The sequence below is a fragment of the Solanum lycopersicum genome, chromosome 8 (genome assembly GCF_036512215.1).
Source record: "Solanum lycopersicum chromosome 8, SLM_r2.1".
Lineage (NCBI taxonomy): Eukaryota > Viridiplantae > Streptophyta > Magnoliopsida > Solanales > Solanaceae > Solanum > Solanum lycopersicum.
In genome coordinates this window covers 7,261,590-7,405,000 of record NC_090807.1, presented here as the reverse complement: position 1 = coordinate 7,405,000, position 143,411 = coordinate 7,261,590, and the positions used below count along the sequence as shown (strand labels likewise).

At 33.8% G+C, this 143,411-nt stretch overlaps 3 protein-coding genes and 1 long non-coding RNA gene across 5 annotated transcripts; 2 read left to right on the top strand and 2 right to left on the bottom strand.

Moving 5' to 3' along the window:
* Positions 1-4,788: 4,788 nt before the first annotated feature.
* LOC101263137 (protein HIGH CHLOROPHYLL FLUORESCENCE PHENOTYPE 173, chloroplastic) lies at positions 4,789-11,772 on the bottom strand. The gene is made up of 13 exons (XM_004244745.5): positions 11,002-11,772; positions 9,876-10,088; positions 8,907-9,111; positions 8,633-8,708; positions 8,376-8,511; positions 8,154-8,258; positions 7,376-7,456; positions 6,068-6,157; positions 5,923-5,988; positions 5,343-5,399; positions 5,191-5,268; positions 5,071-5,118; positions 4,789-4,913 (listed from the first exon to the last, which is right to left on the bottom strand). The coding sequence occupies exons 1-13, from the start codon at positions 11,554-11,556 to the stop codon at positions 4,842-4,844; spliced, it is 1,782 nt and encodes a 593-aa protein (XP_004244793.1). The 5' UTR covers positions 11,557-11,772; the 3' UTR covers positions 4,789-4,841.
* Positions 11,773-32,464: 20,692 nt separating this feature from the next.
* On the bottom strand, positions 32,465-34,125 carry LOC112941969 (uncharacterized). Its single transcript, XR_003247640.1, has 3 exons — positions 34,001-34,125; positions 32,926-32,982; positions 32,465-32,829 (listed from the first exon to the last, which is right to left on the bottom strand). It is a non-coding gene; the product is annotated as an uncharacterized lncRNA (long non-coding RNA).
* An 8,505-nt stretch (positions 34,126-42,630) lies between these two features.
* On the top strand, positions 42,631-92,314 carry LOC101262837 (guanine nucleotide exchange factor SPIKE 1). 2 transcript variants are annotated; one of them, XM_010326433.4, is made up of 31 exons: positions 42,631-42,794; positions 43,304-43,387; positions 48,936-49,098; positions 50,529-50,656; positions 50,741-50,853; positions 50,932-50,987; positions 51,113-51,210; positions 51,317-51,454; positions 52,661-52,969; positions 55,988-56,257; positions 56,711-56,878; positions 56,957-57,148; positions 57,355-57,398; positions 61,419-61,488; positions 63,050-63,211; positions 67,522-67,629; positions 67,803-67,840; positions 67,972-68,116; positions 71,094-71,220; positions 74,303-74,496; positions 76,252-76,382; positions 81,030-81,105; positions 81,256-81,366; positions 84,893-85,075; positions 86,011-86,154; positions 86,285-86,452; positions 86,631-86,978; positions 87,086-87,418; positions 87,528-87,713; positions 90,730-91,701; positions 91,917-92,314. In XM_010326433.4, the coding sequence occupies exons 2-31, from the start codon at positions 43,307-43,309 to the stop codon at positions 92,169-92,171; spliced, it is 5,511 nt and encodes a 1,836-aa protein (XP_010324735.1). In that variant the 5' UTR covers positions 42,631-42,794; positions 43,304-43,306; the 3' UTR covers positions 92,172-92,314. The 2 variants fall into 2 exon arrangements, with proteins under 2 accessions (XP_010324735.1, XP_069144109.1); XM_069288008.1 differs by having other exon boundaries at positions 42,670-42,794; positions 51,102-51,210.
* Positions 92,315-120,373: 28,059 nt separating this feature from the next.
* On the top strand, positions 120,374-125,193 carry LOC101262543 (apyrase 2). Its single transcript, XM_004244743.5, has 9 exons — positions 120,374-121,160; positions 121,565-121,693; positions 121,780-121,836; positions 121,968-122,060; positions 123,129-123,334; positions 123,539-123,630; positions 124,133-124,350; positions 124,489-124,678; positions 124,768-125,193. The coding sequence occupies exons 1-9, from the start codon at positions 120,819-120,821 to the stop codon at positions 124,881-124,883; spliced, it is 1,443 nt and encodes a 480-aa protein (XP_004244791.1). The 5' UTR covers positions 120,374-120,818; the 3' UTR covers positions 124,884-125,193.
* The last annotated feature ends 18,218 nt before the right edge of the window (positions 125,194-143,411 follow it).

Here is a 143,411-nt window from a genome sequence, read left to right as displayed (position 1 = left end):
AATTTATGTATCCCCTAAGTGATCGGTCGTCCAAATAGTGAATTTCACCAAGCAACTTGATTAGTCTATGGGTGTGTGTTTACTAACCCTTACGCTTGAACCAGATTAGCCTTCACAGAAATGGTTCAAGCTATTAAATAACACATTAACTCACTCAATATGCATTGTTTAATCTCTTTTCTTATTTGTTAGTTCCTTGGTCGAAAAAGTAGGATAAGGCAGGTTATAATGTTGTGCACCGTTAAAATGCAATTAGAGCGAAGAGATTAACACTAATGCATAAATATTATTCCAGAATGACTAATTATTAGGTCTACATTTAATTCATCATAATTCCCATTAACCTAGTTGTAGATTTAGGTACTCATGTTTGAGTAATCGGAATTTACAGTAAGTTTGTGAAAACAAATCTTGAACTGACAATAAGAGTAGATAAAATCTAAAATCTTTAATTAATGAACAAAAGATTGTATAAAACAGTTGATTCAAGAATTAAATTTATAAATGTTCACTAAAATAATTCTCAAGAATTAAATGTATAAAATTTTCACTAAAATAATTCTCAAAGACAAAAACTAAATATCAAATTGTCTAACTGTAAAACAAAAGAGAATAAAATGACTATTTATATACATTTAATCCCAAACAAAGTCAAAAAAGGAAACATGGGAAAATTTGGCTTCGACAGTCACTTCAAATGATTTGGTCTTATAAATAGTAACATTTCTATGGTTCAGAGAGACCTTCCGTCAGACAACACCTTTACTTCTAACTTCTGGACTTTTCTACAGGTTTGTTTTATGAACCGTAGAACATTGCATGACCTGTGCTCTTCCGTAGTTCAAGTACTAGAGCTCAAAATCTCTATCTTTCCTATGAATCATACCTACGATTCATAGAAGTTCCTACAGCTCATAGTCTGGTCTTATCGTTTAATACTTAGCTCCAAATTCCAGAGCTTCAGTCTACAACTCATTCCTTATGGTTCGTAGGTTGAGTCGTCAAAACTCCGAAACTGATGTTTCACCCTTCTCCCATCCCAACTTGTCAAACACTTTTTTTCCTGCAAAATTCAAGTAAAACATCATCAAATCTACTAACAAATACTTGAGCCACATGAAAAACTCCAAGTTTAAAGCATTACATGTACCATCAATTTGCTATACATCAACGCCCTCAACTTAAAATTGTTGCTTATCCTTGAGTTCCTCTACTAACACAAAACGACACGATGAAAACAGTAACCAAGAACTCCAACAATCATTCATCTATCCTCCATTTTCATTTTTAACACACTATAATTTTTGCTTTCAACAAGTCATCACGAGTAGATCAATTCATATATAGATATAGAAATAAATAGATTTACATACATAGAAAATAATCACCAACATACCAACTTTTAACAATGTAAAATGTTCTCTTACCGCGAAAAATCCTTGTATTCACACAAATTTTGATATATAGTTCAATTTCTTATACTCAATATACACTCATTTTCCAATTGAATTCAATACAATACATGCACAATACCATAAACTTGCCCTCATTTTCTACACTTTGACTCTCAAACCCTTAGATTAGGATTGCTATAGGATTTTTCTTAGCTTGTAACGTAGGTTAAGGGTCAGGTGTGGTGTCTTTGGGTTTTAAATGACTTTCTTGCCCTCTTTGACATTACATTGGATATTTTCTTCTTCTACAAAATATTTGGGTTTCTCCTTAATTTTCTTTTCTCCTCATTTTTCATCAAAACTTTGGTGTGACTTTTGACTTGCTTTTGTTTTTCATTTCAAACTTTTATTAAGATTTTCATTCTTCTACCTTTTTATTTTTTTTTGTCAGGATCACCATCTTATTTTTGTCTCTTTTCCCAATATACATCTCCTTTCATACCCCTTATCTTTTCTTGTTTCCTGTATAGTAGTCACCATGTACTTAGGCTTTTCGCTTGAGTAGAGGTGCACGATTTACAAAGAGAGATGAGGGTCAAAACAAAGATTAACAAACTTATATAGTAGATGATTTAGTGTGTAGAGTTTTAGCTTTACACAGAGGATTAAATCATCGGTTCAAGTATAAAGTTTTTTTGTTCACAATCAAGGATGGAAATTGGACATATCATCGGGTACGATTGTAGCACAAGATTTATGTAATTTATCATGATAATGGGAACAGTATAGTTCCAACTTCTTGTGCTAGTACATTTTGTATGTATTGGACAAGAACGAGTAGAGATAGTTGTTTAGATTGACTGACAAAAACATATTCTTTAAACTATTAAATATACTTATATTCTTAATTTTGATAGAGATCTGTATGTATTAATTATCATTTTGATTTATTAAAAGGTGAGATTCTGAGATGGGTTAATATGCTTGGTATATAGTGGTGCAATAATAAGTCAGTTGATGAAATTCATGTTTCGTTATAGAAATTGATTCATATGCCTTTTTGAGAAACTTAAAAGTTTTCACCGTGTCAAACTTTGCAAGTGAATTTATCAATCTGACACATGAAATAAGTTAAGTAGTGCTCTAAAGGAAATTAATTTTTAAGTTAAATTCGCCAGTTTTTAGTTTATTGATTAGTATCTGAAATCTTAACATGGAGAATTACATAAGTATTTAATGGGAATTACGAAATATAAATAGAGGAGTGCAATTCGAATTTCTAGTAAATGATTTGTAATTTATTATGATAAGAATAATTCAAATTTATTATTTGGAATTATTTTCATAATAGTAAGCCTCAGTAATTAATTTTGTGGTCCCTACAGTGCCTATATTTAACTAGAAGTCAAAATCATATTTCTATGGAAAAAGGAAGAATAATAGGTTTTCTAGCTTTTTTCAGATTTGGAAGAAATTTCTATAAATAGAAATTCTCTTAACCTAGAAAATAGAGAAGATAAGTTAGTTTTATATTCGATACTTGCCCACCCCAAGTATTGAGAGAGTTTGGATGTGACTTGGAATCACTGTAGAAGATCATAGTTATCTTGTAGATTCAACTTGAAGGTCTGTCTAACCTGAGGATTCGCTTGAAGGTATCTGTTCACGCTTTAAGAGCTATTTATCAAATTAAATTTCAGTATAACAATATTGATTATCTATTATTCATATTAACATAAAATATCCTAATATGCTTTCGTTGTGCATATTCCAACATCTCCTACCAGAGGAGTCATCAAATGGAATTATGTAAACTAAACTGTAATAACACATTTCAAACAAGGAATATTGAAATATGAAATGGCAATCATGAGAACGTGAGAAGGGATTTTTTGGCCATGGAAGCACAAAGAAAACTTTCACAAAAGTAGTCATGTCATTCTATCTAAACATACAAAATTAAAAGAAGGGTTCTCGTACACCTATAATATCCGTTTTTCCTCCATTTGAGACTCACTAGCACAGTGTATTCGTACATGACAAATTCTAATGGTTAAGTAGCTCTTAGGATACACATTAATTGTAATGACCTGGAAGGTCATTTTTATTATTTTTTTGTAAAATTATAATTTTACCCCACTTGATATTGATCCTGAGTCTTTTATGTTCGATTTAGATATTGGTTTTGAACATTGAGTTAAGAGTTGTGATTTATGTAAATTTTTCATTTCAAAAGTCTAAAGTGATTAAAATGATTTTCGATGTCTTTTGGAGTCTCGAGTGTTGGAACAAATTTTTTCATTTCCATCGATTTCGGTATGTAGAAATTGATCTAAGAAAGTTTTCAGTTTCAGATTTGGAATCTTTTTGAGGATTTGTCCTAAGTTGGAACTTTGTGAAATTTTAGCCTTTGAATTAACTTTGGTCAACACTCGTGGTTTGCATGCTAGGATTGGAATTTCGAAAGTTTCATTATATTCAAGGGATATTTTTAGGCCTAAGTGAGATTTTTCTTGAATTTTTAGAAGTCTCGAGCTTGATTTAGCCTTTTACACGTTGTGTTTGTCTCTTGTGACTTTCACAAATTTTGGGCCAAGGAGATCGGATTCGTGTTCCGATGGTTTCATTGAGTTTAAGATGTCGATGTTAGTCAAAATCGATATGTGGTTTGTGTGTACTGGATTCCAGTCATATCCTGAGGGTTCATTCGATAATTTGAATTTAATTGAGGTTCTAGTACTGGTGCACCTCACTTAAAATCAGGATTAGGTATTAGTATTATGTAATTAAGAATCAACACTATCTATTTTGCGGAGTCTTGTCCTCTCCATACGAACAACTTTATCTGTATTTTGTGTTTAAGATACTTGCACAAACTATTTCGATAAATCTACTTGTTTTGTTCTGTTTTGTTGATTCTTTACTTTTGGTTACTATCAGTCTAGGCATGTAGTTGTTGGTAGACTTAGTTCCTAGTTATTAGAAAGATTCACAAGTTGAGTTAGTGCATTTATTTACTTACTGTTAGATTTCCTTCTATTTAAACATCTCTTCTTTCTGCTTAATAAAAACTCTTATTCTGTTCTCTGTATTTTTCTTTAGCTGTTTAACACCAACATTCCCAGAAATTGGAGTATCACATTTTTTAAGAGAACAAAACAGTTGGATTGTAAACACACTTGGTAATGACTAATGAGTTTTCTCCAGTCATCTTAAACAAAATAGCTTTAGGGATGTGCTTGCTTTTAATATATACATAACCTTCAGTAGATTTTTTTAAACAAAATGCTATTGCCATATATATATATATATATGTACACATATATTTGAGAACAAATACAGACAGAAAGTATTCCTCTTAGTCAAAAAGATCTTGGTAAGTCTCACACCAATACCTTCTGTTAGAGATTGAATCAAGATTGTAACTCGAACAAACTGAGAGAATGATCATGTGTTTTTCTCCAGTACTGAGAGTGCTGGTGTCAAATAGTTGTTTGCTTTGTCAGGCAAATGTGCAACCTGCAATTCATATAAGAAACTGAATGAGAAACAGCAATGAAGTAAAATTTAGCTACTATTGCTGACAACCAATTCATCCAGAAAGTGAAGTAAATGGCTGTACAGTAAGTCGTCTTTGATCATTCAACTGATAAAATTTGTTAACTAATGGACTTACCAACTCGTACAACTCCTTCCCAGGCTCAGCGACATATTCATAACATACCTAATCAGAGAATAGGGTCAATTAGTTAATTTGTCAAACTTTGCCATCAAAAGAAAGTAGAGTATTACTCACATCAAAGCTCTTGTTTCTGGCTGTTGAATCGTGCAATGCCTTCACACAAATGTCAGCCACATCAGCACAACTGATTCCCTGCATTTACGGTTATGAAGGTGAGCTCATCTGGAGGTGCAGCAATACTCTCATGAGTACAGTAGATCTCTTACCTGAGAGATACGATTTCCTTGATCAAATATGAGCGCACGTTGCCCACCTGGTTCTTCCTGCAGAAAGTAATCATTAGAAAATCTTCAGATTTTGCTAAAATCTAATATTTTGGGTGGTATAATTTCCAACAATATGTGAATCAGTGTGTAGTACAGCAGCTAAATCATGCTTCCTTAAGGATTTTGATTAATGGAAAACCACATTATTGCAGCTGCTAAGCAGAACTTCCATAGAAATACATCTGTGCCACCACTGCCGATAACCAATTCCGTCCTACTCTGACTAAATTTAACCACTTGAAAGGTTCCCTTCTTAAAAATCCACTTAAGTCCTTACCGCCAACATATGGTACCAAGGAAAGCACTTCTTGCTCTCCCACTCAACGTCCAAATACAAGCTATCACAAAGCATGCTGATTTACAATTATAATTGCCTATAGGAATACCTAATTTCTAAGGAAAGCAAAAGCTGACTCGAATAGGACTTATTGTTCGACCGTCCTAAAGTTAACCAGAACTTAACTATACTCAATATTTCCAGCTGAAAGACCAACATATGAGCAATGGAAAACATATTTACCATCAAGGGTCCTGGGCGAATTATTGTGTATCCAAGGCCGGACCTTCTTAATGAATCTTCACCAGCCTACAAAAATTAAAATAATTAGGGATTCAGTTTTAATCCAAGAAGAATACGTAAAGGAAGAGTCTGAAGAAGACCTAACCCTCTTTGCTCGCAAAACTTGCTCCCGTCTGGTAGGCTCTATTCCTGACCCCGTACATGATACCAAGACAAAGTCAGTTTCTTGTCCAGTCTGCAAAATTTACAATAATCTGGCAATAAGTATATTGTCCAACATAGTTCTTTTATCAAACTATTTTCAACCAAATCATCATTTTAAAGATGACTGATGAAAAGAAGTAATAGCATTGACCATAAACACGACTTTTTTTTGTATAAGTTTTGACTTGTTTCTGAACACCACAGAGATCTATAAATTGCATTCGACCAAAAGTCACCTATTTGCAGTCAGTGTTTCAATACACAAACGCCTAAAACCATGCTGATTTACAACCTATCACAATCTGCCTATCTAATGAAATCAGTCATAAGAAAAACACTGATTTGTCTATCAGTTTGAATTGGAGTGAATAGGTTTTGTTTGATGTTCATTGATTTGGCACAGTTGTGGTCTTAAGATTCAAATAGAAAAAGAGTAGAACTGCACATTATATTTCCTCTTAGGGTGTGTTTGGTATGGAGGAAAAACTAAAAGCACCTTGGTATGGAGGAAAAACAAAAAGCACCCCATATGAACAATAAATATAACCATATGAACAAGAAATCTGACTTTATATTCCAATCACATATTAGATTCCACTAGGTGTGAGTCATCTTCTTTAGGACTTAACAATGACACTAGTCTCAGAAACACAGCACATTATGAAACATGTATAAGCTATAAAGAAAAAGTAATCAATTTTCATGTGAAGGACGGTTGCAGGAATTGAACTCTTCCTTTCTTGCTCACTCTATCAATCTACCTATGTCTTTTGTTATCTTTTGCATCAACCGTATGCGATGGTTCAGCAGGACCTTAAGTTGAGAAGAATGAACATTGGGCCTAATTCAACCCCGAAATCTAGCCCATTAATTGAGGATTGATCAAAAATATATAAGGAGATAACGAGTATTCGCACAACCAATTTAGGACATTCTTGGATAAAATTACTTGCATTTAATTTTATCAAAGAACTAGCACATTTTACAGGTTGAACCAAATTGTCAGAACTCCAAACTTTTGCGGCCAACAGATGTTAATATATATATATATATATATAATACATCTGAAAGTAAAAAGGATTTCTACCAGAAACACTCTAGACTATAAATTATCTTGAAGATTCTAAAACTAACAGTCAAATTCCTGACTTCTCATAGATTATGACTATTATATGCAGACCACAAGCAAAAACTTGAAGAAACAAAGGTCTCACATAATGCTGTTGCACAACCAGTCAATTGAACTTACAGGCAAAGCCTTAATATATTCCATAATTAGCTGAAAGCTTCTCAGATCTTGGTTCGTCCCTGTAGTTCCTTCAATTGGCCTCTGTAGCAATTAGCAAATGACCATGTCAAGTATCAGCAACTAGCACAGAAAAACAGTAGTATTCTACTTTGAAATGTTTCAAGGATTCATGTCATCTATCCTATGACAGGGCTTTTGCAGGTAGGACTACTAATTTTGTTATGAGTTTTGGACCTTCTAGTGGAAATAGCTCTTCTTTCGTAGCATAATTGGTCAAATACTTCAAAAAAGAAAATAGTTTGTTTACTTTGTGGCAGGTGGAGATTGGGGTGGGGGATTGAAAGCAGGAAGAAACAATCTGCCAACAGATGGTCCATTCTTTGCCAATATATAGTGGAAATGAAGTAGTTGAGTTGTAAGGTAATATTTTTAGTTCGTATAAATAGGAGAAAAAAGAGGAAATATGAAGTGCAAACACTAGCAATAAAAATAGTATGTTACCCAGATATGCAAAAAATAATTAAGAAAATGACTCCTCAATTATCCGTGTGTATTCGTCAAGCCTGGTCCACTCACATTTCAAGATTTTGTTCCTGAATCTGTACTTAAATAATGTGGACTGGATGAAGTGTATAAGCAATTGATTTATATACAAATCAACTTTTGGCGTTCCAAAAAATATGGTAAGTCAAGTATAACAGTAGAAGAAATAGTGTAAAAGTTTTAAAGAAGTCAAATGGCAACAATGAGGAAGGCAATGCTTTGGTCGAGGGAAGACCTGTCTTCTGGGCTCAAAGCGTATGGTCAAGGTATGCACAAGGAATGGATCCAATGGGGGATCGTCTGGCTTCACCGGCCGAAATGAAGAAAATGGAACTCTCACCTGTGAAAACAAGTGCATATGCAAAGACATTAAATAAAAATATAAAGTATCTAGTAGTATTTAGAATGAAGGCATTACTAGATCAATAATTTTCTTCACGTTGTAATCTAAACTCACCCTGCAAAATCCTGCTTTTGTGCTAATTCTGGAAAAATACAATTTGCTTTGTGTTGTATCTGCTGAAGGACCAGCTTCAAGAATTACAACATAAGATCTTCCATTTCCACCAACAGAGAATACTAGACCCTCATACCTAAGTATACAAAATTCAATAGTGACACAAGTATATGGAGTGAGGATAAATCAACAACTGGAAAAATAGCATCATGTATGAGAAAAGAATAAAAGGAAAAATTGAAATTTACAGTAAATACCTGTCAAGAGTGTAACCCAAAGGGAGTGAGAGTTTTCGTGACAAGTCAACATATCCTCCTCTTGTGAAGACATACCCTTACATGAGCCAAAAGAAAGAACACTTAGAAACAGGGATCAAAATATTGCATCTTTGAAATTCAGTATTTCACAAAACTATCCTCAGACTTGTCTTACTTAGCACCATAAGTGGGACTACAAGTCCCTGAACATATAAATACGTTTACAAACAACGAATACATGTTTTCAAGACCTGGGATCATCTTCCATGGTTACCTGAAAAAACAGCATCTCCGATTTCAGTGAACTCAAACTTGGCATCCATTCCTCCATCATACTTAGAAACAACCACATCCTGGAAATATGTCCCTTGACGGACTTCCCACCCGTTCAATGAATCTTCAGACTTGAATTTTGCAATTAAAAGCTTGCTTTTGCTACTCTTTCCAGCTCGTTGCTGTGCTAGTTTATTGTTGTAGTCCTACATGTTTTGAACAGAATGCATACAGAGATTACACACTGATCATCTCAACAAGGGACAGTATTAGGAAATGCACAGACAAGAGTTCCTGAGATTGTAGTCTATATGTTTTCTTAAATGCAGGAATTTAGAGCATTTCTGAAAAATGTTTTTGCTAATGGCCCAGTTAACTAAGAAACAGACAATTATCATCTCTATCAAAGAAGAGACGTTATCTAAAATTTAAATTCTTGTCATAATACAAATGTTTTTCTTTTTGCTGAAAGTTAAAAATTGTAATACATAATTTAGCACCAAGTTCTTTATTAGATTTGATAAATTCAATATGGATATTAATATTACCAGAAATATACTTTAGTTAAGATGTGTGAAATCAACTATAGTGTATGATGAGTTGCCCTTTTCTAATATCATGTTGATACTCCAATACTAGTTTCTTGTCTATATTTTGTCAAATTAAAGGACAAATATCTTATTTGGAAGCATCTTACAAATCCACCGGATCGAAATATATATTGCAATACAAAAAAAATTGCATCTAATGACAAGAAACTATGTTAACGAACTGCTGCTTGACTAGTTCTAGCAGTATTTGTACGCATATTATGTAGCATTTTGAGAGGAAGATTTTGTCATCCTAACTACTGTCAGATATCAAACCCTATCCTTGGGCTTTCTGTTTCTTTATTCCTTTTCCGTTCCCACTAATTGGTGTAACTTTGCCACTAATGTACCAAAACAAGATAGTGAAAGAAAACAAATACCTGCAAGGCTTTGGTGAGATTGTAAACCCCTTGATGATCAACTCTGATGAGATCTCCAGTGATTGAAGACCGAGCAGTGGCACAATAGATGATTTTGTTGCAACCCTGCACTGCATTTTTAAGACTGGAAGGATCACCAACATCGCCTGTCACTAGCTCCACAGACCTTGGTAGCATGTCAACCACTTCCGGTTCAGCTTTCCTTACTAGAGCCTGTGCGGGAATGTCAAACAAAGTGTAAGTGATGACTAGCATGTCAGTTAAATATTAAGTAAATCCAAAGAAAGAAAAAGAAAATATTTAGGTAACGGGAAAAGGACCACTCAGAGGTGGATTTAGGATTCAAAAGCCATTGATTCCTTATGCACAAAAGCAACTACATCTTAATCCCAAGTTAGTCAGATTCAGCTATATGAATTATCTATATTCTTTCCAATCTGTTTGGCCCGTTTCATTAACTATTACAATATTCTTTGAAACTGGATATTCTCTAGATCTCACACATAACCCTACAGTATCATACAATCTCTTTCAAAATTTAAAAAGTTCCAGTCAAATACTGGGCAAAATGCAAGTGTCTCAACTCTCAATTAGAAACCTCTTAATGAAACTTTCTATAGTAACTGCAACCACAACTACAATAACAGAACTACACAACGTTCTCAAACTTTATAATTAAACTTTCTATACGCACAAAAATTGCAACCACAACAACAATAACAGAACTACACAACATTCTCAAACATGTTGGGGGCAACGATATACATGCTCACTCATCATGTTTTAGCTTGCTACATAAAGGGATACTCAAACTTGGCCTCAGTAAGCAAGTAAGCATTCTAACTTATAAAGTGCACATCCAGACACCTCAAATCGCAACTAAACACTCCAACTCCTCCTCACTATGACTCATGGACACCACATGACATATTTTGGAGGTGTTCAGATTATCATTTTGTAAGTTTAAAAATGTTCAACTAACATAATGTGGACATAAATTGAAGTGTCTAAATGTGCACTTTGCCGAGTTTGAATGTGTATAATCCAGAATCCACAATATATGCAATTTCTAAAGAAAACGGAAATAAAATTATAGCAAAAAGCAAAAAGTGATCGAGAAATGGACCTTGACAGTGTAACCCCTAAGCATAAGTTTGCGGACAACAATTCTACCAACACGGCTAGTAGCACCAACAACAAGCACAGTAGTATTCTGAGCACCAGGTATAGCAAATTCACACATGGGTCCACCTTCTCTAATAAGCAAAGTACTCTCATCATCAGAACGAATTGTTCTCGAAATTTGCCCTAATCCTGAAAACTTTCGCCACACTTCATCAAACACTTGACGTGAACGCCTTCCTAGTCCCACAGGATTCACATCATCCAATCTTTTTATAACAGAAACTGATGAAGATTGCAACTCTTGCACCTGCTCCTGCTCTTTCTCCTCCACTGTTTCCTGTACTTTTTGTTCCTTATTATCAATCACTACCTTCTTTTTCTTTCTCTTATTCTTCTTCTCATTATCAATTTCCGAATTCGAAGACGAAGTTGCTCTTGTAACAAAAGAAGCGGTAGAGTATTTGCAGTTTGTAGTACAACTTCTGGGTTTTCTCCATATTGGATTATTATTGCTAAATGCAACATGAGGAGTGAATGTTGCAGTTGCAGCACTCATTTGATTTTATTTTTATTTTATTTTTTTTAGTTTTGCAGAGTGATGAATTGAATTGTAAGAATTTTGTGTTTTTGAAATTAATAATCAAATGAAGAAAAAAAAAGATGAAGTTTGGGAAGGGAAGCCAAGTCATGATTGATAGTGACAGTGTGAAATTTCCTCCACATAAATGTTATAATGTGAATAAATCGGTGATCTGATTAAACTGCCGCGAAAAAAAAAGAGTAAATGTTAGAAGCTGGTTATGCCACGTAGAGATACTCTTTTCCTTAGATTCTTTATTTTTCACCCGGATTTTATTTTTTATTTTTTAATTGTTTTAGAGCTATTTGGTTACCCGTAAGATCCGAGTTCAGTAACCAATCAATTGAGCAGGGGTGGAGCTATATGGTCACAAGAGGTTCATCTAAATCCGCTTTATTGGAGGATTATATGGTATAAAAAGAATTAAGTTGTGTGTATGTACTTAATGAAAATCCTTCGTATAAGTCAAAGATTTGGTTAATGGCATCTCCAACTCAAACATCAATTTTAATGTTAATATCGAATTTGATGTAATTTACTGTACCAAATTTTATGTCAAAAAAAAATCTTTTTTCTCTGTTCATTATTATATTATTATTTCTTATTACATAAAATAAATTCTTTCTAAAACATTTACCATATATAATTCTATTATTATCTTTTGCAATCGTTTAATATAAAATTATTGTGTACCATAATTTTTAAATAATATAAATTATATTATACATACATAATAATGGATAATACAAATAAAAGTGAAATCATTAATGAAATATAATTAAATAAATAATTGTAAAATTCTAATAAATATTCAACTTTCAAGATGGTACTTCTGTAAATGCTTTATTAATGCATTACATAGTTTAAAATGAAACATAGAGCTTTGAAATTTAAAGAATTTAAAGAAGAAAATAAAATTATATTAATAAATGTGGATGATATTGTTAATCCAAATGTTTGTGAATTTTTCTATAACCCACACAATTCATATTTTAATAGTATTGATGAATCCGGAAAGAATGTCTCATATTATCAAGTTATTATTGTAATTTTATTAAGTTATTATGTTTTGTTGTACTTTTTAAAATTACTATGTATTTTATACTTCAATTTTGATTTATGTCAATTACTATTTTGTTGAATGTTTATTATTTTCGGTTATGTTTAAGTATATTGTATTATTTATTTAAAAATTTATATGTTTGCATTTTTAATTTTTGTAAAGGTTAATTGTAGTCTATATAATTTATAGTGAATTAACATAAATTTAATTTTTTTTAAAAGTCATATAGAAATATCAATTTATAAAAAATAGATTATATATCTAAAATAAATATTATAAAAATATTACATAAAAATAATTAAATGCAGAAGATATTTAATTAAAATATACTCACTCTGTCCCTATTTACTTGTCCATATTTCCTTTTATATTTGTTCTTATTTACTTGTCCATTTTAACAAATTAAGAAAGGACAACAATTTTTTTCGTAATATGCTCTTATTTAATTCTAAAAAATTTCTAGTACTACTAAGTTGTAATGCATGCTTTTTGGAATCATAAAATATATTTATTAGAAGTGGGGAGTTGCATAGTCTTTAAGTTAACGATAAAATTATAACTAACCTATGATAATAATTGGTGCCTTCATATGTGTGTCATTTCTAAAGTGGACAACTAAATAGGAAAAAAGAAAGTACAATTTATATAATGTTTAATTAAAAGTTCATGTAATGAAATAATATTATAATATTTAAAAAGTGAATTGGTGTGATAAATAGTGTAACACTATCCACACACTAATTTTGATATGGTAGTGTTAATTTTATCTATTTATTTATATCTGATTCGATTTATTCATATTTGACTCGATAAAATGTGTTTACTTATTTTTTTGGAATCTGAAATTGCGCCTCTCTTACTGAGCAACAACTAAAATTATTTATTCGTATAATTATTAAAAATTATTTTTAAAAAAGTATATTTCAAAGTGTGTTTTTGAAACTATTGTATTTTGTTTAATTAATTTTGAGAAACTATATAAAAAGTAAGAGGAACTTTTTTTTAAAGATCTCTTTTAAAAACTTTCATAACTAACTTCATACTTATTTCCAAGTTTTTGTTGCAAGAATTTATAAAATGAGTAAGGAAATATTTTTTTTCAATTTATTTATTTAATTTTAACTTTGTACGGAGCTTAAGAAAATAAAGAATTTTTTTTTATCTTATATAGTATTAGACATATTATTTGAAAAAAATGAAATTAAAAAGTTATAAAGAAAAATTTATTAGACAAATTAAAAGGGAAAAAAGGACAAACAAAACCAAACGGATGAATTGGTTATCAAAACATTAGTAACAATTAACAAATATAGCCCTTGTTGACACCAAAGAGTACTTCAGTTTCCTCCTTAGGATTTGGATAATGCTGATAAAGCCAAATATATTTTTAGTGGTCTTAAATCCTACAACTAATATTCCTTGTTGTCACAAGGGAGTTCTTTGGTTTCTTCTCATTTTAGGATTTGGATAATGTGAAATCAGAAGAGATATATAAGTGGAGGAGGTCATGGGGTAAGATGAAGAATTGAAGAATTTGGCAAGTGTAAAACATGTCAATTTTCATAAAATGGAAGATTTTCACAAAAAGGATATTTTTGGGCTATTATTTAAATATTGTCCCTAGTTTTGATATTGGTGTGAAAATGACATTTTTAACTTGAAATTAAAATACCCTCAAGTTTGAACAATAGAAATGGTACAACAATCCTACCATGTGTCATCTAATTCTTATTAAATCGATATTAACTTCATTTATATTCAATCTAATTGTCCAATTAGATTATTCGTAAATCATATTAAATTATCATGATTTCAAGGCTACAAACAAATTAAAGGGGAAAAAATACATTTTAATATTGTGACACTCAAATTATGACAAATCAATATGGAAAAATGACAAAAATTTCATCTTTAATTTTTTACCATTATCCCCTATTAATTTTACAAATCTCCAAAATTTCTCATTTTCACGTATCAGATTAATATATCAGTGCATCAAATTAATGTATCTCGCGCATCAGATTAGTGTATCATATATAAAATATACATCATATTAGTGTATCATGTATATAATATAATGTATCTTACTTAAAGATTAATGACTATCATGCATCAGATCAATGTATCAGCGCTTATATTATTGTATCAGTTTGAGGAATTTCTATAATTATAAACTTATAAGAGACAAATGATAATTTTGCCTTAAAGAGATATGATTTTTGTTCATTGCCGAATCAATATCACTCTTGCTATATTCATGTGGATTATTCACATAACATATTTAATTGTTATGACTTCAAAATTACAAACATAGAAGTACGTGTCATACAAGTCATATCAGACATGTTTATTTTTATAATATATTCAGCCTAGTTATATATCTTGATAAATTACTCATAAATCATATCAGATCATCTTCATTTCAACCTAGACGCAAAAAAAATTAGAAACCCTTAGGTTAATAAAATCAATGAGAAATATTTCATGATTATGAATTAACTAACAATCTTATTAAGTATCCACTTGAATTGATAACTGATTAATAAGGTTGATAATATTGGTAATAATTTATCGAATCCCTATACACCTATTTAAGTTAGCATGGTGCCTATTTTTTTTGTGGAATTCAAATAAAAAAGAATTCATGGATAAATTTCATAAATAATCAAGCAAGACCATTAGGTGTACGTCTATTCTAATTGTAAATTCGTAGTTAAATATAAATAATTGTGTATTAATTCTTTAACTAATTTATTTGTATTTTGAACGTGTGTTGATGTGTATATATATTTAGATTTTGTATTTATTACAACTAGATTATTTTGCTGGCCCAATAGTTACATTATTATTGTGTATTTCATGCGTAAAATAGTCTTGTATTTTATGTTAATCTAGCTTATTGTTAATCTCCAAGACTAAAGCATGCTAATTGCTATTGTAAATGATATAAGAATGTTGAATTAATATGAGCATGTTGAATGATGTTGTTGTCTATATGAATCTGCAGTCTTGCTCCTCAACACCTAAGATCACTTCAGTATTTGTATAACTGATATTTGATGGGTCAATTTGTATGTAAAATTGTATATATATTTCAAACTATTCACAAGTAGTCAAAAATAACTCCAATTTTTCATATATTATTTTTCACTTTAAAACCAAAAATACTTTCTTTAAGTTTCACAATGAACATGGTCAAATGCCTAGTAACATTCTAGACAATATTGATTTTACCAACTCCTCTAACTAAATTAACAATCTAAAGAGGACTTATGGCCTTCTATTATTTGTTTAGAAGATCCTTTGTTTCCTTTTTTGCAATATAGAATAGAGTAGATAATGTCATTCTAAAAACTTCAGCATGTAAACTCTTGTTTTTGTCGTTTGTAATTGTCCAATTCATCTCCAAATTCCATTCTTGTGCTTGTCTATAAATTTGCAAAATGAAACAACATGCGTCCTTTAGAAGCTTATTTTTGACCTAGGGATTCTTCTTTTTCGATAAATTTCAAAATCGATTACCACAACCAAAACTAATTCATTCTTGCAAATCGATTAAACAAAAGATAAATTGATTTTTACTTCTCTTGAAATTAGGAGTTATGGAGCGAATAAAGAAAACTACACATGTAACTATAAGTAAATTAAAGATAACGATCCACCATTATTATATAAAAATCAAAAACAAAAAACTCAAAAATATAAGGAAAAAAAAAATTGAATAATACCTTGTAAAATTCATACCCACGACACTGACCTTCTCTATTGAAATTTCTCACAATTGAAATCGAAACTTAAAAATTACAGCAAAAAAGAGGTCATACTTCACTACTTATTCAGAAATATTTTAGGGGGTGAAATTGGTGGTCTCTTTTTTGTCTTTGACGTCACTTTTTAAAAAAAAAAGTGATATGTGAATAATAGGTTAACAGAAGCTTTAAAATTGAACGTGAACAATTAATGTGTTGGTACTTCAGATTCAACACACGTTTTACCACAATATGTTGAAAAGTAAAAAATGCCCTCAATTTAAATTTTAAAGACCAAAAACTAATATGTGATATTATTCCTAACTCACACTTCTATAATAGTAGAATATTGTTCATCATATAATTTATCATCACAATTATAATTTTATGACCACTTAAATTAATCTACTGATTCTTTTGAACACTTCGATAACTTTGATATGTATGTTAATTCTCTCGTGAGTCCTCCACAATTTTTGTGATATACAAAGGTTCTCCGTTATTTGCGTTGTGATTCATATCCAATCGCACCAAGAGAATAAAACGACGGATTTATATTCAATCGCACCAAAAGGGTAAGACATCATGCTCTTATCTTAGTGCACCTTGATGATATGATATTGAGTTTAATTCTCATCTATTTATGGCCTAAAACGTCTTTATATGAATAAGATTTTGGGTTTTGAGTCACAATGAACCATATTGATGATTAGCGGCGGAGTCAGGATTTTCAATAAAGGGATTCAAAATATGTAGCAATAGACACACGAAGTAACCGAAGGGGATCAACATCTACTATATATACATTATAAATTATTTCAACCATGTATAAATAATATAATTTTCCGTCGAAGAAGGATCGGATGAAACCCCTTATTTCAAAGTGGCTCTGTCCCCGTTGATGATATAATGATGACTCAAACAAACAATTTGTTTTTATAGAAAATTAGGCATGAAACTTATTACATTGAAACTGTTCCATTTTCTAAAGTGGTAGCAGCGCATAATATGTCTGAAAGAAAACAAGTGATTGAATGATGCATTGTGAAATGAGGTATTTAGGTATCATAATTTGATATGTTTAGATGATTCTGCTTCATTCATGAAGAGTGAGAATTTTTGATAAATATTAAGATTCAAATTCATTCTCTAAAGTGAATGAGGTCTATGCACTATGATAGGCATGGAAAAAGGTCAGAATTTTGTCGTGGATATGGTATTACCAAGAAAGACTCTAAGCAAACATGTGTTGTAGAAATATTTCTAACTTTATCTCCTGACTTATATTGGACAAGAATTAGTGAAAGAGTAAATCTGTAACTAAGACATATTCTATAGTAAATCGTAAGTTTACTATTTCCAATACTTCAGATTATTTGAGACATCTTAGATCTATAATGATAAGATAAATTACAGAATGTTCAAATGAACATCTATTAAAGAACCTAAAGATTCTTTTAAATAATGAATGTGCCTATTTATGACTAGTCGGAGACTAAGTCCATTCTACCCTTATAAATAAAAATGTTTTTCTGCATTATGATTCAAATATATGAATATATCTCAAACTCTAATATCATTCAAGACTTAAGAGGAATAAGAAGTTTTCTCAATTCTCCTTTCTATTTTTTTCTTTATTGTTTTATATATTTGTGATTATATTAGTAATAATTCATAAAGGGAGCTGACAGCATTACTTGGATGATTTTGGGCCTATCGATACTTTGGTTTGTCATAATTAGTTGTATATATGACAACTAATTATGTTTTGAATTTCTACCCTATAGGCAAGACCATAATGAAAAGTGTCATATAAAATATAAAATGAAAGAGATGTTAAATATCTTGATCCATCAAGCTTATATATTCAAGTTGGTTTTTCAAATAGAATAAATATTATATGGTTTGTTTATTGAGTTAATTCACAATAGGTTGTTCGAAGAATTCTTTCGAAAAGCGTTTGCTTATTGAGTTAATTCACACCATTTTAAATTTTATTTTATAACCTTAGTATTTTTTTAAAAAAATATTTTATACTCATACATTATGTATATGCACAACACGTTACACTTTGTATGACGCGTGTATAACAACATATATATTTGTATATATGCTAAGAATTATACCCAATATACGGTGACAGAATCAGAAATATTTTTATGTAAGGTGTTCATACTAAAATGAGAGGAAATCTGTCAATTTATAGAAAACAAAAGATAGTGCGAAAACATTTTTACTGTGCCTTATCGAAAATGTCACAAACCTTTGAAAAAGTTACAATCTTTCCGAAAGGTCACAACTTTTCATATAAGCCATAATTTTTTATAAAATTCACAACTTTTCGTAAAAGTCACAATTTTTTATAAAAGTCACAATTTTTCATAAAGTTTACAACTTCTCATTTATTACTCACACCTTTTAAAATCAACGACCTTATTATTTAGAATTGTCGTCACTTTTGTGTCTCTTTTTAACTTAAAATATACAGAATTAAAAAAATTATTTTTTTAACTTAAAATAGGGAACTAAAATAAATTAAATAAAACATCTAAGCCTAGGCTCAAAGTCGAAACCCATGCATACAAGTCAAATTTGGACAACTTCAATCACTAAGCTAGTTTTCTTTATTAAGGGTGTTCGACAATTAATATGAATAAAAAAAATATAAATATTTAAAATATAAAAAAAGTTTGATAAAAATTGTTCATCTAACCATCCTTTTTAAAGTATAGCTCCGCTCTGAAAATATATTTTCTTCGTCCGGTATTGTTTGTCATACTTTCTATTTTTAGAGTCGAACTATAAAAATTTTGATTAACATTTTAAAATGCATTTTTTCATTATATTAATATGAAAAGTGTAATTTATAGTACTTTTCATATAGTTTTAAAATATTTAATTTTTTGTTTAAAATATCGAATTAATGTAATCTAATTTATCTTTAAAAATTAACTAAATTAACTTTTAATAAACATAATATGACAAATATTTTTGAACGGAGGGTGAACATAGGTAAATAAACTAAAGTAACATGTATTGAACCATGTACATATTCATTGTTATGTGTATACAATGTGTTCAATTTGGTAAACCAAAAAGGTGCATTGGGAATATGTGTTAACATGCTTGGAAATGCAAACGTCAAATTTGAAAAGGTAAAAAAGCCTAATATTAAAAAAGATTTATGAGTGGCTAGTTTAAACATATGTTGGCTAGTTTAAGTGTAAAAAGTTATTTGGTTGATCGTAAAAAGTAAAAACTTGCTTTCATGTGTGGTACATTTGTAAAGTTTCAATCATTCTTGGTGATCGAGTATATTTACAAATAATAAATTTAGTAAAACTTACATAAATTTGATAATATTAAGAATTAATTACTTTTTATCTTTATTATTCTTCAAATTATATAAATTTCGTAAAATTACAGGATCTTAGTTATATCAGAAAATCTGCAAATACATAACTCATAAATTATGAACAATAATACGAAAGCAGTAGCATACGCAGAATATTTGTAAGAGATTTCATATTTAACACAACTCACAAACTATCTTGTCTTTTCCAAAATATAAAATCAAATATGTATATTTTAACTTTTTGTAAATAATTTTTTTTTTTGAAAATAATCTCACTAAAAATAATAATTACTAAACATTTTCTAAAAAATAAAATAACAAAAGAAAGCAAGTTATCCGAACTTCGAGATCATACATGTACCTCACGTGGAGCGGGTGCACTTAATCAACTGAGTTGCGCACGCTTTGGATCTTACTAAATCCGCTCCTGGATGGAAGGAGTATATTCGAGAAGAAATAAAGATGTATTTAAATGAGATTTTTAATTTTTAATTTTTAAAAATGATAAAAAAAATTTAGAAATTATGACTAAATAAGAGGTAATTGATACCATATTGGTATCATATAAAATTGAGTTTAATCCTATGTGATACTCTGTCAACATATTGATAGCATATCAACACCATATAGGATTGAACTCTTAAAAAAAAAGGAAAAGGGTCTAATTTACCCTTCAACTTTGTCATTTAGAGTAGATATACCCCTTGTTATAAAAATGACTCATACATACCCTTACTGTTATATAAACGATTCACATATACCCCTACCGTTACAAATGAACTCATATATACTCTTCATTTAACGGAAATGAAAAAATTAGTTTTAAATTTATATTTTTTACTTTTAAATTTTTTTAAAAATTATTTTGAAAAATATATTGTTCTTCTATCAAAGTTCAAGGTATATTTTAATTTTTTTCATACATAAATTATTTTTTGACTTCTTTTATCATAATTATTTGAGTTTCTTATTCTTATTTTTTTTTCTTTCATTCCTTAGTATAAAGAAAAAATATTTAAAACTATTTTTTATGCCTATATTGTAATTTAATTTTTATTTGAAGAAAAAAATTTGGTCATCTACAATATATTTTACAAGAATAGCAGTGAAACATAAATAAATTTGATTATCAAAATAATAATTCTAAATTAGTCTTTGAAACAAAAAAAAAGTCAAAAAAAATATATTTGACGAGGATTAAATTTACTCATATGGGATTATAAATTTTAGAAAAAAATAAAAAATTAAATTAAAATTATTGTTTTTTCTTATTCGTTAGAGGAAAAAGATATATGTAAGCCATCTGTTTATAAATAGAGATATATATGAGTCACTTTCATAACAAGGGGTATATTAGCTCTAAATGACAGAATTGAAAGGTAAATCAGACCATTTTCTCAAAAAAAAATATAAAAAAAATAACAATACATAAGCCAAAGATAACACAATAAGTAATCAGTAATCACCATCCAAACGAGTTGTTACATGTCTAAATTAGTGGAATTTGGTGCTAAGACTCTTTTGGAGTTGAAGTCTTTGTTTTTTACTCAATGTCCTCATTATAAGTTTCATGAATTTTTTTTTGATACTACTGTTAACATACAGTACTATAAGAATTCACCAAGAGAATAATATAAAATTATTGTTATCTTGAATTTCACTTTTGGAGTTTTCTTGAAAAAGGGTTTGGTGAGGTTGGAAAATTTGTACTCAATCTCCCCACTAATGGACCTCTCTTTCTTTTTAGTTTTAGCTTTTGATGTTACATAAGATATCTAATATCTTGAAGCTTAATTAATTTACATTCATATTTTTAAAAAAAATACTCTCTATTTAAAAAGATTTATATTCAAAATTCGAATCTGAACTGTTTAATTTAAAAAGAAAAAGCTCATCCATTGCATCATTGGAGGGCGTAATGGACTTCTCTAAAATAAAAATAAATAAAATAAAATTGAATACTTGTAATGGAACGAAAAATAAAATTGATTTATTAACATCAAGAATATGAATGAATGAAAAGTTCAATGCGTGATAAAGTAATTTGTTTTTTTAATGATACAAGAAAACGTTCGAAATCTTTTCCGTTTATGCACATCGTGATTTCAATTTTATTACAAATTTTATTTCTATTTAGTTGTCCATTTTAGAAATGACATACATATTCAAATAGTAATAATAATTAGCATAGTGAAATTATAATTTTACCATTATTAATTGTGGTTTCAAAAATAATGAATTAAAACTTAGAAATTTTCAAGAAGTTTAAATGAAGATACAGAAGAAAAAAATTATTTTTTCATCATTTGTCAAAATAGATAAATAAATAGAAACAAATGAAAGGAAATATGAACGAGTAAATAGAGACCGATGGAGTACTAGATATACTATTTAAAAAAGCATATTTCTAAAAAAAAATACTATTTGAATTAATTACAAAAAAATCATTTTTCCTTCTTTTTTCTTAACGAGATTCGTTACTGCACCTCTATTAGATACATTAAAATTTATTTGTGTAAATATGCTCGGTATAAATTTTATTATTGATGTATAGCCTAAATTATTTCAAATTTAAATTAATATGAATCTGATCTATAGTTATAGCATTTGAGTCTCTCAAAAAAAACTTATATATTTAATACATAACTTATGTAATGTTTGCTATGCCTAGAGCATAGAAATAATGTATTCATGAATTCTGTAAAATTTAAAATTATTATAATTTAAAAAACTTTCAAAATAAAATGTACTTAGCGCTCATGTCATTGAGTTTTCTGTACTTTATATTAATAAAAAATAGTACACCGTAATTTATTTAATGTTAATACAAGAATGTCAGATTATTATTTTATTTAAGACAACTACTGTGGTGTGTCACAGTTGCAACTCTGTTAGGCTGTTTTCGTAGTATCCAATCATGTCTTTAGAATTGTTAAATTTCCATCATTATGACTCTTCAGAGCCAAGGTACTTCAAGCAAAGATCTTTGAAAAAACAAATATTTATTGTTAGTGTGTTTATTGAGTGGTTTGATTTAATTTTAAATGTTATTAATTTATAATTATGTTGAGTTATTATAAAATTATTAAAATATCAATTAATTAATTTATTAATTGTTACTCGTTAAACTATTCAATCATAGATTTAATCGTTAAAATAAATTGTTGGATCTAATAAATCTAAATTGGATATGGTCATATATGCGACCTTGAGAATTTAATATATTATCATGGTACCAAATAAATTGAATAATGTCCACTTTAGCTTCTTTTAACTTCAAATTGTTGAACTTTTTCATCATATAATATTGTACTCGTGACAAGAAATATTTTGCAAGTCTTAAAATACATTAAAGTGGACATTGTTCTATTTATTAGGTAGAGTTGTAATTATTTAATAAATATTATTGAATTATCAATTAATTCACTAAGGAAAAAATAGTCTCCCTATATAATCGATAATCTAGAAAAAAACCTAAATCGTTATCGAATAATTAGATCAATATACCATTAGCGATAATTGAATAACAGTTTTTCGATTTATTTTGAACAATTCTCATATTAACCCAAAAACAATTAAATTCAAGGATCATTCCTTAGAATAAAGAAAAACTTACCTAATTAGAGAATATACATATTACTTTTATTAATATGTATGCATATTTATATAAGACAGTAAACAACAAATAGGGAAGAATCAATTGTATTGTGATCTTCTCCTAAGATCGGACCTAGGACCTGACCCTGAGTTTTGACCAGAGACATAATATTCTAACTGAAATCCCCGACCCCGACAATCGATTTGAAATTCGATCCCGACATTCAACCCAGGACCTGATCCCGATACCCTACCTTGATCCCAACACCGACACCACAAAAATATTTTTCAAAGCAAATCTTTAATTATTTTTTTTTGGGATGTGTGGAAGGGTCGGGGTGCGGGGACTAGTTGGAGTGGGGAAAAAGAACGAAAAATTTGAATATTTTCTAAACACAATTTTTTTAATGAAAATGAAATTGAGGGGAGTGAGTTTCGTAGGGAGTTGTTAGCGGCATAAAAGAATGAACTTTTTTAAATTTAAAATATTTTTCAAAAATAAACTTTTAAATTTTATTTTTGTTGGGGGCATAGGGGAGGGTCGGTGTTGGGGGTGGGGTAAAAAAGTTTTTTTAAAAAAAATTTGATATTTTTTTTAAAAAAAATAATAATAAACTTTTGTGGGAATGGGTGGGGTGGGGTGGGGTAGGGATGGGGTGAAAGTGGAGGTCATAGGGGCAGGTGGAATAAAAAGAATGAAACTTCAAAATTTTAAATTATTTTTCAAAAATAAATTTCTTTTGTTTGGTGGGTGGATGAGGTGTGGGGCTAGTTTGAAAAATATTTTTTATAAAGTCAGTTTTCTTAAATATGAGGAAAACAAGTTGATTCGAGAAATACTTTTCAAAACATTTAAGTCAATCAAACATGAGAAAATTTTCTTCAAACCAAACACAACCATAATATTAAAGTTATCTTTATTTGTAAATGTGTATACAGTACTATATATATACTGAAAGCCAAAATAATTACTAGTATGTATATTATAGTAAGTTATAAGTAACATTTTATGAAATCATATTCACTAATTAACTGATCTCAACTTGCCAAATTTTGAATGAAAACCATACCCACATCTCTCATCTGAGAAGTCACTCTGTGTTTGAGTATCTCCATGAGACTACCCAATGAGTAGCAACTTGAGCACATTATCCCTACCACCTAAGACACCAAATCCAGTTGGGACATCCTATAAAGAAGCACTCCTCAACAAGGAGAGAGACTTGAATCAATCCTACCGTCAAATTGAGGAAATCCAAATGGCAGATGCAGAAAACCTTGATGAACCAATAACCCTGTCAAAAGAAGACAAAGGAAGAATCTAAAATCCATGGAAATTCTCTGTCATAGTGAAGTTATTCAAGAAAAAAAATCGCGCATGACTACCTAAGAAATAAACTAGCATAAATGTGGAAACTCATCGAGCCCCTCACACTGATTGACCCCAATTGGGATTTGTACATCGCAAAGTTCAACAAACAAGAAAACATGCAAACATCTCTACACGAAGGCCCATGGTTTGTTATCGGGAGTTTTCTCTCAGTTCGGCATAGGAAACCAAATTTCATACCAAATGAAACAATGGAATACCATACCCCAATTTGGACAAGACTTCTACAACTACCAAAACAATTCTAGGACAAAGAAATCCTAGAAAAATTGGTTAAAAAGCTAGGGGGCCTTCTCAAATAGATTCATATACCTCATCGATCCTTTATGGTTATTACACAAGAATTTTTGTACAAGTACCAATCGGCAAACCCCTACAAGTCGATGTCCAAATTGGAACCCAACCCAAAAAGTGGTATACAAGGGAGAAGGGATCTTACACATAAGTTGTGGTATGATTGGGCATATCCAAAAAAATTGTGCTAGACAAGCCACAACAATAAAGGACGCATACCACAAGGAAGACATGGCACCGAGCTTTGCGACCGAGACTTGAGAGATCGTATCCTTTCCAAAGAAGAAGAAAAACCCCAAGCAAAATCCACATTTCCCTAAAAAGTACGGAGCAAATTCACAATATAGGAAACCACAAAGTGAAAATCTAGGAAACCACACACACATACAAGTAAGCACCTCAGAGGCAGGCCTAGGTAAATCCTCAAATCCCAATTCTAATATATTTAGCAACCTCGCTCTCATCTCCTCTGAGCATTACCCACATATATCGGCTAGAATTAACAAAAGAGGAAAAGGTAAAGAAGATATTACTTACCCCCCCCCCCCCCCCAATCCCTAAAACACCTCTTTGACTTTTGATTTTCCCCACAACTTCCTACTAACATTATTAATGAGCATATCCCCAAAAAATCCAAAAGAGGTGCTCTTAGTCACTTCTATAAAAAAAAATATTAAATTGAGATTTAAATCCCATCTTAAACATAGTAACCCCATTAACTCCAATGGGCCCACAAATACCTAAATTAAGGAAACCTCTCTCACTCCAAAAGTTGTTCCCATTGATATCGCTACCGCTTCCAACCAGCCTGAATCATGTAATACCTACCTTGTAGAGGGTAATAATCAAACTCTTTCTTACAGAGTAAAGGATGAATTCACTTCAATTAACTCCACCTCACCCCTCCTTTGTTAGAAAAAGGAAAGCCTTATACTAACATCCACACTGCAATCAACAGTCATTGCACTATTGAAAACGGCAAATCTCCCACTGAACCACATCACTCTAATCTCAAAACCACTATCATCGAATTATGCTCCCCCGTCCTGGTTGGAAATGGCGATGCAAGGGCTGATCATCTCTTTTAAGATGATGATCGGGGACACCTTTGACACAAATAGTCTAAGACCCCTCATATCTAGCATACCTAGTCAAGGATAGCCAAGATTATGTCATAAAAAGGATGAGACACATGGTTTGGACGCAATCACTACTGCAAACACAACTGATAGGACCTCAGGCCCCCTCCCATTGAGCTTGATGAATCTTCTAATGTCCAAAACTCTTCAGAGCCTCACTTTTTTTTCTGAAGAAGGATTAGCGGGAGAGATATTAAGGAAAAGCAACGTGGATATCTTCATGTAACCTAATATTGGAAAACTTCATCATGAAAGAGTTCAAAAAACTCTCAACCGAATCCATGGTGGTCTAATGCCCCTCAATGATAACCATGCTCTCACCTAATCTAAGGAGCCAGCCAGACCGCACCCCACCAACATTTGCGTTAAAGGCACAAAAAGGGACGAAGGGACCACCCAGGTGGACAAGGGGAAATTCTCAATGAACAACCCACACAAAAAGCAACCCTAATGAACTTCGTAATCTGGAATGTTAGGGGTGCTAACAACGCTAACTTTAGACGCTAATGTGGGGCTATGGTGAAAATACACAAGCCTGCGATGCTTGTACTTCTATAAACTAAAATGGGAGAGCATAAAGCGCCTCACAGAAGTCCTTAAATTTGATTCCCGAATTCAGTCTGCTGCGGTGGGACTGTCTGATGGCATTTTCATTATGTGGAAAAAGGATATCCTCAAGCTCAGTGATATCTCAATTACTCCCGTAGAGCATTCACGTCATGGTCCAGGTAACAACTGATACTAACCCTTGGCTCCTTTATGCAATTTATCCTAGAAATTACTTTTCTCTTAGAAAAAGCTTTTGGAATGAGCTTATTGATCTCTCCAACAACACTAAAGGGGAATGGCTTATTAAGGGAGACTTCAATGAAGTCCTTAGAGGTAGTGAGAAGCTGGGAGGCAGAAATATTAATAGCTTTAGGGCCAGTTGTTCCAAAAGTGTTTGAACCACTCCAAAATGGTAAACTTAGGCTATAAAGGTTGTAAATACATCTGAACGAATAAGAGGTATAGAAACAGAACCAAGCTTATCCTTGAAAGACTAGATAGGTGCATGGATGATATCTTTTGGGTAATTAGATATCTCAATACCACTGTGACCCACCATTCTAGGACTAAGTCTGCCCATTGTCCCCTTCAAGTCAAACTTGACAACTAACAAAACCTTGTGCACAACATGCCTTCCCCAATAGAGCCCATGTGGTGTAGGCATCCCCTTTAGAAATTTTGTCAAGAACTGTTTCGGCACCACCTCTGACCTCCGCAATTCCATAACATTATTCCAGAAGAAGCCTTATATTGGAACAAAAACACTTTAGGCAACATTTTCCAAAAAATAGGAAAATTTTAGCCAAGACTAAAAGGTATCCAAAAATCCAATGCTTACCCTTATAGCTAATTCTTGTGGAATTTAGAACTAGATCTCTAAAATGAATATAAAGTCATGCATAAGATTGAAGTGGATTTTTGAAGGACCATGTCCAGAATTGATTGTCTTAGCCAAGGAATGTCAATACTAAGTTATTCCACAAAACCACCATCAACAAAAAGAGGAAAACATGATTAATAGTCTTGTAGGGTACACTGATTATAATACCTCTGAACCTCAGCAGATTGCCACCTATATCCAGTCAAACTTCATGAGACTGTTTATCACCAATCACCCTTATAGCACTAGGTGCCAAACTAGAGGCCATGAGCACTACCCCAGCTTAGTGTTGGCAAACTTGGACATAACTTAAAAAGATACCGAAATCATCCAAGCCCTGAAATCCTCAAACCCACCAAAACTCTTGGACCCAATGGACTCCATCCCCTCTTTACCAAAGGTGCATGAATGAGGTTGGCCCAAAAACTACAGAAATGGAACGCCCAAACTTTATTGATAGGACATTTTGACCCCTTTTTCCTCTTATCTTCCCCTGAATCTAGAAAGAAGTTTTTCTAGCAACATCATGCTGCACCACATGCACACCACCTTACTCTGCCTTATACCTAAAAATCCTAATGACACTTACATTAAGAACTTTAGGTCAATTGGACTTTGTAACACTACATATAAGCTGGTCACCAAGATCATTGTCAATAGAATCAAGACTTATCTTCCTTCCATCATTGGCCTCAATCAAACCAGCTTTCCTCAAATAGAAGAGTCGTTGACAATGTTATCATTGTGCAAGAGTTCATTTCCCATTTCCAAAAAATGAAAGGAAAATATGTTAATATGATTTTAAAGATAGACCATGAAAAGTTCTTTAACAAGGTCGAATGGTCCTACATTAGAGAATTCCTCCTCTTTTTTCAACTTTCCCCTTAAGCTCACCAACCTCATCCTTTCATGCCTTAGCAGCAGCTCCATTTCCGTCCTTGTTAATGGAGGGAAAATCCCCTCTTTTGAACCCTACACAGGCTAGGCAAGGTGACCTTATGTTTCCCTATCTCTTCATCATCTGTATGGAAAGGCTTTCAAGAGACACTAACAGAGAAGATGGAAGAATTGGTATCCTATTAAACTTCCAACTCTGGCCCCAAAATTTCTCACCTTTTTTTTGTTTACGATCTCACCCTATTTTCTAGAGTCAATACTCCTAACTACAACACTATCACTAGAACCCTTGAAGATTTCTGCCTCAAATATGGACAAAGCATCAACCACAACAAGTCCAAAGTATTTTTCTCCTCTAACTGTACTTCCCATAATGCCTCCCACTATTCTAGCATCCTCAACATGAAAGCTAGCAGTGTCTTTGGAAAATATTTGGGCTTTCCCATCTTTTACAAGAAACCTAATCATAGTGACTTCCAATTCATCATGGATACCATGAAAAACAAGATTGTAGGGTGGAAGACTAATATCATAAATATGACTGGCAGAACTATCTTAGCTAAAGCCTCACTAGGTAGCATACCCAGCTACACCATGAAATACATCCAGCTTCCTGCCAAACCAACAAGCTAATTAACAGAATCCATAGGAAAATTGTCTTGGGGACCAATCAGGACAAAAAATAAATGCACCTTGCCAATTGGGAGACAATCATCTAACCTAGAGGGGAAGAGAGCTTTGCACTTCACAAGACTGAATTAAGAAATAGAACCCTTCATGCTCGAATGACATGGAGATTGTTCGAACACTCTACCAGCCTTTGGGGTGAAATGCTCACCAGCAAATAATCCAACCATGTCACTGATTGGAGGAGAAAACCAATCTCCGAAGTATGGAAGTGCATAATGGAAGGTTGAAAAGACATTAAGAAAGGCATTAGGTGGTTGTTAACAATGGAAATACAACCAACTCTTTCAACCATAAATGGATCCCACACTAGGACTCTATAAGGAACATTATGCATGGACCACTCTTCCAAGGTGAGGATGATATACTGGTAAAAGATATGATCCAAAATAGCTTCTAGACCCTCAACAACCTACCCTTTGACCTTCTAAAAAAAATCAGGGCCAATATTGAGTCCATAAATGTGTATCCCCATTGCCCGATTAATGATAAACCATATGGAATTTCATCATAAATGGGGAGTTCACCATTGCAAGTGCCTACAAACTTATCTAAGTTAACATTATCAAAGTTGGCATTAACCATGAAAATAGAGGTTTTGCCTGAATTTGGAAATTGAACCGCCCAAACAAAATTAAAACATTCATCTGGATCATGTTCCACAACAATCTTCCTACCTCCACGCACCTTAATAAAATTGCAATCAACATCCATCCGTGATGCCATACCTGTGGCCACCCTGCAGAAGATATTAACCACATCTTCTTAAAATGCATTAAAGCATCCAGCTTCTGGAAAAGAATCATGGAGAGGAACACTTTCGACCTTAAGCTTAATAATATCATGCTCTTTATTGAAAACTGGCACAAACTTTGGACCAGTAAAGTACAACTACCATCTCTCCTAGCATGTTGTTATCCCCCAAAGCTTATGGGTCATCTGGCTCCAAAAGAAACAACAATCTCTTCAAAAAGAAGAAAGACAACATCCCCACCAATACTATCATCAACCAGTCTTATGATTTCCAACTCCTTATCAATGAACACCACAAAGGAAACAAGGACAATATTTTTATCGTTGTTAGATGGGATCTTACCACAACTGGCAGATTCAAGCTCAACACCGATGAACCGGTGAAAACTAACCCCGTCCCTGGGGGCTTAGAGGTGTAATTAGAAATAACAGAGGGGATTGGATCATTGGTTTTATTATTAGAGAGGCCCATCTAAATCCCATCCTCACTGAACTTAAAGCCCTTAGACAAGGACTCTATTAGGCATTGGAGTCTATGATCCACCCTCTTGACATTAACACCAACTCTTCTAAACTAATAAAATTGTTTGAGCATGACAACCACCCCTACTCTAACTTGATCTTCGAATGCAGGTAACTCATACAGAAAATGGGAGCTACAATGCCGACAAGCATATTCCGAGAAAGGAACAAGGTGACGGACATACTCAGCAAGGAAGGGATTTAAAGCAACAACTATGGAATTCCAACCTTTTTGATATGTATGCAAATAATGCAACCTGGGCAGATATTTCAGGAACTATGTACTCTAGGAAGCTTAATCCTGACTTTTGTAATATTACCGGCCATACCACGACCCAAAACTCAAACATCTCTGCTACCAGCAGTATGTTAACTTCTACTTAAGTGTTTTATATATATATATATATATAAAGTCTTTATCATCAAAAAACATTTTATGAAGTCATTCGCTTGCCTTTAGCTTTGCATAATATTATCCTTTGTTTAAGTTAATTTTTCAAATGGTCAATTAAGTTTTGAAAGTTTTGATCGATTGAATAGGTATATTGGTTAAATAGGTTTATTGAGAAAAATTAAGTGGAACATTTTAGTTTTTTTCTAAATTTGTATGCATATACATAACATGCTCGTTTGTACTATAAAAAACGTTGTAGTTATTCTAAATTTGTATACATAAATTACAGGAAACTTTGAAAATTGTGTTTGTATAATTACGTAAGTTTGTATATCAATATGTTCTCTGTGTTCTCCATCAGTCCCAACCAAATGGCAAACTAGGTGACACACTAATTGTGAAAAACAATTAATTTAAATTATAGCTATAACATTTAAATATAGTTAAGTATTTATTATTTCGTACAATGTTTCCAAAAATTAATGTGGCGTGTGAATGAATAGAAAAGAAAGTTTTTGCAGTGTGAATGTATATTTTAGAAAAATCATAATAATTGAATAATTTTATAATTTTTAATAAAATAATTTAATTAGTAAGGAATTCTCAAAATTTTAGTGATATTTCATGCAATACCTCACTTATTTTAAGTTGATCGACTTACTTAGGAATTGTTTAGTAGAGTGTATTAAAAGAAATAATGCGTTAATTAATAGTATATTGTTTGGTAATTGATTCACTTTTTCATTCATATATATACTTACTTTTTCATTCATATATATACTTAATGCTTACACTAGTTATAGACTAAATTTTGTATTGAGGTGTATATTTGTCATACATAAAAATTTATAGTACTAATAATGTATAGACTTTTAATGCATGCATTATTACTGTTAAAGATACAATTCTCCTTAAATTTTTTCTGCATCTTTTGCATCATATTTATGGGGGCATTTTTGTAAATAAATATATTTTTAGAAACTATGCAATGTTTTTTTTTTAATATACGAAATAAAATAATGCACAAAAACTAACCTATTCATAACTAATGCAAACATAACTAATATAAATATTGTTAATAAACTTTATTTAGCATTATTTTGATACGGTCTACCAAATGGTTGCTTCATTACTTTGGCTATCTTGACTATAGGCTAGCCTTATGAGCTACGTACTTATGTTAGTGTGTACCTTTTGAGACTATTTTGCTTTTAGTAGTAATTTGTCACGATTCTCACTGTCTTAAGTGACACCCACACTAAATCACATGATAGAAGAGTTGAAGATTAACCTGAAGCCAATCAAACTCCATTATAAAGCCCAAGTATATCAAAATAAAGAAGTAAATTAGTTTCAACAACTAAAAATTGAATCCCATAAACTCTAACTCATAGCCAAAAACATTAAATGGAAAAATTAACTCCTATGGACTGAAAGTCACCATACCAAAACTTTAATAATCAAGATCGAGGATGCAACCCCAAAAACTAACAAGATTTTCTGCATTCAACAACAAAAAAAAAAAGAACAGGTGCATTATTAGTACACGAACCACAATGCATCGACAGGATTACAATATCAGTTTAAGATATACGTAAATAGTTCACCACATTACGGTAACACAATACAATGCATCTGTCACGACGCAAAGTACACCCCAGACGTGACTAGGTGTATAAGACCCCGAGAGGTCCTATACAAATCACTTAATATACATCATATAAAATAATTATAAAATCAAGAGAGTTTAAAAGACGATATCAAAACATCAGAGTTTATATGTAGTGAAAGTCTAGCATAGTCTCAAATCATCTAATACATAAAGAGTGAACGGGACGTAATCCGTACATCACATACAATACTGAAAATTAAAGATAATATGAAATAAAGGTTCAATCTTCGGAACATGAGGATTCACCAATATTTAATATCTACTAAGACGATCTCTAGCCACAGGGATGCGACATCGAAACGTCGGACCTATATTTTTACAAAAATGTAGGCAAAAGTATGTGTTAGAACAAATATGTAAGTATGATATCAATGCATAAAAGTATGAAATCATGCTAAAAAGACCTTTTCATGAAATGTAATGACCAAGCTAATGGGGATGCAACATCCAAGCATCAAACCCTACATTTTTACAAGAATGTAGGTAAAAGTATGTGTTAGTATAAATATGTACCAAGTATTATAGCAATGTATAAAAGTATGAAATCATGCTAAAAAGACATTTTCATGACACTCATTGACAAGCTAAATCATGAGATAAACATAAATCATAAAATATGGTCAACGCAACTAATATCTTTAAAACATTCGTGAGATACTTTTAAAATTAACTTTAGTTCATTCTTGTGGGGGATTTACCTTATAATCTTAACTTATCATATCATTATAGTATATGAGTATTCACCTCTTGTCATATCATATCATTATAGGACATGGTTAATCACCTCTTGTCTTATTATTATGGAACATGAGTAATCACCTTTTGTCTTATTATTATGCAACATGGAAAATCACCTCTTGTATTATATTATGGAACACAAGTAATTGCCTTCTGTCTTATTATTATAGAACATGGGTAATCGCCTCGTCTTAATGGAGTATGGGTAATTGCCACTTGTCTTATCATTAGTGGACATGGATAATCACTATTTTCTTATCATTAAGAGGACATAGATAATCACCACTTTATCATCCATGGAAGACACATCAAGTATCTAACCCAAGATAGATTTTTATTAGAATAACTCCTGAATCTTGATTTAAAGTTTAGTTGAGAAAAACCTTTCAACCTGAGAATCCTTTATGTGAGAAATCCTTTCTCAACAACAACAACAACAACATGGATGTTTTACTCTCAAATCAACTTAAGTCATTTTTCATCAATTTCATATATAACTTACATATCTTCATAAACTCGTCTTTCATAGTTAAAAACCCCAGATCATAACATCAAAGCCTAGAAATCATGATTCATGCATGAGTTCATAGGGAGATCAACTTAAATTATGCGCAATTTGTTCAATTCGTGCATAATAAGATATAAAATAATCAATTGGATCAACACTGAATTTAACTTTACAAAATTGGAGAATTTAGAAAATCTATAGAGGAAAGGACTCCACAGGTTAATAATTCATACCTTGATTCCAAAAGATTGAAATCAATGCTGAAATTGGAGACTTTGACTTGGAACCCTGACCTTCTTCTTCAAACTTTAGAGAGAGAAATATTTGGGATGAAGAACTTGGTTAACTTTTAGAATTTTGAGAGAAATTGTTGACTTGGGTGATTTTAAGGGTAAAAATCATTATAAGGACTTAGGGTAGAAGTTAAAATGACATAGTATTGAGTTAAGATATTTGGAAAAAGATTGTAACGACCCTGATTTAAAACTGTTGAAATGACTCTTTGGAAGGACTTCACAGCCGTCTAGAGCACCACAACCCATCAAGTGAGCCGTGAAGATGCTCTACCCAACAAGTTTTCACTATTTTGGGCATAAACTTTTACTTCAAATTCAGAATCAGGTAAATTTGATGGGTTGAAAGAAGACTCAATTATCTTTAACTTGATAGGTCATGTGTCACCTAATTCATTTCGTGCTGAAAGATATAATCGTTTAAAGTTGACCATAAACTCTAATTTTGAAAAGTCACCTTCACAGATGACTTTATGGTTCGTGTGAAGCTTCAAGGGTCGTTTAGACTTTTCTGGCCCCAAACAGGGAGAAATCCTTTCTGATTAGGCCACTTGACGACCCGTTTGATGGTTCGTCACTATTACCACGAATTGTTTGGGCATTGGTGTGTGACACTTGCCTAGGTAAGATTCTGGAAACATACCACGATCTCTTCAACGGACCATGTACCCCTTCACGGCCCGTCTAGGACTCCGTGGAGAACTCAATGGTCTACTTTTTGGGTCCTTGACCAGCCCGCTTAACCCATTTCTTGCCTTTCTTTAATTTGAGGTGTTACACAAACCACATAAATTCTCAGTCACGTGTCATGAAAAAAGCAATATCTGAATGCCTGTCCCACATGATCATAAATGCAAACATTCCATTCTCTCATGAACCACAATCATATACTCGACCCTCTCACAAAACTCAAATCCAAATTGTCAATGGACCAACGTGATATTCGAGTCATTATTAGTTAATGTACCAGTGTGGTACCCGATTCATCCATATTTAGTGTACTGACGTGGTACTAGATTTAACAAACAATTACAAATAATCATGCATGATGAACAATACGACTAGAAAATAATAAGTCACGATAATAAGTTCATTACATGATATTACATACACGATGTTATTTTATATGTCTCCCTACCATTAATTGCACAAATGATACCATAAAGTAGTAGATATGCATACATACACATTGAAAACATACAATCATCACCTACCTTGAATCAAATCTCTTGGAAACTCTAAATAACCTAAGTTGTTCCCGTGGGACGTGTCTTGGCTTGTTTTTAGTCAAGAAAATAATATAAACAATAGTCAATCACTAATGACCTATAATTTACTAGTATTATAAACAAATCATAATCTTATGAGAATATATGATCATCTTATGTCAACCTCTCTCCCCCCAAGGGAAAATGTAAGACCCCGAAGATGACCTAAGTAACTAGAGTCTAACATGTTGGTATTGATGTTCTAATGTTCTAAATATGTCTAATATATGGTATAGCGGCAGTAGCTAAAGTATTAGGGGTGTTGGAAGTCAAACGTCAAGGGATGACTAAGACGTCCGACGACTAAGTCGCTTAAATGCTTAATATGTGGTTCTATGTGTTTATGTGTGTTTCATGATGTTTTAAGGTTATTAAATGAGTTAATATAGCATGTATAGGCAGTGTTTAAATTTTGAGAAGTTTGGAGGTCAAACGACCAAGAACATCCAAGGTGTTTGAAAGATATGTCTTGAGTTGACCTTGTACGTCTAGGCCAGTTTCGTTGAGTTTTACGTGTTCGTTTTGGATGAAATTCATGTAAAAGGTGTTAAAATTATATACGGTCTTATTTGAGTTGTAAAAGTCCGGGAAATTATCTCCAAGGACCACCAAAGGGTCCTTCAGGGAGGACCCAAAATCAGTGTGCAGGCTGTCCCAGGCAGACCTTGGCAACGGAGCAGTCAACGGCTAGTCGTGGCTGTGAAGCCCCGTCAAAGGGTCCCGTCGTGAGGAAATTTCCAAGGGTTAAGATAGGAACTTTGTGCAGCCACTGTAGCCAACGACGGAGGGATGTGATGCCCCGTCGTGCCTGTGACTCCCCGTCAAGGGTAGGCGTCATGCGCAACCTGTTCCTGCGTAGGTGCTGCTGCCAATTAAGGGATGAATTGGTAAATTAACCCCACTTTTGAATTAATTCATTTATGATTTATTAAGGGTATTTTGGGTATTTTAATTAAGTATATAAAGGGTATACACCTTAAAGACTTCATTGTTTCTAATTGAAAACTCAAAACTCTTAGAAAAATTCTAAAGACTCTATTGAAGTCCAAATTGAAGAAGCAGCTTGGTGTGGGGTTTTTGAGTGGAAATTCTTCATTAAAGTGAAGAATTATTATCCTTTAGGTATGACTTTTGATCCTTTAAACTTGTTTCATGAAGGAGCCCAACTCTCAAGATGTTTTTCAAAGTTTTCTAAAGTGAATTGTCCAATTTCATGATTCTACCATGGGTTCTTACATAAATGATTTCTAAACATTGAATTATGATCTAATTGATATTGTATTGATGATTTCAATCTAAATTACTTATGAAACCATGTAAATTGATGAACCCTAGTTTTGACTACTTATTGAGTTACTTGATATTAAGCTAATATTGTTGAATTGTTATGTAGTTTCTTATGGGCTTTCTAATTATATAAGAATTATATTCAATTGATATATAATTGATGTTATATTGTTAAACCTAGATTGAATTGATGTAGATTCATTGAGTTTTATGGTTATTGCTTTGAATTATTGTTCATGGTCATGGGTAAGTGCCTTGTGTTGTTGAATTAGTTGATTTGGCATTGAGTTGAAGTTTGGATGAGTGGATGAAGGTATGCTGCCCCATTTTCTTTAATTTTATATTAATTATACTTCGATTCTGTTGTGATTGGTATGGTCCACTTATGGTGGCGGTGTTATGTGTTTTACTTGCAATTGACGTGACCTTGTCAGCGTTACTTTATGCAATATGATGAGCATGACCTTATTGGCAACTACTTGAAGTAATGTGGCTATTTGTGTAGTTGATTATGTGAAGCATGACATTATCTATCTACATGTGAAGTCGTATGTGTGTTCTTCTACTTATGTTACCTTAAGTGATCATGTTAAACTATGACTTTGACATTATGAGTATAGTGTTAGGGTTACATCTTGGTTATTCCTACTTGTATTTGTGAGTATATGTGGAGTACATTAATGATGTTATTATTATATATAGGATGACTTGAAGATATTAGATTGTTTTTAGGTGTTTCTAGAATGACTTGCATTATGAGTTAAAAGTGAAGTATGCGTTTTCTTGTCTTAGTTGACTTGTATCTCTTGCTTCATGTGTTTATGGTTATGAATATATGATGTCTTGATTTAGGGCGATATAACTCTTAGTCTTGAATGTATGAATGACATGTGACTTTAAATGATGTTATGAGAGTCTCTTATGTGCAAACCTTGACTTAAGCGTAAGGTTAAGATTGATTGAAGTGTAAGACGTAATGGTATCCTTCAAAGTAAAGGAATGACGGACTTAAGGTTAGTTGACTGGAACGACATCATATTAATCCTTAGGAAAGTCATCATGAGCTTCTTGTCGCCATTGTGAGGTAGCCCTACTGGACCTTCCTTGGTAGGGTAAATGTGATTGGGTTATGAACTTGTTATGAAACCCTTTTATGTGAACCTAATGTATGAATTACTCTATGAGAATGAAGGCTAGTACCGAGTTAGTATGATAAGGGAAAGTAGTTCTAGTTAAGTATGAGACTCGATTACAAAGTATGCCCTTCATATTTCTTAACCATGTGCCTACATGGGATGTGTCTAAGTTCTACCATTGGCAAGTAGAACAACCTCATCGGAGTAGGATAGAACTTTGGATTCCATGTCTAGATATCATGGTCTATGTCTTTTATTGCCTAGTCTCATCATATGGAATACCTATTAGCATTAGAGGAGTTTATGGAGTTTAGGTGGGTGTTATGGGACGCTATTTAGACATTGCACAATAGACTTTGAAGGTGTTATGTGGAATTCCTAGGTCTTTTCTAAGACCATTATTTGAATGTCCTTTATGTGATGTGTGAGTCTTAATGAATTAATGACTTATGTTAAGGAGTATGTAAATAAATGAGTACCTAATCTAAAGTGACTCAAGGATTCCTTAGCTAAAATGTGAAGAGGGCATAAGGGATGATCTCTTCATGTCTTATCTTTGAAAGTCTTGAGGATGACTCTATTAGGGAAGTTGGTTGATTTTGTGGACATGATCTAAGCCTTAGGTAGTCTTAAGGATTATTTAGGTAATCTTGAAGAGGTCACTATGGATGTTATCTTCTTGATTTACTTAAGTAGGTCTTTTGATAACCTTTGGGAAGAGAATGTCATATCATCTATGTGTTGGTGATTTAGTGAGAATGATTCTATCCTAGGGAGTTTATAGGATCTCTTGAGTGTGTGTGTAAGGGATTGTATGGGTGGTCGCTTCACAACTCACTCAAGTGAAACTTAGAAGTCACCTTTGGTAGAGGAATCTTACCTTGATGTTTATGATACTTTCTAAGTATGTATGTGACTCATTATAAGTAATCTTAAGCGTCGTTTAGGCACATCTAGAGAGGGTGTATGGGCGGTCTCTCTTTGTGTGACTTAAGTGAATCTTAGGATGACTTTAAGTGAGAAAATTACATGCTAGAAGTTGGTTATTCATAATTTTTACGCATAATGCCATACTTAGTACATGTAGTTATACTAACGCCATGCTTTTATCTATCTATATAATTCTTGGTAGGTGGGAAGCTTTGAGAAGTGAAGACTTGGACTTAGAAGATCGTTCAAGAGAAGTTGAAGTATGTCCTCACTTGACTCAAGGGCATATATGTCTTTAATGTTTTCATTCAAAGTAGTGTAATATACTAAGTATTTCTATATCCGTATTTTGAAGTATGGTTCGTGCCCCAAGCATTCTTGTGTTTTAAGATGATGAGATTGAGACTTGGTATTTCCTATTACATTTATATGAAAGAGATTTTAAAGACTATATTATGTTTTGTGAAAAGTTTTAATTCCGCACTACTTTTCACCATGTATATGCAATGAATGATATGAAAGGGATTGTCTTAGACCTCTGAGAGGTCGACAACGCCGGTTACAATACAAGATTGTACCCTAAATTCTAGCATATGGTTTCGAATTGTGACAGAAAATAATCTAGATTCTAAGGCTTAAGATTAAATGCATAAGGTTGGAGAGTCAAATTCTTACCTATACTGATGAATTTTATGAAAAAATGAGTGTGAAACCAAAATTGTCTCCCAACTCCAAGAACTTTAAGTGTAGAAAATAAGGGATTTGAAGTTATTTCTGCACTAAAATTTGTTTTCAGTGGGATAGGCCACTAGAGTAAGGCCGTTATACGGGAAACTAATTGCATTGTAGTGGTCTAAGCACTATGATAGTGGAACACCTTCATTTATAGTGGCATCGATGATACTTTATAAGCTCAAACGTCCCAAAAGTTCATTTTTACAACACAACAACTTTCCTTGACGTTCCAACAAATACCTTCCACACCAATATCAATTTCAGGAGTTCTACTTTCGAAGTAAATTACTATTTAAGTTTTTTTTGCCTAAGTTCTTTCACTATTGGCTTACTCATAACGATCGAATCATGTTATTACATAATTGAATTGTCATGTATTGAACTCCACAATAACTATACGAGCTCTTTCAATATATAGTATCTTCTCTGTATCAATATGTTTGTATGATTTTGATTTGACGTTGAATCTTAAAAAGTAGAGAAGAATTTTAAATTTTGTGGTATTAAATTAAAGATATGTGGAATCTAATAAAATATCCTTTAACGTTATGATCTTAAACATGTCGTGTTAAAAGTCAAAACTAACAATTATAAAGAAAAAAGTTATTTAAACATATTAAAAGATAAAGTAAATAAACAAATTAAAGTAATATTAAGTAACAACAGTAGGTGTCTTTATGACTTATGTTGTTGTTCAAACCTAAGCTTTACGCATCATTTATGATTCGTTCATAATATGAACTCGTTGTTGGACCATAAAATAAGATTTTGAAACAATATCTCGTGTATGATTTTATAAAAAAATTAGGGAAAATGGTCTAAAAAATACTTTAACTTTGACTGAAATTGTTGTTACAATACCAAACTTTAGAAATGACCTTTTATCCCCCTATACTATTTAATAGTGTATTTTAAAGATATATATATATGTGCCTACGTGGACATCATAAATATTGCATCATTTTAAATAGTAATGTTTCAACGTACACACATATATACCTTTAAAATACACTATTAAATAGTGCAGTGGGTAAAAGGTCCTCCATACAGTTGGATATCATAACAACAATTTCGGCCAAAATTGAAATATTTTTTCAAACCCTTTTCCCAAAAACTTATTTAGGCCTTTCGGTTGCCTACTAAGTTCTCAAATTGGATTATGATTACTTATATGATACAAATCAATCTTATCAAAACTAAAAATTATTACTAAGTCATGAAATAGATAGTATTTAAATAATATTTAATAAAGATTTAATCCTACTGGCATCCATGGAAAATGAAGCTAAAACAACAATGCAAATTTAAAAATACTTCTAAAAGACTATGAAACTATTAATATAAAACTTGACAAGTATATTATAATCCATAATCTAAACAAGGTTAATCACAGAGAAGCCTCAATTGTAAATTATAATATTATTAAATAAATAAGTTTTTTTAAATATATATATATAAAAAAATTGACTTGTATTTAACGTACAATGTTACAAAATGTTACCCCATATCATAGGTTAGAATACAAATTTTAACTAAATATTATTGTTTAAAATATTATGTTAGTTTATATGATCTACTAGAACTTTGAGAATTTTAAAAAAAATTAAAGCATGCTGTGCAAATTTTTGTCGAGTTTAATCAGTGAGCGTCATCAAAGCAAATTTCAATTATCCATTCAGTAAATTATTCAAATTAAATAAGGATATCAATCTGAATAGACAAATTCACTATACATTAATGAAAAATATAATTATTTTATGTAGTTAGTATCAATCAAGATTTAAGCTTACTAAATTTAATTAGATACGTCAATTTTTTATATCAAACAATTCGAACATGATATAGAAGAAATATATGTTAGTTTAAGAACTCACTAACCGTAATTGGTACATATGATTGATATTAAATATGATTTGTCATTCAATTTAAGTTGTAAGTGTTTATGTACAAGTATACAATATGACAAACATTAATACTATATATATCACTCCAATTTACAAAAAATATGATATATGATAATATTTTTGAATTTAATAGAAATACACCAAATTTTGATTGTTTTCTTTATCGACCCAAATACCTTTTTCATTGGACTTCATACTATGAAAATTTTGAAAACATGATTGATGAATATGATTAAATATGAATTTATCTCATAAAATTTCTTTGCTTTATTTGTCTTATTGATATTGATATTGATATTGATAAGACAATTGGTTTATTCGTTTATATTCTATCTTCTAGTGTCGTTATTATGTTTTCATGAAGAAGTAATTTTGGTTCCCTCATGAAATTTATAGACAAATTATCAGGCGTGGTATAATGACAATTGTTAGAATGTACCGATGTAATACTCTAGCCAATCATATATGATTATATTTTTTTTTTGCCAGAGACATGTTATTCGAGCAAACACTTAATATATATCAAGTATAATATCCTAGCCAATCATGAAGTGGACATACTATCCAAGTCAATCAACAATCACATATCACAATGAATATAAATCACATATGTACACTAAATAAACACATTTGTTGCATGAATATATATAAATCGATCAAACAAACCTCACCCATCCAAAAAAATTCATTCCCAAACATTCATAATATGATCCAACAAACACTTTTCTCAAGAAAAAACCTCAGATTTATCACAAGATCAACATTAACTAAGCATAACACATACCTGGTCACCATACAACCACCGAAGACATGCAATCTCTTGATAACCTACAAGATATTATATATATAAAGACATATCTTATTACTTATAAAAAAAAAATTTAGCCTACCTGAACACCATGCAACCACCGAAGAACTCAAAACACAAGCCTCTGCTTCTTGCAGTGAATTCTAACGGACTTAAAATCAAGAATTTAGGGATTTTAACCTTTCCTTGCGTGTTAAAATTCCTATCCTCCATTGTTCTCGACCTTAGAGTTGCTCAAAAGATTTTTTAGAGTAACCCTCATTTATTTTACCACCGATCATGTAACAAATTTGAAAAATAATTTTTGTTTTTTAGTAAAAAATGCTATATGAAAATTGAAGTTATGTTTAACCAAAAATACTAGTTATTTTCAAATTCTTAAAAAATTAATATCCAACGTCAAGTTGAATTTTAAATTTTTGTGTATTAACATAACTTTTGAAGTTAAAATTTCATTGGCCAAACACCTCATTAAGAATAATTTTTAAAAAGAACAGAAAATGAATCACCACGTATATTTTGAGTTAGTTGATAATAGACTAGAGTCCATTTTAATTTGACTATATTTTGACTAACACAAGTCGCCTGAGCTGTGAGCTTTTTCCACTCCGTCGGCTTTCCTTTTCCGTACCCTCCGCCGGTCACTTTCTCCGGCGTAATCGATCTGTAAGTTTTCATAGTTTTCTTTCTCCTTCCCTCTCTCCCTTTCTCCAGATTTGCTAGTTTCTGTCTCTCACAGGATAGAAAACCCTAACTCTCTTTGCTCAATGACTGTGCAATGCTAATTGCAAGTCATATTGTCTTTGTTTTTTCCAATGCGCAATGAAAGCTTCAGTTTCGATTTGTAAATATCTCTTTGTGATTTTGCCCAAATTGATCTGCGTTGCTTCCAAAGTTGTGTTGGTAAACTGACTATTATAACTCTGAGTATGACTAACCAACTTTTCTGTAACATTTCTCTTAGGAAGGAAAGAAAACAAATTATTGCAGGCTCTTACAAAGGAATTAGCTTCCCTTTGTTTGTTAATGTGTTCAAATTGTTTGGTTTTGTTGCATGTTATTGATGTGGCATTACTCTACATCATTTGAAATGCAAGATTTGAACATGTAAAACACCCTGGCCTTGCCTTACAGTACTCTGTTTGATATTTTCCACTATGCCTATTCTTTTGCAGTTGATGGAAACTTCATCTAGTGGATATCGATTTCGGAGAATACCACACCATTCCTTCGCTGGTTCCTTGAATTTAGATCCGCTGGTGAGTTTGGTATTCAAGCTTTTGGATTACCAATTCTTTGTATGGACAGAAAGTGATTGAGATTGGGAGGAAATGATCTTCAGTCTCATTTGTTATTTTTCTCTTAACTCTAGTCTTTTACCTGATAACTTTGTATTATATCACAAAACAGTAATGGGTCGTACTCGTACTGTAACCTTATATACAAGTGTACTCTTGATTTCACTTCTCTACGTCTAAATTGAGTTTTAACACATCAATAATAGAGACAGTGTCATTAGAGTATAACTGATTACACCACAAGACTAAAAGTAAAATGCAGTTTAGTTTAACTTTCTCCACATTGTTCTCTATGCTCTCAAAGCATCTTAAATTCCTTTCATTCCAAACAGCCCACCAGATAGCTCGCGAGATAATTCTCCATCTACCTCTGTCTACAAGGATGAGATATTTAAGCTTAATATTCTTGAGAAATGAGAACTAAGCCAGTAGGAATCCTGTTTGTGCTGCAAGTTTATTATAGCCAAATTACTTAGGAAGGCACTTGGTATGGTCCATAAAGATGCTAAAAAGATCACTTCTCCCCAAACCGAATTCTTCATGCATTCATCTTGGCCTTGGGTAGTCCTTACATTGCTTCTATGCTAGTTTTACCATGGAATTGTCATCAAATATAAAGCTTTACCTCCTCCTTTCTGTAAAGGCGTGCTTTGAGTTAGAGTCTTTTGCTATTTGCACTGGGAGCACCCTTGGAGGCCAAATTGCGTTGTGCTTGGGGTTTCTATCCAACTTGTTCCTTTTCTCTTGGAAGACTACCAATTATATTGGGAGGATACTTTTCTGAATTTGTAATGTGATGTAAATACATTTTAATGCAAGTACAAATGTAAATACTTGTTTTTAAGCCAAAAAGACAAAAATAAGCCAAAAGCAATAAGCCCATCCAACAGGCTCTTATTTACTTGTCGAGTAGGGTATGGAAGTAGTATCAACTTTTCTTTGGATCAAAGATGGTGTGGGGAGAATATGTTGAAATTTATTTAGAGTTTTGAGATAGAAAGAGATAATGGTGTAACAATTTCGGTTGGTGCAAGAAGGGTATTTTGCGGGACTTAGGATTCAAAAAGAATTTACAAGAGGGAGGTGTATTTATTCTTAAAGTTGAAACTACTCTTCTAACTGACTAAGATGCTCAAGGGTGGGACTCGTGGAGTTTGGAGGGGGGAAGACAAGTAAGTGATAATGTATTTTATGTCAACTTATACTACCATAAACCTTTGTTGTGAGAGTAGTAAAGATTGCCATATGTCTTTTTTGATCTTTAGAGCACCTATCAAGGTTCGCTTTTTCACTTGTGGTTAGCAAAAGGGGCCGATTCTAACAATAAAGATCATGAGAAGGAGTGATAATTTTTTGTATGTATAGATGTTTAGGAGAAGATGTGTTAACACCTCTTGTTACGTTGCCAAGTGGCTTCACAAATGTGGTGGATGAATTGTTTCATGGTAGTGGTAATGGAGGGCTAAGTGAAGGATGCACACAGTTGTGTCACTAGAAGAAGAAAGAGGTGTTCACAGGTTGGTTATTGGTCAAACCCAAAGTCAAATCAATTTAATTGATCTTTAAATTATTAAAACCAAATCAAATATCATATGCATTTATCAGTTTGGTTGTTATCGATTTGGTTCGGTTGTTCGGTTATTAGTCATACACGAAAATAAAATCAAAAGACAAGGCGGGGAATAGAAAACAAATTAGTTAGCAAACAAACACCTGCCAACATCATCCACCATAGTTGAGTCTTCACCGACAATGGAGAAAATGAAATCAAAATCAGAAGAGCAGAAGAGCTAACAGCTGGATCATGCCTCCAAATTGATACCATTAAATCCTCCTTGGTATAGAGGAAGAGCGATTTTTCGTATTGATTGTTATCCGTTCTTGTTTACAAATATGCTATTAACAACTAGCTGTTCACATACTTGGCAAAAGAATGCCATTGGCTTTTGTAAATGTTCAAACTATTAGGCCATCTAGGACTCTGAGCAAGGCGTGTGAAAACAAGGATCATTTCCTTTTTGGTAAGTAAAACAGAAAAACTTTAAAGCTTTGAAGTTACTGTGGTTCACATAAATGTGATTAGCCTAGAAATCTTTAGTTGGGGTCATAAATATAGTTGCTTAGAATTTAGATTAATGAGAACTCTTCAAGCAAAGGAGTTACGCGATATTCGTCTTCTCTATGTTTGAGTAGGGTCATAAATTCAAAGATGAATCACATTGAGAAGAGATAGAATGAGTCCTCAATATTTTGAGAGTGGTGGGGATACTAGAGAAAGCTGATGTGTAGACAAAAGGAATATAGGGATGAAAATGCTACTTAGTACTCAAAATTCAAACATAAGATATTTGTGCTAGAGACTGTTTAAGGAAGGAAGCAACAGAACATTTGAATTCATAGAATGGTCGTGAATAGGGCTACAAGTGTATTTTGACTACTATATCTAAGAATTTTTCTAACAAGGTTTTAGTTTCATTTGTGTTTATTGTCATACTAAGGTAAACTAGCAAGCGGGCGGGGGCGATCCAGTGCTTTTGTGTGTTCATACAGGGTCCTTGAAAGGGCCGCATCCCAATTGGGTGTTGTGTAGGCAGCCTACCCGACACAAATTTCATACCTTTTTCTTAAAAATTCCTTGACATATTTTTCAATCTTGAAGCTTGAATCTCCATTAGCATTTCTTAATACGGCCTTGTTGTAAGTTAGAGGTCTTTCTCCCTAACCAGTTATTTCAATTCTTTGGGGACTTTATCTATTCTTGACGGATTAAGTGGAACTTCCTAGCCAAATCTGTTGAATGTTATTGGAAATTCCTCTTATACAGTTCCAATTTAATACCTAGTACGCTGACCAAATTGTGAAACAATGAAAGTGAAGTATGTAAGGATGTTTGCAAGTGTACTCTTAATTGACACCTTTGTCCTTCTTTTGCCATGTACCTCTTTTGTCATCCTACTACCCGTCTCAACTCTTTCAACTGTAAAAAAGCCGGCTAGATGGAACTTGTATGTGATAACCAAGTGGTCCTTCACATTGCATCAAATTCGGTATTTCATGAGATGACTAAGCACATTGAGATTAACTGTTACTTTGTCAAAGAAAAGATACTCTTATGAGATATTATTGCAAAATTTGTGAAGTTGAGTGATCTGTCTGTAGATATTTTCAGCAAGTCCATCACTGCTAATTACATTTGTAGCAAGCTCGGTCGATATGACTTCTATGCACCCACTTGAGGGGGGATGTTAAAATAGAAATAAGAGTATGCTTTGTATATAGTATCCTACTTGGAGAAGGTGTCATGTAGTGTCTTAGTGTAATAATGTAGGTACACAATTCAATAATATTTCTCACAACCTTCATATCCTATAGCTAATGTGATGTCCTCGATAAACTGAAGATGACATCCTGGTCTCTCTAATCACCTCTCCTAAATACTTTTTCAGCCTCCCTCTACCCCTCCTTAAATCTGCCATTGTCAACCCCTCACACCTGTTACTGGGGCATATGCACATCTCCTTCTCACATGCCCTAGCCATTTCAGCTTCACTTCCCTCATTTGGTCCATCATGGGGTTTGCTCCCACCCTGTCCCGAACATCTTTGTTTTTAATCTTATGTCTCCTAGTATGTCCACATATCCATCTCTGCATCCTCATTTCCACAACATTCATCTTTCCGAACATGAGAGTTCTTGATAGGCCAAGTCTCTGCCCCATATAACATAGCTTGTATAACTATCTTTTTGTAGAACTTACCTTTTAGTTTTTGTGGCACATTCTATCACACAAGACTCCTGATGTGGGCCTCCATTTTATCCACCCGCACCAATATGATGTGTGACATCATCGTCAATTTTCCATAGTAGAATTGACCAACAGTAAAAAGGAAGGGGGAATGGGCATAAAGAACCTCAAAAGTACAGAATCGAAGTCTCTTATTGAAGTGGCTACGGAAGTTTCTCTCAGGAGAACAAGGTAGGCTTGTGGAAGATGCAATAGTTTCCAGATACACAATGGAAGGCTTATGGATCACTAAGCAAGTTAGAAGCCCTTATGGGGTAGGTCTATGGAGAACAATCAGGAATCAGTGGCCTAAAATGTGGGGAAACTCAAGAATTATAATAGGTAATGGAAGGAGGACATCATTTTGGAATGATGTGTGGGTTGGTCAATATCCCTTAAAACAGTTGTACCCGGTGATCTATAATTTGAACCAACAGAAGGAGGCAACAGTAGCAGAGGTCAGGGACAGCCGGACAGCCAAAGATGGAACCTCTCTTTCAGGAGAATGTTTTACGTTTAATGATTGGGAGATTGACAGCCTAACAGATTTCTACAATACTCTAGAGCAGGCCATCAACTTTCAACCCAATGAAGATAATCTATATACTGGTTGAGGGCCAATAACGGGAATTCACAGTAAAATCAGCGGCCAGCTGCAATGCTCTTACCATGGCCTTGGAAGATGATATGGAAAGTTAAAGTACCTCACAAGGTGGCTTGTTTCACCTGGTTAGTAGCCAGACAAGTAGTACTAACTCAGGACAATCTAATGAAAAAGGAAGGACAATTATGTTCCAGGTGTTTTTTCTATGAAAGAGAAATAGAGACAATAAACCATCTCTTCATCCATTGTAGAGTGACAGAAAATGGTGGAAGGTGTTTTTTAACTTAAGGGGTATCAGTTGGTCCATGCCAAGGCATACCTCCGAAGTTTTAACGTACTGGAGTAGAGAAGGAAATATGTCCGGCCACAAAGAGAGAGAAGATTCTCCCTGTTTGCATCTGGTGGACAATATGGAGGGAAAGGAACCAAAGATGTTTTGAAAATAAGGGCATCCCTTTCCAAAGTCTGAAGTTGAATTGTCTTATAACTTTTTTTTTTTGGGTGTAACTATGTACTCCGCAAAAAGGTGGAGGATATTACTCAGTTTCTAGATAGTTTAAGAGGGATAGGTGGCAGATTTCTTTGGTTTTGCTTACTGTAAACTCCAGATGTAACTACTACTAAAATACAATATTGGTGTATTCTGTCTATAAAATGTTAACTTTCTCAAAAAAAATATATTTTGTATGGAAATGCATGTTATGGTAGGATTTTCCTTTCGATCTTTCATATGTCAGAAAAAGGTTACATTCACTGTATTTTTGGTGCTAAATCTCAGTTTAACTTGGGTAGCATAGCACATGTACATATTCCTTATTAAGTGCTTGAAAGCCATCCTTCATAAACCCTACGCAGAATTTACAATTCACAGTTTATGCTACTAACTTGATCAAGTATTCTTTTTTTTTTATAGCTGTGTCATGCAATTTATGTATGATTCTTTTGGATTGTTGATAGAATGTGTAGGCAGATAATGTCTGTACCCACTTTGATATTAAATATTATATTGACAATTTATTCAAAAATTATCTGTCTGGTAAACCATTTCACTCTGAATCACCACTTGATAAATTCCTTTGTCCTATTGTCATGCTCTCATTATTCTTTCCTTTTAATTGCAGCTTGATGAAAATTTGGAGCAGTGGCCACATTTAAATGAACTTGTGCAATGCTACAGAACTGACTGGGTAAAAGATGAGAACAAGTATGGTCACTATGAAAGCGTCAGCCCGACTTCATTTCAGAGTCAAATATATGAGGGTCCTGATACTGATATTGAAACAGGTGAGATACCCTACTAGGACACCTCTTCTCTGTGTACGTGAAAATTATGGGTTAGGCGTCACTGATATTCTGATATGTCTCTGTGTATCCCTGAGTAGATTGTGTTGAACATTTTGTGAAAGGGTGCCGATTTGAATGGAGAAGTTTCACATTTCATGTGCGTCTATGCAACTCTTTTTTCCAGCAGGACATCTTCAATGCTCTTCATTTATCCACTCTTAAAGAACCTGACGATACCATAAATTCTGAAGCTCTTCTACTCATCTCTTCCAAATTAAACATCTTAGTGGTGCAATAGGTGTAGAATTTTCTGCTAGTCCTTTTCTGCATACTATCTTTAAAATCAAGTTATCAAGTAATAGTATAGCAGAGTCATAGTAAAATACAACATTTTCTGTAGTATATTTCAACAACAACAACAACAACATACCCAGTGAAATCCACAAGTCCCACAAGTGAGGTTTGGGGAGGGTAGAATGTACGCCGGCCTTACCACTACCTCATGGAGATAGAAAGACTGTTTTCAAAAGACCCTCGGCTCAAGTGAAACAAATTGCGGTGTAAAGAAAAGACAATGAAGAGAAACCGAAACAAGAAACAGTGCAAAAGTAATGCAAAAGTAGCCAAAACTGCAAGAAAATCATCTGACAATTGAAATGCCATAAACAACATACTAGGGTAGATTATTTTTTAAAAAACAGGAATAAACAATGATTAAAATAAAAAAAGCAAGAACTGTAATGATACAACTAGTACCATCACAAACACCCTAAGCAAGACAACGCTACACTACCTATTACTCTTCTACCCTAATACAGGTCTTGCACACCCACCTATCTAGGGTCATGTCCTCGGTAACCTGAAACTGCATCATATCCTGTCTTATCACCTCTTCCCAATACTTCTTCGGTCTACCTCTACCTCTCCTCATACCGTCTATGACCGACCTCTCGCTCCGTCTCACTGGTTAACAAAATATATTAAAAAATTTGAACGCCAAATTTGTTTTCCAAATATTAAAATGCACTCATACTCTATTAATATGGAAATTCCATTAGACCTGCTTAGTCTAGAATGGAATGTGCAATCCTTGAATATCTGAAATTGTCCTCGTTTAAATAGCTTTCTTATCATGTAGTGAGCATCTTGTATTTCATAAAATTATATTCCTCTTTTGTTGTCATATCCAGAATATAAGTAGACACCTAAAAAGCATTTTGATTCTTTCCTGCCATGCAAACTAATGAGTCTTGTTAATAAGGAAAATAGCTTTTGCTGTGGGTTTGGCATTTAAAATTTTCTTTCAGCTAATTGCACCCATTTGATTAGCTGAAAATCAAATATTTGAAAATATAGTTACTGCCCAACTGTCCGCTTGCAATATTATCGCCTTTCATGGTACTAATGGTTATATGCTGAATTGTCCGCAGAGATGCATCTTGCAAATGCTAGACGGCCTAAAATTGAGGATTCAGTTGATGGTGAAATTCCCAGCACTTCTGGGGCACAACTCTCTGAAGATAATTTCTCTGACCTCTCAAATGCCAAAGTCTCCAAGGTTGTTTCCTGTTACACGAATGCAGATTTGCAGGCCTATTAAAATGCTCGTTCTTTAAAATTGATTCAAATGATTAACTTGCAGCATTTTGGTGAATCCCCTCTACCGACTTATGAACCAGTTTTTGACTGGGAAAATGAAAGATCATTAATATTTGGGCAAAGGATTCCTGAAGCTCATATGTCCCAGTATACGAGGTTGGAATTCATTTATCATTCCTTTTGTCCTCTCCTTCCTTGAAATGTTTCTTATCACTTAAATGGCTGTGGTTATAGCGGTCTGAAGATTGCTGTGAAAGTCCTATCATTGTCATTTCAAGCTGGACTAGTTGGTGAGTTTATGTTGTTGAATACTGGTCTTGGTTGTTAAAAAGATGTGTCTGCTTAAGATTTTTCTATTCATTTGAGCCTTTGAGCTGCAGCACTCCTTATCTGAGTTTCCGAAGTTCTTTTGTAGAGCCGTTTCATGGCACAATTTGTTTATATAATAGGGAGCGAAGAGAAAAACTTTCTGAGGATTTTATTTTCCATGTATTGCCTACCGAAATGCAAGAAGTAAGCTGCTTCAGTTTTGCTCATCTTTTTCTTGGTTTTCAGTTTTACTTCTCTCTAGTTTCTTCTGATGCTAGCCTGTTGTAATGTCTGTTTATTTTGATCCCAGGCAAGCAGTTCCTATGAAAGGCGTTGCATTTTTCATCTAGATGCTCCATCAGCATCTATTTGTCTGCTAATACAACTAGAAAAACCTGCCACTGAAGAAGGTGGAGTGTCTCCTTCTGTTTATTCACGAAAGGAACCAGTAAGTTTGATGACCTCCTCTGGGACACCTAACCTAATGATTGCTTCATTTTCAATGCATTATTCAGTTTAAGTTATTTGGGATGCCGACACAACGCTTAAATTTGGTCTTAAGAGTTTGTCTTTATCTTTTTGTTGGTTGACTTATTTAGCATTTGATACATGGTTGCTGAACATTTAGCAGTTGCAGACTCTTGGAGAAAGGAATATGCTTCCACTGGGAATTCTATATAGGTCTCTCTTAGCATGAAGAAGTGGAGATATCCTCTCTACGTCCTGCCATTTTGGCCCATTTCTTTTTTCTCTTACATTCTGAAAGAAAAGAAGACTTCGGGTGTATGGTATTGCATATGATCTTACTGCAGGCAACTGGATACTTTTTAAGACAAAAAGCCCGCTAAAATAGAATATTTTGGTGTGCTGAACAGGAAATAAACATCTATCAAAGTTTGTGTAGGCTATATTTTTAAAGATCTCCTTGCAATTAGCAAATCTGCTCACCATTTCTATTCACAAGGTTTTCATCTTCCTGACAGAGTAAAGCCCTAATACAAATATTGGGAATAGCATAGTATTGTCCGTTTCATACAGATAGGAAGAAACCGCTTTATGCTCAAAATGAGCAATAGTCATAAAAGGTCGTGTCATCTTTCTTCCATTTTTATCAATTGGATATCAGACCTCTTTCTTCTGTTTTTAGTTTAGTTTTAGATTGTTGCTCAAGTTTGATGTTATCCTTTCTATAGCTACCCCCCTGTAAGAGCCACATTAGTTCTGTCATATCTGGACTTCCCCTTTAAAATTATTGAATTGTCAGTCTGGCAGCTTTAATCGCACTTCTAGTCTGTTTATACTTTCTTCCAGTAGAGGACTGACTTTCTTGAGACATCTGATTAATAAAGGAAAGGACTCCATCTGTTTTAGTTTCTGTGAGAAGTAAATCACTAGCAACTTTCTTACATTTGATTTGTGATGGTTGTAATTTGTTACTTTGCCAGCTTTTCTATCAAGTACATTCTGAAGATGTGCTTTAGTTGAGGTTTAACTATGTTAGTTTCTTCTCAAGCGCTAAGTTGGAAATGTTGTTTTGCTTTTGCTGAAGTACTCCAGCTTGTTTTTCCACGGATATGTTTTGTTTATATGCAGTCATTTTGCATGTAATAGGATATGTTCTTTTTTCTGATTGAATATCTCTACCTGTATGTAGGTTCATCTGACAGAGAGAGAGAAACAGAAACTACAAGTATGGTCGCGGATCATGCCATACAGGGAGTCCTTTTCCTGGGCCATCATTCCACTCTTTGATAGTAACATAGCTTCTGTGGGTGGCTCTGCTTCTCCCAGCAGTCCTCTTGCTCCCAGCGTCTCTGCGTCAAGTTCACAAGAGGGCATCACTGAGCCACTTTCAAAAATTACTGCAGATGGAAAGCTTGGTTATTCAAATGGGAACTCCATTGTCGTTGAAGTGTCTAACTTAAACAAAGTCAAAGAAGGATACACTGAGGAATCTCTCCAGGTCTTTGTCTTTTTCATTCGATTGTTATTTTTATGATTCCTATTCACTTATTGGTTTGAGAATAATAGAGCCTGTTTGGAATGGCTTATCAAGTGTTTTAAAGCCAAAATAGCTTTTAAGCATTTTAAAGTGTTTGGGCAAAATAAAGAAGTGCTTGTAAGCACTTGATTTTAAGGCAAAATGATAAAAATAGGCCAAAAACCCAAAAGCTAATCCAAACATACTCTTAGAGCCTTCTTGGATGGGCTTAAAAGCTGGTCAAATCGACTTAAAAGTCAGTTTTTTGACTTATTAGGGTGTTTGACAATTATTAAAGTGACTTATTTTAAGCCAAAAGCTAAAAGTTAGGTGACGGGTGCTTTTTTTTTTTCAACTTAAAAGCTATTTTATGTTGACCAAGTATATTACATTTTTGCCCTTAATTCTTTTTTTAATTATTACTATTATTTATTATTATTATTATTTATTATTATTATTATTATTATTATTGTATTTATTATTATTCTTATTTTGTTATTATTTTTATTATTTTTTTATTGTATTATTTTTATTTATTATTATTATTATTATTATTGTTAAGTTGCGCATACAAAATTAACTTAAATAATAAATTCATATTCCTCTTATAAATAATTTGTGATGATAAAGAAATATGTGAATGATAGGAAATATTACTACTTATGGGAAATATAAATTAATTTTGTTTTAATTTTTTAAAGTATAAAAACCTTAAATTAATCAACTTTTTATCATGTTAACAACTTTAAGGGTATTTCAGACATTTTGCTTAAAAAAGTGCTTACCAGCACTTATTTGCTAAACTCATCAACAACTTTTTTTTCCAACTGCAACACTTTTTATCCAAACACATAACTACTTATTTTAAAAATAAGTTTCTGCACTTTCAAAAGTACTTTTTAGAAGTCACTTTTTTTTTAAGCTAATCCAAACGGGCTCTTAGTGGCCTTTGATGCAATCTAACTTAGTTTACCATTACTTTTTTTTAGTTTGTCTTGCATGTTGATTCTTCTCCTTGAACAAAGTCAAAGAAAGACCCACTAGTGTATCCTTCCAAAATAGAGTTCCCTTCCATCCGTGATATTGATCCTCAAATCTGCCTTTTAGATTCAACCACAACTTCCTGATGGCGCTCCATAGGTCGATTCCATAAAAATTGGTCACATTTTTAGTCATCCAAAAATCTTCTTCTCCATACTTGGCTTTTATAAGTGTTACTCATAAAATGTGCTCTTCTTTGGTAAACCTCCAAAGCTGTTTTCCTTCTTCAAGCTCCTGATTCCCATCCATGCCTATTTTTTAAACTTATTGTTCGCTTTTTCCATTTAACCCTCCTCTCTTCTTCTTATTGCCTTGCCATAGGAAACTGCTCCTTACTACATCCAACCTTTTTTCTGCATTTACCGATATAGGAAATAATGACACCGTATAAGTGGGAAGTGCATCCAGAACTAGTTGATTAAAACCAATCTACCTCTAAAAGATACGTAGTTGTCTTGTTCGTCTTGTTAGTCAAGTGGGAAGATGACGTAAAAAATAAGAAAGAGGGGGGACTGGGGATTAGGAACATGAAGAAACAAAACAAAAGCTTAATGTTGAAATGGCTTTGGAAGTTTATGACAGGAGAAAATATGCTATGGAGAGAGGTGATCAGGGCAAAATATGAAATGGAGAATAGGTGGATGACAAAGATGGTAACTCCACCATATGGATGTGGTATCTGGATATCAGTAAGAAATCTTTGGCCTCTGTTTCTTTCTAGAATCAGATTCCAGGTGGGTAATGGAATGAAGGTGTCATTTTGGGAGGACAGATGGATAGCCAAAAGAACCCTGAAACAATTATTCCCAGACTTATATACACTAAGCTTTCAACAAAATGCAACTGTGGCTGAAATGTGGACAGGGGTGGAACTTACATCGTAGGAGGAATCTAAATGATTGGGAGATCGGGAATATAGTGGCCTTCCATGATACGATGGCACAATTTAGTAATTTGAATAGGGAAGGAGACAAAGTTGTGTGGAAGATTGGCAGCAAAGGGGTTTTCAGTGTCAAGTCAGCTTACAAAGATCTCAATCATTCAAATTCAAATGACAGGATGGATCTCTGGCCATGACAGATGATATGGAAGCCTAAAATCCCATAGAAGGTAAACTGTTTCACATGGTTACTAGCAAGGGAAGCAGTGCTGACACAAGAAAATATAAAGAAGAGGAAGTTCCAACTATGCTCAAAATGCTATTTATGTGAGGAACAGGCAGAGACAGTCAACCATCCGTTTTGCATTGCGAATGGACAGATCAATTATTTCAGCAGCCTTAGGAAGATCACTTGGGTGAAACCAAGAAACATAGCACAACTCCTAAATTGTTGGATCAATATTGGCAATACTACAATTAAGGAGAAGAGGTGGAGGATTGTCCCAGCTTTTATATGGTGGACAGTGTGGAAAGAAAGGAATCAAAGATGTTTTGAGGGCAAGAAGAACAATTTTCAGGATTTCAAGATGAATTATATAGCTCTTTATGAAACAAACTGCTTTTCTTCTTAAGTACTTTATGAAAACGATTTTGATGGAAGTGCTTCTCAAAATTAGTTGCCTTTGGTAGCATGGCCAAACAGACTCTTCAGTCTTGTTAGATGACTGCTTATATTGTTATTACAATTATTACATTTAGTTACATATATTTAACTGATTTTCACTCTTATTTTTATTTGGTGTGATGATGACTTTGAGTTAGGCTTAAATGAAACCGTGATGATTCATATTGACCCCAACTTGTTTGGGACTGAGGCATAGTTGTTGTGGTCCGTCCACCAACACAAAGTATTGCTACAGGAATTTAATGTTGCATCTATTCCTGCTTATGAGTTTTTCCTCCCATTACTTGGTTGAACTCAGCACGTTCTTCTGATTTCTTTTGCTTAACTGACTACTTTACACATTCAAATTCTGCATCCCTTCTGTCAATTGATGTTTGATTTGATTAAATTTCAGGATCCAAAGAGAAAGGTTCATAAACCAGTAAAAGGTGTCTTGAAATTGGAAATTGAAAAACTGCCAGCTAGTTCTACTGAAACTGAAAATGCTTTGGACAGTGGTAGTTTGATCTATGATTCTCTTGATCATGGCGACCATTTGAATGATTCAACTTCTATGAAATTCCCTACTAATGGTACCTTTTCCAAGTCTAAATCCTCTGAAATGAAAGAGCTTGTTCGGAATGGTTCAGTTGCTCATGAAAATGTGGAAAATACTGCTGATGATGTAAGTGTCGTCTTTCAAATCAATGTTTTTTCCTTTTTAGTTCAACAATTTTTACTTTTGAATTGCTTAGAATTTAGCTGGCACATTTCAGTGGTATGTTGTTTGAGATGATGTGCATTTTTGTTCAGCTTCTATAGTCTAAACTCTCGTATATGGAAGCCTCAGCCGTCACCCTGATGATCTGGTGTGGATTATAGAAGTAAATGTTACCTTTATCAAAATAAGATGCTTCTAAGATGATCTAAGATTGGATATTTAAGTAAATCTTGTGATCATATAATGTGACCAGAATACCTTTCAGTTTATTGCAAGGGCTTAATTGCAGAGCAACATGATTTTTCCAAATCTTATGATATAGGTTACATGGCCTATTGGTCTTGCGCCTGTCAACTTGTTCGATGAGATTTGATTCATTACCAACTGATACATAATAAATTATATTTGAGTGTACAGTTTGAAGCTTTTGACTTCCGCACAACGACAAGGAATGAACCGTTCTTGCAGCTCTTTCATTGCTTATATGTCTACCCTTTGACTGTTAGTATGAGTCGGAAACGAAACATGTTTATTCGAGTTGAACTGAGAAGGGACGACACAGATATTCGAAAACCACCTCTAGAGGTCTGTATTTGTGTTTACAGAACAGTTTATTTTGTAGATTCCATGTGGTTGGATCCCTATCTAACTGTCTACCATTAGGCTATGCATCCAAGGGAACCAGGTGTACCACTTCAGAAATGGTCTCACACACAAGTTGCTGTGGGGGCAAGGGTTGCCAGCTACCATGATGAAATCAAAGTTTCTTTGCCTGTTATTTGGACACCATCACATCACCTTTTGTTTACATTCTATCATGTTGATCTTCAGACAAAACTTGAAGCACCAAAGCCGGTAAGTTTGATATTAATTGGCTTTTGAGGTATTCTCCATCTTTGTTAGTATGCTTAAATTGTTATCGTGACAATTAAACTGACAGTTTGACCCTTCCTCTCTTCATTCTGCATGTGTTGGAACGTGTGTGTTCTCCACATGTTATGGTACACTGGTTAATGACAGACTCTTTATAAGTTGCTCTTTTCTTTGTTTACTTCTGCCAGGTGGTAATTGGATACGCTTCACTTCCATTATCGACACATGCACAGTATGTTTTTCTATTCTTTGACTAAAGTGTGTTTTATATTTCCCCTTAACTTTAATATCCATGTTTTTCAATATCTAGCTGGATTCTTCCTCTGTTAGTACCTTTACTTCGGGCACACATCTCATTTAATTGAGGGAGCAGCTTTTGGCCATCGGCAGCCTAGTAGAAAGAGGGAAACTCTTTTTCAAGAATGGGCCAGATTTTCCAAGTCAAGTCACTTTTACTTACATAACTTGTTAAGGCCCAATACCACTCAAAAGTGGTAATTTTCCAGAACTCCCAGAGCTGCATTACAATCAAGACACTGAAAGAACAATACAATCAAGACACCGAAATAGCAATCACTCTAAACTCGAATCCAATTGCCCAGGTGGAGGAGGAGATGGTTATGGTCGGCGAATCAATTATCGAATCTCAACACCAATTAATAGAGAAAGATGATAGTTGTGAGAAATATTGGAGAATATATTATTATTTTGTTGTAAACAGACACTACAGTGCATACAAGTCATATTTACCAAGCTTGTTACAGATGTAATTAATATGAGGATAGACGAAGGCTTGGTGAGATATTCGCAAGTTGATCACTCGACTTCACAAAATTGACAGTCAATATCAATGTGCTTGGTCTTTTCATAAAATACTGGATTTGATGCAAATTGATAAATTCCTAAATTATAGTGTTGAACTTCCCAAACCAAGCTTCAAAAGATTTTTTCGAACCGTAGAGTGACTTACACAATCAACATACAAGGCTACTAAACTCCGCTTGAGCAACAAAATTAGGTGATTGCTCCATATAGGCTTCTTCACAGTGCAGTGGTTGCCAGAAAGCTATGTTGCGTGGAATCTTCATTTTTGGAGCTAAACCCATCTCGACATGACACTGGTTTGGGGGCGGGGGGTGTGTCGATTCGGTCAATCCGATTCGGATACTTTGACTAGAGCCGAGAAAAAAATGGGGAAGAAGAGATTATTTCATGGCCGGCGAAAGTTAGATGACTTTTCTCCGACGAAGTTGTCACAAGGTCTAGTTGCTTCATGGAAAAGAATAGTGAAGAGGCAAAGCTTACCCGAATAGAGAGAGAGAGAGAGCATACAAAGCTTTTTTCTTGTACAAGAATAGAGAGGAGGGATGGGCTCTGTGGAAAGAACAAAAAATTCAAAGTCTTGTTCTTAAAAAGAAGAGAGTAAGCTTTTTTTCTTGAAAAGGAATAGAGAGGGCTAAGGGTTTCTTGGAAGAAGAAAGGTCTTTCTTGGGACAAGAAAGGGCTCTTCCAACACTTTAATGAATTGTACTATCTAATCGTTAGGCTATATATAATGTTACCAGTTTCAAAAAAAAATTGTTAGGCTATGTGTGTGTGTGTGTGTGTATATATATATGTATGTATGTATGTATGTATAAATGATTATTTTATTTTATGATAAATAAAAGGAAATATAATTTTTAAAAAATTAATTAGTAACTAGTCATACTTAATTTATGCTTTTAAATTTGTACATCTATAATTGATATGTTTTTAAGTATAGCATTTTACAAGATATTTAATATTATTATTATTATTATAACTATACCTTATAATATTAAATAATTTTAGCCTAATTCCCGCACCCGTATCCACACTCGATTCGCACCCCCGAATCTTAAAATTTAGGATCCGCCTTCCATCTTGGATATCCGCACCCGAGTCCAATCAACTTAGCCAGAATGTGCTCAAAGTTTGGTATAAATTATATAGACCGTCTTGAAATCAATAGACGAGTCGATATTAAACAAGAAATCTGGTTGAACATGCTCACGTGTCGGAGTATAAGATTTGATGGCTGAAAGTGGTCAGAAACTTAGAAATAAAATTAAATAGGGTTGGAATGATGACACGACCCTATACGCAAATTAGACTTGAGGAGTCACGGGAAATACGAATGGAGCTACGCAGATCAAGTCTGAGGAGTTACTGAAAAGACACACAATGCTACACAACTCATATATGAGATAGTACTTTAGAAAAATATAAAGTACTACGCAAGTTAAATATGAAAAGTAGTCTGGGGAGACGCACGATGCTATGCAAATCAAATATGAAAAAAAGTCATTGGAAAGATGACATGGTGCTACACAAATTAAATATGAAAAAGTAGTCGCCGGAAGAATGTCATGGTGCTCTACATATAAGATATGAGAACGTAGTCATGAAATGATGGCGCACAGTGCTACGCAAATCAGATTTGAGAAAGTAGTCACTGGAATGATGACATGGTGCTACACAAATTTTGATGGATACAGATTTGACGCAAAACAACCCTAGAAAGTCCCCAAAAACTGACACACAGTGACCACTGAGTTGTTTTCTAGAATATGGGGTTACCTGAATATGTCAGTGGCCTTACTTTTGTTAACATAACCATTAACCAGACGAGCGACATATATGGGTCATAGCCGCCCGCTGGTAGCGTAAGATATTTTCTTTCTCTACCCAAGATCGTAAAGACTCTGATACCATGTGAGAAATATAGAATTAAAATATTATTGAATTGTTGTCTCTACATTATTACGTAGAGACGTTATTTATACACTACAGTACAATCCTTCACCAAGTAGGAAACTATATACTATTCCTATTTCTATTTCTATTGTATGTATCCTATTCCTATTCTAACAATAATTAAGTTAAGGGGGGGGGGGGGTGTGATTTCAGAACGGAGAAAAATGGAACTTTAGAAACAGGGGAGCAAGGACTGGGAGATTGAGGAACCAGAACCGCTGCAAATTCAACAACGAGAAGTAACAAGGAGAGGGAGACTGTTTAATTGAGTACAACAAAACTTAATCAAACTGGGTGAAGTTTGGGTGTTGATTTCCAGGGCCATGAAGAGGAGGCCTTGGAATTATTACTTCAAGTGGACAGTTCAAGACATACCAGGAGAATGGAAGTAGAGGGTGTACAAGAAAACAAGATTCAGAGGTTCCCAAGAGTTGAAAAGTCTAGTATTCTGTTCATTATTATGTTTTCCTTTGCCCTGTTTAGCTTTGATTGTTTACATTATATGTTGCTGAACATTTTTTTCCTCGCACTGATTAAAATATACATTGCTGAATGGTTTTGTTTCTTAACAATGATTATGATGTTGTTGAATTTTTTCTTAATGGTGTATAATGTTTATTATTATTTTTTTAAATCTTATCCACGATTAAAAATGGCTGACATGGCATGAAAATATTGAAAAAAGAAGTTAGTGAGACCAATAGGACAACAATTTTATGTCTGGTTTTCTAGTTTTTAATATGAATTTTTGCTTATATATTCCGTCTCTTAATTATTTTGTTTATTTCTTTTAAAATTGTGCTTCACTTCAAGCGGGACCTTGTCGCTTTTTACCGCTTTGCTTTCCCCTAAACACTGATAGGAACTGACAAAAGAAAAACTCTGGTGGATTAAGTTGTTTTTTAGCTTTATTTCCTGCATTTGTGTTGTTTAAATGTAGCATTCAAGTTGTCCAAGGTGGTCGACTTAATATCTAGTTGTCATGAGTGTCTTCGGCTCGAAACCCTCTTCTGTCATTATGCTCTTTAACTGTGCCAACTGATATGGATTGATGCATAGTTGAATGTTTTTACTGCTTAAATGTATTGGTTTAATGTGTCAGCTCTGGGTTAGGTTTTGTAACAACAGGATTTCTTTTGCATAGATAATTTGCATGACCATCCAACAGAACATGAATAAGGGTACTACTTGTTGTAATTTGTCACTGGGACTATAACTTGTTTATTTTCCTTCTGGGAAAACTTTAAGACCTGCTACTTGTTGTAATTTATTTCCGAAAATTACTTATTCACTCTCCTTTGGGGGGTGCGGGTTTGTGTGTCTTCTATACTAGTTGTTATGCTTACTTTTCCTATGGGATGAGTAATTAAGCTTACTTTTCCTATGGGATGAGTAATTAAAACCTCTATCTTGCTTTGCCAATGTATATTCTCTTGAGAAGTGTACGATTTTAACATGCTGGAGTTTCATCCAGGTTCAGATCTGAGATATCCTTGCCAATCATGAAAGAATTGGTTCCTCATTATCTTCAAGAAAGTGGCAAGGTTTGTTCCCAATCATGTTTGCTATTGTTAACCTTCCACCACTCTTTATGCTCTAGTTGTGTTTGATGTATTAATTGATATTTTGTGTTTAATTTGGGAGTTCTGTTTCATTGTTTAACTTCTCATCACATCTCCTTTTTGGCGAGTTCAATTTCTTGCCCTTCTAGACTGATGATATAGCTGCAGTACAGGAGCTAGGGTAGCTCTTTCCTCACTGTTTTGGATTGAAATCTTTGAATATTCCAAGTTATTTTGCCTTTTTGTGGAAAAGATCCACATGACTTTCCCGTGAAGATAATTTTTTGGGTATGATGAGAAAAGTCCTGCATTCAAGGTGTTCACAAAAAATAGTAAAGAGCTCTACAGAAATATGATATTTTACTTGGAACATCCAATCATCGTCGCTGATTGGGAAGTATATATAATCGAAATATTGAAAAAACTATGAAGGTTCTGCTAATATCTACTTAATCATTTTCAGTTTCTTCATACCTCATCCATTTCGTTTGTTCGAAATTGCCACATGAGTGACAAGAGTGCTACTTGCCGTGTTCTTCTTCGCTCCTCCTTCTGAACTTCCACTATTGTGACATCTCTGTGATTGTTCATGGCAGTAATGTCAATCCCAAATATTCATTGCATCAGTACCTGTACTCCTCCTTAATGTTGCCACAAAGATGTGAATGCCAGATGCTGTGGATTGTCCTACTTTTCCTTTTAAGCCTCTTATAGTGGTCAATACAATTACTTTTTGAAAAACGTGTTGTCTATATTTCTACAGTTCTAGAACACCTCTTACCAGCTCTAAAATAACCTACTCAACCTAACTATTCTTAATTGAGACATATTCAGCCTATGTGCACTTAATTGACTCCTTAACTGCTCTAGAAGAAACTTAGAACTGTCAGAATCTGTATGCTCATTATTGTTTACTCATTGTGATATTGAGTTGTAGACCCAACAAGCCTACTATAGCCCGTAATCATTGGGCTTGATAGTTTTGAATTATCTAATGGGTGTTATGGGCCTTTTGAATTCTCAAAGCCATACCTTCACTTTCTAGTTGTTCTCGTCCTGCACATGAGATCCTAAGATCTCCTTTCTATCTGTCTCTTTCCTAGTTCCTCTTTCCCATTTTTTTAATGTGTTGTACCAACTGCATCAAAAAGCTCGCCAACCTTCAACAATGAGTTATTTTCCAATTTCATGCCTATCTTTTGAAGATCTTCCGTCAGATCATTGTGATGGTGAATCATACATAGCCTGGATTTTCTTTTAGTTTCCTTAACTTTTAAAGTAGATTCCTTATCTTGACTCACTGTTTTTTCAGCCAAGATAATATCTGGAACAGCTATATTACTCCTTTTCTGTTCCCAGCTATAGATAATTGCTTTTTTCATAGGCAGCTTCCACCCGATGATTAGTTTTCATGCTATCTTAGCCATCTGTCGAAGTCCCACTGGATTTCCCTCTTTTGGTTATGTTCGTTTTGTTGTGGACAGGTGGCAGGCATGATAGTCCTGATGATATCATAATTTCTTTTATGTTTTCTTTCTTGTAGGAGAGGCTGGATTACTTGGAAGATGGAAAGAATATCTTCAAGCTTCGTTTACGACTATGTTCATCATTATACCCAGTTAGTGAGCGCATTAGGGATTTTTTCCTAGAGTATGACAGGCATACTCTACGGACAAGTCCCCCTTGGGGATCTGAACTTCTTGAGGTAATATAACTAGTGTTGTCATTGACCATTAGTTGTTATTCCCTGTCCTGTAGTTATTTCATCTGAAGGTACTGTGCAAAAGTCGGGACTTCGTTTTCCCTTTTTTTTGTTTGTTAATTTGTTCGAAAAGTTAACTGGAAAGGACTGAATATTACTGGAGCTTACAAATCAACTGAAATATGAAAATAGGTAGTAGGGAACCTATCTTGGTAATGAGATACTGCTAAAAGAATGCAATGTTTGAAATCCAACACGTTTCCTCTTACTTTTCATTAACATACTAATCAACAGAAATGCAGAAAAAAAAATATCAGGAAACGTATCCTGGTCATGTGATATTTTTTTTTGTTTCAATTTGTTTGACTTACTTTCCTTTTTAATCCGTTTAAAAATGAATGACTCTTCCCCTTTTTAGCATCTCTAATTTCAACTTTCCATATAGCATGTTTATGAGCTCAAGATTAAAGGACATTTTGATACATTTGATGTATCTTTAATCTAAGACCACGTGATTCAGAAGTCTCCTTTAGTTTTTAAACTCAGTGTCAAGTCAAAATTGGCCAAAAATCGAAACGAAGGAGTACTAAAGAAATGAAATGTTTGACGTTCGACATATTTCCTCTTTTTTTTCAATTTTTTTTTTGAAACTGGTAATATTTGTATTTCATATAGTACTTAGGTAGTACTAAAAAACCATATTTACAAAAGCAGAAAGGAAGTATAATCTATCCAAAAACTGAACCAAATCTAAATGGATCCTAAAACATCTATGATTGACTCAGTTCCATTGGAGTAGACATTTGTACACCAAAAGCACAACAAGAAAATACACTTAAGCTTTACTTCCTGCAGGTTGGTGTTCCTATTCTCAAAACATCTATCGTTGCTCTCCCTCCATATAGTCCACCAAATACTAGCAGGGACCATCCTCCATCTTTCTCTGTTTGTAGCCCCAACTCCTGCCATCTCCCAACTGAATAGAGTCTCATCATTCCTCCTAGGCATACACCAAGATATGCCTCTGAGATTAAGGAAAATCTGCCACAGCTGCTCAGTAAAGTTGCAATAAGAGATGTCTCACTGTCTCATTAGCCTTACCACATAAGAACATCTGTTGCATAGAGAGATCCCTCTCTTGGCCACATTATCCAATGTCAAAATTGCTTTATTGGCTAGTAGCCATGTAAAGCATGCCATTTTGTGTGGCACTTTAATCCTCCAGATTTGCTTCCAAGGCCATTTGAAGTCTTGAATGCCACCAAAACTTATCTGTTTGTTTTCTCTTTCACCTTGTAACTACCTTTGTTGTGCCCCTGCCACCATAAATAATTCTCGCCTGTTTGTATACCTTGAAAATTCTCAAGAACCTCAAACAATTCAAGTATTCTGGGAATTTCCCAGTCATTCAGATTTCTTCTAAGGATCAGATCCCAGCCTTGTCCACATTTGAGCGACAGCCTTCTAATAACTGATTTGTTTTGTTTCCTTGATATCATGTTTTATATTTGTACTAATAAATTTATTTAAATAAATTAGCTTACAAATTTTTGTTATTTAGAGAGTTGTTTGTTGCTAAATAAATCTAATGCAAATCAATATAATATTTGAAATGTGAGTTGTTTAACATTTACTAATTGAAAAAGTAAATATATGACCACATGATGTTTGTGATCTTAATTTGATGTATTATTTGTTGATATGTATATGTTATTTTCTAATTAGTTGTAGTTTTGAAAAATTTATAAAATTGCATACATATTAAAACTTCAACTTTAATTTGCAATTTTTATATGTAAAAGAAAATGGTTTATTGAATTTTACTATTGGTTATAGTCTTTTGGTTTTAAAAGTAGATGGTGTATCTTTTTAAAATTGATGTTTCGTGAGTGATCAATTTATTATGTTGACAATTATTTATCCTCAAATAATTCAAGTGGGAAATAACAAATGTGGAGACAAAATTGTTCTTCTCCTAGCTAGTTAGAAGGGGACAAAAAATAATATTGTCTGATGTTAGATTACTTGACCCAATTACATAAAAAAGAAAATCCCATAATACTTTAAGTGTATAATTGAAAAGAAGTTTATGTTGAGTTTTAATCTAAACACAAGATTAAGTGGAAAGCAATGAATCAAACACTTGATAAAAAATAATTCCTGCATTACTAATCCATTATCCATACATTACTAATCCCTACATTACTAATTCATGAGTTATCAATCTTTGTACGGAATCACCCCTAAGGGTAAACTGGGCATTTTAAAGTTAAATTGTTACTAAATGTAGAAATGTGTCATTTTTTTGGGACTGACTAAAAAGGAAAGTAAGTCAAATTAACTGAGACAAAGGGAGTATTATTTTATAGAGGTATTATTTGATCGATAAATTAATGTTTATTAATTTAAGAGTGTTTCGCGATTGAATGAAGGTTAATTTTGATCACATCATTGGTGATGAAGCCTCAAGGAATTTAAATGATTCCTCTTGTGAAAACGATGTGCATGAATTTAAAGTCATGATTAATATTCTCAGTTACCGCCAGAAAATGGATGAAAAATAGTCTGTTAGATTACTTGAGTGAAAAATGATACATGTTCAGAGATTCAAAACTTAGAAGAAATTGTGGATACCATCGGAGAAAACAATGTTGATGATGAAATTGAAGCCGATACAATACGGTATTGTATCCAGTTACGTATAAGGAAGCAGTTATTGTGTTGAGAACTCTTCAACATTTTTTGGTGCAGTTCGAGAAGACAACATCGAAACTTTTGAATGCAATAAGATAATTTAGAGTTGCGCTTCAGCTAGATCTTAATTCTAACAAAAATTAAAAATCACTAAAATCATATTACACAAAATTGTTTAGATATTTTTATAATTTTAAATAATTATTAATTTATAATATTGATGGGACCATATGTTTATGATGGGACTTTCAAAAATATATTATCTTATCGAAGTCGCTGTTTTTTTCCACTAGCCCAAGTCGGGACCGGAGAAAAAAATTTACTTAGAGAGTTTATTAATTTAGAGAGGTTCTACTGTAATTTAACTTGAAAACTCCCCTTTTACCCTTAATGAAATGATTTACAACCACACAAATATCTAAGGATTGTTTTAGACCACAAGTTTAAAAGATCTTCAGTTTTTTCTTAAACACCGTGCCAAATCAAACAAAGTTTAAATGGGATGGAGGTTGTACTATACATTTAAACATTTTTCACTAATTTGTTCGTCTCCATATTATTCTCTTTTTATTTGAGTGGACCTGCATTATGTGAAAAAAATAGTCTGTGCGAAAAAGATATCTAAGGAGTCTAAGTGCCAGTGTGTAGAGAAAATAACATGTACTTAATTGTTTAATGTTCATGTTCTTGAAAAAAACAGTAACTAAGTTACTGTTCTTATCTATTCCCCATGACTATTCTGGCTTCATCTCACTACTTTTCTGCATCCATCTATGGTGTTCTTCATCACTCAACTCAGTTTTGATTCATATCGTCAAGTTCCAAAGAAAGGTTATAAGTTGTAACCTTGTCCTTTATGTCTTTCATACATGCAACCTGAAGTATCAGCTCCTTCCCTGTGGCAGTCCTAACTTTTTGTGCCTCATGTCCATGGATTATTTTGGCAGTCACTACTCGAATTCTGAGTATTCATGAACCATGTATGATAACTTGTCAAGCTAGCTGTTTGCATCAGTTGATTTGTCTGGTCAATTTGTATTTTAGTTAGTGAAATATCATCCTTGGATCATCGACTAGTTGGCACCATGGATTGTCAGCAATGTGGTCAAACTGGTAGCATACATGTCCTTATCAACCATCCTTCATTGATTTACTGTCGCACCACAGCTAAGTCAATCGCCTGGTAATGCCAAATCAGTTTTGTCTCAGAACTGTTCTAAGCTAGTTTTATTTTTGACCTCATATTCTAGTTTTAATTTAAAAATGCAAGTCTTTTCACCAGCTTGAGTTTTGAGGGGTTATGTTAAAATCAAGAGAGCGAGATTCTTATTGGTCATGTCATTGATGAAAGTCAAGAGAATAACCTAGATTGAAATATTCTTGAAACTCCTGCATAAGGAGCTCTCTTGTTAGTTGTTAATAACCAATTCAGATAAAGTTCTCTCTCTTTTCAAAACTGTCTTGCTGTCTAATATGGCTTTAATGGTGAAAAGTATCATCTTCTATCCCTGATAATGTTCTGCTTGGTAGCCGCTGAAAAGACGTGGAAACATTGAACTTGTTACATTTCAACTATGCCATGGGATGTAATGGTAGTTAAAGTTATCCAACTTTTGCAGGCAATCAATAGCTTGAAGAATGTTGATTCCACTGCTTTGCTTCAATTTCTTTATCCAATCTTAAACATGCTTCTCCATCTTATTGGCAATGGCGGAGAAACTCTTCAGGTTTGAGACAATCGTCGCTGCTGCCTTTCATGATACCTGCCTTTTTAATTTCACTTGGTTCTCAAATAATGTACCTCTTTTCCACCCTTCACAATTGTTATCTGCTGTTGAGCTCTGCATCACAATTCTAAATGTTAAATATTGAGGTTTCTTTTTTCACTTTCTACTTTCAGGTTGCTGCCTTTAGAGCTATGGTTAACATTTTAACAAGGTACATTTTATAGTTGCTCTATGACCTGGTTTAAAAAGTTGCAAAAGGTTTCAGCAGTAAGAAATATTGCACTCACACTACTACATTAACACGGTTATCCTCTATTAATAACATTAGATCTCTTCCCGTAGGGTGCAGCAAGAGTCAGTTGATGAAGCTGAGAGAAATGCTTTCCTGGTAAACTTTGTTGATTACGCTTTTGATGATTTTGGGGGCCGCCAGCCACCAGTGTATCCTGGTTTGTCCACAGTGTGGGGAAGTTTGGCTCGCAGTAAGGTAAAATTATTGTCTTGCACTTTTCTTTTGTGAAATCTTTAACTTTATACAGCTTGAGTGCCTACTGGAAAGCTGTTGGCAATGAAATGCTTAGAAATTTAAAAGAAGCTTGTTACCATTCTCAAAAAAAAGAGGAAAAAATTTTTAGAAGAAGCTCTCATAATGAGATTCTAATGTTCTAGTACTTGGACCATATAAAAACAACAGCAGCTATAACATACCCAGTGAAATGGACCAAATAATACAATGCAAAAGCTCAAATCTGAAAATTAGGAACCATCAAATCCAAAGAAAACAGTTGTTGTTCTGATTCATCTTAATTTAACTGCATGTGTCATAAAGTTAATATTTAAGCTTTACTGTTATTTCTAAAAGAAGATACCTAATATCAACAAAATTTTAGATGGAGTGTGTTTTGTGGTAAATCTGATGGACTGTTACGTCATCAGTAGAGTTATGTGCAGCTCCTTTCTCTATTTTTTTTCTGGGACTCCAACTTATAGAATTAGGGAAGGTAAGCTGGCAAATGACGGAAACTGATAATTCTATCAATGCTTAAAAGGGGGAATTTGATATTGTAATTCTTGGGGTTCATTGCAGCTGTTTGTTGCCAGTTGGATGTCTATGCAGCCTTAGTGCTATTCTTGGATAGTTCTGTCTTGGATTTCTGAGTACTAGTCTTCTGTTATTTTCTTTTTCCCATCCAGTCACCGTTCATGATCCTCTTCGTGGAAATGTTCACAAACAAGCACAATACCGACAAACTCAGTATTTCGGTCGTTGTTTTGTTCCCGAATCTCTCACTATCCTTCTGCAGTTATCATCAATCACTTTATCTACTATACTAAATAGAAGAGGAAGTTACATCTTGAGGAGAAAGTTTTGGTACTGTTATGGATGATGAGAAGTTGGTGAATGAAAGTTTCTCCACTCACTGAACAGAACACACTCAACAATTTGGCCCCAGCATCCTTTTATCCATGTCAAGTTTGCTGAATGAGTACTCTCAAATGGAGAGTTCTCCTATTAAATAGAAAGAATTCTGATTTACATGCCTAAAAATCTGCTTTTTACACCCCAAAATATCTGTTATTCCTAATTGTAATATCTCTAAAAATATGCGATGGACAGTTGAGAGTAAATCAGATATTAGGTAAATCAGATATCAGTCTATTAATCAAATCAAATAAACAGAAATAGACAGCTTCCACCGGGTATTTTTAGACGGGATAGATGACTCAATCAATAATAGTGCGAGTGACATCTAAAAGGTGGTGATTTTTACGCTCAACAACCCCATTTTATAATGGTGTATGGGCAAGACCGTTGTGAGACGATTTCTTTCTCAAGCAAGAAACTATTGAATTCATGAGACATATTTTCCACCAGAATCAAATCTTAATATTTGATAGAGATGGAAAATTGTGTTCATTGTAAGCCAAAAGATTCTGGAACATGGAAAATACCCCTCAGATTTGGAATGAAGAAAATACATCGTCTTTAGTAGTAGCTGAAATATGGAGATTAAGTGCAGAATCTGAAAGGAAAAAGCAACTTTCAGAAGGAATGAAGAGAAACTAAAAGGTATATTATTGCTTCTAGGTTCAGATGCCTAAAAGCCATAGAACTCTTCACCAAGCAAAACAGAAAAAACCCCGTGACAATATATTTTCATAAGTGATACTTAACCATAGTCTGTAGTCTTGACATAGCACCATCACATGGTTCATACATATCAACTAGGACCAAAAGATAAGGTTTGTTAGTTCTACATAACGCTGACAGTGTCAGGGGAAATCCAGAAAACTCAAAGAGTATCTACCAAGGGGTCTATCAAATGAGAAAGTTTTCTACAAGATTCTCTCTCATAATTAAGACTCTCAATTAGTAGGTATGTGTTAGGTTTGCGTATATCATGTTGACTTCTGTATGTGTTAAGAGCTTTTGGCTAAAATCATCCTTCAACTATGACTTGAATCTAATGTACATCCTTATATTATCTAAGTGAGCAAAAAACATCCTTATACTAATCCAAAAAATAACAAGAATCATGCCTTAGCCTATTTTTATTAAGAAATTGATTGAACCAGTAAAAAAAATATTTTCTTCATTTGGTCACGTCTGGCCACGACAAAAAGAACAAAGTCATCTAAAAAGAATAAGGACATGGATAGGAAATGAATCTTGAATTTAGATTTCGTGTGTTAGTTTATATAGTATGTTTTTTGCATCATCAAGTAAATTGTCTTGCACCAATATATAAGTTTTGAAATATTCATACTGTACGTTCCGAAGGTTAGAAAGATTATGTAAAAAGTCATTTCATATATTACATTCAACTATTTAGAGATTTTCTTTAGTAAAATATTGACGGGTATATACTATATATACACAATGTTCACATTTTATACAATGTACAGAAATGCTGGAAATTTAGTGAAATCACGTAGTTGTTTAGTTATTAAAATAAAAAAATAATTACTTTATTTGAAATTTTTGAAGTTGGAGTAGCATTTGTTTTTTTCCCTAAGAACATTTAGAATTTGAATAGATTTTGTCTGAATGTAATTTAAACGCTCAATTTAATTTTGTTTTTAAAAATCACCTAACTTGATTAATTTAACCATGTGTACATATAATTCATTCGACTTGACACATTTTTTGTTGGAGCGTGAGTTTCTTAAAAAAAATAGGCAAAAGGATAAATCTTGCAACTTTTTGGATAGTTCAGGGATGTTTTTTGTTCACTTATATAAGACAAGGATGTACTTTAGGTTTTGATCATACTCCAGGGATAATTTTAGCCAAAAATTCTCATTGTTAACTTAGTTTACTGAATAATGGATAACAAATATTTTAGCGCCACAAGGAAAGGACTCATTGTACATGACCTTTGATGGCCTGGAAACTACGAAACTATTTCAGTTCTTTAAGATTTCTGATTTTTATGTCTTAACTACTTTGGTTTTTGGTACAGGCAAAAGGGTACCGTGTTGGGCCTGTCTACGATGATGTCTTGGCAATGGCTTGGTTTTTTCTTGAGTTAATTGTCAAGTCAATGGCACTGGAGCAGGCTCGATCCTTCTATCACAATCTTCCATCAGGTAATTGCCCATTGGGTATGTTACTGTTGTCATTGTTATTATCATATCCATTTGTAATCATCTAATCACACTTCTCCTTAAATCCTCTTATCTGAAAAAGTGCATCCATTTAAGGTCTTTATAACTGTATTCATTGTTTTCCTTCCACTCGGTCAACAACATACCCAATATATTCCCACAAGTGAGGGAATTACAATAAAGAAGAAAAAATAGAAGAAAACTTACCTTTTGCATGTGATCAAGGAAAAACAGTTGTGGTGTTTTTGTAATTCCATTAGTGATCTTATTTGGTCGGTCTTTTTGTCACGACTCAAACTCCCCTAAGTCGTGATGGTACCAATACCCCGACCTGATTGGCAAACAACTCAAGTTTTCTATTAAAACTCCATTAATTAGACGCATGAAGTAAAGCATTAGAAGCATGTCACGCTCAAAGCTTACACCCTGGACATGGCCGACACTCGAGAGCCATTGTTGGCCGCAAAATACCTGGCCTGGGTTACTTAACTCAGCGGAAGAATCATAGCATTAATACAATGATTTAAATGCACTTACTCAACTGTTTAAAAGATAACTTAGAACGTTTTTAAAAATAAAACATTCAACTTAGCCAAATGACAACTCAAGTCTTAGTACATAATAAATGACAATATAAAGACAACTGACTGCTAACTTTCTATCTATGAAGCTTCTAATAACTGAGATGAACGTCGTGACAAAACCCCCGATCATCCTAACAACTGAAAATAAAACTAAAAACAATGAAAAGGAGTCCTTCGGAATGCAAGGAGGCTCACCAACTGACTCTCAGCTGCTCACTGGATCAACTGTGCGATGGGTGCAGATCCTGGATCAACTGTGCGTTGGGTGCTGATCCTAGTTACATGTGTCTGCATCATAAGTCGATGCAGGCCACCTGGCATCTGTATATTGAATGTACGAGTATGCGAGTTGAAATGCTAATTATAACATAGGCTTGAAAAGATTTTGAAAGAAACCCTTACCTTGGATCTTCTCAACTCATGAATACTCAATTAAACTAATTTCATTGTAAAGCAGTTTAAAACAAGTGCAATACATAAAGAAAAAGGAAAACTGTTTAAAACATGATGTCAACGCATAATCAGAATATCATAAAAGACATACCATGTTCCCTCTCCAAGTCTACTTGTGCAATGTATGAATAAAGTCCCGTACCCCCATTCATACTACGCAGAACCCCTTGGGGAACCATGCAATTTCTGCCGTGGGAGTTTTTCTAACGAACAACCACCACTATGAGCTTAAGTGGTGGTACATCATTTTTACCATCATGCTGCCAGACCGTCCTATACTTTATCATCAAATAGAACTACTTAATTTAGTGGATCCACTATCTTAACTTAAGTGATCATCTAAAAAGTATGACTCTTTGATACCCATGATGGCTACATGGTTTATGGAGACTTGAGTTAATATGAATTCGTGTCGTGCTCAATACTATCCCCAAAAATATACTTAGCTCATATGTTTTAAAAACTTCTTTCTTTGGTTTGAGATAATTACTTAAAACTTCTTAAAAGCTCTCTTGGAATCAATGTTCCCTTTTCTTGCTCTAATCTATGTAAATTTCCATATTTTACTTCTTTAAAAAAATGATTATTTCCAATTATTGCTTTCGAAAAGAAAACAACCATCTACACGGGGCGCTATTTGTCTACTTATTGCATTAGTCACGTCTATTTTAAGCTTCTTCCTAGTTATTTCAAATTGCGAGATGTCGTTACAAAGCAGTTATAGTTATAAAGGCGTCTCAATAGTCATAAGTGTGGAAATCATAGGTACAAGTTACAACCCCATAATTTGGTGATATGATCACAAGAGCAACTAGGCATACTAAAGTACAGGTCTACATAGTCTAATATTTTGGGAAAGAAATCAAGTGAAATAAGGATAGATGGAGCCTGGTGCTGCAGATCAGCCAAGGAGCCCTTCCAAAGGCTCCAAGTTGGAAACTATAAATTAGACACGTTTGCACACTCCATTCTTGTATAATTTGAACCGCTGGAAACTAGACTCGCACTATAACTTACTTTGTACAACATCTCCAATTCCTTATAGATTAAGAGCGGTTCACTTGTAAAGTCAGGTCAAGCGCAAAAATAATAATTAGATTTTAGCACTTCAAAAATTTCAAAACATACTTCAAATGTGCCGAAATCCATCGAGCCCTCTGGATGCAACCAAAACATGCAAATAACTTCAGGTCACCCTACAAACCTGTGGAACTCTCAAATCACCATTTCGAGGTCGTCTAGACATAAATTTGATTGTGTTCAACTTGTTATCTTCAAAATAACTACTACTTAAATTTAATGTCTGAATCACTCCCAAGCCCCTCAGGACCCATCCAACGAAGTTCTTAATCATCATATGAACATATTGGAACTTTTACTTGTGTAACCCCCTCTTGTTTCCTATTTTAACATAAATGATGATTTGACTTGGAATTTTTGTAAATCGAATTGATTAGATGGATCCTAAGTTAAAACTTGGGGTGCGTGGGAGATGAAGTGATGAACAAGAACTTGTGTCTCCACTTTTAGTTTTTCCATTTATTCAATGGGTTTTTCTGGTGATGAAGGGTAATAGTATGGGAATCTCTTTTTGCTGTATGACAAATGTTTTCTTGGAATAGGATGTTTTAGTAAAACGCTCGATGAAAAATGAAAATGTTTACCAAGTTGGTAATTTTGGTCACACCTTGTTACATATGTCTCTTCTACATGATAGTCTAATCATTTTCATGTAAGGATGTAATCAGGTAGTCGAATATCGAATCCATCTATGTCCATTGTGAATGATGAGCCATCATTTGCTTCACCACTGCTATACTTTGTTTTGAGCTAATAACCATGGCTTCCATTACATCGATGCGAATTCAGAATTTAGGTTTTGAAGTCTTAGACAACTCGTTATTTACTCTGTTTGGGTGGATAGTAGTTCTCTTGAAACTTAAAATATGACTGCCGAGGAGTTGTGTTTGGAAATTCACTCAATTGAGGCTTTATATTGATAAGCTGTTTCATCCTTCCATGTACAGGTGAAGATGTCCCGCCAATGCAATTGAAAGAAGGTGTTTTCAGATGTGTTGTTCAGTTGTATGATTGCCTTTTAACAGAAGTTCATGAACGCTGCAAGAAAGGTCTAAGCTTGGCCAAGCATTTAAATAGTAGTTTGGCTTTCTTTTGTTATGATCTTTTATCCATCATTGAGCCTCGTCAGGTTTTTGAACTGGTATGCTTTCAAACTCCACTTTTGCTTGTCTTTCTGATTCAGTCTTCCATAATTGCTGTTACCCTTATTCTACATTACTTAGCCCTCACTTCTCCAGTTAATGGTTGAGACATAATCCATCACCTTCGTTCCTGCTGGACACTTCAAAGAGTGTTTAACCCAATATTTGCATAGCTAAGAAATCTGGGACCTCTCAAGGGATACCTCCAAATCTACAAAGCAGACATCTGCTAATGTAGTTTTTACTTCAGAGAATCTTTTTCCATCACAACTGTGTTTCTGATCTTTCCAACAATTTAGGTTCAACATCCGACCCTTTATCCAGAGCTGCTTCATTTACTTATCTCTTATTCATCAATACAACGGTGGGAGATTTGCTGTTATTAGAGTCTTCCCCAAGCAACTTAAAATCTTTTGAACCACATCCAGCCAGCCAGAATTAGAGCTAATCTAAAGATTATTATTGCTGATCTCTCTACCTTTCTCTCTCCCACATTATTATTTCAATCAGAACAAACCACCCACACCTATTGAAGTTCCATACTATATTATATTCATGTACTTCCTCCATTCAGTTTGTTTTACTTTCCATTTTAGTCCGTTTCAGAAAGAGTGTCTCTTTCTTTTTTGGCAACTACTTAATTTTCAACTTTTCACATGGCATGTTTAAGACCACAAGATTAAAGGACAGTTTGGTACATTCTACGTATTTTGGTTTAAGACCACAAGATTCAAAAGTCTTCTTTAATTTCTTAAACTCCATGTCAAGTCACAACCAGAAAAAAAAATTGGAACGGAGGGAGGACTAATTTATTTTTGCCCATCTTCAACAAATCTTTCCTATGCCTTCTGACAGTAATAACAGCGTCGGTCCAAACTAGTTGCGTTGGCTATATAAACCCTTGAAGTACATTTGGGCCTGATTTAGAGCAGTGCATATCACTGATTCATGTTTTATCAACCTTCATACTGCTAACTCTAAAAGGATTTCTTCTTTTCACTCACCAGCACATACCAGTCAGAGCAATTTTTCTTAGATCGGTTGGCATAAGAAGATGTATCTCTAGGGCACTTGAGTCGGCCTGAACACTATAAATCCACACCTAATTCACTCAATGTATATACTGCTAACATGGTTTGGTTCCTTCTTTTCACCAGAATGTACCAATCAGTGCAATCTTTCTTTAGGTCAATTAACTAGAAGGCCTTCTCTCCTGCTTTGAATTCTTAGCATGTCTAAGGATTTCTTCTTTTCACTCACCAGCACATACCAGTCAGAGCAATTTTTCTTAGATCGGTTGGCATAAGAAGATGTATCTCTAGGGCACTTGAGTCGGCCTGAACACTATAAATCCACACCTAATTCACTCAATGTATATACTGCTAACATGGTTTGGTTCCTTCTTTTCACCAGAATGTACCAATCAGTGCAATCTTTCTTTAGGTCAATTAACTAGAAGGCCTTCTCTCCTGCTTTGAATTCTTAGCATGTCTAAGAGAAATAACGGAAAGAATGTCGATTAGGTATGCTCAACCAATATGATTTACATTAAAACGTTAATGTGTTGGTCGTATTTAATTTAAAAGGGAAACATACATTTTCTTCAGCTCTGTTGCGGTTGAGGCTCTATTCAGCACCAAGTAGAGTTTTCTTGATTTCATTATGTTATGTGATGTCACATTAAATATTTTTAATTTTTGTTTTCCCATAGTCTTATAATTATGCATCTTCCTTGTAATTGCTCTTTTTTACAGGTGTCCTTGTATCTCGATAAGTTCTCTGGAGTGTGTCAAACGGTGCTGCATGACTGCAAGCTTACCTTTTTACAAATTATATGCGATCATGATCTTTTTGTTGAAATGCCTGGACGAGATCCTTCTGATAGGTAAATGCTGAAAAATTTTCAACCGTCTTCTTTTGTTCAAATACTGGTTAGTTTACCTTCTTTATTCTGCTATAGCGCTACCCTTCTATATAAAACATCTATTCTACAAGGTCAAATGACTTGTGTTCAGATTTCAGGAAGTAAAATCTATGGTAAAGTCACTTTAGTTTTTGTTTGTTTTATACCAATAATGTTTTACGCATTGTCCCACAAAAGAACTCCTACTATGGAAAGCACTAACGAAATGGCATAAATGGTCCCTTAAAGTTTGAGTGTAGGTCTAAGTTGTCAGATAAATATACCTTTGTGCATATTAAATCCTTTGAAGATGGAGTTTCTTCTCCATTCCATTTCATCACGTGATAGTCTAATTGGAGCACAGATCAAGCATAGAGTGTCAATAGCTTTACAAATTTGTAAATGTAGCAGATTATTAACTTATTTTAATTTCTTTTTTTACATTCATTGTTTGGAAAACAGATAATCAATTTCTGTTGTTGGTATTCCATAACGGTTATGAAGAATATCGAGTTGATATATATTAGTTTTCAAGATTTCCCATTATATCTTATGCTGCTTACTTTGATCATTTGACCATATAATCTTTTGTTCTTCATTATTCTTAGAACAGGAATAAGTATTACAATCCTAGTTTGAATAGGAATAGGAATATGAATCCTATTTGGAAAAGGAGTTTAACATAGTGTGTACAAAATAGGGTCTCAATGTAATATGAAGACACAATTTCAATAATATTCTTCTCCTTTATTTCTCACAATTATTTTAAAAACATGTTGAGTTAATTTAAAACTCTTTGCCCTAGAAATTACCCATCACGAACTAACTCTTTTCATACACCATATGCATCACTTTTCAATTGTAGTGAAAATTGATTAAAAGAAAAGATGAGAACAAAACGAGCCTTTTTTTCCTCATTCCGCTTATGTTACTTCTAATTAAATTGCAGGGGTATTAATTTTATAGTTTTTTTGTTTTGTTATATATGGACTACACATGATACTGAATACTACCAACTATTACTATTAGAAGAGTCATATATTATCTTCTTCAATTGTGATTTTTTTCCAACTCTTCTTTTAGTTCTTTGAGGTGGTTGTTTGTAGTACCTATGAATTCTATGTTTTTTAGAAAGCAATAGATTATAGATATTTGAGATCGAATTTGAAAGTTTGATCATCTTACTAAGGACCATCGTTATCTTGGAACATGGAACAATTGTTACACCTTTTTAGGTGCTATATTGACCAAACAATCTTTGTCTACGTTCTGTCTTCTTTGATTATTCCGTTATTAAATGGCCACATATTTATTTTTATCTGTGTTTCCATGACACAGTCTGGACATTCATTCTCATGTAAAATTAGTAGTGTTACAACTACTTTATATAACTTCGCTTTTGCTTATTAGGTACCTTATTATTGCATCACACTTGTGTAGCAGTACCACTCCTCATTTCAACCATATTTTTTTAGTTATATGTTGTACATCTTCATATATCATGCTATTTTTCTGGAAGACAGACTAGATATATCCAAATTATCTGCATGTGGGCATCACAATCCTTCTATTATCTTAAGATCCTGCTCTCCGAAATCCTTTTTCATTGTTCTAGGGTTTTATTGACTCAGTTCTTGGGTTTGTCCATCAATACATGTCATTTTAGAAAAAACATCCATCACTGATACTCATCTTGTATGACTAGGTTATAGAAAGTTGGATCTCTATATACCAACAGGTGGGAGAAACTTGTTTTGTATCAAAAAACAGCTTGTTTTGTATACTTCATCAAAAGAAACTTGTTTTGTATCTCCTCCGGCTGTTCTCAGACTTGTTATTGCTCCTCCTTAATACCATATGTGGCATCCTCCAAAGAATTCTCTTGACAACAACCTAAAGTACTTTGGACAGCATAAATGTGGAAGTTACTCTAAAAATTGTATAGTTCCTTTTACTTAGGTAACAAGGAGGTATTAATTCATATTTTTCAACTATATTCGTGATGATTCACTTCGTGTCTTTGATCATTAGTAAAATGATGCATGTGATAGAGCCAGGGGAGGATGCAGCTATACAGCTACGGGTTTATCTGAAACAGTACTTTCGACGTGGAAGATTAGTTAATCTGTAAAAATCTAATAAAATTGCAATAAACAGTAGGTTTGAACCCATAGTTTTAAAAATGCAAATGATTTCAAATACTAAAAATTATGATGGTTGAACCCATACAACTTAAATGCTAGATCGCCTCTGGATAGAGCAAGTGCAAGTGAATGGATGTAGATAAAAAGGAAGCAGTGGTAAGCCTTGAATAGGGGTTGATTTCTGCAAGCTCTTGTCGTCGTTGAAAAAGGTTCATAATGTGAAACACTAATGATATTGAAAGAAGACGTCTAATAATTGCATAGTTGTAACTATCGCTATTGCAACAAACTAGATTCCAGAAACTCTAATTATTGTCTAGATTCCTAATACTTCTTCGTTTTTTGGGATAACAGTACGATCTTTTATTAATAAGAAATATGATGGTGAAACCTTGCATACAAGATATAAATACAAGAGTGTAAAAATTTGCAAGCACACATGACTTTGCGCAATTGCAGCCGATCATCAAGACAATTGGAATATCATTTGTGCTCCTACAAGTACAGAGAGAAAAACTTTTCCACTAATAACTATACAAGGATTGTGTTACTATCCTCAAAAAAAAAAAAAAAAAACTATCCAAGCATTTCTCCATCAGTGGCACTTCTATTTCTTCACTTAAGCATTTTTCACATGAGTTCTAGAGGAGTCATGTTCTATTCTTTTCTTTCTGCACTGTCAACTGAAGGGCTGCTCTCAAATGATTCTTGGTACTACCCTTTCTATATCAAATATATTTCAAAATCTACAAGGTAACGTAAATTCATAAGATGATGGAGCAGTAGATGAGTGGAATTCTCTCCTGCATTCTCGCACATGAAAGTTCCGACTAATGTTTAGTAAATTTGCTGTTTTAATTGTTAGGATGGATTCCTGTGTTTAAACAAAGGAAAGAGGCATTTCTTGGTGCTCTAGGGATCCAAGTTGAGGAATATGGGAGCTACCTCCCATAGAGTTCTCATATTTCCTTGCAAATTAGAGACTTCTCTGTGGAAGTGCAAGTCCTACCGTTTCCAGCAATTTCTGTCTATGATCAATGTTTAATACTTGTAAGGTTGTTCATGTTACGTGAACTCTTCCATCTCCCAGTTCTGTAAGTTTCTTACTGTATTTCAAGTCCCCTGAAATATGCAACCCTCTCTTACAGATCTCAGCGAGTACTGCTATCTGCTGTGTAAAGATGTTTGATATAGCTTGATAAACATCCACATAGACGGCCGCAACACTAGAATTCTGCGTCTAAAAGTTCTATTTCCACTCCATTACCTACTTCAAATCTCGCAATTAAATGGAATTCATGCAGTGTGCTCCTCCATAATGCTATACCATATGGTTGCTTTACTTGATTAAAAATGTTACTTAATAGCATTTCATGGAAAAAAGTAGAGATGGCAATGGTGCGGGGCAGGTTGAGCTTAACCCGTGAAACTTTTAACCTTTTCCACCCCGCACATATTTCTTCTAATTTTCAACCCGCCCCTCATAATACTTTTAATATTTTTTTTTAAAATTAAGTTTGATACTAAAAATAAAATTCATAAAAATAATTTATTTTCTCATTGAGTTGTATTAATTGAACAGATTATGACTTAAAATCTTATTTTATAGAGGTCAATTGCGAAGCAGGCAAGAAACCATAGCAGTTTTGATTAAGTTAATTTCATTTAAAGAAACAATCGTAATAAATAAGTCTCTATCACTTTTATAACATGTAAAATGTTAAAATTCAGCTCAAATTCACATAGACCTGCAACCCCCAAACTCCATCCCCACATTAATTCTTAAAAAACCCACTACAACCCGCTCCGTATCCCTCCCACCTTGCACAACCTTAAAACCGCTCCGCCCCATTGTCATTCATAGACAAAAGAATTTCTCTGAAAGTATTTGTAAGTATTCTTCAATGCTTTTACTTATCAACCAAAAAAAATGATTTTCATTAATGCTTCATTGCTCTTCTGTTTCCCAAAGTAACCATATGGAATGGCAGTAGCAGTATGCTTCTGATGTGCCTCAAGTTATAAAAACTTATTCCAGGAGGCCAAAATAAACAATTAAGAAACTTAGTAACTGTCATGAGACAGTTACACATGTATTGGGTGTTTTTTTCTGTAGAAATAGGGGCAGGACAGTTAAAAAAAGGGTCTTCAGAAAATAAAGAAAAGGGAATTCTGGGAGAATTTCTAGCCTTTCGAATATCTAGTAAGGTTGTGATCTTTATGATTATATAGCTAAAGTTCATATGATTTATTTTGTCAGTAGTGTACTCGTGATTGTTTTGTTATCAGACTTCTTGTTGTAATATCAGTGAATCTAGTGTGAAACAGCAGTATTTGTTCCTTTATTTTCTATTCTGCAGTAAAGTCTATCAGCTTCTTAAACTTCTTATTTTGATTTGCATGTTTCACTGTGCTCTGCCTTTTTTTCTTAATCGCTTGGCCTAATCAACAGATTAATTTGTGATGTTATATTTTTTATATGCAGGAACTATCTTTCATCTATCTTAATTCAAGAGATTTTCCTTACATGGGATCATGATGACTTGTCAATGAGGGCAAAAGTGAGTACTTAGCTAGATGCTGATATGTTTATTTAAAATTGCCCTCCAGATAGTATTATGATCATTGTGGGGAGTTGAGTTCGGTGCAATTATCTTGCCTAGCTCAGGCTTTCTAGCTGTACATTTATCTTTTACTTTCTATATTTATAGGCTGCAAGAATCTTGGTGGTCCTCATGTGTAAGCACGAGTTTGATATTCGCTACCAAAAGCTAGAGGATAAATTATATATTGCTCAATTATATTTTCCCCTTGTTGGCCAGGTTCGTGATTCTCATCGAGCAATGTTTTATATAAAGTTACCCTGATTGATAATGCTGTTTTCTTGTGCATGTTGTTCAAAAATATTAAGAATTGTTAAAAATTTCTTTGCAAAGTCTCTACAGTGCTCTACATTACAAGGTTTGGTGAACTTATTTACTAACTGTGAGAATAAAGAGAGTTTGAGAAAAAAGCCAAGGTTGATATTCCCTCGAGCTATTGAGGTTTAAATAACTATTTTTGCATGTAACAAAAAAGGAAAGAAAATCACTACCTAATTACAATAGGAGTAAATTAAGATACCTCTATATTTACATGTAACCTTGAATATTCACAAGGTATCTTCCACCCCCTCAAGTAGTGCATACAAATTATATGTGCCGAGCTTGCGACATATATAACTTTTTCCGGGACCGGCTAGGGACTATGGATAATATGTCAGACCGCACAAACTTTGTGACAATGTCTTTGGAAAGTACTATCAATTTGACAAAATGACAATCAATCTCTATGTGTTTGGTTCTCTTGTGAAACAAGGGAGTCGATGCAATGTGAAGTGCAACTTCCTTATCACACACAAGTATCATTTATTTAACCTCTCCAAATTTCAACTCATAGTTGCTTGATCCATATTAGTTCACATGTCGCCACTTCTGCCTTTGATCTAGCAACCACATATTTTTCTTACTTTTCCAAGGCACCATATTTTTCCCAACTAGAACCCAATAATTTTCTCATGTTCTTGATCTGCGTAAAATAGTCCTTTTCTTGGAGCAAATTTTATGTATCAAAGAATACAATTAATTGAATTCTAATGACTGTCAGAAGGAGAATCTAAGAACTAACTTACAAAATTGCTTGGGAAGCAAAGTCATGTCAAGTCGGTTAAAATTCAATTTTCCTACCAATCTTCTATATCTTTTGTGATCACTGAGAGGAGGCTCCCCTAAACTGGAAGGAGCTTAACTTTTGGATTTATTGGAATACTAGGTAAATTACCCGTGCATTGCACGGGATTGAAATATTTTATTAAGCTTACATATGATCATGCAGTAATATCCGTATTTTTGATACATACTACATTGTTAAGAACATTTTATCTTAAGTCAAAGTGTTCCTCCGAAATCTTAAAGTGCTATATTTTTTTAAGTTTCATTTTTGTTGTACAAAAATAGTAAGTCGTAGAGAGACTTTAAGCATAAGAAAGAAAAGAAAATCTCGATGGAAATTGTTAGAATAGTAATAGGTATATACAATCCTACTTAGAATAGGTATATGAATAGTGATAGGAATAGTATATAGTGTCCTACTTAGAAAAGGTGTCTATTGTAATGTCTATAATAGGGTCTCTCCGGCAACAATTCAGTAATGTTCTTTTCCAAAATTTCTCACATGGTATCAAAGCCTCTACAAACTTGTTAGAGAATTAAAGACCTTCCGCCACCGCCGGGTGGCTAATAACTCATATATGCTGCCTGGCCAATGATAATGTTAGCAAAAGTCGGGTCACCGTGTGTCTTTCATGCGACTAATTTCGCATATTTAATTTGTGCAGCACGATGCCATGGTTTCGGTGACTACTTTTCTATATATAATTTGTGTAGCACTGTGCCATCTTTCAGGTGAATACTTTTTCATATTTAATTTGTGTAGCACCGTGCCACCGTATGTCTTTGGTGACTCCTCCAATTTGATTTGCGTAGTTCCATTCAGAAAGCCTCTGAAATGTCTTGATGTTCAGCGGAAGAAGTATAGTAGGGCTGACCTTCAAAGGAAGTTACATCAGTTGTTATAAGGTATCTGGTTATAAGATATCGATGTAGATCGGATGAGTAGCGTTGATATCTCTTCTGTACCCTCAAAAAAATTGAGAGAAACATATGTAAGAGCACAAGGAGCCAATTTGTCTTTTCCTGAGTGATGTTATGAACTAAACATGTGCTCCAAAAGACACATGGTGATAGGGAGAGCAAGGTTGATTGAAGAAACGATATTGCGCCTGGAACTTGATTTTGAACAACATAAGAAGGTATATGGTTAGTCAAATAATAAGATGAAAATTGTATCCCCCAAAGCTCAATGGAACATGAGCCTATATGAGTAGTGTGCGGAAGTCTCAATCATAAGCTCGTTTTTCTCTCTGCGATCCCGTTACATTCTTCAGTTTAAGAACAAGATCAAGATGTCTGATAAAGAATTCCAAGGGAAGATGTAAGTTGTTGAAATTGGGATAATAAATATTGATGTGCATTATCACTATAACAAGTATAAATAGAAAAACTAAATAGATTTTGTATTTCCACACAAAAACTTTGAAAATATATGAAATAATTAAGAATGATCTTTCATTAAGAAAATCTAAGTCAATGTTTAGTAATCATCAATGCAACTAACAAATTGCTTTTAACCCGAGGTGATACTAACTCTACTAGGACCCCAAATATCATAATAAACTTAATGAAAACTAGACTCTTGATGTTTATTAAAGACTATGCAGAAAGGTAGTTCGGATTCGCTTTCCCCAATTGAAACAAATCCGTCTTACAATAGAGAGTTTTGACAAGCTAGGTACCATCTTTTGAAATTTGGATTTACTAGGGTATTCCATTCGTTTGTGTATTAGATCTAGAGAGTTGGAGGCTGAATAAACTGTAAGAAAGCTGGGAGGACTGAAATAATACGGTTCATTTGATTCATGCCCTTCGCCAATCATTCTTGCCATACTAAGGCCCTTATAGCAAAGAAGTCACTAAAGAATGAGACGAAACAATTTAAGGCTCTAGCCAAACAACTCGTTGAGGGACAACCAGGGACAAAGAGAACATTATTCAAAGTAAAGAAAGGTAAAAAATTGAGTTGACATACTCGAGTTGTTATGGTTTGAGAACCATTAGCTAAGGTAACAATAGGAAGGGAGTAATACTAAACATAAAATATTTGTTACTAGAAATGTGATCGGAAGCGCCTGAGACCATGACCCAGTGACCAAGTGTGGTGGATCGCGAGATACCACCAACAAGATGGCCAGTTTGAGCAATAGAAGAGATTGGTGGAGATGTGTGCTTACTCGCCTGATACTCAAGAAGGTCATTGTATTCTACTTCAGATAAAGAGGACTTGGTTGGAGTACTAGTGAGCAACGTGAACATCTTTTCATTTACCATGTAAAGAGTAGCACACGTCATGGGTATGACCCGACTTGTTACATAGTTACACTTTGACTGAGGCCAGCGGCCTCCTTGTCGATTTCCAGTCCGAAATGCAGCTTGAGATGCTAGAACAGACGATTTTGTAGATTTTTTTGAGCTTGATTGACATGTTTTTACTTCATTTACACCAATCAGTTGTGATGTTTTAAATTTGTAGTCCTCAATTGTTGTTTGTATATATTGTTATTTTCTCTTTTATTGCATATACATTATCTTGTTTTTCTTCAACCGTTTCAAGCTTGCATTTTGCACTTGAATACCCAGTTCACATGTTGAGCTTTTTGATGATTTTGCCTGTGACATTTTTGTGTGTGTGCAGATCCTGGATGAGATGCCTGTCTTTTACAATCTGAGTACAATTGAAAAGCGTGAAGTCTTGATTATATTTCTGCAAATAGTGCGCAACTTGGACGATGAAACACTTGTTAAAGCTTGGGAGCAGAGCATTGCCCGTACCAGATTATTCTTTAAACTTTTAGAAGAGTGCTTGATGCATTTTGAGGTTGAAATCTGAACTGCCATTCATTTAACATTCAGAATACATTCACCTTGAAGCTCAGATTTCATGTTCATTTGATGACCTGTGTGGTTGCATCCTTAAAATGATTTTGATTGCCAATTTAAGAAGATCCTTTATGCGTTTAGTGGTAAAAACTTCTGATATGCTGCCCAAACATAGTCTCATGAGAATATAGGAATACAATGTAGTCGGGTGACATAAATTAGGTATTTCGTGCCGTAGGACGAGTGTTTCATTAGCAGTGGTTTGATTTTAACTGACTAATTTGCTGATGTGGTCATCCAAGAGAAACAGAATTCATTATGTCAAATGTCTTGTGTTACTTTCCTGATGAAATTTTAGGATAGTGGTAATAGACCTTTTATTATTTAAGAATGCTTCAGGAACAAACTTTAAAGTACTAAAGGTGATGGATAGGAGAAAATGGCACTTCCTCTAATCCTATATGAATGAACTATTGGAGTTACACGCCCCTTAAAAAAGATACTTAAAGACATTAACAAAGGGTAATTTTTCTATATTACCTTTTTTATTCTTCCCGAACTTTTCTTAGAAGTAGAGAAAGTCACTTTTTGGGATTTATAAGTAGTTGAGAACCCCATTGAAAAGAAGGGTAATTCTGAAAAATAAAATTAATAGCCTTGAACTTCGAAAAATTCGTTTATTTTAAACCACAAAAAAGTGTCAACAATTCATTTATATTGGACTTGAGTGAGTATTTGATTTTATATTAAAAGGTTCTGTCACACCACTAAGTCATTTAATTTTTCTAGATCAAGGCATATTATTGGACCTTCGCGGAAAATAATTTGAACATAGCAATTTTGCCCTCTAGAAATGCTGGTGTTTGGTGTTATTTGTCTGTCACTAGACCATTTGGCTCTGAGGTACTCATGTTGATTCTACATATTTTGCAGCATAGGAAACCTGCTGATGGCATGCTTGTTGGTAGTAGTTCTCGTAGTGTGATTGGGGAAGGACCTGCATCCCCAAAATATTCTGACAGACTTTCACCTGCAATTAACCAGTATATGTCTGAGGCAGCAAGGCAAGAAGTCAGAGTACGTTATATGTGTTCAAAGTTGACCAACTCTTTTGAGTTTCACAAGTTTTCAGTGTTACACATGCACTCTCTCTCTCCCCCTCCCTTCTTTTGTGATAGAACTGTTTCTAAGATCTATACATCTTCAGGGAACTCCGGATAATGGTTATTTGTGGCAGCGGGTTAACTCCCAATTAAGCTCGCCTAGTCAGCCATATTCTTTGAGAGAAGCCCTAGCTCAAGCCCAGTCCTCCAGAATTGGAGCTTCAGCACTAGCATTAAGGGAATCCTTGCATCCAATCTTAAGGCAAAAGCTGGTACTCCTCTATGGGTTTTATTTGCTTTACTTCGTAGATTGAGAAACCTTGGATTACTTCCTATGGCTAGTCAGAAGTCATAAAACCTTGTGATACTTTGCAGCATGAAGTGACTCTTTAGCTCTTCATCTTTCTGTCATAAACTAGTTTCGGTCACTTAATCGTAAGATCATTTCAGGAACTTTGGGAAGAGAACCTGAGTGCTGCCGTTAGTCTTCAAGTTTTAGAAGTTTCTGAGAAGTTCTCACGGACTGCCGCAACGAAGCGTATTGCTACTGATTATGGAAAACTTGACTGTATCACATCCATATTTATGAATGTGTTCTCACGAAATCAACCACTCTCTTTCTGGAAAGCACTATTTCCTGTCTTCAACAGTGTTTTCGAACTTCATGGAGCTACATTGATGGCAAGAGAAAATGATCGTTTCTTAAAGCAAATTGCTTTCCACCTTCTTCGGCTTGCAGTGTTTCGAAATGACAATGTCAGAAGAAGGGCTGTAATTGGCTTGCAGATACTTATTCGGGTAAGGCTTGTAGCGGAAGTTTGTATATATTGTTCCTGTTCACTTAGTTACCGGTTTGAGTAATCTTTATGTATTGATTGCTAAACTTAGTTTGTTTCAATCTGCAGAGCTCGTTCTCTTATTTTATGCAGACGGGAAGATTAAGAGTCATGCTAACCATTACTTTGTCAGAGTTAATGTCTGAAGTTCAAGTAACACAAATGAAACCTGATGGAACGCTAGAAGAAAGTGGTGAAGCTCGTCGTCTTCGAAATTCTTTGGAGGAAATGGCAGATGAGGCTAAGAGTTCCTCCTTATTACTTGAGTCTGGGCTCCCACAAAATGCACTGGCTGCTGTTCCAGAAGGATCAGAAGAAAACCTCTGGTCCTGGTCTGAGGTGAAATTTCTTTCTGAGAGTCTTCTGATGGCTCTTGATGCCAGCCTGGAACATGCACTTCTGGTAAGTTTTGACCTCCTTAATCACTGCTCTTAAGTTCAAACTATTAGTATCCTGCAATGACGTTTTGTCATTGTCTCTCTTGTAATTCTATTGCACTATTTTCCTGCAGGGTTCTGTTATGAATGTCGACAGATATGCAGCTGCAGAGAGCTTTTATAAACTAGCGATGGCATTTGCTCCTGTACCAGATCTTCACATAATGTGGTTACTGCATCTTTGTGAAGCTCATCAGGAAATGCAGTCTTGGGCTGAAGCTGCTCAATGCGCTGTTGCTGTTGCTGGTGTAGTGATGCAGGTAACTTGATTGGATTACCTTCCTATTTCTTGTAGTGATGTTGGAAGTAGGAAGTGAGTAATCCTGCTTCACCAAAAAAAAATCATCTTTTGTTAGTCATTTCCAAGTCTGGAAATCCTTTCCTTGTTTGTTTCCTAGTTAAACTGGGACTGATTGTCTAATTTTTGATAAAAATCAGAATCTAGACTTTTAATTTACGGCTTTGTATGGTGTGTAGTGGGTACTCTTTTCTGCTATAGCATTTAGGGGTCGTTTGGTAGCTGGATAAGGCCAAAACTAATACATGGATAACTTGGTTATTCATGTATTACTTTTATACCATGTTTGGTTTGCAAATAGGTTTAGAGTTATTCATGTATTATTTTTATACAACATTTCGTTAGCAGATTTTCAAATGTTGTATCAAAGTTATCATGTATATTATTTTTATGCGGTGTTTGGTTGCGTTTTTTATAATCCTACATAACTAATACTTATATAACTTATCAGGGAATCTATGTATAATTTATGCGGGATAGAAGGTGGAATAAGTCATGTTGGTATTAGTTATACATGTATTAACATGGTAACGTACACATTCACTCCTATTAATTCTCTTAAATATATATATTAATTTACAACAAATCAAATAATTAATACATATTAAAAAAAGCACTATTATTTTTCTTTGAGTTTTTTGTCTTGATAATTGCTTAGTTTCTTTGCTTAAATTCTTGTTGATTGTTTTCTTTCAGTTAAAAAAAAAAATACAAGTTCTAATTTTTTTGCTTAAAATACAAGTTTTGATTTTTTTAGTTATCTATTATTTTGTTAAATTTAAATTACATATACTACTTAATTACTTAATCATATTGAATACAAATTACTTAATTATTTTTAGTTATTTGTTATTTACTTTTTTTTTATTTTTAGCTATTGGTATTTATTTAATTTTACTGTGTTATTTATAAAGTTGGTTATTATAATGGTTATAATAAATAATGGTATAAAGGATGCTGGACAAATTTTAAAATTTTTTCTTCTTTATAAGTTTAGAGCAGCTTTCTTGAGTTCGTCTTTTTTGGGTCACTGATGGAAATCTTTTGGTGGTTGTCAGCATACCTCATTGTTGAGGAATACAACTTTACCTTTATAAAAAAGTAATTATAATAAATATTAGCTCACTAATAACTTTTGAAATTAAGAAATAAAAATTGACTCACTAATATATTGATATCTCTATTCTGCATAAAAAAACTCTTCATAACCAATACATGTACAAGTAGACCCTGCATAACTAATGCATGTACAACTAAACCTTGCATAACTAATATCCACATTGCTAATGTCTGCATAACTCTATCCAGCTACCAAACGACCCCTAAATTCTACTCTGCAGTTACTTGATTTTTCTTTGCTGCTTAGAATGCAATCTTCTGCTGATTATGTTAGCCTTCTTGGTGTACAATTTACTTTAAGTTACAGGTAAAAGATGCGACCAAAAAAAAGAACCTTCAAAAACATGTGTTTGAGCCCCTTATATTCTGGTTTAGAGATGTGTACGTGCATGTAGGGATAACATGGAGATTGAAAGAACATCTTGTTTTAGAGAACTCCTAATGCGCTTTAAAATCTGATTGTATCAAACAAATAATTGATTGACTAGTGCAACAACACGTAATTATTTCTGGTCTTGATGAATTTAGAACCTAGATTCATCTTGGTTCACATGCAAATTTGTTCTCTAGCCTCATTTTCTCTAAACCTTTTTGTAGTCGTCATTTCACCTCTATTATTTAGAGATCAAGATTTCTTGAGAGATCAGATCATCTACTTTGTTCTTGGACATTAAGAGGCCTAAATCAATGGCCTCTTGCAAGAAGGTTTCCGAAATTCATCTGTCAAAATTGTTGCCTTATGTTCAAGAATAATGAGGTTTACTCTCATTTATTTGAAGAGTTATCCTTCTCCCCAAGAGTCGTGGAGACATCTGTACAACATGAGTGATTCTATATGACTCCTTTCTCCATTGCTAAGTTTATCTGTCAAACTAAAATATTATAATATGATGAGTGGTAAGATTTTCAAAAGAGTGCTTGATTGGTAATTATGTGGTGATGTTATGTATGACATAGAACTGCAGAATGTTCCAAGGTTGGTTCATATCCTAATGGTTTTTAAATACATAAGGACTCCATGTTATATGTGACCCAGACCTCACTTTGTGGGATTCCATTATGTTGTTGTTATTGTTGTAGTAGTAGTATGTGGTGTAATACAGTGAGCCTTTCATCAACACCCCCTTGGTTACTGGAAGGCTTTCTCAATTTGATGGGAGTCTTAGTGGGTGATAGAGTTTTTTCCCAAAAGAGAAATGGAATTAGTCAACGCTTCTTTAAATGCTGTGTTGTTGTCACTATTATTATTGCCATGACTTAGGAATTTGTTAAACCCTGGAAATGACTTAGAAGAGTGTTTTACACGAATTGGATGGAGCATTGTCTAATTTCAACATACAGTTTGAAATATTCTGTATCTTTATTGGAAGTAAAAATCTTTTTAGGTAGTACCAATTAGTTTGAATTTGATCACCAAATAAAAACTAGTTGAAGTAAAGAAGCATGTTTAGAGGATATAGATCAGTTTGTAGATTTATTAAGATCTCAAAAAGTATCTGTCTTTTCTATTTGTTGTCCAGAATGTCCACAATGCTGAGGAATACATATTTACAAGTTTCAAAAAAAAAAAAATTGGTTGAAATTTTCATTAGGTTTGGTGTTTGATAGTATCTATTTAGTTTGTTTGAAGATCAATTACAGTTAGCCTGGTATTTAGTGACTCAAAACTGATGCTAAAAGTTGCAGTGTTAGATATTGGGTGCTTGAACTAATTCTACTAGGTCTTCAGTGATGCTGATGCCAAGAGGCATATATTTTCATGGAATGTTCTTCTAATCAATATTGCTTTTTAACTTTTAGAAGTTGAAATATGACTAGACATATGTTGTGCTGTGATACTGATATGTATCTATTTCCAGGCCCTTGTGTGTAGGAATGATGGTGTCTGGAGCAAGGATCACGTGAGTGCATTACGCAAAATATGCCCCATGGTCAGCAGTGACATCACTTCTGAGGCTTCAGCAGCTGAGGTGGAGGGATATGGTGCTTCAAAACTCACAGTTGACTCGGCTGTGAAGTATTTACAGCTTGCAAATAAGCTTTTCCATCAGGCTGAGTTGTTCCATTTCTGTGCAAGCATTCTAGAACTTGTAATCCCAGTAAATAAAAGCAGGAAGGCATATGGACAGCTTGCAAAATGCCACACAACACTTACTAATATCTACGAGTCTATCCTTGAGCAGGAGTCTAGCCCTATTCCTTTCACGGACGCCACATATTATAGAGTTGGATTTTATGGTGAGAAGTTTGGGAAGCTGGACAGGAAAGAATATGTTTATAGAGAGCCTCGGGATGTGCGATTAGGCGACATTATGGAGAAATTGAGCCGTATCTACGAGTCGATAATGGATGGAACTACATTACACGTAATTCCTGATTCAAGGCAAGTCAAAGCAGATGAGTTGCAGCCTGGAGTCTGCTACCTGCAAATAACTGCAGTTGATCCTGTAATGGAGGATGAAGATTTAGGAAGTAGAAGGGAAAGGATATTCTCTCTCTCTACAGGAAGTGTCCGTGCTCGAGTCTTTGACCGGTTTTTGTTTGATACCCCTTTCACTAAAAATGGAAAGACACAAGGAGGCTTGGAAGACCAATGGAAACGGCGAACAGTTCTGCAAACTGAGGGATCTTTTCCTGCGCTAGTGAATAGACTCTTGGTTATCAAATGTGAATCCCTTGAGTTCTCCCCAGTCGAGAACGCAATTGGAATGATTGAAACTAGGACAGCTGCATTAAGGAATGAACTTGAAGAGCCTAGAAGCTCAGAAGGCGATCAACTTCCCCGTTTGCAGAGCTTACAGAGGATTCTTCAAGGTTCAGTAGCAGTTCAAGTGAGTGTTCATGTCTTTGTATATTCACTATTCTTTTATTACATCAGCTGATTCTTTTCAATAGGTGCCGATATTTCTGTAAATTTTATGCATTTAGACAGGTTATCTTCAGCTTCTGCCTAATCTTAATCTTTTCCATCCAACAATTCATTTATGTTATCCTCTGGTTTTCTTTCTGGAGTTTGCTTATCCAAGTACAAATGAAACTTTTACAGGTTAACAGTGGAGTCCTCAGCGTCTGTACAGCTTTCCTTTCTGGTGAGCCTGCAACTAGGTTGCGTTCGCAAGAGCTACAACAACTCATTGCTGCCCTTCTTGAATTTATGGCTGTGTGCAAACGTGCTATTCGAGTACACTTTAGGTTGATCGGGGAAGAAGATCAGGATTTTCATACTCAGCTTGTAAACGGGTTCCAGTCTCTCACTGCAGAACTATCACATTATATTCCTGCAATTCTTTCGGAGCTTTAGGAGTATTTCTTAGTTGTTTTTTTTCTGTATGTAGTTTGTCTTCCTCCTACAATATGTTTATATTGTTTGTAATGACTTCATTTTGTATTCAGGCTGAGTCTTTGTTCATAATTAGTCGTTGATATCTCGATCTTTGTATTTAATCATTCCCTCTCCATTAAATTTTGATGATCTATTCTGTGAGTCTCAAAATTGGGGTGTTTGAAGAAACATTCCAGGTATATGGTCGCCCTGACACTGCTGCTTTCCTGTAATCAGATATCCCCTCAGGAAAGTAGGATTATGTCAATCCTATTTAGTAGTTCTTTGCAAGTGAAGATGAGTTATTGGGTGTTCGATTTATTTACTTTTTTGTTGGGGTTGAACCTTAACCTTTTTCGAGACGAGGGATTGTATTGATTCTCAAGGAGAGAGGAGCCGTGCCCCCGCCCCTCCCTCTTTAGTTCATTCCTTTCAAGGCTGAACATTATTGATCAACCAATGCATACACCTTCACTATCTACCAGAGATGGTAGGATGCAGTTTATGGCATAGTTATCTATCCTCTTTAATTGTCCAACTTAAGGATTGTTTGGGTATAAACTCCTCAGTACTAGCTTTGGGGTTTTCTTTTTGTTCACTTGGTAGGATGATTGGTTTCTTAAGAATAAATTGATCTCGATGTATTTCCCATAACAAAGCAACCGTTGATATTGAAGCAACAAGCACGTCTCTGAACTTTCCTTTTGACTATCAGTACACAATAAGCAAAGCTGTAAAATCTCCATGTTGAGTACAAGGGGGAAAACTTGGACAAATCATGTGTGCTATTTGCCTTCATATATAGAGATGGCAATTGGGTGCCACGGTTGAACTTAATTTGCAAAATTTTAACATAATTTTTTTCATTTTTACACCACTCCACTTTGCTCAATGCTCATCACAAAGGCTTGCCCCACATCAAATTTTTTAATATTTTTCGTTTCAATTAAGTTTGATACTAAAAATAAAATTTAAAAATTAAATTCATTTTTTCATTAATTTGTACTAATTTAATAGACAAAGACTTAATATTTTGTTTATTTAGGGGTCAATTGAAAAGTATGTAAAAAAAATTATTAGTTTTGAGTGAACCATTTTCATTTATTATCTTGAATATTTTAGTAATTGTAAGGAAACTTTCAATTGATATTAGTTTGAATTAAAAAAAAGTATTGAAAACATCCTTAAACTTGACGCGAATTATTACTTTAGTCATTCAATTATTGACGGCTTTTAAAAATACTCATAAACTTGATCAAGTGAATTTAAAAATACCCCTCTTATGCCACATGTGCATATATGTAGAATTTTCTGCTGACGTGGTACACATAAATATGAATAATAGAATTTTTTTAAAACGTTTAAAAAGTTAAATGTTAAGAATTTAGCAATTGAAGAAGATAAAAGAAATTTTTTTTCTTTTTAAAAAATATTTGTTCCCTATCCTCTACCTAGTACCCTCTCACTACCCACTCGTGGTATTGGATAAAAGAATTTAATTTTTTTTGGAGGGGGAGGGGGCGGGGGAGGTTTGAGGGGTAGAGTGGGTGGTGGGTTGAGTAACTAGGTTGGGGGTGGGGTGACATAAAAAAATTCAAAAGTTCTTCTTTACTAAATTTAAACATTTAAATATTTAATTTTTTTTATTATTCTTACTATGTATATCTACTTGTATGCCACATCAACAGAAAATTCCATATATATGCATAGTGGATGACATGTGACATAAGAGGTGTGTTTTTAAATTACTTAATCAAGTAGATGAGTGAATTTAAAATAATCAATAGTTGACGGACTAAAATAATAATTCACACCAATTTAAAAGTGTTTTCAATAGTTTATCTCATTTTTATTCAAACTAATATCAATTGATATTGATAAGGACAATTCAACATCTAATGTGAAGGAAATTTGTTTGTAGCTTGGGAGTTTTGGTGAAAACTTAGAAAATCAATGTATTATTCAAACTTCAAAGGATGTGATAGCTCTAATGTTCGATATGATTGAACACAATCTTACATCTTCATTACTTCAATAAGTAGAAAAAATGATTTTGAACTTGATGAGATTTAGTTGTTTGCTCGGATTTATCACTAAATTCTTTAAGAGAGTTAATAATAGTGTTACATCTATCATGGTTGGCTCTAGAAAATAAAGTGAGGTCATCAACAAAATAGAGGTGAAATATTCTAAAACCATATGTAGAAGTTCGAATGGCCATCTTTCTAAATCCTAATGGATAGTATTTCTATGCACCAATTGTATAAGTTTGTGATATATTTATTGTGTTATAGCATAGCTTTATTATATTATTTTGTTTCAGTACAGATAGTGATCCTAAAAATTTCAAAAGAGGACCTATAGTTAAGAAAAAAAGAATCAAAATTTGATCAAACAAAATAAGTGGCCAAAATGGTATCCATAGAGCAATGCGGTCGACATTCCTTGCCCTTTGCCCACACAAAGTTTGAAGTTGGAGGCCACACAATACAATCTGCATTCCTTAATTATATACGGACTGCAATCCTGGAATGCGACCAAGAAGGAAATCGATTGAAAGGAATTTAGCAATTGTTTGCAATAAATTTTAATGTGACAAAAAATAAATTGCGATCACAATAAAATAAGTAGAAACATAACTTTATTGATCAAGATATAGCGGGTACAATTCTATTGATCCCTCAATTCTATCTTGATTCTACTTGTAAGGATCCCAAAATGAACTAAGTGAATCTAGAGCCTAACATGAGTGTCATGAGTTAATAAGGTCTTAAAATGATGAACATAAGTGTTCGAAGTCAGTTAGAGAAGTTTGGAAGTGAAATGTTCAGGACGTCCGGAAACTAGTCTAAGTCAAATCAATGTGACATAGTGTTTTGTAGTAGAGTTTTGGGGTATGGTATGAGGGTGAAATTAAGTATCAATGGTTCCTACAAATAGAATGACATGTAAAGGGTCAAAAAGATCGAGTTCGAATGTTGGCCTAGAAAGTTGCCGGGCAACCTAGATATGGAGGCTGTTGCGCGTCTCGCAGCCAACACTCAAAGGGTAATTTTTGCCCTGCGACGTGGGGCAATCGCGAACCATTCCGTCTCAAATTAATTTCCAGAACCAAGATGTGGCGGTGACCCTGCGACGCGCAATGACTTCCCAGATTTGGTCACGTCGTTTTAAGTCAAATTAGAATTGGTTAAATGGACCAATAGTTGCAGGGATCTTTTTGGCACTTTAGGGATTAATCATTGGCGGTTATTATAGGGGTTTGAAGTGTATTTAATCAGTACAATAGTCATTAAGACTCTAGACTCCAAATGGAACCCTCCTTCTATAAAACTCTCTAAAGAACACCATTGAAGAAAAAGAGAAATTAGAGACAGCTTTTAGGACGAAACTCACCAAGGTTTCAAGCTGGGTTTAAGACTCTAATCTAAGGTATGTGAAGCTTATTCATTCCTGGAGGATTCTTCCATCCATGAAGTCCCCCTAATTTCCCTTAATTATGATGTTTTCTTTGTCTTCTACACTTAGAGATGAACAAGTAGGGGAACAAGTTCTCTCACATAGATGGATGCTTGGTTGACCTAATAACCTAAAATGACTCAAGACATGATGAACTATAACAACTTGAAATTGTATTGAATAGCCTCTTCTTGTTTAGTTGACTTGGTAAGATAAGACCAATGTGTGTTAGCTTGAGATGCTAGGCCTCATGATAGATTTAAGTGATGAATCTCATGATAGCTTGGGATAATGGAAGTAAGTTCTCTCATGTTTAGCTAGGTCATGTGTTACTAAAATGCTTGATAATGTTATTTTGGGAATGGTGGTTCTCATGATAGCTTGGCATTGACTACTGTAGCTCTCCTAATATTATCTTGAAGTAGCATGACTAGAGTTCCTTCATAATAGCTTGATTTGGTTAGGCCTAAACCAATTCATGATAGCTTGAGGGGAAAAGACTATACTCTCCTAATGATAGCTTGACTTGTATGCAAAGTGCATTTCATGAAATAGCTTGAGAGTACTTTCTCATGATAGCTTAGGGTTGAGGATTCATGCTCCCCTATGATTAGTTTGCATTTACATGATTTGTTGCATGATGGTTATGATGGGTGTTTCCTTCATTAGTTAGCTTGGATTAGGTTGGTCTAGAGAAGTACTTAGTGTGGATGGTAGTATGGGATGCTATCCATGCATTGCACAAGTATGACTCGAAGATACCTATGATATGACCCCCTATGATATGTAGTTTAGCTTGGGTAGTTGCTATGGTTGCTTTCCATGACATGATTGGCTTAAGATGATTGTTCCTTGTCAATACGAAGTAGGTCTACTAGAGACTTGTAAACTAAAATGAAAGGGAATAGGGTGACTTCAAAGATTGATCTGATAATTGCTTAAGTAAGGTAGTAAATTTTTTTCTTTCTATAGTGGAGATAGTCGCACGTAATGACAGATCACGGCCATATTATTAAAAGCTTATGGTAAGAATGGGTTTCGTGTGTGTTTTGAGGCGACCTAGGAGAATAGTGCTCATATGTTATGATGAATATAGGTCTTAATTATGATGGCGTAGTATGACCAAAATGATCAAAGATATGTACTTAACTTTTGTAGTAGTATGGGATGCTACCTTAGCCTTGCACAAGTATACTTGGAGGTGGCTTGTGAAGTAGTTCATTTGAGTAAGAATGACAATAAGTTAAGTATGAACTCTTATATGCTTTATGAGTTTTTATTGTGCTTATGTCTTTATCTCTTATGATTATATCTATTATTGACTGACCCTTTGAGATATATTATGTTTGGTATGATAGTTTCCATACTTGGTACATTTTGTACTAACACATATTTTTCCTACATTCTAATTCAATATAGGGTCTTGAGGAGATTTAGATTGCTTTCAAGGGTAGAGTTTCCAAGGCTTGTCAAGTAGTGAAGATTCGTGAGTCATCGTAGCATCCGAGGAAACCACCACTATGATGTCTTTTATGTTTTTTCTATGTTTAGACTTTCATGGTTCGTGACCTAAGACTATTGTACTCATGATGTCATCAATGATTATTGAGACGTATGTTAGAAGTTTTATGAAATGATTCCACATTATGTTTTGAAAGAAAAGATTTAATTCTATACAACTTTTCATTTATATGCAAAGAATGATGTCTAAGGGCTTGTACAAGACCTCTGAGAGGTCAAGTACGCGTGTTCCGACTTGAAGGATACACTAACTTCTAGGGTGTACTTTGGATCATGACAAACTTTGTATCAAAGAGTAAGGTTATGAAATGGTCATAGAATGTCTTCAAACCACGTCTAGTAGAGTCTTATTCATCGGTGTGAGTCGCGACACATCTATGGTAGGAGGCTACGAGATGCTTAGCAATGTTTCACTTCTTTATTCTTCAAGTCATGTCGTAGAGTTTCTCTTGACTAAGCCCTTCTTCTAATGTTTGCCTGTGATTTTGTCCCAGTTATGGATAACACTATGGCTAATTCTATAAAGGAATAAGATGACCATGAGGATCAAGAGGTTCCTCCCCAAGGGAATCAAGTTCCTAATGCTCCTCAAGTGGATAATGTGACTCTAGAGGAATTTAGGACTTCTATGAACTTGTTGGCTCGAGCCTTGATGGCCCAAGCCAATAGTGAGGCGGTGGAAAACTCTATAGGGGGAATATGTGCTTATAGAATTACAGAATTCTTGAGGATGAACCCTCTGGAATTTAGTGGATCCAAGGTAGAGGAAGATCCAAATGGTTTTATAAAAGAGGTTTATAAGACTCTTGCTATTATTAGATTGACCGTAGCTAGCCGCTTATCAATTGAAAGGTGTAGATCAAGTTTGGTATGAGAAATGGAAAGATTCTAGGCCGGTAAGGGCGGATCCCATAGAGTGAGATACTTTTAAGTCGGCTTTCTTTGATAGGTTCTTTCCTAGGGAATTAGAAAGGCTAAGTTATGGGAATTCATAAACCTCAAGCAAGGCAAGTTGAGTGTTAAGGAGTATGCCTTGAAGTTCAATCAATTGTCTAAGTATGCTCCAAGCTTGGTAGCAAACCCAAGTGACTTGATGAATAGGTTCATGACGTGGGTGTCCGAACTAGTGGAATAAGAGTGTCACATGGCAATGGTTGTAGATAATAAGTATATCTCCCGGCTAATGATGTTTGCTCAACAAATAGAGGAGTCCAAGTTTAAGAATGAGAGAAAGAGAAGTAGGGTGAAAAATGAAGGGTCCGATGCACATGGTTGTTCTAAGAATCGACAAAACTCTTCCGAAAAAGGCTAATGTAGTACACCTAGGTATGAGAAAAGTAATGAGTATTCCCGACCTACTTGCCCTAGGTGTGGCAAGAAACATGAGGATGGGTGTTTTGCCGGTAGAAATGGTTGCTATGAGTATGGTGACAGTGGTCACATGATTAAATATTACCATAAGGCAAATGCTAATGTGAGAGAAGGTAAGAAAGTTGCTACTAATCAGGTGGATAATGTTCCTCCAAAGAGGAATCATCTCTATGCTCTCCGATCCAATAGTGATCCCAAAGAATCTCCTTAGGTCCCTCTTCGGTATGTGTTTCTTTAATAATTTATGAAAATTTTCAGAATTTGCTTTGATTATAATATGATTTGTGATTTTGTTATTTTCCTAAGGATGATGAATTGATGTTACAAAGACATGTGTAGCTTATTCCCAAGTGGGGGATAAAAGTCCTTTTTCATGAGGTCTTTACATGGTATGTGTAGTTATATCTAGCTTGAACTTGAATTGTTTCCTTGATTTGGGTATGTGCATTTAGGTATAATGCATGTATGATGGGATGTTAGTATAGAATTTTTCCTTTAAGAAGTGTTTAAGAAGGTGTTATTCGAGGATGAATGTTTATCAAGTAGGGGATATTGTAAGGACCCCAAAATTAACTAGGTGAATATAGAGCCTAGATTGAGTGTCATGAGTTAATAAGGTCTTAAAAATGATGAACATAAGTGTTAGAAGTCAGTTAGAGGAGTTTGAAAGTGAAATGTCCAAGACATCTGGAAACTAGTCTAAGTCAAACTAGTGTGTCGTAGTGTTTTGTAGTGGAGTTTTGGGATATGGTATGAGGGTGAAATTGAGTAACTATTGTTCCTACACATAGACTGAACCCCGGGGACCACCCTAAGGCTCCCCAAAGAGAAGCAAATGTTGGCCTAGAAAGCTGCAGGGTAGCCTAGATACGGAGATTGCTGCGCGTCATGAAGCCAGTATTCAAAGGGCAATATTTCCCCTGCGACGTGTGGAAATCGTGAAACATTCTGTCTCAAATTAATTTCTATAACCAAGATGTAAAGGTGACCCGCCGACACGCACTGACTTCCCAGATTCGGTCGCGTCGTTTTTAAGTCAAATTAGAATTGGTTAAATGGTCCATTAGTTGGCGGGATCTTTTGGAAAATTTAGCGATTAATTATTGGTGGTTGTTCTAGGGGTTTGAAGTGTATTTAATCACTACAATATCTATTTAGACTCTAGACTCCAAATCCAAACCCTTTCTTTCATAAAACTCTCTCAAGAACATCATTAAAATAGAAGAGAAATTGGAGGCAACTTTTTTTCAGACGAAATTCACCAAGGTTTCAAGTTGGGTTTAAGTCTCTAATATAAGGTATGTGAAGATTATTCATTCATGGATTCTTCCATCCATGAATTCCCCCTAGTTTCCCTCAATTGTAAATCCAAAATACCCCAATCTAGAGAGGGTTGTGATTGCATTGTGGGTAAGGCTTGATTGTGATCCCAACCTAGTGGGTAGCATTCAATTATGTTCATATGATGATTATGTGATGTTTTCATGAGGTTTTCATGGTGAATTATAGTAATTGATGTCGAAAGTGATCATGACGATTTTTAGGCCATTTGAGGCAAGATGAAGGTTCTAAGTTAATCTTCTTAATTCAATTGTATAGTATACTATTTGATCATAATTGAATAACCTAGATATTAATTGAACTAGGCCTAATTGATCTAGGTTGTTCTTGACTTGTAAAGTTGGAATTGAACCTATATGATCATGTATGCCTAGACTTACCTTCTAATGACCAAATTAAATGAATTAACTTGTAATTGAACATGGATCATGAAAAATTAATGAAAGTACACAATTGTAGGGCTTGTATGCCATTAATGCTTGGGATTTGGGGGTGAAATCATTATAAAGGGATTGTGATTATGTTTTCTTTCTCTTCTACACTTAGAGATGAACAAGTAGGGGAGGAAGTTTTCTCACATAAATAGATGCTAGGTTGATTTAATAACCTAAAATGAATCTAGACATGATTAACTAGAACAACTTGAAGTTGCATTGAATAGCCTCTTAGTGTTTAGTTGACTTTGTAAGATAAGAACAAGGTGTGTTAGCTTGATATGCTTGGCCTCATGATAGCTTTAGGTTATGAATCTCATGATAGCTTGGGGATGGAGGAAATAATCTCTCTCATGTATATCCTTGTCATGTGTTACTAGGATGCTTGATGATGATAGCTTAGAAATGGTGGTTCTCATGATAACTTGGAAATGGTTGTTCTCATGATATCTTGGGATTGAGTAGTGTAACTCTCCTAAGATTAGCTTGAAGTAGCACTAGAGTGCCTTCATGATAGCTTGATTTGGTTAGGCCTAAACCAATTCATGACAGTTTTAGGGGAAAGTCCTGTACTCTCCTAATGATAGCTTGACTTGAATGCAAGGTGAATTTCATGACATAGTTTGAGATTACTTTCTCATGATTCTTAGGTTAAAGGATTCATGCTTCCCTATGATTATCTTACATCTACATGATTGGTTGCATGATGGTTAGGATAGGTGTTTCCTTCCTTAGTTAGCTTGGATTAGATTTTTCTAGAGAAGTACTTAGTGTGGATGGTAGTATGAATGCTATGCATACATGGCACAAGTATGACTCGAAAATTATCTATGATATGACCCCTATGATATGTATGTTTAGCTTGAGTAGTTGCTATGGTTGCTTTACATAACATGATGACTTAAGATGATAGTTCTCTGTCAATATGAAGTAGGTCTACTGGAGACTCGTAAACTAAAATGAAAGGGAATAGGGTGACTTCAAGACATGTTTAGTCTGTGAGGAAGAATGGGATACTTCACATGCATTTGCGCAAGTGTGCTTTGAGGCAACTTAGAGGCATAGTGCTAATATGATATGGTGAATCCATGTCTTAATTTTGATAGTGTATTATGATCAATAATGATCGAAGAGATTTACTTAGCTTTGGTAGTAGTATGGGATGCTACCTTAGTCTTGCACAAGTATACTTGGAGGTGGCTTGTAAAGTAGTTCATTTGAGTAAGAAGGACAATGAGTTTAGTATGAACTGTTATATGCTTTATGATATTTTATTATGATGATGTCTTTATCTCTAATGATTATGTCTATTATTGACTAACCCTTTGAGATATCTTATATTTGGTATAATAGTTTCCATACTTGGTATATTTCGTACTAACACATATTTTGCCTACATTCTAATCCAATGTAGGATCTTCAGGAGATTGAACATGCTTTCAAAAGTAGAGTTTCCAAGGGTTGTCAAGAAGTGAAGATTGGTGAGTCCTCGTAGCATACTAGGAAACCACCACTATGATGTCTTTTATGTCTTTTTTATGTTTAGACTTTCATGGGTTGTGACCCAAGAATATTGTACTCATGATGTCATAGGTGGTTTTTGAGATGTATGTTAGAAGTTTATAAAATGATTCCCATTATGTTATGAAAGAAAAGTTTTAATTCTACACTACTTTTCGTATATATTCAATGAATGATGTCTAAGGGCTTGTACAAGACCTCCAAAAGGTCAAGTAAGTCGTGTTTCGACTTGAAGGATGTCCTAAACTTCTAGGGTGTACTTTGGTTCATGACAAATTGGTATCAGAGTATAAGGTTATGAAATGGTCCTAGGATGTCTTAAAACCGCGTCTAGTATAGTCTTATTCATCGGTGTGAGTCGCGACAAATCTGTGAGTAGGAGGCTACGGGATGCTTAGGAAAGTTTTTTATTATTCATTCTTCATATCGTGCCATAGAATTTGTCTTGAGTAAGCCCTTCTTCAAATATTTGCCTATGGTTTTGTCCCGGTTATGGCTAACACTAGGGATAATACTAGAAGGGAAGAAGTGTCCATTTGGATCAAGAGGTTCCTCCCCAAGGGAATGGAGTTCCTGTCCAAGTTCCTAATGCTCATCAAGTGGAGAATGTGACTCTAGAGGAATTTAGGACTTCTATGAACTTGTTAGCTTAATCCTTGACGACCCAAGCCAATAGGAAGGCAGTGAAAAACCCTATAGGGGGATTGTGTGCCTATAGAATTATAGAGTTCTTGAAGATGAACCCTCTGGAATTTACTGGCTCCAAGGTGGAGGAAGATCCAAATGGTTTTATAGATGAGGTTTATAAGACTTTTGCTATTATTGGATTGACCTCTAGGGAGAAAGCGGAGCTAGCCGCTTATCAATTGTAGCTCAAGTTTGGTATGAGCAACGAAAAGATTCCAGGCCGGTAAGGGTGGGTCCCATAGAGTGGGAGACTTTTAAGTCGGCTTTCCTTGGTAGGTTCTTTCCTAGGGAATTAGAGAGGCTAATTTATGGGAATTTATAAACCTCAAGCAAGGCAAGTTGAGTGTTAAGAAGTATGCCTTGAAGTTCACTCAATTGTCTAAGTATGCTCCAAGCTTGGTAGCAAACCCTAGAGACTTGATGAATACGTTCATGACTGGGGTGTCCGAACTAGTGGAATAAGAGTGTCGTATGGCAATACTTGTAGATGATAAGGATACTCCGAACTAATGGTGTTTGCTCAACAAATAGAGGAGTCCAAGCTTAAAAATAAGAGAAAGATAAGTAGGGTGGAAATGAAGGGTCTGATGGACATGGTCCTTCTAAGAATCGAAAAAACTCTTCCGGACAAGGCTACTCTAGTACTCCTAGGTATGAGAAGAGTAATGAGTATTCCCAGCCTACTTGCCATAGGTATGGTAAGAAACATGAGGGTGGGTGCTTTGCCGGTAGAGATGGTTGCTATGGGTGTGGTGAGAGTGGTCACATGATGAAAGATTGCCCTACTAATCAAGTGGAAGATGGTCCTCCAAAGAGAAATATGTTCTATGCTCTATGATCAGTGAGTGATCCCAAATAATCTCCTTAGGTCCCTCTATGGTAACATTTTATTTAATGATTTATTAAATTTTTTAGAATTTCTTATGATTATAATATGATTTGTGATTTTGATGTTTTCCGAAGGATTATGAATTGATGTTAGAAAGACATTTGTAGCTTATTCCCAGGTGGGGGATAAGGAGCATTTTCATGAGGTCTTTATATGGTTATGTGTAGTTATGTCTAACTTGGAATTCCTTTCTTCTCTTTTATTGTTTTATTGTCGTTTTATGTTCTATTTCGGGGCGAAGATATTGGAACATAAATTTGGAAGAGATGTTGGGTACGTGCATTTAGGTATAATGCATGTACAATGGGCTGCTAGTCTAGAATTATTCCTTTAAGAAGCATTTAAGAAGGTGTCATTCGAGGACAAATGTTTCCCAAGTGGGGGATATTGTAAGGACACTAAAACGAACTAGGTGAATCTAGAGCATAGAATGAGTATCATGAGTTAATAAGGTCTCAAAATGATGAACATAAGTGTTAGAAGTCAGTTGGAAGAGTTTGTAAGTGAAACGTCCAGTCATCCTAAAACTAGTGTAAGTCGAACTAGCGTGTCGTAGTGTTTTGTAGTGAAGTTTTGGGGTATGGTATGAGGGTGAAATTGAGTATCAATGGTTCCTACACATAGACTGACATGTAAAGGTCGAGTACGACACCCCGGGGACCACCATAAGGGTCCCCAAAGAGGACCCAAATGTTGGCCTAGAATGTTGCTGGGCTGCCTAGATATGTAGGCTGCTACGCGTTGCGAAGTCAACACTCAAAGGGCAACTTTTTCCCTACGACTCGGGGCAATCGCGAACCATTCGGTCTCAAATTAATTTCCAGAACGAAGATGTGGAGGTTACTTCTCAGATTTGGTCGCTTCGTTTTTAAGTCAAAATAATAAATATATAAATTAATAAAACAAATAATTAAATATTAAAAATTTAGTAATTATTTTTTTATCAACCCATTCCACCTTATCAAGTACCCAAACTTCACAACTCAATCCACTCACTAAAAATCTTTTACTAATTTTTTTGCAGTGGGATGGAAGGAGAGGTAGGGTAGGAGAATGATATAACAAAAAAATATTTCATTTAAAATTTAATTTTAATTTTAATTTTTTGAGGCGGAGGGTTAGAGTGGGGGAAGTTGGAATAGATGGTTGTGTGAGATAATAATATCTTTCTGAAATCTTTTAAAAAATATTAGGAGGGGTGAAGGGGTGTGTATAATTATGTTGGGGTATTGAATAGGGGATGAGATAGAGTAAGATTTTTTTTCTTAAAATAGTTTTTCTTCTTCTTTTTAATTATTAAATTTTAGCATTTAATTGTTTAAACATATTTTATTAATTATATTTATGTGTAAATTATATCAACTGAGAATTTCATATATATGCACAGAGAAATTACACACTATGATTAAAGTGTAGAAAATGAGTGAGGAATTGTAGATTATGATAGGATAATTATTTAAATAAAAAGAGAGCATATCACTATGATGGAAGTGTGATAAAAGAGAAAAAATGTGTTAGTCAAACCAACAAGAGACAATCTATATATAAAATTCACAATTACAATAATTTAGATGTGAAACTGATAAAATTAATTGAAGTGTGTTTCAACCATTCGTCCATAGTTTTTCGGGATTTTTAAAAAAAGTGACATTAAGGTTTCAAAATAAATGGGTGGTGACATAAGTCTAAAGTATTGGGTGTAGGTGACAATTATGTGATTAATGATTAAGGATTGTGGAGTTGCCCTCAAGTTTATAAGTTGACAGTTTGGTCCATTAAATTAAATGAAGCGTTAAAGGGTAATTTCACAATACCTAATTTAACCAAATATTTATGGGAATTAAACGAGGGTTAAAATGGTAAATTGACTATATCAACCCTAATTTAATCAATTTTGGTGGTAAATATCATGCCAAAAGAGGAAATAAAAGTTTTTTTCCACGCCTCCAGCCGTCGTATTCGTCCTCTTCTTCTTCTTCTGATCTCGTCTTTGCTTGCTTGATTTCCTTTCTTCCTGCTCTCTTTATCTTCCTCTTCTTCTTCTCTTATTTTCGTACATTGCAGGTCTTCGCTGGTAGTGTTTGTGCTTTCTTCTTCTTGAATCAGTTTTTTACCTAATCTGTAACTGGTGGACCAAATTTTGTTTTGTTCAATTGGAATCAATGCATAAGCATTATACAGCATTGTTTCTTGAAAGTAAAATTAATAGTTATTAAAATCAATTCATTATCATCTGATCTGGGTACCTATAATTTTTTCAATAATATGCATTCACGTTTCCAACATATTGTTATATATGTGACAACAGTTGACTATTATACATATTATAATAATATGTAGTAACATGTGATTTATTTTTCACAATAGAACAGTCATATAAAGCAACATATGACTTACATCTCGCAACATAATAGTCATATGTTGCTACATATGATATAACTAAAAAATGTAGCAATAAGTGATTTATTTTTCACAACAGAACAATTATATGTAGCAACATATAACCCAAATATCACCACAGAATACTATATGTTGCTACATATGCTTATTCTTGATAATTAGTAAGTGTTTTTTTAATTATTTTTCCAGGTACAATGTCATTATTTGTAGGGATTTATTGTCCTGGTGAATAGGCCGAGAAGAAAAATCGATTCATATGGCGCTGGAAGGATAGTAAAAAACGAGGAGCCGGTTCAGTAGGGATGTAAGTCAAAAGAAACATTTTGTATGATGAGTTCTTCAATTTAGTCGTGCAAAAGTCTAGATACAATTGTAAACCGCAATATCTTGTCATGAGTTACATGCCCCATTTTTTTCATAATGAGAAGGTTTTACCTTTTAGAATAACTGACCAATCTAGTTTGAGTTTATTTGGGAGGAACAGAGAAACCGCCAATATTAAGAGCCTACGTGGAAGAAACTCCTGTCGAGGAGGATCATAATGTAGACCAAGGCCAACAAGATATGTTAAATGATGAATTTCATCCTGCGGACATGAATAATCCTGATGATGAAATTGGAATAGGTGAAGGTGTAGGTGAAGCTCAAGTTGAAGGGCCGGACCTTGAGATCAAGTTTTCTCCCGCACCTATAGTTGGCAGCAACAATCCATGTGGTTTTCAAACTTCACGTGTGAATAATGTTAGAGATGATGAAATAGGATTTTATAAGGGAATGACATTCAAGAACAAGCAAGAACTGACAAATTCATTAAAAATTGCTTGCTTGAAAAAAGATTTTAGACTGAAAAAGATGATCAATTCTCGTAATGTGTTTTCCTTTAAATGTTCATATCCGAATTGTAATTGGTGGCTGAGGGCTGTGAAATTTACAAGTAGTGACAGGTTTGCCATTAGAATCTATGAAAAGTATCATACGTGTGGTTCAAAGCATCTTACAAGCCATAATCCCCACGTCACGATAAAAATCATAGGTAAATACTTTGAAAATAGGTTTGCCAATGGTAAAGGCCCATCCACAAGAGACATGTCAAATCAACTCCGCACAGAATTGGGTTGTAAGGTAAGATATTAGAAGATTTATAAGGGCATGGAGCATGCTGAGTCTAATGATAGGGGAACACATGAGCACGGGTACGCAGTGCTTAATGCGTACCGGTATATGCTTGAAGTTGAAAATCCAGGAAGCAAGACGGCATTGTCGCTCAATGAAAATGGGAGGTTCCAGTACTTTTTTTGTATCATATGCTGCTTGGATAATTTGTTCTCAAGAAATGAAAAAGTAATAGCCGTTGATGGCACATTTCTCAGGAGCAAGTATGGAGGAGTTCTGCTATCGGCGGTGGCACAAGCTGCCGAGAATCATATATTTCCAGTGACTTTCTGTGTCGTGGACAAGGAATGCGATGCCTCATATAAATATTTTTTTCAAATTATGAGAGGCTTTGAAGATGAGACTAATGAGTTGTGCATTTTCTCTGATAGGCATCCAAGTATTCGAAAGATGGTTTTGAGAATCTACCCTGCATCTCATTATGGTTTTTGCATGAGACACCTTGGAGAAAATATTCGAAATAACTTTCACAATTCAAAGGTAGTGTCCCATTTTTATAAAGCAGCAAAGGCGTACGATATATGAGTTCAATGACCATTTCAATCAAATAAGAGATTTGGTACCAAAGGCCGCTGAAGCTCTTGAACGTATTGGATTTCACACATGGAGTAGGGCATTTTACCCGGGAAATAGGTACCATCTCAATTGAGTTTACTTTTATTAATGTGTTTTGTCTGATTTTTATCTGTTGTTGTGTAGATATAACATTATGACTTCAAACATCACGGAATCGGTGAATGCTATGTTTGATGTTGAAAGAGAATTTCCCATTGTCTCTCTATTTGATGAAATAAACAGAAGATTTGCATTGTTATTTCACCAGAGGCGTATGGAACTAGTGCACTCTGCAAATAGATTTGTTCCTTCAATTGAAAAAGACATATCAGAGCATGTCAACGCGGGCAGCAAGTTGTTGGCCCATCAAATCGCTAACTACAAGTTCAGTGTCACTGGTCATGTAGATGTTGCTACTGTGGATCTACAAAGAAGAACTTGTACTTGTAGAATTTTTTGTTTGGACAAAATGCTTTGTCCACATGCCATGGCAGCGATTCGATCCCCACATGGTGCTGATTTTAGAAATCAGATTTACCTGTACTCCTCTCCATATTATTCAGTGGAAAAATACATAATGACATATTTTCAGGAAATTCACCCGGTGCCAACTGAAGATTCTTGGATTGTCCCTTTGGATATCATAAAAAGAGAAATACCTCCTCCATATGTTGATCTAAGTAAACCCGGAAGAAGGACATACAAGAGACGGCGTGGAGTTGGTGAATCATTTCCAATAAGAAAAAATAAGTATTCAGTATGTAGGGACTTTGGCCACAAAAAACTTCATGCCTAAATTGAAAAGCCCCATAAGAAGTGTTAAGCGTTGTGTTGTTGAATTTTAATGAATGTTCTTTCTTATTTGAGAATGATTTCTATTATATAATCTTACTTAGAAATATCCCAATTCGTGATTTGTTGTTCTTCTTTGTTTTTGTATCAACACATGTCAAATGTTGCTACAAGATATATTAGATGTGGCAACATATGCAACAAATGTTGCTACAGGCGAATCTTCTGTAGAAACATATGCCACATGTTGTGAAGGACGAAAGTTGCGATGTACGCATCAGCTGTATCAACATATGACTCAAACGTTGCTACATATAATCATCTGTAGCAGCATATGACTCAAATTTTGCTACATATAATCATCTGTGTCAACATATACTTTTAAATAATGATTACGTGGGAGTGTGCTTTTAGATATATTATATGTGGCAACATATGCAACAAATGTTGCTACAGGCGAATCATCTGTAGCAACATATGCCACATGTTCTGACAGACGAATGTTGCTATATACGTATCAGTTGTAGCAACATATGATTCAAATGTTGCTACATATAATCATCTGTAGCAACATTTGACTCAAATGTTGCTACATATAATCATATGTGGCAACATATACTTTTAAATAATGATTACGTGGGAGTGTGCTTTTAGATGCTTTTAGATATACTAGATGTAGCAACATATGCAAGAAATGTTGCTACAGGTGAATCAGCTGTAGAAACATATGCCACATGTTGTGACAGACAAATATTGTGATATATGCATCAGCTGTAGCAACATATGCAACAAATGTTGCTACAAGAGAATCATCTGTAGCAACATATGACTCAAATGTTTCTACATATAATCATCTGTAGCAACATATACTTTTAAATAATGACTACGTGAGGAGTGTGCTTTTAGATATATTAGATGTGGCAACATATTCAACAAATATTGATACAGGCGAATCAGTTGTAGCAACATATGTTTCAAATGTTGCTACATATAATCATTTGTCTCAATATACTTTTAAATAATGATTACGTGGGAGTGTGCTATTATATAATTTCTTTTGTTTAATAATTACGACTCTTCAGTTCACTCTGTTGAAACGTCATGTCTTGCAACATTTTAAAATTGTTGGCCTTTATAAAACGCAAGAAGGGAGAGATAAGTCAAAAGTTATCTTCTGTTATTATCTTCTTCATTTTCAAAATTGGTTTCAACTAGGAAAAACCTCTTCGAATCCCTCCCGACTGAACTAGTAATTCTTATCATTGAAAGGGTTTCTTCCTACTCTGTAGAAGATTTAGTTAGTGTTAAATTATGTTCTAGGTTCCTCAATGAAGTTGGTAATGAACATTTTGTATATCAGAAGGTTACATTGGTCAGCTTTTCCACTAAACCTACATGGAGGAGGAATCGACATGACATATCTTTCATGAATATTTGCATAGCATCGGAGAATTTAGAAGCCTTAATTTTACTCTTTTTAGTTTTTTCACCTTGCATCAATTTATTTTGTAATCTTAATGTGTTTTTTCTTTTATAGTTTGATTTTTTCAATCGTAATGATCCAACTGCACTGAGAATAGTTAAAAAAGTAGCAGAAGGTGGCCACCGTGGTGCAGAGTATGTGCTTGCCGTAATTTCAATCTTTGAAGGCGGTATTTCCATGAAAGAATGCTTGATGTATATTGCCAACATGAAAAAAATATGTCAGTAATAGTGAGAAGATGTCGACACCATTTGCGGTGCATTTTAAATCGAATGTGGGTGCAAGAACCTAATATTTTTGGTGTAAGACCCATTTGTTGCACTGTGCATCAACCCCAACCATATGCTAGCAAGATCGGTCGGCCAAAAGGAAGTGACGATGAAGACGATATTCGTTACAAATTGTGTATTTGTGATGTAGAACTATATTATCTAGTTAAATTTCTTCCGCATACTATTATTGGGGATAATTTAATCTGTGTTGAAGACGATGTTGATTTTATTATTTTTTGTATTTACTTTGGAATTATATATGTGGCAACATATTATATTATATATAGTGAAAATATTGCCCTTACTTGTTTTGTACTTATTTTTGAATTATGATATAACAATTTATAATTGTACACAACACTATTCCTTGATTTTTCATTTGTAGCAACCAACATATGTTGTTTATGTTGTTGAAATTGCAACATATATTGTAACAGTGGCAACATATAGTTATAACAAATCGGTCTTTTGAGACTTAATTCAATTAAATTGTCACGTAATTCGATATGTAGCACCAATATATAGTCCTACAACATGTCCAAATTAATAAATTATGATCGTACACAACACTCTCCATTGGATTATAGCAATTATATTTACAAAGACAATCATCTCACTAGTTCATCATATATTGTCCTACTAAATCCATATGATAGTTATATAACGCCTTTCTAAATCGTTCTTACAAATGTTATACTTATTATTATAGACTATTTATTTTCTAAATCACTAAATTTTGGTTCAAATTACCATTTTTTCTTTCCTAAATCGATCAAATCGTCTATAATTGCCTCTATTTATTTTTCATTTGTAGCAACATATGTTGTTTCTATTGTTGAAATTGAAACATATACTGTAACTGTGGCAACATATAGTTATAACAAATCAGTCTTTTGGGGCTTAATTCAATTAAATTGTCACGTAATTCGATATGCAACACCAATATATAGTCCTACAACATGTCTAATTAATAAATTATGGTCCTACACAACACTCTCCATTGGATTATAACAATTATATTTACAAAGACAATCATCTCAATATTTCATCATTCATTGTCCTAGTAAATCCATATGATAGTTATATAACACCCTTCTAAAACATTCTTCCAAATGTTATACCTTATTATAGATTATTTATGTTCTAAATCACTAAAATTTGGTTCAAATTTCCATTTTTCTTTCCTAAATCGATCAAATCGTCTATTCGTGCCTCAATTGATTTTTCATCTGTAGCAACATATGTTGTTCTGTTGTTGAAATTGCAACATATACTGTAACTGTGGCAACAAGTAGTTATAACAAATTGGTCTTTTGGGCTTAATTTAATTAAATTGTCATGTAATTTGATATGCAAGACCAATATATAGTCCTACAACATGTCTAATTAACAAATTATGGTCATACACAACACTCTCCATTTGATTATAACAATTATATTTACAAAGACAATCGTATCACTAGTTCATCATACATTGTCCTAGTAAATCCATATGATAGTTGTATAGCACCCTTCTAAATCGTTCTTCCAAATGTTATACTTTATTATTATAGATTATTTATGTTCTAAATCACTAAAATTTGGTTCAAATTTCCATATTTCCTTTCGTAAATCGATCAAATCGTCTATTAGTGTATCCATTAATTCTCCATCTGTAGCAGCATATGTTGTTTTTGTTGTTGAAATTGAAACATATACTGTAACTGTAGCAACATATAGTTATAACAAATCGGTCTTTTGGGGCTTAATTCAATTAAATTGTCACGTAATTCGATATGCAACACCAATATATAGTCCTACAACATTTCACAAATTATGAACCTACACAACACTCTCCATTGGATTATACAAATTATATTTACAAAGACAATCATCTCACTAGTTCATCATATATTGTCCTAGTAAATCCATATGATAGTTATATAACACCCTTCTAAATCGTTCTTCCAAATGTTATACCTTCTTATTATAGATTATTCATCTTCTAAATCACTAAAATTTGGTTCAAATTTTCATTTTTCCTTTCCTAAATCGATCAAATAGTCTATTAGTGCCTCCATTGATTTTTCATCTGTAGCAACATATGTTGTTTTTGTTGTTGAAATGGCAACATATACTGTAATTGTGGCAACATATAGTTATAACGAATCGGTCTTTTGTAAAAATGGCTCAATGATAGGCAAAACCCATTTTATTTAACAAAAAGTAAAATAGGCCCAACCCATTCTAGAATACGTTTTCATTTTCATTTTGAGAATAGGATTTTCAAATTTTTCATCTTTGCCGCTTTAGTTTTGGCGCCTTTCTCTCTCTCTCTCTCTCTCTCTCGATGTCCTATCTTCTATAGGAACTCTCGCTTCACATTAAATGTAATGATCTTATTTGATTTTATGTTAGTCACTCCCAGTCACATTGTTCTCTATTAGATTGGCTTTTGATTAAACCAATTTTCGGTACTTCCATATTCAACAGTAAATCAATTTTCATTAGATCGATTATTTGTTAGTTGATTTGGTATGATGTCAAATGATATACTAAGTCGAATTTGTGATGATGAAAATGATACTATGTTGAATGTTAAAATGTATTGCAAACTTGGAGATCTACTTTCAATGCAAAATTCATTGTCAAAAGACAATCCAGGTCGAAGATTTTGGTCTTGTCCATGATATCGTGTATGTATATTTATTTCTAAAATATTTGGAGACTTCGAATCTCTTTATTTTTGTAATTAAAACTTATTTCTTTGTGATTTGTATTTTAGGAGAATTCATGCAACTTCTGTAGATGGGGGGATCATGAAGATATTGATATACGATCCAAGTTTGTTATTCTCCGATTCGCGAACAAAATTAAGGAGTTGGACACTGTTGATGAAAGTCATATCAAAAGAAGTACCGAATGGGGGATGAAGGAGAAGAAAAAGACCAAAATGTTGTAGCATCTGGAAGCTAATATTGGTGTTCTTTATTTTTTTTCTTGTATTTTAAGCATTTACAAGAAGAATTTCGTATGGAATACAAAATTATTGTGTAGTTGTGTAGAACCAAGAGAATTATCATAGTTGTGGAATTTAATAGATGTAGTTTTGCACTTCTCACAGACGTATGTTGCTACAGACGAATCATCTGTAGCAACATATGCCACAAACGTTGCTACAGATGATTCGTCTGTAGCAACTTATACCACAAATGTTGCTACAGACGAATCATATGTAGCAACATTTGCCACATATATAAAGACGAATGTTGTGATATATGCATCAGCTGCAGCAACATATGCCACAAATGTTGCTACAGACGAATCATATGTAGCAATATTTGCCACATACGTAACAGACGAATGCTGCGATATACACATCAGTTGTAGCAACATTTGCCACATACGTAACAGACGAATGCTGCGATATACACATCAGTTGTAGCAACATATGCCACAAATATTTCTATAGACGAATCATATGTAGCAATATTTGCCACATACGTAACAGATGAATGTTGCTATATACGCATCATTTGTAGCAACATATGCACAAATATTTATACAGACGAATCATATGTAGCGTTATATGTCACAAATGTTGCTAAAGACGAATCATCTAAGCAACATATGACACAAATGCTGCTACAGATGAATAATATGTAGCAACATATGCAACATGTTGTGACAAATGAATTGATAAAATAAACATTGTCTTTACGATAAAATAAAATAACATAATTCATAAATTAAACATTGTCATTAATTACTAACGCTAATGTCAAGGCTTTAAGCTCTGAGATATTATCCCATAAGCCCAAACATATTGCATCCGTTCAATCAGATTGTCACATAACAATGTTTTGGGTGGTTAAAGGTCTGTCCTGCTAATCAAATGCTCAATGAATGCAAGGAAATATGACCCACACGCCGCTCCAGTTCGATTTTGTACAATAGGTTCCACTCAACCATTAAATTCCCATGGTTGAGTGAGCAACTTCTCTGGCAAATAATTCATCATACCACTCTGCATCAACAATTTAGGCAGCAACTCGAAGACAGGTTATATGAGTGTCAAAAACTTGGTATGTTCTGTAACCATCAGGTTGTAGTCATATACATTGATGCGTCCCTCATGCAAGATAATCTCGAGAGTCACAAAATGGATACCCCCGTGTTGATGACTGCCAAAATCCTTTTGCATCAATCCAATCCATTCATCCAGGGGTTGGCCTAATACCCCTGACATAGTCAATCATATCATCATCCCATACAAAGTCATCTAGTAATTGATTCATGCTTTTACCACCAACCCTTGTGCCTCATTGCTCATTTGTTTATATATTTCTAAGAAGTTCGAATAGAAGTTGAGATCCAGGATTCTATCTTTGGGATCATAGTATTCAGGGTATGTCACATGCCTCTGACGCATGAGGTTAAGGATTTCCTCAATATACTGAAATAAAAAATAATATTAAATAGTTAGGAAGTGTAGTCAGTGAAAATATAAAAGAAATAGTTAATAATATAATAAGTAGGATTACCCAGTCTTCCCACCAAACTTCTATGCTTGTCATGTTCCTGAAATCTTGACCGGTAAAAACATGCATGCCGTATTCTATTAGAATATCCTTTGCACTCGTTACACTCAACACTTTGGTTTTTTCAGCAACAGAGAAACACTTATAAATATTCAACTTTCTATACTCTGTCACTTCCTCAATTACGACCCTTGAAATTTCTCCAAACATCTTCCTCTCCAAATTTTGCATTGCCTTGGCAAATGATTCTTTTCTCCTCTAGGCCCGTGGAGTATATGCCTGCCACACATTCTTTGATACAATACCCTTCACACCTCTCTTCTTTTGTAATTCATTGACAGTTTCACTAATTTTTTTAAGATACATGATAGAATCTTCATCATGTTTCTTACACTTCACACAGAGAAAAGCAGAACATCATCTACAAGAGGTATTCCCTTCGTGTTGTCCTCCATCAGTACCAGCAACAGCAACAGCACCAACACCAGTAGCAACAGCAGGACCAACGCCAACACCAACAACAGCACCATAAAAAATAACTAATTCATTAACGACTTTATTAGAAAGTCAATCTCTTTTGATGGTTGTTGCTCCAGCCAACACCATTTTTACTCTATCCACAACAGGATCAAAAATGGTTTCAACCAACCCTAGAGTTATTAGATATGTTATTTGCAATTCCTCTTCTGTAAGGGTAATCCATGGATGCACAACCATGTTGCTACAAATGATTCATCTGTTACTACATGTGAAACAAATCTTGCTACATATAAATCATTTTAGCACATGTTTCCACAGATGATCCATCTATTTCTACATGTGACAGAAATATTGTTACAGATGATTTATCTGTAGCAGCATGTGAAACAAATGTTGCTATAGATGAATTGTCTATTGCTACATGTGCCACATGTTGCTACAGATGATTTATCTGTAGAAAGATTTGTTTCACGTGTTGCTATAGATGATTCATCTGTTGCTATATGTGAGAGAAATCTTGCTACAGAAGATTTATTTGTAACAACATGTGAAACAAATGTTGCTACAGTTGAACTGTCTGTTGTTATATGTGCCACATATTGCTATAGATGATCTATTTGTAGCAAGATTTGTGTCACATGTAGCAACAGCTGAATCAACTGTGGCAACATATGAGACATTTGTAGCAACATGTAACTATAATATACTAATAATATTCTCAACTTACTGCATCAAAAGGAGGGTTAGAAAGATTTGGAATATGCCCTTCTTTGGTAGTTTTTGTTCCTGCCATCAACCATCTCATCATCCTTGGGGATAATCTCTCTTTTTCTACAATTACTTGATGGGTCAAATAAAGAATGACTCCAAATGCCCAGGCCTGTATAATAAGAAAACCTGTCAATAATCAAATTTTGAACTATTACTTAATATAATATAAAAAGATTAAAAACATTCAGCTTTACCATGAAAGCCCATGGAATCCCAAACAAGTTACTGGTCTTTTCTCCTAAAGGCCTCAACAAGTAGTCGATAGTTAGATGAAAGTTCTCATGACCCCACGAGTAGTTCTTGAAAGCTTCAATATCTTGACAGAAATTGACATACTTTAAAAGTATGTTGTTGCCCAGATCCTTCGGCAAAAGTATATTATGTGTAAACCAAAGAAAGCACAAGGAAATGACTCTTTGTGCTTCCTTGGTGTATCATCCCATTCCAACAAACTTAATAAAAAATAATTTTTAAAGCTTTTGCCAACAAGGGACATAAAGTCCTGCTCCTCATTTGGCAGTGACTGTTGTCCTGCCTTTGCTACTTCTTTTACTACTTTCTGTCTTCTTCGTGGTTCTGTTTTAACAATGTATTTAGGGATGGGCTCAATCGGAGGATGGCATTTTAGCTCTGTAACTATGGCAAACTCTCTTATTCCAAAGAAAACTGACATGCCACAATAAATAATTAGAATCTCGTCCTTCTTATTGGGATTTTCAAAAATGAACCTTCTTTTCAGAAGTTCATACACTAATGTCATTTGAAAACATGGAAGTGGATCAATGGGTAAATCAAGAAAATGACCAAAATAATTATTTCTGAAAAAAATCTTTCAATTGATTTCTCTTGAGGATATCCCTGAATTTGACGAAAGGCCTTTTTAGGACTGACCTAATAATGTTTTCACCATTAGCATTAGGCTGCTGATGCATAGGGAATGTGTCTGCATCGATTATTTTAATCCCATCATCACCACTAGGATCGAACTCTTCATGAAGTTCTTGTTCTTCTTCATGAACCTCATTTATTTTTTCTTGTTGTGCCACAACTACTATTTTTGTATTTTCCCCTTCTTCATCCTAAACTTCATTTATTTTCCCTTGTTTCTCAACTTCTTCTTGTTTTCCATCTTCTTCCTCCACTACTTTTCTTTGTTTATATTCCATTTGACAAAATTCTACTTCTGCTTGAGAAGAAGAAACTGCTTCAGTTGCAAGATTTTCTAAAAGTGTAGTATTTTCATTCCTTTTTCTAGCAATTTTAGACCTAGCCTTCTTCTGGATCTTTGTTTGGTCAGATGTATCAAATCAATATCAAATTTTCTTTTGACAGGAGCCATTATATTTGTATCTGCAACCACAAAAATAAAATATTTGAAAGCCACAAAATGAGCTACAACCACAAGTCAAAACAGGACAATAAGGAGATAAGCAAGAAAATGCATTTCAATCCCTAATTAAATATTATCTGGTAAAATATATATCATTGATAAAGTAAAAATTATGAGGACAACACAACACCGGCTTTGCTGTAGAAGATGATATGTGAAAGAAGGAAGATAAGAAGAGAAGAGAAGGAGAAGTGTACGAAATGAGAATTAATAAATCTTGGAATAGGAAAAGACACATTTATAGAAGAGAGGAGAGAGGAGAGAGGATAGAGGGGAGAGAAGGGAGGGAAAATTAAAATTAAAGTTGTTTAATTTTTTTAAATTAGGACAATTCAAACTGTGACATATGTTGCCACATATATACTATATGTTGCTACTTATATACGATCTGTTGCCACATATAATTTTGTCGTGTTTATTACTACAGAAATTACATATGTTGCGACGCATATACTTTCTGTTGCTACAGATGATTCGCTCTGTTGCCACATATAATTTTGATTCTTTCCATCATAATTGACATTTGTTTAAACAAAATCAAAATAATCATAATACATAACCACCTATCTAATCAATGATTGTAAACACAACATTTTCATCGATCTTAGCTTTTTTTTTAGTTGTACGCATCTCTGGATCTTCATTGTCACTAACATAACCATTTCGAGCCTTTACAATCCCATAATTTCTTAGGAGTGAAGCATATCTCAAGCGAAGGGTTTCATCACTAATTCCCCATCATGGTACTTGTGATCGATTACTCAAATACTCAGTGTATGCAACAACAAAAATTCTACAATCTCTGCATGGTATATCATCAATCAGAAAATATAATAACATCACATTTCAATAGTCGTAAGACAAAATAATATTGTGATACTTACAGACTACTGCTTTCTTGTTGGGCAATACAAGTAACATGACTGACTTTGAATGGGTGAGATTTGTTCTTTCCTTGGTAACATTTAAGAACTGACAAGTTGGTTCGCTCATCTTGCTCAAAAAATCCACTCAACTCAAGGTACTTTGGCAACATTGTAGCCATCTTTTGAATCTCAGAGAATAGTTTTCTATTAGACCTATTTGAGGACATGATATCATACACTTTTATGCACCGTTTCTTCAATTCAACGACGGTCAAGACCCAATGGAATTCCGCATTACTATTTACATGGACATAAACATCATCCGTCACGTGCCAAGGCATTCCAGAAGGTATAGCATACCCTTTCAATATGTCAATGATTTTATCCTCATATTCACTAGAATTATCAATGTATTTTTTGAAAAAACAACTAGTGATGATATATTGATATTTAGAATGAATATGTTGCTTCGACTTCTTATGCAAATAGTAAAATATGGCATCCACATATTGCACACATAGATGAAACAAGTGTATCAATTTGATTGTACATTCATGTACTAAACAATACATATAAAAGTGGGCATGAGTTTACCTCATCATTCCAGCACTTATGGGGTTGAGACATTACGTAGAACCAGTTCTTATTAATTGGAAATGCAACTACTTAATCAAGTTGGTCAAATTCAAGTTTTGAGCAATTGGCTAAGTAGTGATTCTCCTTATTACCTCTGCAATTGTGTAATCATTATATATCATTATTTATTGGACAACAAGATTAAATTCTAATAATAGTTGAACGGTCTTACTTTACTTACTTTTTTGCATGATTCTTATAAAGACCCTCGTTTATCCATTGCGAGAAGGATGACATTAGTTCAGTTGGGCCCTCGCCGTCAATGTTAAAACCTTCAAATGGATATTGTCGCTTCACATCACAACTGACAATTTTGACTTTCTTCCCTTTCTTTTTCACTTTCGCTTTTTCCTTCTGCTTCACCTTCTCCTTGTCCTTCTGCTTCTGCTTCTCCATCTCCTTTGCCTTCTTCTTCTTCTTCTCCTTCTCCTTCTCCTGTTTTGCCTTCTTTCTCTCCTTCTCCTCCTTTGCCTTCTTCTCCTTCTCCTCTTTTGCATTCATCTCCTTCTCCTTCTCCTCCTTTGCCTTTTTGTTCTTTCCTTTCTTCTCAATAATCATATAAAGTGTTTGAGAAATATATTTTTTCAACCTCCTAACATTTCAAAGGCTATGAAGTCTTCTTGAATCTTTGCACATCAATAATATGAGACATTTCTTTGAAAATATCAATAAGTTTTGTAACACGACTAATAAAATAATCATGTTGCTGCTCACATTCTTCGCATACACAAAAAGAGCATTTCATGTTAGAAGATTGAGTTGTTCTCATGGATGAAGCTTCTTGTATCATTTCATTGACAAGGTAAATAAAAAAATATTGAGATTTTACAATTCATTATAAAATAATAATAGCAGTATGTTGCAACCGATGGATAGCTTGTTGCGATACATATGTTGCCACATATGTACTTGTTGTTGCGCAACATATATATCTTATGTAGCAACAGATGCATCATATGTTGACACATATTACAAATTATTGCAACATTTGAATCTTAGTGGCAACAGATGACCAACATATCACTAAAATGTGGCAACATACGCTAAATATTTGAACAAATGAAATATATTTTGGACGCCTGAACAACACTATATTTCTAAAATCATATCAACAAAATTGCCAAAGCAACAACAACAACAACAGAAAATGACTTTTCACTGAATGATAACAATACATATACATTTCCTCAAAATAAGGATTTTTTGAGTTGGCTGATTTTCTTTCAAAAATGATAAATAATACACACCATTAAGTCGATTATTCAATTTTTACACCTATAAATCATTTTATTGTTCATTAATCCAAGAAAAAACTTCGAAAACTGTAAAGTATTTCAAAAAAAAAATAACTTACTCATTTCTAGTCGAACACGACTACAATTCATAAAGATGAGAGAGTAATGGAGGATTTGAGAGGAAGAGTAACAACTGCAGAGGAAGAGTAACGACGAATTTCTAAATTTTTAAGGAAGAAGATGAACAATCTTTCGGGAGGAAGAAAAGAAGAGAGAGAAGAGAGGAAGGATGATGAAAATATTTTATAAAAATGTGCTTTTTTATATTTTATAAAAAATTAGAAAATTTTGAAAATATTAATTTAATCTCATAATTAATTTAAGTACAGATTTGACACATTTCCCTTAATTTTCTCTAGTTTTTCTCCATATGTGTCACTCACTCACTTGAGTGGCAAATTGCTCATGCCCGGTCCAACGGTTCAGTTCTCCATTTCCATAGACGTAAATCCGAAAGTCCTTCTTCTTCCCCAACTGAACTTCACCACTTTGCTTATCCTTCACTGTCGGATCAGCCCCTTTCCCATCAATACAAGATTCCTACAGTGTACATAAAATCCAATATTCTCAAAGCAATAATCTGTACAGGAGCACCATTTTGCTTTACAGCAGTTCCTACTTTACAATTTTTTCAAATTTTGCTTCTAGTTTTCTAGTACAACAAGAAGAAGAACGAACTGGAGTCACTACAAGAAACCCAGTCCAAGAAACCACCGGGTAACGGTCAGATCCGATACCGATCACCATCAGCAGCAGAACTATTAGAGCATATGCAACAGGAAGACCCAATTCAAATGGAGCATGAGAAAATGTTGAAACGTAACAGGCAACAACATGGGGATTCGATTTCTGATAAGATCCATAGATATCGTGGAGTGATTTTAGTGATTTCGGTTCCTATGTTGCTTATTTGTTTTGTGCTTTTTGTAATGCCCACCAATTACTCTGACTCAATGGGGTCAGTTAATAGGAAGTTTTCACCCAAGTTTGGATCTAGAAATTATGCAGTTATATTTGATGCCGGTAGTTCTGGTAGTAGGGTTCATGTTTTCTGTTTTGATCAGCATTTGGATCTTGTTCCCATTGGCAATGACCTCGAACTCTTCCTGCAGGTAATTTTTTGGATTTTGAGTTTATTTTCTTCTTCAAAATGCCTGCTCAAACGGATCCCTTAATTGCAGGTTATAATTTTTGGTTGGCAAAGTTGTTTTGCAGAACATAGTTTTGTTGATGGAATCCGTTTTTTAGGAAGAAAAACTCTTGTTTCTTAGACGTCTGCCATTCAATTATTGTTGCTAACCTTTACTTCTCAATAGTATCATCAATTCATTGTAGTTATAATCTTCTCCTTCATTGAACATTACAACATGCCACCTACTCTTATACACATCAGTCATAAAAATAATTTCTCCATACAGAATGTACCCTGTAAGTTTGTTGCAAATGAGCACCTATATTGTGTAAAGGCTTTGTCTTGGCACCAATTATTCATCTATTGTTGGCTTTGGCACTATAGAAAAAACCAGGTCTGAGTGCATTTGCTAGTGACCCTGCATCGGCTGCAAAATCTCTTCAGTCACTTCTGGAGAAAGCTGAGGATGTAGTTCCAATGGATTTGCGCAGTAACACACCAGTCAGAGTTGGGGTGAGTGGATACAGTTATAGAATTTGATTGACATTAGATTTTTTGGCTTACTCAATATACTGAATACTGATGTGGAGTATGTCTAGGCAACTGCAGGCTTGAGGCAGTTGGGAGGTAATACATCTGACAAGATTCTTCAAGCGGTAAAATTGATTCCTTTCTTGGACCATCCTTCGTAACAGGCTTTCTTTCTGCTTGGGCATGTCTTATAATAGAATTTTAACTGTTCCTTTTTTTATTTTGAATTTCTGAATCGCTAAAATCACATTTGAAGGTGAGGGATTTTCTTAAGAGCAAAAGCAGCCTCAAGTCAAAGGGGAGTTGGGTTACTGTTCTTGATGGGAGTCAGGAAGGTGCTTATCAATGGGTATGTAATGTGGATTTCAACTTGTTATGTTCTTCTTTGTACTTGGAACTACCATATCATTTGAAATTATAGGTGCTTGCTTAATTTAAATTTGAGATTCTTGAACTTTTTTGTTGGAGCCAAGGGTCTACCAGAAACAACCTATCTACCTCACAAAGGTAAGGGTAAGGTCTACATAAATCCTACCCTCTTTAGACCCCACTTATGGGATTATACAGGGTATGTTGTTTTTATTTTGTTGTACAGACTAGAGAGAAGTAGTGGTTACTCTTATCAATAACCATTTTGTGGTTGTTTACTCTTCATGTGATGTTGATTAGTTAATTCAAAGTTGTTGTCTCTTTATGCCAAGATGTAGGGTAACTAGGATGAAAGAAGTGAATTCTAGCTCAGGTTAAAGGAGAGAACTTCCAAAAAGTAGAAAATGTATGTCATGTCATGCCAATTTTTCAGTATTACCAATTAACATCTCGAGTGGTGTGTGGCACTGTGGAAAACTCAACGGCTAGTTGGGCGCTTAGAAGACGGAAGAAAAGAAGCTGAGATTGTTTGCTCAATTGGCACTCATGTGGACTGTATAAGAGAGAAGAACATAAGAGCTTTTGAGGGCATAGAAAAAGAGTTCGCTTATTTGAGAAATAGTCGCGTTGCTCTTTTTTCTTTTTTGCATTCATTAAGTTCCTAAGGAGGCAGGGGTGCAGATACAGCCAGGAGGTTTGCCTAGAAGCAGCCTAGGCATAGTGGATTGGGTGGCTTTTGTAGAATACCATGTGTTTCTGTGAGGTTCTCTATGTTTTGGCATACGGGCACTTGTTACCCCTGTTAATATGAACATTATTACTTCATAAACTAACGAGGAGATTGCTTTACTAGTGAAATTGTTTTTTAATTCAAGATCTTTGCATATGTAGGTAAAATTGATCACATTTGTGTTATCTTCTCTTGATCGTTAATCCAACCACATGGATTACATGACCCATCTAAACTTGTGTTCATGAACTAATGGAATAATACACGAGTCAACCAATTGATACAATTGCTGAATTTGTATTACAAATGCTTGTGCAGGTCACCATTAATTATTTGCTAGGCAATTTGGGTCGGAAATATTCTGATACTGTTGGAGTGGTTGATCTTGGAGGTGGCTCAGTACAAATGGCATATGCCATCTCAGAGTTAGATGCTCAAAAGGCTCCAAAGCTATCAGTTGGAGAAGATACGTATGTGCAAGAGATGTATCTCAAGGGGGCAAAATATTACCTCTACGTTCACAGGTCCGTCTCAATTCTCATCTTATGTAAAGATGTATATGATCTCAGTAACTGTCAGGGTACCCAGTCAACAATTGCTAAGTTTACCTTGAATTTCTTTTCTGACTTATTTGCATTTTCACTTATTATCTGGACACGTGGTTTTACTTGTGTTTTATCACCCTTTAATTGCACATCTTTAATGTGATTTACCCATCTTGTTTGCAGTTATTTGCGCTATGGATTGCTTGCAGCTCGAGCTGAGATTCTGAAGGTGACTAAGGAATCTGGCAGTCCTTGCATCTTGACAGGGCATCATGGTATATATTCTGAATGCTTCTATTTCTGTCTCATAGTTGGTTATTTTGATGCTATGGTCTTTCCAAAGCATCACTTACCTCCCTCTATCTCTCTCTGTCTCTCAATGAGTAAGTAAGAGAAGAAACCTTTCTCTTAGAAATCCACTATAACAGTATGAAGAAATCCTTTCTCTGAAGTTTCAACTTTTGTTTGCCCCAAATTCAAGGTTGTCTCATAAAGCAAGTAACTCATCTTTATTGTCAAACCTTTTGACTATCCAGTTCAAAAATTTGCCAGAACTCATGTCATCATGTGCAGGTCACATGTAAATTTACCCCTCCATACCTGAAATGTTTGAAATACATATGGACAAAGAAAGGAAGAGATTTTTCTACTTAAATAGAACTGAATTTGAATTTAATGAAAATTTAAGGAAAGGGTTCAAATATGGTACTGGAATCATTTTATGAACTATGTATTCCTATTAAAGTAAATTTGTCTTGACAATGTTTTCTATACAAGGATCCTACAAGTATGGAGGAAAGGTTTACCCAGCATCGGCTATGTCTGAGGGTTCAAGCATGACAAATTGTAGGTTGGTAGCCCTGAAGGCTCTGAAAGTTAATGAATCAACATGCACCCACATGAAATGCACCTTTGGTGGAGTGTGGAATGGTGGAGGCGGAGATGGTCAGAAGAATATGTTTGTCGCCTCGTTTTTCTTTGATAGAGCTGTTGAGGTACGAGACACCATTGGTTTAGATGCTTACCAAACTTTGATGGGCTTACAATCGTACCTTCTGCTTCTGTTCTGAGAAAAGGATAAATTCCCTACTATTCTGTGGTTTTGCAACTAATATAACGCCTTTTGGGGACAGGTTGGTTTTGTTGATCCAAATGTAGCTGTTGCTAAAGTTCGCCCAATCGATTTTGAGAGTGCAGCTAGACGTGCTTGTGATACTAGACTTGATGATGCCAAAGCTACATTTCCTAGTGTGGAGTCAGATAACTTGCCATACTTGTGCATGGATCTTGTCTACCAATACACACTACTTGTAGATGGATTTGGTAAGACTAGTTTCATCCTTCAGGAAATACACAAATTACATATCAGTTTTAATATGTTTCATTTAGTCATTGAATACCTTATTGGACAGGGCTTGATGCTCGTCAAGAAATGACATTGGTGAAAAAGGTGAAATACAAGAATTCACTAGTTGAAGCAGCATGGCCGTTAGGTAGTGCCATTGAAGTCGCGTCATCAATGAATTAACTTGAGAGATTCAAGATTTAAACATCCAGTTTTGCCTTTTGTTAGCTTGTGGGCTATCAGCTATCTCTGACCTGCAACTAGGCTCTTCTTGCTCGAGAAGATTATCCTTGCCATATAGTTAGTTGGATGCCTGGTCCAAGCAAATCGTGATTGTTTCCCCTTTTATTCCAAGGGGTTGGGTGGTTAAAAATAATGAAAAAATCTGTTTGTGATTATATTACAGGAAACACTGATGTTTCACGAAATGAATGATAAGATTCATATTAACACTGATGTTTCACGAAATGAATGATAAGATTCATATTATTTATGCTGATGTATTGTCAATATTTAAGAACATAATTTTGTTAGTTGTTTGAGCACATTGAACAAAAGTAGATGAATAAATATGAGTAAATAAATTAAGATCAAAATAAAGAGGCAGGACCAAGTGGACGATCAGAAGAAGTTTTTGACAAGACCAATAATCAATAAAACAAATACAGTATTAAGGATTTGAGGTGAAGAAAGTTCTTCCATCCTAATTTACTTTGTTCTTTCTTCACAAAGCAATGTTACACTTTCTTTTTTTTTTTGGTAGAGAAAAAAGGCTCAAATATTCTATTGAACTTTCAGAAAAGGGCTCATTTATGTTATCAGTTAAAAGTTTGACTCATTTATGTCATTATCGGTAAAGAAAAAATTCATTCATGCCATTATTTTTAACGGTGGTTTTGCAAAACCATTTTTGACACGTGACCAATTATAACTCCGCTACGTCATCAAAAAAATTTTAATAAAAAAAATCAAAAAAATAATTCAATTTTTTTTCTAGAATTTTAATTTTTTTATTTAAAAAATTGATGATGTGGCCTATTATAATTCGGTCACGTCATCAATTTAATTAATTAAAAAATTTAATTTTTTTTAATTATGATTTTTTTTAATTAAAAAAATTAATGACGTGACCGAATTATGATTAGTCACGTGTCAAAAATGATTTTGCAAAATCATTGTTAAAAAATAATGACATGAATGAGCCTTTTTTTTTACAGTAATAACAACTGATGACATAAATGAATTTTTTCTGAAAGTTCGATGTCATAAATGAGCCTTTTTCCCTTTGGTAAATAAAGTACTTTGTTACCAAATAAGAATTAGAGCTCAAGTTGTAAAAGACCTACAGGCCTGCACATACCTAACACCTGATTATTATTGCATCTAACACCCTATCACTCTAGACTATGGATAACCTCTAAACATTTGAATATATAGTCTATTTTGTGGTTTCAGATTGCCCTGAAGTAGACGTCTTGAGCAATGTGTTTCAATATGTCATCACAACTCCTTCTCTTCTGTTGAAATACACGTTGGTTCCTCTCCTTCCAGATGAAATATACTGTTGCAGCTAGTGCTATCTTGTAAACCTCAGCCTTACTACTTCTCTGCCCATTTTAGTTCTCCATCCCAATTCATACATGATCTTGAATCTGCATCCATTTGAGTAGTCTAGCCCATACTTGTCCAATGTAATTGCACCCAAAGGATATGTCATGAATAGACTCTGGTTGAGTATTGCACAATTGGCAGTTCAAATTTATGTCTATTGTTGGATTTTGAAAAAATGAAGAGTTGCGACTTTATACTTGCGCATTTAAAGAATATTATTACAAAGCTAAATACAATTTAGACGAAGCAAAAGAAATAAGAAAACAATATTATACAAAATTACCAGAACCATTTAGTACAAACGTAATAAAGGATTGGAATAATGAAGGAATGGTAGATACTTTAGGATCTAGAATAAATTTTTTAAATCAATGGTTCATACAACTATGTGAAAACCAAAAAGAAAAATTAAAAATGGAAAAAGTACTAAATAAAAATTTATCAAAAAAAAAAAAGTATTTGTATTTTGTATTTTGTTAAAATTTTGTGTCGGCTGAATATCAGCCATATGTAGAAAGTAATAATTTTTATTTTTGTCGTGTTGTGTCGGCTGTAAAAAGCCAATTGTAAAAGTCATAAAGAAAATAGTGTGTATTTCGGCCATAAATAAAGAAGAGGCTATTATGTAAAGTAGTAATAGTAAGTATTTTGTTTTCTTGTGTCGGCCGAATATAAAGAGGCCAAGTGTAAAGTATGTGTCGGCCAGGTTTGGCCAAAAGTCTGTAAATTTTGTGTATAAATAGAGGGTTTCCCCTCATAAATAAAATCATCAATCCTTCATCTAACAATCTTCTCTCTACTCTCTACTCTCAATTCATAAATCCGCTTCCACCCCCTCCATTGTTCTTCCGAAATAAACCCTTTTCTTAATGCTCTTGTTGTTGGTTTTTGCTCTGGCTTGAGTAGACTAAGTATCCATTGACGTATCTCTTCCATATCTTGTTCTCTGATTTCTTTAGAATTTGAATATATCATAACTTGCTCTCGTACATAATAGCTCCATACTGAATTTCCGTTTAAATAATTGCTAGTTAGTTCATTTAGGATAGTTGCTATTCCTATAACTCTTTTGTTGGCGTAGAATTCTGGTATCTCAATCTTTTGTATTTCTTGTTGTATTCCGATATCTTCTGGAATTATCATATCTCTGGTCAAACCAATTTTTATAACTTGTATAATTGATTTTATCTCATCAAATAATATCTCTGCTGGTGCTGAATAAAACTTTATATAAAACAATGTTCCTTTAGTAATTCTTTTATAGTTCATAAAGGCTTTGTATAGCTCTGGTATGGTAGATATTTCATCTCCTGTTTGGGTATAAACTGTATTAAGTAATCCATAACTATAACATGTTTTTACTAGATTTGCATTGGTGCCTGGTTGTGCTATTAACTTATTATATCCTTGTAGCTTTTGTGTTATAAAATTAGTATTAGGGTCTTTGGTAGTTGGAGATCTAGGTGTTGAGTTTAAATAATTTTGGATTTTATAAAGGTTTTCAATATATGAGCGGGTTATGTGGTTGTAGGCTTTTTTATCTTGGTTTAAACTTTCTGAGTAGGTATGTATTTGTGGTGGTATAAATAATGAGTCTTTTTGGTTCTTTGGAATAAATGGTTTATCGAAGATTTTGTTCATATTTAAATTTGTATATCTTAATCCACTGGCTCCTTTTGTTGTAGATGTGCTTGCTGTAGCTGCATTTAAACAAACATTGTCATGGGTTTTATGGAGTTTCCCAACGTCTCCTTCTAGTTCTGGCTTTTTACTGTCTGCCGAACGACGTAGCTCCGCATTTTTAGAGTCATGCTGCTGACTTGTAGATTCTTCCTTTTCTTCTAGCTTTTGAATTCTCAATCCCATACTGTCCACTTTTGTACAAAGTGTAGTTAGGGTTTTGAGTATGTTTTCCATAACATTATCTTGTCCTGGCTGTGTAACTCTGTCTTGATAAATAGTCTGCAATTATATTTCTGTCAGTTTTTATTACCTCAATTGTAAATGTAAAATTTAGTATGTTTAATACTAGTCTCCTTATTTCTTTTGTTGTAACTGAATCATCTAATTTTTTCGTTATCCACCATTTTACTTGTGTGTTATCTGTTCTTACAATAAATTTATTGTAAACAATATATGGTTCAAATGCTAATAAACATTTATATAATGCGAATAATTCTTTTCTATTTATTTCCCATTTTATTTGTGCTTCTGTATAAGATCCTGAATAATATCTACAATGGTGTTCTATTTTTTCTTTTTCATATTTGTATTTTAAAACTCCTCCATAGCTATGATCACTTGAATCTGTTTCGACAATATAAGTAAATATTTTATTTTCATCAGGAAAATATAGTTTTGGTAGTTTTTTACATAAATTCTTAATATTTCTTATATGTTTTTTATCTTTATCATCAAAATGATATTCTACATCTTTTTTAAGTTTTTTATGTAATGGTTTTAGATGTTCTGCTAATTTTGGTATATATTCTCTTACCTGATTTACTAATGCTAGAAAGGATTGTAATTTCTTTTTTGTATCTATATTTTCATCAATAGTAATTATTTTTTGTACTATATGTGTTTGCATTTTTATTCCATTTTTATCTATTTGTATTCCTAGAAATTCTACTTGCATTTTTTACTATATGTATAAATTTTTCCAATAATCTTATATGTTCATCTTGTGTTCTAGAATATAACAATATGTCATCTATATATACAATACAGTTTTCTAGCTGGTTAAAACAGTTATCCATAAAATGTTGGAATCTACCTGGTGCATTTTTATATCCAAAAGGTAAAACATTCCATTCATAGAAACCTTGTGGTACTGTGAATGCTGTTAATTGTTTAGATTCTTCTTCTAGTTTTAGGTGGTAAAATCCTGATTTGCAGTCAAATTTACTGAAATAATTATATCCTTGTATTTGTCTTATTTTTAGTATTTTGTTTGGTATTGGATAATTGTATGTTTTGGTTTTAGCATTTAGATTACGATAATCTATGACCATTCTACTTTTACCTCTTTTTTGTTCACTATGTTTTATTACTATAAATGTTGGACTTGTATGTTTACTATTGCTTTTTTGTATGTAATTATTTTCTAACAATTCATTTATATGTATTTTAAATTCTTCTAGATCATCAAAGTTATATTTTAATGGTTTCTGTGTTATTATACTATTTTCATTTATTAATTCAATTTTTACTTTTGTCTTATGTTTTTCCCATCCTTGTAATGGATCTTCACTATATAATTGTTCTATTTGTTCATTAATTAATTTGACTTTGTCTATGGCAAATATAATAATTTCTAATTGCGTTATTTGTTTATTATTTATATTTTCCATTTCTTGGTTTATCTTTTCACTTCCTTTTATCCATTCCATAGTTTTTCGTTGTTTATTATTTACTCTTTTTGCTCCTATCTTATTTCCGCATGGTGTAGTAAGCCACCAATGTGTTTTTGTTATTATGTGTGGATAATATTTATCTAGAAATGGCATTCCTAATAACATATCTTTTGTAGTAAATTCAAAATTATACATTTCTTCTATTGTTAGTATTTTATCCCATATTTGTATTTTTATATTTTTTGCTTTGTATTTAATCATACTTCCTTCATTGTTAAATCCCGTTACTACCATAGGTGTTTTTAATTTTTCCCATTTATTTTCTGGTAAGCAATTATATTTACATATATTCGCTTCTGCTCCTGTATCTATCATAGGTGTATAATATCTGTTGTAATATCCTTCTACTATAATTTTTGCAAGTATAAATATTTTCATTAATCATTTTGTCCTTTTTATAATTATTTTCTTATTTTGACAAGTTATTGTTAATTGTTCATTTTCTATGTTGTATGGTTTAACTTTTTCTAACCATTTTATTCCTAATGTAATATTATGATCTCCTTGGTATATTTTGAATTGTATTATTAAGAGTATTCCTCCTATAATTATTTCTTTTTCTGTTGTTTCTTCATTCGTGTTTACTATCTCACTAGGTAGTCCAGGGCATGTATGTCCTGTTCTTATAATTTCTTCTCCTAATATTAACTCTCTTGTTATATAATTTTCTTCTTGTCCTGTATTTATTAGTATTTTATATTTTCTTTGGTCTATTATTCCTGTGATGAAATAATGATATGGTGTTATTTCTTCTTTATCTAATAGGCTTTGTGGAATTTCATATTTTCTTTTAGATGTACTCATCCTTGATGAGGTAGCTCTTGTCAATGTATTTGGTACACTTGAAGTGCTTAATCTTTCTTTTACTATCTCTAAATCTTCTTCTATATCAATTTCTTTATAACTATAGTCATTATTGTCTATTACAGTAATTATTTTTTCAAAAGGATTTTCTATTTTTATTTTATTAATTTTATTTCTTGCTGTTATTTTATGCTTTGTTGTTAATATATATAAATTTTTACATCTTGCTGTAAATAATTTGCTTCCTGGTGCTAGTTCTATTCCAGACATTTTCCAATATAGAACTAATGATCTATCTATATTTTTATCTGTTAATGATACTGTATAATTAGCACTTAGTGTAAATTTAAATTTTTGATATATCAAGTTTCCTTTTACTGCACTAATTACGCTTTTTTCTATAGGGTGTACAATTCTATCATCTGCTAAATATATTTCTATAGGTGTATCTATTCCTTCTCTAAAGCAGGCTTTTATTAATATTTCTGTTCCTCCTAAATGTACATATTTTATTGGTGTTTTAGCTTTTATATCTTGTATTTCTTTGTTTATCATTCTTTTATTTATTATAGGTATATATGCTTTTCCTCTTGTGTATTTGCAATCTATGATATGTTCTTTTTGGCTAACTACATAGTATTCTTCTTTTTGTCTTTTAAACAAATTTCTTAAAATAGGTATTTCTAATACTTTTTCAACACTTAAATCTAATTCTTTTCCTTTTATTTGTTCAAATATCGTATTATCAAATATAATTTTCTGTTCTGATGATTCTTCATCTTGATATTCTTCCTTAGATATTATTTTTATTTCATTTTCAGACATTATATTTCTTCATCTGTTTCATTATTATCTATGTTAATATTTTCTTCTTCATTCTCAGTTTCTATATCTGATACTTCATATATACTATCATTTTCACTTAATTCATAATCTATGTACTCTATTTGCATATATTTTTCATTATCTATAATTAATTCTGCTATTTGTTTTCTTTTTGAATTTTTGGGTAATTTACAATCTTTAGCTATGTGTCCTATCTTTCCACAATTATAACAAGTACATTGGGATATCTTTCTTTTTGGTCTGTATGGTCTTTTTATTTTATAGTTTTTTACATAATACCTTCGTCTTGGTTGTTTATATTTATATATAGATTTCTTTTTTCTATAATTTTTATATCTTTTAGATTTTTGTTTTTTAGTTGTGCATCCAAATTGTGGTGCCATTTTATTTTTGCAACATGATAAATTTTTATTTAGTACTTTTTCCATTTTTAATTTTTCTTTTTGGTTTTCACATAGTTGTATGAACCATTGATTTAAAAATTTTATTCTAGATCCTAAAGTATCTACCATTCCTTCATTATTCCAATCTTTTATTACGTTTGTACTAAATGGTTCTGGTAATTTTGTATAATATTGTTTTCTTATTTCTTTTGCTTCATCTAAATTGTATTTAGCTTTGTAATAATATTCTTTAAATGCGCAAGTATATTCTTCTAAGTAACACATTTTACATATAGCTAATTTTGTCATAAGTTGTCTATTTATTATTTTTTCTCTATTTTGTTCTCTTATATCTGTAGTCATGCCTCCAAATTCATTTCTTATTGCTGATTCATATTTATCTAGTATATCTATATTTGTTGCTGATGCAGATCCATCCATTTTCTTATCATTCCTAAGTACTTCTAAACTTTCCGAGGGTAGATTTTCTATCCATAATTTTGTTGTTCCTACAAATGTTCTTTCTATGTATCTTGGTGTTTTTGCTGTTTCTATTTTATTGTCTATTAACTGTTTAGACATATTTCCTATCCATATTAATATTGCTTTATTTATATCTGCGACACAATCTAAATCTAAAAAATTGTATTGTTCATTTGCTGGTTTAGGTGTCCAATTTTTATTTAATCTACTGTTCCATATTGCATTATTTCTATCTGATTGCTGATAGCTTTCTGTATAATAAGTTGGTGGTGTTCTCCTAGGACTAACTCTAGGACTATTTCTGGGACTATTATCTGGGGTTTTAACTCTTGACGTACTAGGTCTATTCATATCTCCTGTGTTTATCTCTAATTTTTTCGGTTTATTTATCTGTTCTAGAATTTCTGTATATGTTTCACTTATATCACTTATTTCTGATTGTTGGTCATTTTCATTTCCATCTATTTCGTTTACTTCAATATCTTCATTTAGATCTTCATTTAGTTTTTGTTCCATTTGTTTTATTTCATTTGTTAATTCTAGCTCTTTATCTTTTTCTTTTTGTTTATTTTCATATAATAATTTTAACCTAGCTAATTTTTTTTCTAATTCACTTATTCTTGTATTTTTTATTTCTTCTAAATTTTGTACTTCTTGTTTTGCTTGTGTTTTTATTTTTTCAATTTCTCTTGATTTATCTATTTCTTCATTTTCTTTTGTTATTCTTACCATAGCTGTTAAACTATCTTCTAATTTTGCTGTTTCTTTTTCTAGCATTAAATATAAGTTTTTTCCTATTTTCTTGTATCTTCTTCCTAAATTTGAAAATACTATTTTTATTATCATTCCGTCTTGGTTTTCATATGTTTTTTCGTCTACTGCAAATTCCTCTTTATTCATTATGATCTATGTATTATATTATGTTGTAATTCATAGTCAAGACAATCTAATTCTAATTCTAACATTAATATATCTTTTCTTTGTGCTAGTATTGATTTATTACATACTCCTGCTAATATGTTTTCTTCTAATCTTCTTTTTCTATGTTGTAATTCTTGTTCTTTTTCAACCATTATTTCCATTATTTCTTCTATTAATTGTTGTTTATAGATTTCTCTGTTCATACTGTTTTTTCAAATAGCAGACATATTTATATTCTATTTTTGAAATTATGTTTATCAATTGATTTTTTCTATCATTATCTGTTTTGACTAGTTGTGATAGTTCATATTCTATATATAAAGATCTTAGTTTTTTCCATATTTTTCTTATCTTTTTATCTATCTTAGTTCTTTTTATTTTAGTATTTTTATTTTTATTCATCATAACTTTTTATATAATATTTTAAAAAGCCTACTTAATTTATCTGGATATCTAATCTTTTTTAACCTGTAATTCCTACCATATCGCCTTAGCCAATATTCAGTCATATTTAATCTCCAATATCTAAATCATCATATAAATCATACATATCATAATAAAGCTCTCTTGTATACTTTGTATGGTTAACTCAGTCCAAGAGAGCTTTATTATGATATGTATGATTTATATGTATGATTTATATGATGATTTAGATATTGGAGATTAAATATGACTGAATATTGGCTAAGGCGATATGGAAGGAATTACAGGTTAAAAAAGATTAGATATCCAGATAAATTAAGTAGGCTTTTTAAAATATTATATAAAAAGTTATGATGAATAAAAATAAAAATACTAAAATAAAAAGAACTAAGATAGATAAAAAGATAAGAAAAATATGGAAAAAACTAAGATCTTTATATATAGAATATGAACTATCACAACTAGTCAAAACAGATAATGATAGAAAAAATCAATTGATAAACATAATTTCAAAAATAGAATATAAATATGTCTGCTATTTGAAAAAACAGTATGAACAGAGAAATCTATAAACAACAATTAATAGAAGAAATAATGGAAATAATGGTTGAAAAAGAACAAGAATTACAACATAGAAAAAGAAGATTAGAAGAAAACATATTAGCAGGAGTATGTAATAAATCAATACTAGCACAAAGAAAAGATATATTAATGTTAGAATTAGAATTAGATTGTCTTGACTATGAATTACAACATAATATAATACATAGATCATAATGAATAAAGAGGAATTTGCAGTAGACGAAAAAACATATGAAAACCAAGACGGAATGATAATAAAAATAGTATTTTCAAATTTAGGAAGAAGATACAAGAAAATAGGAAAAAACTTATATTTAATGCTAGAAAAAGAAACAGCAAAATTAGAAGATAGTTTAACAGCTATGGTAAGAATAACAAAAGAAAATGAAGAAATAGATAAATCAAGAGAAATTGAAAAAATAAAAACACAAGCAAAACAAGAAGTACAAAATTTAGAAGAAATAAAAAATACAAGAATAAGTGAATTAGAAAAAGAATTAGCTAGGTTAAAATTATTATATGAAAATAAACAAAAAGAAAAAGATAAAGAGCTAGAATTAACAAATGAAATAAAACAAATGGAACAAAAACTAAATGAAGATCTAAATGAAGATATTGAAGTAAACGAAATAGATGGAAATGAAAATGACCAACAATCAGAAATAAGTGATATAAGTGAAACATATACAGAAATTCTAGAACAGATAAATAAACCGAAAAAATTAGAGATAAACACAGGAGATATGAATAGACCTAGTACGTCAAGAGTTAAAACCCCAGATAATAGTCCCAGAAATAGTCCTAGAGTTAGTCCTAGGAGAACACCACCAACTTATTATACAGAAAGCTATCAGCAATCAGATAGAAATAATGCAATATGGAACAGTAGATTAAATAAAAATTGGACACCTAAACCAGCAAATGAACAATACAATTTTTTAGATTTAGATTGTGTCGCAGATATAAATAAAGCAATATTAATATGGATAGGAAATATGTCTAAACAGTTAATAGACAATAAAATAGAAACAACAAAAACACCAAGATACATAGAAAGAACATTTGTAGGAACAACAAAATTATGGATAGAAAATCTACCCTCGGAAAGTTTAGAAGTACTTAGGAATGATAAGAAAATGGATGGATCTGCATCAGCAACAAATATAGATATACTAGATAAATATGAATCAGCAATAAGAAATGAATTTGGAGGCATGACTACAGATATAAGAGAACAAAATAGAGAAAAAATAATAAATAGACAACTTATGACAAAATTAGCTATATGTAAAATGTGTTACTTAGAAGAATATACTTGCGCATTTAAAGAATATTATTACAAAGCTAAATACAATTTAGACGAAGCAAAAGAAATAAGAAAACAATGTTATACAAAATTACCAGAACCATTTAGTACAAACGTAATAAAGGATTGGAATAATGAAGGAATGGTAGATACTATGAAGAGTTGTGACTTTTATGAAAAGTTGTGACTTTTATGGAAAGTTGTGACTTTTATGAAAGGTGACGGCCTTTCTGAAAGATTGTGACTTTTTCAAAGGTTTGTGACCTTCCGGGTAAAGCACAATAAGAACATTTTCTTACTATTCTTTGTTTTCTATAAATTGAGGGATTTCCTCTCATTTTAAATAGATTTTATGGACTTCTTCTTCAACTACTAAATCTAGTATTCTACGTGTACTTTACTGTCGTTGAGTGGTTCGCTGACACTAGAGTTTTTGGTATCTATACTCTGGTGATTGAGATCATTTTACCTTGGAAAGTCATATTCCAAATCAAACCTCGGATACTAGAGGGGATTAATTTCCTTAAGATTGTTGTTCATCTTGTATTCCAAACATACTTAGAACAAAAATTTGAACATCTTTGTAAGAAAACAAAGTTTAAGAACATTTTCACAACTAGAAAATTAAAACTAGTAGCGAAACTAGAATCAAAAACAGATTTTAAAAAATATGCGAAATATTTTTCTTAAAGAAGAATTGTTGTTAATATGTGTCTAAAGAATCTTATTGATTCCAACAAACTTTGCAGAAACACGAAGTTACCAAGTTTAATGAACCAGTGAAGAACAAAAGAATAGAAGAACTGAAATTAATTCACAAATCCAAAGTTTGTAAAACACGTATCAGAATCTGGAAAATTTTTAATAGGAAAAAGATCAAGTCCACTGAATTCACAGTTTCCCCTTAAGGAAATTATTCCCCTCTAGTATCCGAGGTTTGATTTGGAATATGACCTCCCAAGGTAAAATGATCTCAATCACCAGAGTATAGAAACCAAAAACTCCGGTGTCAGCGAACCACTCAACGGAAGTAAAGTACACTTAGAATACTAGATTTAGTAGTTGAAGAAGAAGTCCATAAATTCTATTTAAAATGAGAGGAATCCCTAAATTTATAGAAAACAAAGAATAGTGCATTAGAATGAAGCAATAGAAATGTCTAGACAATGTAATATCAAAGTTGAAACTCAGTGTGGAAAAAATATATAAGAAGTGATTAGAATGGAGAGTATAAATCTCATTGTGCAGAGATACATTTGGAAAGTGAAATATCAAACTACTGCCATATTCACCTCAATCTAATGAACATTGAAATAAATGATGGATGTATTATTGATAAGTTCGGGTTTACACAAAACTTGTGTAGAGGAACTATCCTTACTACAAAAGGGATCAACATAAAGTTTTGTCCTTTTAGAAAGAAAGCGATTTTGTTTGATCAGAATACAATCTTTTCCATATGAGAAATGGAAAGAAAGAAAATACAACTTGAAATATTTCAAAGTGTGGGGGTATCTACTCAAAGTCCAAGATCCTATTCCTAAAAGAATTAAAATAGGACCTATGACTGTGGACTGTAAAATTAGACTTGAGTAATCTAGAGAATGGTCTAAAAGTCCTAGGAAATGAAAAGGATAATGTACTTAATAAAAATATTTAGAGGCTCAGTTAAATGTTAAAGGACATTTACTTCCTTCGAATATGATTTTGTAACATTTTCTGTTTCTTCTGTAGACTCATCCTTTGGAAAGATGGTGTCAATAAACAATATTGAAAGTTAATTGATCTTCTTCAAGAAAAAAAAACCTTTGGGTTCAAAATGAATCTTTAGAAGGAAAAATAACAGTTGATGGAACTGTTGGAAAATATAAAGCAAGACTTTGTGTCAAAGGCTTTAGGAAAAAAAAATAAGATTTTGATCTTGTCGATATATAGTCTCTTTAGTAATTAGAATTACATCCATTCGGATGCAAAAATTATTACTGTGGTATATGACCTCCAAATTCATCAAATGAATGTGAAAAGAACTTTCTTAAATATAAAATTGGAGGAAGAAATTTACATGGAACAACCCAAGGGTTTTGTGGTACCTGGTAAATAAAAGAAAGAATGTGAACTTGTTAAGTCACATTATGGAAGCTCCAAAACAATGACATAATTCAATCAAACCATGTCGGCAAATGGATTGAAGAATGATGGAAGTGATAAATGTGTTCACATCAAAATCATAAGGTCATTGTTTGTTTGTATATATGTTGACTATCAACAGAGACACTAATGACATAAATGCTACTAAACTTATGCTATAAAGCAAGTGGAATGAAAATTATTGGAGTTGCTAATGCGATCTTAGATATAAGAATTCGTAGAACTCCATATTGTTTAGCATTTTCACGGTCTCATTGCATTGAAAAGGTTCTTAACTAGTTCAAATATTTGAATGTCAATATTGTCAAGTGTCCAATAAATGTGAGCTTTGCATTTCAAAAGAGTGAAAACAAAAGTGACTCACAACTGGATTGTGCTAGATTTTTGGGAAGCATGATGTATATCATATAGTGTGTGCGATCAGATATAGCATTTGCCATTTTAAACTGAGTCCGTTCACAAGTGATCCCAAATAAATTCATTAGATGACAATAAATAGAGTTTTGGAGTATTTAAAATAATACTTAAAACTATGTCTTGCATTATAACAATATCCAACAATATTGAAAGATATAGTGAGGCAAATTGAAACATCGGAAGAATGAAGTAAGATTCACGAGTGGATATGTATTTACTATTGGTAGAGGAGCAATCTCTTAGAAATATTTCAAAAGAGACATGTATCGCTAGCTTTACAATGATCTTTGAGCTAGGTGCTCTAGATAAGGTCGGTGAATAAGTTAAAAGTCTCCAAAAAAATTTAATAGATATTCTATTTTGGCCCAAATCATTGGCATTAGTATGCATACACTTTCACAGTCAAGATGCAATAGGTAGGGCATGGAGCATGACGTATAACGGAAAGTCTCGTCATATACGACATATAATGTGTCGGATCCACTTACAAAAAGTCCTAACTAGAGAGAAAGTTAAAAGATCATCTAAGGGAATGAATTTACGGCTTAGGACAAGTCATCACGGCGGTAACTCTATCTAGCATACTGGAGATCCCAAGAGCTAGATTCAAGGATAAAAACAAAGTTATGAATGACGGTTCGGCATTGTCAATAGTCTCAATCCATTCTCATGATGAAGACAATGCTCAGGGATAAGGATACAACATTAAGGCTTGTTAATGAGTTAATAAAGCTTAATAGTTTTAATGATTTGCTAAGTTTGGCAGAGTTGACCAAATAGTGTATCTACGCGATAACACGGTTAGAAATCACTTATGTGAGTGTGAAGTGTAAGCCGCTTCAAAGAAGATGATTGTCAAAATCCTATCTCTCTATACACTCATGAAACTAGGAGGTGTTCATGGCTAAAACTAACAAAACCGTAAGAACCATAAATGGTAAAGGGTTAATTGTGTGACATATGGTTGTCTAGGTATACACCAAAGTTCGACGGTTCAAAGATATCGCATCTACCGATTGACCGAGTATATCCGACATATGTTCACTACGGAAAGTCCAAGGGGAAACCTACTTATCCATATGCAATTAATTCTTGCTTGTAAAGTACACATACTTGTCCGTTTCTTTGTCTTCGAGTCATTCCCCATTCATGCGGGGGATTGTTGGATTTTGAAAAGGTGTGAATGGAAAATGAAGAGTTGCGACTTTTATGAAGAGTTGTGACTTTTATGAAATGTTGCGACTTTTATGAAAAGTTGTGACTTTTATGAAAAGTTGTGACTGATACGCTCAAACTTACTTCTCAAATGAGAAGTAAAGTGGTCGTGTCAAGTAAATAACTCAACTAGTGAGGTTGGGATCGTTCCCACGAGGAAAATAGTCTAGACTTAACTTCAACTTGTTATTACTATTGTTCGGTTGATGACTTCCTTAGAAAGTAAAAGCATAAACGGGGGGTTTGTATTTCCTAATGAGCAAAAATAACTAACGAACTTGAAAGAGACACTTAACAGCTTTTAATGTTGAGTTTTAATCAAGTAATCAAAGTAACTAGGGTTTACGTGTTCCCCACAGGTTCATAACTTGATAATTCTAACTATAACAATTCTTTCCTAGTATCTTGCATGTAAAGTGATAAGTTATGTATTTTAAATCCTTGGTCCGACATCTAGAAAATCTCACTCCGCACCTTGGTCCGGCTACGTGTGTTGCTTTCCTAACCCTTATCCTTACCTCATATTAAGCATCGTATTCGATATTTGACTAAGTTATTACCTCGTACCAATCAATACTAGCCTATTAGATAGTATACACTAAATCTATGTTAATAATTCTTTTCCTATTATCTACCTCCTTGGTCCGGCAACTAGCATTAAGGCGAGTTCTAACGTTGATCATCCGTTAAACAGACTTCTAAGCGAAAGAATTATTAATACATGCAAGACACGATTCTAGAATTGTTATTTTAGCTAGGGTTTATCTCATTATTTGGCTATGGTTCCCACAACCCTAGTTAAGGAGTTTAGTTCCTCATAGCCATAAACACAATATTCAAATATGGTAAACAAGAATTCATGTACTTACTTCAATGAGAAAGAATAAAGTCCGAAAATTTGCTTGATTAATCACCAAAAATCACTTATAAGAATCTCTAACAATCAAACACTCAAAACACAAAGTCTCACAATATAATGTTTAATATCACAGAGTCTAACCTCAAAAACGAGGTTTTTCGAACTATTTATAAAAAACTAAAAACCTAATTAAACAAGGATTCTAATTACTGGAAATCTGCCAAAACGCGGCTGGGTCGACGGACCACGCGACGGACCGTCGTGGTCATGACGGACCGTCGTAGACTTCGTCGTCCCATACTTGGTGTAATTCTTCTGCTGCTTTCTTCATTCCCCTCGACGGCAAGTGTGACGGACCGTCATAAGCACAACGGTCCGTCGAGGGTCTCGTTTCAAAATACTTCAACTCTTGGAATCTGGGTACTGGGATCACTTCTCTGATCTTCACGACGAACCTGTAAGACGGACCGTCATAGCCATGACGGACCGTCACAAGCTTCGTAATCCCACACTTGATCAGACTTCCCCATCTTCCTTCAGCAGCTTCTCTACGCTGCCACCTACGGACCGTCACAGGCACGACGGACCGTCATAAGCTCCGTAGGTGGTCTCTTCTGCATTTTTCACTCAAAATCTCCGCATTCAGCTTTGGACAGATTTCCTGCAAAACAAAGAGAAACTTATATCAAAATTAGCACAAAAAGGGCTTTCGGACACACTAAACTTAATGAAAAAGTATTAATTATATCGTGAAACCACGGTATATCAACACCCTCAACTTAAATTCGTTGTTTGTCCTCAAGCGACGCACTATGACTCACTACACAATCTTTGTACAATAGTATTCATGTTTTTATCCTTTGCAATCATTTGGCTATCAATCCCGATTAATCTCATCAAATCTATGCATGCTATCACTATTAGGCTTGAATTTTGTGGGATTCGAACATGACAGACTCACCACGCACTAACACCTATCCTCTTCAATTTCTCACCGAGAGGCTAACAATTCCGGTATAGCAACTAGTGTCCTCACTTTAGAACAAAATCCTCATTTTTCACACAATGATTTCAGTTTGAGTATAAGGATTACATTTCAACACTCGCTCTCAGAACAAAGTCACACTCATTCATACCTATTGCCATAAGCTTGCCCTTATTTTCACTGCCTTAAGTTCGCTATACAACCCTTAGGATCACGATAGGACTTTTTTAGCTTGTAACCTAGGCTCAGAGTCAGGTAGGGTAAATTTAGGTATACTTTAGTGACTTTTTGCCCTCCTTGACATGTCGGCTAAACCTTCCACTTTCTATCACTTTATCTCGCCCAGTTTCTCCTATTCTTTCACCTTGCTGTTTTCCTTCTTTCTTCATTTGTGTAAGTAACTCTTTTCTTTTCTCGTTTGTAATTCTTGAATATTTCTCTTTTTTTTTAAAGAGTTCTTGAGTCACTTTACTTTTGTTCTTTCAACCCCACTTTCCAGAGCATTCCTCAAAACAGCCACCCTCAACTCATGGCTTTGCCATGAGTCAAGGTACACAATACCCAAAGTCGGGTCAGGGCCATAACGAAGGTTGTTTATATATTAGCCACCCTCAACTTATGCTTTTGGCATAAGCTGAGGTGCACATGTCCAAGGAGGGACCAGGGCCAACATATTGTTCCCAGAAAAGATCAGTTGGGATGAAAAAGAAAGGTCTAATTTTAAGCTCAAATTATTTGGATCAAAGAAGGATAACTTTCATTTGGTTTCTTTTATTTAGGATAGAAATGGGCTATATTGAATAAGGGCCTATGATCCTTTCCTAATTGTCTGTTACAGCTTACTTTTAGCAGGACTAACAAGGCAAGTTCTAGCTCAGTATCAGTAGTGGACTATTCAACTTTCCTCACACTCACTTGACATCTCATCACTATACCAGATTATCAGACACCTAGTTCGACTTGAAGATTTAGGGTAGTGCAATGATGTAACTTTATTTCATGTTTAGATCCACACAATTATCAGTTACTACGCCTTTTTATGCAACCTTTTCCAGTTTTATCGGGATATCATTTTAGCCATCATGCTTCAGAGTTAAACTATGTACAAAAGATATAATATGCCGGTTCAACAGAAAAAGTAATCAGTCTTTTGGGGAAAAAGAACACAGGCAAGAAAACCCCAAAAGAGGATAGTGAGTTGGGCTACTCAGACTTCACCCTAACACTCACTTTCCATTTACCCCACCCCCCAAAAAAAGCATGCAATTGTCCTCAATGCATAAAAAAAATCTAAAGATTAGAGGGGTAGGTGAAGCAAACCTGTGGCGCACAGCGCCGTCGATCAACAAGCTGGTGGGTCTGGTTTCCCAGAACCCACATCCTCTGCAATCTGGACACCCTCAGTGATGTCCTCAGCAACAACCGCACCCTCAGTAGTGCCTCCTGCTGTCTCTACAGTGCGGGAGCTAGACGCCCCAGCCGCTATCTGCGATGCTCTGATCTGGTGTGCCTCCGCCTCAGCAAGTGAGGCTCTCCTCGCGGCCTCCATCTCTCGGCGCTCTTTCTTCCTTTCTCGCGCCTCATCCTTTGATCGACCCCTACGCCTCTTGGCACTCTCTTGAGGGGAAGATGGGGGAATGTCTGGAGTAGGAAACAGGGCCGCCAATACAGTATCCTCAGCAGGCTCGACAGACTCCGGCACTCTTGCCCCTAGGATCGTGTCGATGTCTGCACGAAGACTGTCGACTGCAGCCTGAAGAGTCGACACATCTACCGGAGGGTCTGGTCGAGCTAATACTCTCAATTCAAAGGCATCTAGGCGCTGGTTAACCTCAACAATCTTCCGCTGCATCTGCCTCTCCATACGCACCTCAGACTCAGCAATAGACTTCTGCATCCACGGCTGGATATGATGCAGAAGAGTGGCCATTTGTACCTCCAGTTTTTGGACTCGAGCAAGCGGGGCCGGTGTCGGTAGAGGGGCTGTGCTACTACCCGGGATAGACTCGACTGGGGTAGTGTCCGTGGATGCCTGTGTAGCTGTGCGGGCCTGGGCCACCATATCTGCAAGATCATCAGATAGTGGTGGCAACTCTGGACGGGGCCCTCAACGTGGGGCCAACTCATTGGCCTCGTCTCTGATGAGGCCGACGTCAACGGTACCCTGAGGGGTCCTCAATTGATCTATGTGCCATATGGGCACACCTGGAGACCTGCAAAGGGCAAAGATCATGCACGGAAAGGGGTAGGTGGTAGTGACCTTAAATGCCTTCTCGTGCATGACTGCCTGGAGAAGCCATGCATAGTCCACC

Coding starts and splice junctions, on each gene's coding strand:
- LOC101262837 (XM_010326433.4), top strand. CDS start 43,307: ATGGAAACTTCATCTAGTGGATATCGATTTCGGAGAATACCACACCAT. Junction 63,212..67,521: donor GGGGATCTGAACTTCTTGAG/GTAATATAACTA, acceptor CAACTTTTGCAG/GCAATCAATAGCTTGAAGAA. Junction 76,383..81,029: donor GGACGAGATCCTTCTGATAG/GTAAATGCTGAA, acceptor TTTTATATGCAG/GAACTATCTTTCATCTATCT.
- LOC101262543 (XM_004244743.5), top strand. CDS start 120,819: ATGCAACAGGAAGACCCAATTCAAATGGAGCATGAGAAAATGTTGAAA. Junction 123,631..124,132: donor CATCTTGACAGGGCATCATG/GTATATATTCTG, acceptor TTTCTATACAAG/GATCCTACAAGTATGGAGGA. Junction 124,351..124,488: donor TCTTTGATAGAGCTGTTGAG/GTACGAGACACC, acceptor TTTTGGGGACAG/GTTGGTTTTGTTGATCCAAA.
- LOC101263137 (XM_004244745.5), bottom strand. CDS start 11,556: ATGAGTGCTGCAACTGCAACATTCACTCCTCATGTTGCATTTAGCAAT. Junction 9,112..9,875: donor ATCTCACCAAAGCCTTGCAG/GTATTTGTTTTC, acceptor CAAAACATGTAG/GACTACAACAATAAACTAGC. Junction 7,457..8,153: donor GCTTTGAGCCCAGAAGACAG/GTCTTCCCTCGA, acceptor TAATTGCTACAG/AGGCCAATTGAAGGAACTAC.